General features: G+C 42.8%; 2 protein-coding genes across 6 annotated transcripts in view; both read right to left on the bottom strand.

The window, feature by feature from the left end:
* Positions 1–3,018: 3,018 nt before the first annotated feature.
* Positions 3,019–62,527, bottom strand: ACER3 (alkaline ceramidase 3). 2 transcript variants are annotated; one of them, XM_027807769.2, is made up of 12 exons: positions 62,342–62,475; positions 60,554–60,642; positions 41,960–42,070; positions 33,708–33,760; positions 29,164–29,216; positions 26,875–26,956; positions 25,721–25,756; positions 17,633–17,691; positions 14,225–14,326; positions 11,459–11,563; positions 9,685–9,730; positions 3,019–9,455 (listed from the first exon to the last, which is right to left on the bottom strand). In XM_027807769.2, exons 2-12 carry the CDS (start codon positions 60,621–60,623, stop codon positions 9,402–9,404), a joined length of 771 nt encoding a protein of 256 aa, XP_027663570.1. In that variant the 5' UTR covers positions 60,624–60,642; positions 62,342–62,475; the 3' UTR covers positions 3,019–9,401. The 2 variants fall into 2 exon arrangements, with proteins under 2 accessions (XP_027663570.1, XP_005441011.1); XM_005440954.3 differs by lacking the exon at positions 60,554–60,642 and having other exon boundaries at positions 62,342–62,527.
* Positions 62,528–109,655: 47,128 nt separating this feature from the next.
* The window catches only part of TSKU (tsukushi, small leucine rich proteoglycan), a 19,464-nt gene continuing 7,223 nt past the window's right edge, over positions 109,656–121,896 (bottom strand). For all 4 annotated transcript variants that reach the window (XM_055702935.1, XM_055702937.1, XM_005440953.3 and 1 more), the window contains exon 3: positions 109,656–113,060. In XM_055702935.1, the coding sequence (XP_055558910.1) occupies positions 111,995–113,053 (1,059 nt within the window). In that variant the 5' untranslated portion in view covers positions 113,054–113,060 and the 3' untranslated portion in view covers positions 109,656–111,994. The remainder of the gene's footprint in view (positions 113,061–121,896) is intronic.

Raw genomic sequence — 121,896 nt, 5'->3', positions numbered from 1 at the left:
TTGGCCTGGGGCTGCTGCTGTGGTGGTTGTACAAACCTGACATGGGGCTGCTGATGTGCCCCGTGATGCTTACTGGAGAGCAAGGGGTCTGCTGGGATGTTAAATGGATCATGGTACAGGAAAAAATTGTTTTACTCCATCCTGAACACGAACACCACATATGGACAAACCCACCGAGTATCTGATGTCCTGGGTGTTACTGAAGAGCCACAACTACTCCAGAGGGGTGTGTATGAGCGTCTGTATCGGCTGCAAAGCAAATTGATAGTGAAATTCAGGGGGATATGGCAGAGCAATCTTCAGCAGAAACAAGTCCACAATATTAGTCAGCCCTCCTGATTCAATTAACACCAGCAGCAAGAAAACACAGCTGGAGTTTGTTTGCTTTTCAGATAACCTGTATAAAAATACCACTTCTGTAACAGCTCTACTTTGGTGCTGTTGCTCACAGGTCCATTGCTGTTTTTCATCTTGTAACTAGCACTTCATTTTGGCTTTGTTCCAGCCAAGGTGGGATGTTAAAAACAAGAAGACTAAAGAAAAGACCAAACAAATAGAAGAAAAAAAACCCCAACAACTACAAAACAACAATCAAATCCTTTGGAGAACTCTAAATGAACAAAATCCTGTTAGGCAATGACTCGCAGGGTTTGCCTGGGTGCAGAGTGGATTTGGCCGTCCTGTTCATCACTTCTCTTACCTGAGGAGAAGACGCTGGACTTGTTGCCAGGCTTCTATAATACTGCAATATTTTAACAAATTTACTCTGTTCTGTGCTTTGGCAGTGAGTCAACACACCAGCTATGAGGGGAAAGCAGCACTAAGGTGAGGCATCCACATAAATCACCGCAGCTCCGACATTCGGCCAGCCTATAAATATTAGGGGTTTGACATCAGTTTACATCAGCAGAGTAAGTCGGTTAATTCCATTTCTGTGGGATCATGCGAGCTGCTATTCATTAGCATCTACCTACCTGATCTCAGTGATGAGGAACCAGTCAGAGCCCTTGATGTCTCAAGGCGTTGCTGGGTGCTGTGGGCGCACGGTCCATAGGAGCGGCACACACCAAGCTTCAGCTGGTCCCTGTGCTGGCTGTACATGCATGTCAGCACCATTAATTACTGCTAATTTCATTAAGTCAGCCGGTGCCTCTTGCATGCAAATTACAAAGTCAGTCTCAATGAAGGAGATTAATGAGGTTGGCCGGTTTTCAGTAGCTATTTGGGTTGCTGTAGCAGCTGAAAGCGTCATACACCAAGACTCCTGGCTGTTGCATGTGAGCAAGGTGGGGACCCACCAGAGGAGCCCTGCTGAACCCCAGTCTGGTATTAGGCCTACCCCTCCAGGCAACCCCAGTTTGCCCTGTCTTAGCTGTTGCAGAAGAGGCTGTTTGGGGAGGCAGAGCAGATTGCCCTGAAGATGTTCTCTGAGGACACAGAACTCCCTTAGGTAATGCCAAAGCACTGATCTCACCTCTGGCCAGTTCAAATCTTGTTTTTGATAAGGCCAAGAGATAACACAAGCACCTTCAACAGAAGCATGTTGAGTGCTTGATCCCTCTGGGGAAGAGCCAAGCCAAGATCACTTGGGCTGCTTGAGGTACCTTTGCAGAAAAAAGGAGTCACCCACAGAGAAAAGAGATCCATCATAGCTCCATTAGTGACTCCATTATCCCCACCATCTCCATGTACGTAGCACTGAAGGTCCAAGGCTGGATCACCAGCTCCTCTGCCAAACCGGCAGCAACTGCCCCCATTGTGGGTGCAGCACCGAGCACAGCCAGGTCTCTGGTTAAAGCCACTGGGAGTAAAATGTTACAAGTATACAGCTTCAGTTTTAGCCCTTGAACAGGCTGAATAAAGAAAAAACAAGGGCGGGGGGAAGAGGGAATAAGAAATTAATAAAGCTGCAAGTAAATTGGCAGTCTTGAAAGGGAATCGTGAAGCTCAAAATTGAATTTTCTGGTCGGGAGGAGGTTTTTGACAGAACCACAATGTTTTTATCCCCAGGGAAATTTCCAAGTATTACTCAGTTCCAGGCTAGCCACAAGCTCAAAACGCAAAGCTGGATTTCACCCAGCCCAGCCTTCGGGCGATGCTTGACTGCAGAGTCTGGATGTGCCTCTCTGTGCAGCACCACACAGCAAGCACCGAAGGGGGGTGGCACTGGCTCCCCCAAACATTTACACACAGCTAAGAGGCTTCCTGCTCTGTGGTTTGCCCCCCCCCGATATTTAGTTCAAGACTGTCCCTGCAGAGACATGGCTGTAAAAGACACAGTGGGAGAAAATGGAGGCTCTAAGTAGGACCCAGGAGAGCTGCCAGAAGTGGGGGAAGTACCTGATGGTCACTAATCCTGGGTGCTGGGGTGTGATGAGACTGGCTGGATTAGTGCCTACTGGTCCATGATTTCTGCCTGGGGAGGTTCCTGTCCTGCCCTGCAGTGATTACTCTCCTCTCTCACTGGAAGAAACAGGAAAAGCATGAGGCAAAGGACGTGCAAACTGCACGCTCCAAGCTAACACCACATTCATCCGATGCCTGCGTTTTCGTCTCCCACCCATGTCAAGCACCTGAGTTCCCTTCTAACTGTTGTGCGTTGGGAAAGGCCTTTGAAAGGGAGAAGATCCTGCTCTATCTGCAGTCAGCTACACCTCTGAGCAAGGGCCAGTGCTCGAAGGGCCCCAGCACAAGGCAGTAAAGACTGGGAAACTCCAGAGCCTTGCACTGGAGTTCAAAACGAATGCAAGCAGATCTCCATTTTAAAACATTTCTGTGTTTACTGGATGGCTGCAGGCAAGAAGCCAAGATGACCAAGCTTTGTGACACTACCATGGGAGCTCAGATCCTCGTAGCTGCAAGGCAGGCAGCTTCCCCATCAATGCAGGTCACAGCGATCCTGCCATCCGACTTGTGCACCCACTTGCCAAGACAGGCAACCAGCCATCTACTGAAGAGCAATCAAGACGAACCAGCCAGCCCTGTGCAACACAAAAGCCAAGAAACACCTGGAAAAAGTTGTATTTAAAACAAAATTCTTTAATAATTTTAACTATAAAGACACAAATTAGTGCTTGACTGCAGCATGAATAACAAATGAAATACATTAAATATTTCAAAGCTACTGTGCTTTGCAAAACAAGATATGCTGATACACATAAGCCTAATGTTAGTTACCAGCCGGTTTGGTATGAAGAATCAGTTCAGTATATCCAAATTGTCAATAAGCATTCCTCAATGCGGCTGTCAACTGCTATTCATCTGTCACAGTGTTGTTACCCATCTGCAACAATATACTGAATTTCAGGAAACAAACCCAAACACACGTTAGAACTAATAGTGTCAATGTTAGAAAGTTTGGTCACAAAACACGTGGGGTATTTCATGTGCCTTACAGGTAGACAGACGTTACTTGCTAAGACGGTAAACATCATCAGTGCACTAAGCTGAATTCAATAGTCAACATCATATCGTCAACATCAGTCTGGAATATGAAGAGAAAAACCAGTTCCTGGTCAGTTTAAGGAGTAATTGCTACTTACGCTGCTTGAAACTCTCTCTTCCAAAAGCAATAGTATGCACAACAAAAATTCTTCTGCAGCAACTGACCAAGGTTTTAATTTAGAAAACATTTTGGTACATGACTTGCTATGAGCATGTGTGAAAACCCACGCTATTCAACATTGGCTCTGGAGAAACATACGCGTGTTCCAGAGATTTGGGGAAAGAAGGATGAATCTGAGGTTGTGCTTACAGCTATTCCTGTGGACAAATAACCAGAAGACCCTTTATCTTTGCATTTTTGAAATCTCAACAATCTGCTCCAAACATCAGGCAGATTCAACCTGTGTGAAGTATGTGCAACAAAAATTTGCAGGCACTGGTTTAGGGTCTTCAATTAGCTGGATTCTGAACTTGGTTCTTCCAAAATCTGCAAATACATGCTTAATCCAATCTAAACACTTCACAAGTAAAAAGGGAGAGTTCTGAAGTAAAGTAAGAGGTTCAGACATCAACCCTGCCCCCAAACTCGTATACATGAACCCCCACATCCCCAGTCCTGTTTGGAGCATCTGGCTGGGAGCTCCAGTAATGGGGCTCTGCATTAAGTGCTTGCTTGACCGCTTTGCCCTCACACTGCCCGTCATTGAACTACACACACTAAAACACACACCAGCTGTGGGGCTAAATCCCTCAACCAGCTTTCCAAATCTGAAAAGATGCAACAGCATCAGGGACATGGGGTAGTCAGGCTCGAGTCCGAGCCAAGCAGAGGCACACATACTGGGTAACTGTGTTTCTGGAAAGCGACTAAAGAGAGTGCTGTGACTCCTGCAGTCAGAGAATTCTTAACAAAAAACCAAAGTGACCCTTCACCTACCAAGGACCTTGTCTTCCAGACCCCAGTAGAAAACACAGCCTCAGCTCTCAGAAAAGACTTGCAACAGAGCGATCAGGCACTTGGCAGCTGCAGGCAGTCATCGCTGAGAAACTGAACAAAGAAACGCCAAACTGACCTTAAGAGTTACACAGTATATTCTTTGTAGTTACATTACCGACTCTCAAACAAAGCTGGTGGAGGATGTTCCAGATGGATAAGAAAGGTATTCATTCACGTATGAAACGATCCCTGTCACATTCCATCCTCACAAAACAGCAGCTAAGTAATCTACAATGAATCAAATGTAGACTACATCACTCCTATGGTAAAGAGTGCAGAGTCAGCATGGAAAGTTAAAGGTAAAAATAGCAACACATTCAAGCTTGTTACCGAAGTATCTAAAGTGCAGTTCCCAGGAGTGTGGTTGACCTAATACTATGGGATTCTATGCTTAATCTTTTGTTATTCTCTTTCCACGTAAGATTTCTCAATCTCCTTCTGGCTTTTCGGTTCTCATGGGTAATAAAGACTCCATCATTTATCCCTCTTCCTACTGAAGTCTCACAGTTAAACAAACAGTACTTATCAGTTAAAGCCTCCCACCATCTACTTACAAAGTGCAGATGGGGATTCCTTAAAGTAAACCACTTTACCTGAATACATTTATTTAAATTATGGGGCACACATTCCACTAAAATGAAGGCGTGGTTCCTGGATTCTGAGGTCTACTGAAGAAAACAACAGTGCTTCTTCAGTACAGCTTGTCTTCAACCGAGAAATGTTGTATTGAATTGTTTGTTTCACCACCAGCTATCAAATGCCAAAAATACATCCACTAAGAGAAACAGATTTTAAAAAACAGTATTACTGAAATTCTGGAATGCAGACTAAACAAGGTGGTAGTGACTGTGAGAAACACTAGTAATGTTGGGTGAACTTTCTGTCGCTGCGTTTCACATGGAAGAGCTAGCCGAAAAACTCATTTAGCTGTTTGAAACCAGGTGTTGGAAGCAAATGCACTATGGCCAAAAGAATCAACTGCATTTCAAAACACACAATTTTGTTTTAGCCAAACAAGACAAGCCCAGGGATGAATACAGCACAATACTAGATTAAAAGAGAAATAAAACAAATTGTGAAACAGTATTTTTCATCACATCTCTCCCAAAATCATGTAAACCATGTTATTTTGTTTGCATCTTAGTTTTAAACGTAACTTAAATTCCAAAAAGCTTTCACTTCACCTGTCTGAATTGAAATTCTCCTACTTGTGTCTCTTTCTAAAGCAGCCAGACTTCTGCACACAGATCAACAGCAGACTGAGCACAAACTAAGACTGACACAACACTGAACAAGTCAGGATGTTTATGGAGTGAAGAGAGTCAGCCACAGAGCAGTACAATATTGTTGCCGACCTCAGGAGCTGCATGGTCTAAGTCAGGCTGTTCTAATATATATATATATATATATATTTAATTAAGGGCATGGGTATTGTACAATACATGACAGAGGTAGATCGGCAAGTGCTCGACTGCATATTCCAATTCTGACTATGGGGTAGTCTTCTGAACTTAGGGGTAGCACATCTTCCCTGTGCTAAAAGAAAAAGCATTAAAATGAAGTCCCGAGATGACTAATACCGCTAGCCCACAACACTGTCCTCAAAACACGGATGAGATTCCTCCTGATGGCAGATTTTTGTTTATCATGTCTTAGCTTCAGTTCTGGATAATGCATGTCTTGAGCTGTATGCAGAAAAAAAATCTAGATTCCCAGCATAAGGTATGGTGTTGATCTGCACTGGGAGAGTAATTTTGAGGTTTTTTCTCTTATTCCCAAGGAAGAGTTTCTCACCTCACGGTCTGCAGAACTACTTGCTGCTGATCTGTGCCCAGCCGACGGTCGTAAGGTGGCAGATTTCCTGGCTCTTCATGGATGTTAAAGAATAGAAGAGTTCATTGCTATCAAGTCTGTCCAACACATCCTATAGGATTCATATTGAACAACACCTGCTACTTCCATAATTCTCTTTAAAGTAGCTGTTGTCTGAATCCTACTCAACAAATAGGATCAAAGATGACCCACCTTGTAAGATGTAGTGCAAGAAAAGTTTGGGATATGCTGCTCTAAGGTTTGTAGAAAAAAAAATAATCAGCATGTCATACAAGTCATATAAATAAAAAGCAATTTAACAGACATTTAAGACATTACAGGAGTAAGGATGTATGTCTTCCCAGGCACTAGAAAAGGCAAGTCTGAATTTCAGTGACATGCAGGTAAAAATGGCTTGCCATTTTCAATATCACTCACAAGATCAGTAAGGCAATTAAACCAAAGCACCCATAATTTTAGATTATTTACGCTTAGAAGGACAAATACGTAAATTACATTCTTCAGGGTCTAACAATAACCTGAAAGAAAGGCTGCTGGAAGGCTGGTAGAGGTGTGCATGGTTTTGGTCATTTGGAATGGAGAAGCCAATTTGCGTAATTTGTTTAAAGATAAAAACAGTGACAAACGATATGTGAATGAAAAGCTAACAGACGCATAAAATTAAAACAAGGGCTTTTCCAACTTTTTTCAAAATCCTGACAATTCAATTCAACAAGATCTGAAAAAAAACCAACCCAAAACCAAAACTCAAAACCAAACCAATTCCTAGTTGCAAATGTGTAGGAGAGTCAACAAATATATTTAAAATATACCATTGTAGAGATACCTTACCAATAAGAAAGTGGCTTTTCAGCACACTGGTTCTTTCAATTAAAGGGAAACCAGAGCCCCCCCGATCCTCCAGTAACAAAGATAAGGCCACTAAAATAAAGGGTTTGTGCATTTTCTTAAAAATAATACCATACCTAGCAGATGTCACAATTGACTGTTGATATGTCTTGTTGCTGCACTGCTCCTATTATGGGACTCTTTCCCTAACTTAGGAAAACATGTAAATGTGAAAGAAAATTAGATACAGTGTGCAGAAGCATGCTTGAGAGAGCCTGGATGTGAACAGGCAGGCACTTATTTTTAAGCTACATTTTAAAAACAGTTCTCAAATCTCTTTACAAAAAATATGCCTTCTGGATAATCAAAGACACTTGATCCAAGACAGCATTTTCCTACCTCTATTCTAGTTATTCCAACCTCTTTCAGACCGAAGATCACTCAAATTTCCCAACCCAGATGCTGACTGTATCTACGGAACTGGAGCCTACTGACAACAGATTTGTTCTAAAATTATCATTCAGGAGTCTTTATAGTGGTTTACAGGTTGAAATGCCCTGCTATCAGCACACGCTTAAACCTCACTGACGTCACTGTTCTAGCCCCGAGTTTGGGTCTATTTGATCCCAAGAGTCCAGGGTCTGCCACATAACAAAAGCCACGATTTTATTTAGAGTCTCACATCAGTAGGAGTGCTACTGATGGCCATGGAAGATGCAGCTGAGCCGCAAACAGAAAAAAAAACATTAAAGGGAGGAGAACATTTTAGTCATTGCTTGATTGTACAATAGCCAGGACTCTGTGATCCGGGAGACAGCTTTATAGCTACACTACCGTGCCTTGCTGTGGGCATGATTTGAATCAATACAGAATGGAATTCCCAATTAGTCTCAGCATTTCTCTTTTCTCCTTCAGGGCAAGATGGATAAGCCCCTCAGAGCATCAAAAGCAGACAAAAATTGCATAGCACGGCAGCTAGTAGGCCCAGAGACAGACTCTGTTAGTCTCCTCAAGATCTGAAGAGTCAAAACCACAGCCTCCAATATGAGGTATATTTTGAAAAATTGTGTTAGTTCAATGTTTTCTTTATGCTTACTTATAAACTTTCATCAGCTGGGTAGATAAATATTGCAGAAATCAGTGGGTTCCCTCCCCCCGTTAATCCCCAAAATTGGTTTTAAAAAGGTGGTCATATTTTCAGAGTAACCATGTGATGGACAGATTAAGAGCAAGCAATCAAAGTGCTGCCAATTATATTTTGAGGTATCCTCAACATCAATCTTGTTCTTTACTCTTTCTTCAATATTTCTGAGTAAGAACATGCTTCTGAAAGTCTGACCAATATTAAGACTTGTAAAAAAAGCGAAAGAGATGATTTCAAAGCTCAAAGCTGAACGAGCACACACCTAAGGTGTTTGTCCATCTGTAGTACGAATGGGACATGGGCAGTAAAAAGCAGGGATAGAAAAGGGAGGCATGTAAGTAATAATTATAAAAAAATTTAAAAAAGTGTTTCTTGTGTTTATACAGTCACCCTGCAGCCTCCTGATGGATCACTGGTCAAAGAAATTAACAATTCAGTCTCAACACACAAACAAGAACCCCTATAATGCTTCCTCATCTAAGTGTCTTCTGCTGGTCACACCCTGGAATGTCCTCCATGATGTACATCAGCTGGACTAAAGAGAAAATGGAAGTTCGGTACAAAGCGAACTAAATGGCACAGGTATCCCAACCATTTTGCTTAAAATATAAATTGCAAAGGAGGCTGTGGAAAAGCAAGATAAAGCCCTAAATCAATCATTACATACTTCATTAATTGTATAAAAGTGCAAGATTAAAGTAGTTCGGGTTAAGCATTCAGTTCAATGTAGGCCACGCAAATGCTTAGCTTGGCCATCCATGGCCTGGTTTTGTCATTCAGTTACTAGTATCAGTTTAAACCACAGAAAGAACAACAACTGAATGAAAAACTATGCAATCCACTTCAAAAATGGTTAGTTTTCTGTGACCAGCACGAAATATTAGCTCAGTATCATCAGCTATACAATATATACATAAAAATATTGTGTCTTAATCTTTGTTTTAACAACTTAGAATAAAGCTGTACTAAACATTATATCCCTAGTGTGCCAACTCTTTGCTCTGTTCCGGCCGGCTGGCCTAGTAAGACAGAGAAGTCCTTTTATAGCAATGGTGCTTGAATTGATCCATAATTTTGATACTTCAGCCACAGTTAACTGTTGAATTGCTTTATTCAGCCAGGCTAGGTGATCGCACGTGACTGCCTAGGTCTCAGTCAAAGCTTCTTGGGCGGCTCCACCAGAAGAACAGGCCATATTCCAAAAACAAACTGTTAAAACAAAAACAGGAAGAGGGGAAAGATTTCCTGGAATGTTATGTCTCTTGGAACAGAAACCAAACACGGTTTAACCATCATTTCAACTGCATTTCTTGGGATGTAGTAGAAATCAAAGATAGTACCCTAACAGGCATAATCAGTTAGCCCCAATGCATATTCAAAGCACAAGACATTCAAACGCTGCAGGTGCACCGATGGACACAAAATATTGCTTCCTTACCTTCACCTTCGGCCTGTGTTTCAGGAAAAGTGTCCTTGTGTATAAACTGAGGAAAAGGAGAAAAGTGTGCTTAAAATCTCATGTATAACACAGCACATAAAATAATAATGATGCAATAATCCAAATTTTGTTTTCCAACTAGAAAAGTATTGCTTCTGTGATTACAGAGCTACCCACTCCACCTAGATCTATGCAAAATAGGAAGCATGAGCCTACAGTAAACCCCTTTGTACTAGACCATGATTAGCAAACTCATCTACCCTATTACCTGTGTGGGGAGAAAGAGAGAAATTTGAAGAACTAATTACTCTCTCCGCTATGGAAAGGACTAAGCAGAGACTATAGCCTGTCATTTTGGAAGGATGAAATTAGATCAATGTACCACAAAACGTAGCAGATGTTACATGGGGGGTGGGGTAAGCAACATAGACTGATTCTGTACCTCATTTTTGTTCTTATACGCCTCCCTCCCCTCAGCAGATATTCTCCTGTATATAACTTCAGTTCTTTAAGTGGACATAGCTGATGCCACTGTGTGGCTCACAAAATACTAGGGGAACTACTGCAGGGAAAGCATGTAGTTCATTCAGGTAGGACAGACAAATCTGTACATTCCCCAAGGGCTGGAGGATGCTAACGCAAATTTTCTCTGTGCAGCATGCTGTAAAAACCTTGCCTGTGCTATCCAAACTCACTGTATCACTTGCTTTCTGCGAGGAATTTTCTTCAAAAAATTATCTTGGAGCCTTTAGGGCAGCCGGCAACCCATCAGCCAAAATGGAGAAGCTGTTTTCCACATACTCTGACATATTTAATGTATATACATATATACACACACAAATAAATGTACATATATACATGTACATAAATACACATACGTGTAAATATGTGTGCATATATATGTATATGTATACACGTGTATACAAAAGAGCTGTCAGATCAGATACTGGAACTGCAGTTTTCCCTGCACTTCTCTTTTACTAACTATTTTAACACCTGACGAAAAAGTAGAACACTACGTTACACAGCAAAAACCTTACGTACTCAAGTTTCCTCACTACATAGAATGTATGTGTTAAAGAGACATTCTTTTGGTTATGGGCAAATGGCAATTTACCATTAATGTTATTTCATTATATATTATAACATATATACTATAGAAATTCTTCAGATTCCAGCTTAAATTCTATTTTTGCTCCTGGTTCCACTAGATGGTAGTATAGAACAAAAGCGAGAGACATCTACGGGCTGCAGACTAGCCAACTTGGGTTCATGTTTAAATCTCCTAAAACTAATATCCTGCCCTTCTGGGAACAGCTCTGCTCCAACCACTTTGGTCTTCACCCTTCTGCTCTACAGCATGATGCCCGCTAGTTCTCAGGAGGGACAGTGCCTATCAAAAAGGTTAGTTATGCTTCTAAAATTAAACATGTTTAAGTACTTCAGGATTGCTGCTCAAGAACAGAAAGGTATTAATAGCTCACATTTTGAATTAATGCTCTGTCAAATAGTTTTCCAGTTTAACTGCTACATGTTTCCAATTTCTGAATTACATTTTCCTGAAAAACCATGACTATTAAAGATTAATGATTACATTTCGAAGAATATAAATTGCTTTTAGAAAGTTTTTAGACCAGCTGCAAAGACGAAAGAAAAACTCCCATCGGTTTAGTAAGAAGTCATTTTCCTGCTCTTTTGGACAATACATTTTGAAGTACAGCTGAACGTGGGAAAACTCTTAAGACTGCTTTACGGTTTAGGAAACATTTCCTACCTTAGCAGGATATGGAGGTAAGAGCCCAGGCCTGTGAGGATATGCCACCATGCATGAAACTGTGTCACAGCTCCCACAACAGGAGGCATCTTCTCTCGTAGTGCTCTGTAAGAAAGAAACACTATGCAATGTTGGTTGTTCTTTTTTTCCCCAAGCTAAGCAATCTGAAATTGCGGTGCTTCATTTGTCAGATCACATGTTACTGTTTCTGTATCTCAGGCATGTGCTTCATGACTCAGGCTTTCAGCAGTTGAGGAACAGCAGTTAAAGCTCATGCTGCCACTATAGAAAGATACTAGCAAACTGGCTTTCTTCACATTTAAAGAAAACTCATGCTTCTTTACACAATGAGTAATCAGTTACTTCTGGACTCAGATTTCAGGGAATCTATTTACAGCATCCCACAGTCCCAAATGAGTTCTACCATTCTCCTCCCCAAAACCCCATCAACAACGGTCCATAGGATGAAATGCTGAGTTTACGGTCTGAGAGAGGAAATGGGGTCCATTAGACGCCACCACTTTACATTTGGCAATCACACCACCTGTTCTCCACCTCCATGGAAGCTCAGGTTGCCTTCCTCTGTTGTACTCTAAAGCAGGGATAAAATGGGTGTTCAGTGAGGAAGCAATGATAGAGGTCTGAAATACTCTGCCAACATGCTTTGTACATTGCACAGTTATGGGGTGTGAACTACTTGGGAAGAGGCTAAGGGATGGACACAGAGAAAGGGAAGGAACTCCATTTCCCTGATTTCTCCTGCTCACTAGGCTTCTGCAGATAACGCCTCTTTTGGTTGATGGTGGAACAAATGTTTCCATCTGTCTTTTTTCTTGACTTTCATTTCACATTCAGTCAAAACAAAAAAGGAAAACTACGATTGCAGGTGTTAAGGAAGAAAAATCTGCAGCTTCTGTAATACTTATTTACTGCTTGATGTTACAATGTTCAGTCCCCCTGACTAAACACTAATCCCTGAGCTACTGCTTAGTTTCCAGAGCTGCTCAGTCACACGTATGAAGAGTTTTGATCACCCCAGCACAGCCTCTGAGGCTTTGGATGGCAGGAAATCTCAAAGCTCAAATTCAAAAGTGCATGGATACAACCAGGGAAGCTAAGTGCTTTAGATGTGGTGTTATTTATAAAAAAAAAACAACCAAAAGCATAAGTTCTAGGTTTAATGAAATACAGAAAAACAAAACCTGAACCAAAATACAATTTTGAACGTTAAAATCAAAAGAGCAGGTAGGCGGATGATTCACAAGTTAGATCTTTAGAGAATAAAAATTTACAAGGAACTGGAATATACTTTCTCCAAAGGTTCAAGTCGTAGTACCACCTGGAGAAATTCAAGGCTCTGCAGACATTTGATTAAAGCTAGTAAACAAGTGTATTTAATTTTTTCCAGCACCACAACCAAATAAATATTACAGAAAGTATGCTAACTTTTTTTTCCCTTTACAAAATAAAGATGGAAAAAAGTGCTTCAGCAGCTGGTGTAATCTTTGAGTCTAGGAAAAAGTTCAAAAGCCCCACGGACCTGCAGCAGCTCAGCAGGCTCGGTGAATTGGGGGTTATGATCTCACCACTGATGTGATGCAGCTGCAAAAATCAACCCTGATGCCAGTATGTGCAAAGTCACTGTATATCCACCCATTTGTGTCGGCAAATAGCTTTTCTATCCCATCTGTATCAAGCATTTCTAGGGACAAGGCACCATGTATTAAGTACACTTATATATTTTTTTTTAAAGTTTAAAGAAAACTCCATTGAAGTTAACTTTAAGTTGGCTTAACCTAGTGCAGGGACTACAGAGCCAACAAGGACAGATGGAAAACGCTAGACCTCTTTACAGCATGCTGCAGTCTGACCCTGACAAAGCAACCTTCTAGGACGATTCTGTACACCACAGATTCAGCAGCATAACAGTGCACCAGATAGCCAAGAGTACATTTTCTGGATGCTGGCATCAACCTTTCCTGCGGCAGAACACAAGTACCACAACTAAGTGGAAGAAAGGTGCCATGATGCAGTTGTCCAGTTCTGGTGTAACACACATTAAGAGAACAACCTGTTCAACTGGTGCTCTCTCATGCACAGACAGGATATCTAACCACATGATGAGATGCTGGGCTCCTACAAGCTTTGTCTGGGGGCCTTTTTTACCCCATCTGGCAATACACTAAACAGAGAGGAAGTCTCTCCTGGCCTCCTCTACAAGTGCTAAGCCAGAAGACTTCAGGCTAATAATGACAGCCAAGCACAGTGTACTGGCTCACAGAGTTACTGTTCTTTTTGAGATGCTCAAACAGCTGTTGTTTACTGGTGACAGATATATTGCAATAGATACTTCTTTAATGTGCAGAACTACTGCTTTTGGTATTTTCCTGGGAAATGGCAAGAGTAGAAACAAAAAGAAAAAAAAATGCAGGATAAAGAACTCATTCAGATGAAATCAAGTGTGAATAGTAGCCTTTAGTAAGATGCAGAACCTCAAAAATACTTCAGTGACATTAATTTCTCTCAATTTAAGTTGAAGTTAAAAATAAAAATCAGTTATTTAAAAAAAAATTATACTCATGGATTTAAAAAAGCTCTTGAGTGCTGAATCTAGTCGTGAGCAAACTGCATAAAACCCTCATGGAATGTTCTGTAGGCAGCATACCATACATACCATGACATGGACTTGAATATACACCACAGAAAATACAAAGCTTTATGATAAAAGACTATTAAGAGTTATCTGAACAAAGTGAAAAAACTCACCTCAGTTTATCACAGAAAATGTTGTCCACATTCCAGAGAAAAAATCCCATTAAAAATACAGTTAAAGATGTATAGCCTAGACCTCTAAGCCATGGGTATACCCTAGAGAGAGAAAAAATGCAAAATTTAGTTCAAGATGTTTCAAAGGCAGCTTGTAACATACATAAATACTATTACATACAAATAAACCACTTTAGTAATTTATTTTTTTCCCTAAAAGGAAAAATACCAACTTCAAATCTCATCTGTTCAAGTATTATATTTTACCACCTCCCCTTCTCTCCTGAATTCACATTCTCCGAGACTGGTTTTTTAAACGTTTTTCTTCTGTATTTCTAATTGTTCCCCAAAATACTGCTCTCTCCTAACACCACAAGTAAGTGGGAAAACTGAAGTTGGCTAAAAAGTATTAATTCTTTGGTACTGTGTATAATCTTTCAGTTAAAAAATAGCCAGATTACAAATTAGGACTCTCCCAAAAGAGGTGGCTCTTTTCCAAAGCATAATATCCTTAGGCTAGGAATAAGGTCTTTCAAAATTACTTTTGTGAACATAGACCACCATGACCAACAACCAATCAAATAAAGGGGTTTAGAAAACAGTAATTTCCTGCTCTATTTTATCACTGAGCGCTACTGGGGATGGAAAAATGTCCATTTCATTTTAAGACAAAAAAAAATAATCCTGTTTAGAATATGGGAAACACACTGAAGAACCAGATGCAAGAAAGTGCATCATTAATAAATTTACCCTCACTATCTGCATTCAGGTTGGACAATGGAATTGTGAACTTCCTACATGGCAGTTGGGAGCATTTGCTCCTTTCCCACTAATAAGATTTAGAGTCCAAAAGCAAATCCAATTCCAACCCTAAAAGGTTGCCATGAAATACTGTTCAAGTTATTTTTAAGCGTTCTGAATGCAGTTTAGATTCTGGGTTAAAAAGCATTCCTGAGCTGCTTTTTCTCCACTGTATTATATACAGTGCATGTTTCAGACCTGTGAGCACTGGCAACATGCAAAACACGACAGGCAGAGCTTCTTCCACAGGGCAAGCTAACCAGAAGCATGTTGTATGTGTTCACACCAAGGGTACTGCCAATATAAACTAGCAAAATTATTATTTTAGTCTAGTAATAAATGCATGGAGCACCATGTGATACATGGCAGAGACTACACTGTTAATATTCCCAACTCAGTGCTCTAGAGACATAAGCAAGCCCAGGACATGAAAAAGCACTAAATGGTATGTTATACATGCTGGTAATTAGGTAATTATAGCTAGAATTGTTCAGGGAATAAATGGTGGTGTTTTGTGAGGGAATGAGAGAGAAGCTAGCATCACTTATTAATGGGGAACATGCTTCGTGAGCAAAGAACACTTGCCAAGTAGTTATCTTGGGAAGGAAGCAGACCCAAGAAAGAGATGGAAAGTGCAGGGGAATCGGGCAGGAACAGCAACACATGATGAGGATCGGAGGAGGCAGCGGCCTGGAAAGAATACCACGCTGCTATTTGAGATATTTACTCTAAGCTCAGAGGAACTTCAAGCCCCACGCTATGGAATAGGAGTGATAGGAAGCTAACATATATTAAGAAAGAAAAAAATAAGCAGAAATTGGGGTAGATATGTAAGTTGAAAAGGGCTTGGACAAGTGTAGTGCCACTAATGGAGAGACAGGAATATGTTTTAGTAACCCAGAAAAATAAAACCAAAAGTGTACTTGGGGATGACTTCTAGAGGAAAGAAAGGGTACCTTCCAGTTGGCACAACTGATCTAGCAGAAGTAATTTAAAATTAATCATACTTTAGTTAAAATTTAGAAGTAGTTTAAACCTACTTCGCTCCTCATCTCAACTTTCTAACCAGCTTGCATAACATAACCACAGGGGGAAGCAAGTAGGGCCATGTTACAATGAAGTGATCTAGCTAGTTAAGAAAATACACTCCCAAACCCCTAAAACTGAAGCAAAAAAGTAGGTGGAACTTCAGAGACTGATATTTGCTGGAGGAAGACAATGAATGATGCCCTGTGAGGGAGGATGGCACTGTTATTGATAGCGCCGGAAGACAATGAAACTCTCTAGAAATAATGAGAATGCACAAGTGTGTGGTATTTGCAGAACTGGAAAGATAGCAGGGCCAGGGGTTTGCCTATACAGACAGAAATAAATATAATCTAAGTGACTAGAACTGTGCTAAATCCTTTTATATGAATGGAATTAAAACCACTTGAACTTGATTCAACTTAGTTTCCCTTGGAAGTGAATTAAGAATCACAGAATCGTTTCAGATTAAGGTAACATCATTTAAGATCTCCAAGCTAGGATTAAAGTTTCCATGTTCATGGGTTTGAAAAGTGCCTTTAAACTGATGATTGTTTCTAAAGCTGCAAGTAACACGCCATCAGTTTTAAGTTCTTCTTGCTTAACGGAAGTCTGAACAATTACACTTGGTCTGTGGGGATCTCTTGGGGAAAGTCAAACCAAATTAGCTGAAACTGCAATTGGAAGGAAATTCAATGAATCTACTTTAAGTTCACACCTTTTGTTAAATTCTTCCATGTTTTTCTGAACAGATACGTGTGTAACTCAACCAAGTTTAACAAAAAGCACATTTAGAATGAAGATAGTAGAGAGAAAACAGTAATTTTCAGTGGCAAACCCCAAACACATGAGAACACCAACTGTTCACAGGGGAGAGAGAGGAAGGGGCAACCAACTGAGCGCCCCTGAGAGCTAAAGGTATGTGTTTACTCCAACAGACTAAATTCTTTCTTCGTCACTTCTACCCACCAAGTCTGTACTTCAATGATGCAAACATTTCTCAATGTCTCCTGCCATTTCTAATACCTTTTTTTGTTATACATAGCTCCTTATTTCAATTTCCATAACATATGACTGCACCCAGTCAAAACCGTAAGGGAAAGTATCATTTAGTGTTCTGTGTTACTATGTTTTACATTTGAATTTTAGACACTGAAGTAGGGAAGAGCAAAGGAAAATATTAACTGATGGTTCAGGTCTGCGGTCTTACTCTCACCTCTCCCCAGTTATCATCATTAGAGTTGGATGCTGGCAATAGATTTCACATGTTACCCAGCAATATGGAGACAGAAACTTCATTTCCCTTAAAGTCCCAGGCTAACAGCCGAAGCCACCAGCAGAACGCCTGGCAGTGAACACCGATCGTAAGTGCAGAGATCTCAGCTTTGTTTAATGTTATCCCAGCGGCTTCCCAAAAAATGCAAGATGACGAACCACTCCCTTTCAACCAATCACAGCACGAGCTAGCATTATGTACCTAGCTAAAAAAATTTGGCCATTGCCAATTTCTCATGTTAAGCCCACCAAAAAAGATGCAAATGCGAAGTTTATCTTATAATGCTGAACTAAATGGTTACTTACCATAATACTATATAAACAGATCGTAGAACTATAATGGAAACTAGTGTTCCATACATGACCTGGAAATAAAAACAGAGATAAAATTTAGCAGTTGGATTCAAGAGACTTTATAAAACACTACAGGAGTAAAAAAATTTTGAAGCCTCTGTTAATTCGTATTTCTTATTCTCATAAAAATAGCATCCTCTCTAACTTCCTCTCCAGATAGTTTTCCATAAAAGTTTCAAATATAAGTGTGATTATAAACCATGCCCTTTACGCAATTACAGGAAGTCAGTTGTGCAAAACTTTCCCTTTTCTGAATTAGGAAGCAAACACTAGATGGCACTCAGTAAGCACGCTGAAACCAAAATGGTAACGAACTCCTACCATCTCTTCTCTATCTGTGCATTTTAGCCCAGGATTGCACAAGCATCAGCTAACACCGTTTTTGAAACCTGTATTTTCTTCACTGATATTTGATGAATATATTTTCCTGAAAGCAAATACCTGAGACTGCATAGGCAGCATGCCCATACTGAGCACCAGTATGGGAGAAACTTCCAAGGAAGCATTTAAAACAGACTTACAGATTATCGGGATGCAGTCTAATTATATAGTGGGAAGGCTGCATGCTCTGAAAAGATCCCTGAGCAAAATCTGGCTCACTGTAGGCTTGACGAATCTGAATGTAATTGCCTGACTTATATAAAAAGTCAAAGTAATAATTTATTTTCTGCCTTGTGATCTTTAAATCACTCTTTTTTCACAAGCTTAGTATCCACATAACACCATCTCCAAGACGTACAGACTAAAGAAGAGAAGAAATGTGATCATCCATGCCTGAAAAGTGATGTAGAAGCCACTGCAGCAGGGAGGATTTTCAGACACTGGTGACATGAAATGACTCTCCATGCTTTTTGTTCCGAACACTGTTTTCCTCCCGCCAAAAGGCAGTTCGTTGCAAGCAGTTGTGCCTTGCTCTTTGCTTTGCTACAGTGGCTCACAAGCCCCTCACTATTTTTCCATTCCTTGTTCACTGACTTTCCTTTCTCATTTTGTTTTTAGTTAACTCCCAGCTAATGCTGCCTTTGTTTTCTTCATGTGAAACAGAGAAATGACAAACGTTTGCTGCCTATTTTTAAAAGCCACTAAACTTCACAGAGTTGTGCTTAGAAACTAGTGTCCTTACCATGTTCTCCTGACCTCCTCATACCTTTCTTCTTTTAAACTACATTGTCTTCAGGACAAGGACCAGCCTCTTACTCTGCTGTAACTGGGGCATTCGGCTATTACCATCCTGCAAGCATATGCACATGTCTAGTCACCTGACACAAACCACATTGCTGCAATAATGCAAAGTGAAACCTACCTTTCAAAAGTCCATAAAGGCAAATTTTCAAACTTGTTTAGCTTTAAGGATGAGGTTAGTAACACACACCATATTATGAGTGCATATATACAGAACAAGACAGACAACAGAGCCCTTATGTTTGACAACAGGTAAAAGTACGCTCCAATATTGACTATGCAAAGTCATTCAGCACAGCAGCTCTTTATTTGCACTCAGAGTGAGATCAAATAACTTCAGTAAACTACTACTACTCTGTGTTCTGCTCTGTAGAGCTAAACAAAGCAAAAGTATTTGAAAGGCTAATTGGTTCTGGCTTGTACTTCATACAAAACTGTTAGCAAATTCCAGTCCCCTTGCCGGGGTACAGCACAAATTGGGGGTAATAAAACCCCAACAAAACCTGCCAGACACAGCCTAAATATTAAGTGCTTATCAGTTCCACACTAAAGGTAGAAAGGGGACTGCTCAGGTGTGCTAGGCGCTGCATGCAGGTACAATTCTGTATCACTGACATTTTGCCTAAAAAGACTCCATCATGTAAGAAATACAGACTATATTTAAAAGTTAAAGTACTGTTTACTTCATCAGCCTCATTTAAAACAGCCTGTTTCATTTTTCTAATCTAATAATTCTAAGAGAGGGATTGCACAGAGGAAGAAACTCACAGAAAGGCTCCTCTGGAACACAAATCACAATATAATGCCCTTTCCTTGCTCATCTCCTCTTTCTTATAACTTCCATTGCTAAAATGCTCTTCTCCAGCAGAGACACAGGAAAAAACCCATGAAGAGAAATTTCTATCATACTGGTTAGGAGTGTAACCACCTTTTTATTTTTTGCTTTTACCCAATTTGCTCTTGGGTTCTTTGCACAAGATGTTAAGAGTGTCAGACTGCGCCAAGAGAAACACATCTTATACAGAGCCCAAACCCCAGGTAAAACACAGGCTAAAAATGCTAATTTTTTTACAGCAGCTGCTAAAAGCAGGAAAGAGCAAAAGCTAAGAAAAGCTTTCTTTGTAAAGCCTCTGGCTCGGTATCTCCTAGTGACTTGCTTAATGGCTTGCAGAATAGGACAGTCTTAATGGAGGGAGGAAAGGAAAGAAATAAATACAAAGAACCTTGTAGTGACTGAAGAAAAATATGCCCACAGTTGACACTTCAATTTCTTGCCTTTTCCGCTCCCCCACACAAACAGGTTGTTAGCAGTAAAACACATTCATGTTTAAAAGCCTGTGAAAGACTGGAACAACAAACTGTTCTGCTCTGCACGCTCCAATCCTCCACGCTGAAGGCAAGCACTGAGGAGGCGTTGCCATGATATGCAGAGACTGTAGCTGCATGCCTCACTACAGCTGTTTCTTACTAGAAGCCTATAAACCAAGTTACACAACTTAGTTTATACTTCAGGGAGCAATGCTTACTTTTATTCCTTTACCACCCATGGATTTACTATTCTCATCATGCCAAAAATTTGTTAGGTATTATCCGTACATCCAAAGAAGGATAAAGTATGAAAGAACTAAAAAAAAAAATATGAAATATCTGAAGTATTGACTCAAATTTTTCAATTCCTTTAGCTCCGTTTGTTCTTCTTCTTTAACTACCACATCACTTAAGTGACAGATCAAAACCAAGCAAGTTTTGTGCTGTTTTGTCTCACAGCACTTTTAAATTATAAGCCAAAGAACACCCTTGCACTACAATCGAAACAAAAGGAAACAACAGAAACTCATCATCTTTTGTTATCACTAGACAATTCCCTCTGCTGTTTAAGATGCAAATAAAGCGACAGGTATTTCAGCTTTGAAGCCTGTATCTTTGCAATGGGGAAAACCCCAAAGTCTTACTAATACCCCGTGGATTCCCTGGTATGAAGGGCAAATATGAAGAACATCCTTCTAATTCGCAAATGGGAAGCAAGCATTTCAGGGCTTAGTGTTGGCAGCATTTCTGATGTGGAGGCAGTTAGGCAAGCGATACAGATTCATTTATGCAAGTTGGAGGCAAGGTTGGTACTCCACACTGGGGGAAAGCATACAAAACTGGTTCTCCATCTACCCTTCTAGTACAGAAAGTAGCAACAGCCTGTTATATCCACTTCTCTGTTTCCCCTGCTCCTGGCCTTCTGCCCATCCTTGGTTAATAAAGCCCATTTATCAGCCTCAAATATTAGTGTACACATTGGAAACCGCACCAAGAGATTTTGGATTCTTGGCAACCGTTGCTTACCTATTAATAAACCAACCAGCTATCAAAAGATAGCCTAAGTACTTGAGAGCTGGAAATTGTATTTGCAATTTACAACAAAGAAAACAGACTTCTACATGTTCTTGGATTTCTGGAAAATAAATCTGACGAGAGAGAAAAAGGAAGGGCAATCCCCACAATGACACTGAAAACACCAAATAACTCAGCATAGTTACGGCTGGTTTAGTACTACATGTTGCCTTGACAGCTCCTGAACTAACTAATTCAGATTACTAAGTTTGGTCCCGTTTAGAGGCATGTATGTGATGGCAAAGCAACACACAAGTCACTGCTGCTGCACAACACAGAGCAGCTCTGGAGAGCTCTGGAACACTGTCTGCAGCAGTAAACTGAGCCTCCCCTTTCAATGACTTGTAGAGGTGATCCTTTGGAGAGTCAGAGCATCCTTCCACATTCCCTAAGCTATTGTGCACGTAGAAGTACTAGCCAGAATGAAAGCTGTACTCGCTTTCTGGAAGACATCCCCAAACAAGCTGTGTAACAGAGTGAAATGTCTCTCAAATTAGTTTTACACGTGGTCTTCACCAAGGCAATGCCCAAGTAGAAAAAGCTCTGTGGTGAAGACATGCCCTGAAAAGGTCATTTTTCACAGACTGCTTGGCAACCGGAACATGTAGAAAGTAAGAACATATTTCACTAAAAGGCACAATATATTAAGCCACAAGCCTACGACTAACTGTTGCCTTAGCAGCAGGAGGGACTCTGGAGAGCTGCAGGACACGGAGTGAGTCCACACAGATTCCCCAAAATGGGGAGTCCCATGTCTGAACAGGTTGTTCCCTGACATAACATATTCTTCATGCAGTTTCAGGCTCCCATAGCTACTTCTACATACATGTTTCATCCTGTTTTCACTTCTTTCAATGCATTTGCATATTTAACACACCTGTGGAGAACAATTTTATTTTTTTTTTTTTCATTGAGGCAAATGAAATACCTTTTCTCCCACGCTCACTCTCCCTCTTACCCAAAGTCATCTTAATTGGTAAATCTAATGGTATTTTATTTCTATCACTGTTGCAGAAAATTCACTGGTCATATTATTATGCCATGATCAGCAAACTCATCCAGGCACTCCCTCCCTCCTTCCTTTGGTGATCTGTATGCGGTTTAGAACAATAATAGTTCATATTTGCCCATCAGTGCATGCTCTTCCGTTCTGAATCATTTATCATCCTAATCCTCAAGGTCTCCCGGTTATCTCTGCATCACCTCCTCTGTACTCAGTGATGCCTCCGAATTGTGTATCTTCACAAGCATCACAAGTATTCACAGTACATGACTCTGGGTTTTGTGCTACAGGTCATTAAATAAAAACAGTCCCACTACTGATCCGAGAAAGTCCAGACTGAGACTGCTTTTCATCATCTCCTTTAGTCATTTTGCACTAGTCACTCCCTTAACACTATTTGCAATTCTCATACTGACCTACTTCTCCAGTTTGCTTAGTTTCTCATGGGACACCATAACAACACTTCTGAAACGTCTATACAAAAAAACATTTTAAAAATCACATTTCCTAATGTAAAAGAAACAGCTATTTAACCTAATTTTCTATTTACCTTTTGATTATTTGTTTGCTCAAAATTTGCTTCAAACTCTTGCAGCAGATGACTATGCAAATAAAACAGGTTTTTAGGTCTATTTCATTATTCACATAACTTAGCCCACTAGCTGAATGAGGGTTTTGATCACTAGAAGTGTATGGCCAGCACATGGTATGTAGCAAGTAAACACATCAAGATAGAAAACAATGCTTTGTGGGTGACAGCTTTCTAAGCCGTATCATATTAAAAAGGGAGCTACCCGTAAGGCTTGAGTCTAAAAGGTTAACTGCCAGTGTAATTTCTTCTGCTTCCAGGGCCATCTTATATTTGTGTATCTATGGATCACCCCACACCAGCAGCCAGACTTCCCCCATCCCCTTCCTTGTATAAGCACAAACATGCATGTGGTAAACAGGAATAAGCAACTCATTTGATTTAAAATTAATTCTTAGGAGACTTTAACCTGTTTTGTTCCCCAATCAAATTTACATCAGAGAGTAGATTTGTGTGCCAGATGGGAAAGAGGGGAGAGGCACAGATGTTTTCTTTGACAGTGGTGCTGGCTTTAAAACAACTAGAAAACCGGCATGCAGGGTTCTTTGGCACCATGAAAATTAGATATAACAGTGCTACAGAGATTTTGACATAAACAAGGTAATACATGCTTGTAAAGGCCACTGCTGTCTTTCACTTAATTGATGAGGCAGTAAAAAAATACCAGATCATTGTCAGGCAGGGAGGTGTTTTTTCCCTTCTAATGATGTGTAGCCTCCAACTGACCAAAGCATGCATCTCATCCCTCCTGCGGTTAAAGCGCTAAGACCTTCAGAGATCTGCAATATGTGGATGAAGAAAAAGAAGTTGGTCTCTGTTGCCACTGTGCCATGAATAACAAACTGAAATCCCCTTCATGCCCTGCTGGCAGTGAGCAATTTATGAGTCTTCAGTTGAGAAGGAAAGTAGAAAGTAATTCACTGAAAAAATGAGGCTTGGATCCTGGCTACTAAATATAATAGGGTCTTTTTCCATTCTTACTGCTCTCCTTTTGGGGGAAAAAAAAAACCCTAGTGAAACAATGAACAATATAAAGTTGTCCATGTAGTTATTCCCCTTTTTGCAAGGCTGACAAATGATGATGATCACAGACAAATAGCTAGAGGAATAAAATGCTGCTCTGTCTCCTGATGCTGCTTTCCAACACAGTTATGGACCAAGACGGTGATTTAAACTATGATTGCACGATCATATTTAGCTTTAAGTCTATGAAACCCATTCAGTAGGAAAATACTTACTGAAATTATATTGAAGGGTTTTGTGTTATTTTTTTTCCCCATGTGCACTCTAAAATAAAGGACAAGCATTAAGAAAATAACCTTGCTTAGTGGTGCAGACAGAGAAATGTTTCCTCCGAATTTACAACGTATCTGGCAAAGAATGTGAAAAAATGAGTGCTGTACTTGAACACTTGGAATTTGGCCATAACTGTATGTTCTCTATAAAAATCAGTCTGGAAAGAGCACTTGTAAGAAGGCAAGCGCTTTTATGGCCCTAAATCTTTTCTACATTGATTCCTCATGTATATATTGTAACAGGGAATTCATATTCTAAACCTAAGAGAAACCAGATGCCAAAAATTAAAGGTCTGGAACAACAGCTTAAAGTTTCCCAATTTCCTTCTTTCCCAACATATCACAGTATCCGTCACCTTAGTATTTGTGACATGGGACAATACCTATGCCAATGCACCAAACTGAAAAACAGTGAAGCTGTGATGTGTTTATTGCCATAAATGTAGGTTGAGTAGATAACTGATTAAAGAAATAATATTCCAGTATCAGTAGTAAATTCTGCTACTTTGTCAACAAAATTACTTTAAGTCACTTCATAGAAAACCAGTTATAACCAGCTCAGTAAAAGCATCATAAATTGCTGCTTTCACCCCAGCCAGTATCTTCCTGCCAGAAACATAAGTTGGGGGAAAAAAAAGGTGGTCTTTAATTAACATTATATATAAAAACAAACAAACCCTGCACATTTCTATTTCTCTCTATAGGTAGAGTAACAATTCATGTTTCTAGGAGAGATTATTTGGAGCAGCTGGATATTTATTTTATTCATCAGTGCTTCACTAATCCACCAACAGGAATCACGTATCGTTTTTACAAATGCTGATGCAGCAGGCACATTTTGACAAGTGACGGCACCACCAATTTTAGAAATCCAGGCCTTAAAACTCTGTCCTGCAAAGAGCTCAGTGTTTTGCCTGGCAATTTTTCAGCTGTTATCCCTAATAAAAATATCCTAAGTGCTGGAAAACGACTCATGGCATGCATAAACGAGCGTGATTTCTAACCTCCTGTGAAGAGAAGTGATAGAAGTCCTATCCCCACAGGCAACACATCCATGTTAATACTCTTGGGCTGCTACAAAAGGAACCTGTACCAAATATGCCATTAAGCCTGTAAGACCATTAACAGCCAGTCTGCTATGTAACCCTAGAAGACATGCTGTGTTTATAAAAAAAACAACAACCAACCAACCAACCTCATATGTTTAAGTGCAGAGGAGAACATGGTGCTAAGCCACATTATGATGTCAGGTCACAGTTTCACAGCAGCCACTAATGGCAAGAAGTGAACAAGGATTCATTAAGCCCTCCCTCTCACACACACCTTAGCCCATAGCAAGGGTTGCCACTGCTGAAAACCACATGGAATATTAGGTCAAATGCTAAAACACAGCATGCATTAAACCATTCTAGTTTTTCAGGTCACCAAGTAAAAGGACAGCAACGTGACAGACAGCAATGCCGCTTAAAGAAAAAGGCAAATTGCGCTTGCCTTCCATCTTCCTTCCAGCTATAAAATCCTGTGAAACATTCCGCTAAAACAGCATAGTTTAAAAACAAGATTAGCTTCTCCAACTGAGCAAGATTTACCTGATGGAATACAGGCTCTTTCAAGTTTAAGTAAACCTGGAAAGATTTAAAAAAAAAAAGAAAAAAGAAAAAAGATAAATAACTTGCAATAGAGAACTATCATAACATTACTCATCTAAATATTGCCAAGACTTGTTCTGTTAGAACCAAGATGTGAGTGCCTACCCATGCACCATTAAAGTTGATTAAACATTTAAAGCTTCCACTGGCAAAACCTGAGGTTTTAACTGAAGACTTACTTTAAATTAAGAAGCACAAATAGAGACATTAACATTTAGAATCTCCTCATTTAATAGACTTACATACAAAAACGATGCAGAAATTAGACACATTCTCAGTAGGCACTATAAGAAAATTTACTTTGATTTGCTATGATTAGTGTTTTTGACAATGCTTCAATGCCTCATTTTACAGAAAGCTAATAGTTCTTCCTATTGTTAATGCAGTTCATTTAATTTCTGTTTTTGAAGAGAAGGGCACTAGACCTTAGGAATAACATGCCACAAGTGCAAAAAATTGTAGGAGGCACAGAAGAGAACAGACAAGTATTCTGAAGGCAGATGATCTATGATAGTCCTTTTTTAAGAAATAGTTATCAATAAAAATAACAAAGGTGATTTCTCTGTAGGTGACAGCCAGCACAATACTAATTTTATAAATAAAGGTAGCACACTGCACTGAGAAAAGCAATCAAATTAGCCATGACAGTTAAAATTCTTCTAATTTTTTTAACAGCTACATTCCTTTCTTATTCTGGCTGTTTTAAAACACCAGTCAATAACCTGACTGTGTATCGCAGTTCACTTTTTACAGTTGGTTGAACAGGATTATTCTCATTTCTGTAGACGAATTAAAGTAAGGGAAGATGAGGAATGCAGTTTGTCCAAGGTCTCATAACAAGTCAACAGTCACTGTTTCTCCACATTCCTATTCTAGCAACTGGATTACTGATTTTCTTCTTCATCTATTCTATACAGTGGTTTAGATAAAGGTTTCAGGTTTCTCTGGCCAGCACAATTTTCACAACGAAAGAACAATTTGTTCTTCCTGACTGGAAGTGAGAGCAATTCAGTACTGCATGTATAATGTGCTCTCACTGGCAGGAAAACTGTCAATCTACAGGTGAAAATACCGTATTAAAAGAAGTTACTTACTATGCTGACTACGAAGCTGTATGTTATTAACAAGAAAAGCAGTGGATAATTGACTGTGTTCTTGTACTTGAAACATTCATACCTGGAACAGAACATAAAGGAGAACAGTAACATTCATCACTTACCATATAAAGGATGCATTTTTCAAGGTATATTATCACAAAATTTGTGAGAAAATTGATCCAAATAAGTCTTAGGCCCTTCAAGAAACTGTAGCTCCTCCAATAAAGATGTATCCTTTTAATATAGAAATTCACACTTCTACAATAATTGTTTTAAAAAAAATATAGTGTGAAAAAAACCCAATAACCTCATGCATATACAAAAAATAATGCAGTCAGTGGAAAGAGTTTGGGAAGCAGAAATGTTTTCAGAAGGTGCTTAAGGGGTGATAATGGATGGCAAATTAGAAGTGAGTTTAAAATGCAATACAGCTGCCAAAAAACATTACATCTGTGAGCTAAAGGCAGCGTGGGAAAGGGACTGCTTACCAAACAGTGAATTCGAGAGATCTGTTAAAATGCAGATTGTTTATGGCTTCACTACAGTCACAGCGCTGTAAATTTGCTAGATTGGGCACTGGTATAAGTGAAACGTAAAAAAACCCAACAACAACTAATTGCTCCCAGTATGTAAAACAAGTAATTAAAATTACTTCACAATCTCTGCACTACACTTCAGTCACAGTTGTGATGGAATTACACATCCCAGACCAGATCATCAGAAATAAGGTCCAAAAATCCCAACAAAACTGCACTCTGAGAAGCACAAAATCTTTAGGGCTAGAGGAACTTGTCTATGGAACTCCAAGTTACATCCACTTAGTTTATTTGTTTATGATCTTTTGAAAACAGACAGACACTATCATGGATGATTTAACGGAAACAGAGAAAAACCATGCAGGAATATCTGTGGGAAAAAAATTAATTTTAAGACAGCGCAATGTGCTACATTGCAAAACGGTTTGCCACAGTAATTATATAGCTTGAGAGTCAGTAGGACTGAATGACGTATAAGGGAATGTCCTGTGCAAAACCACCCCACCACCTACCCTGAAGAAAACCAAAACGATTATTAAAGGCCTACTAAACTAAGCATTAGCTCATTCTTCAGAACATTTTAATTACTACCAAGCATACATTCACAGAATCTTATTAGAGCTATAAATGCTGTAACAGGCTTCAACATTCTTGAAGAGAATAGAGTAACCATTGCACAAAATAAGAACGATTATTTTTGCAAACAGATTTTTATAGCCACTTCTCATCCTTTTCTCCAATCACATTCAAATCAGACAAAATAAATACAAAGGGAATTTCAAGGAGATAGTGGAAATATTTGCATTGTAGCTCCCTAACAGAGGCATTATGTTTCTGGTCCTGAGTTAGCACAAATCATGTAAATGTATGAATCACAAACTGACGGTAATTCCACAGATGTGGGTTTAGTCCTACAGCATCCCACCTCCATTGCAAGCTACCAGTAATTGTCACCAAAGACATTATAATATTCAATGACTGAATATTTGATATGTTTAAAAGCAGAAAGATAACCTTTGTCTTTTTGACTGCACCAAGTTGATTTATCATTTGGATTTTCCAAGCAACAGAACAAGTCATGTTAAATCCAGGCCTTGCAGCAACAGGTAAGAAAAAGCCAACTTATGGTATCTTTACAGTCACCAAATGCTACATTGCTCCCAAAATGAAACGGGAAAACATCCTGGCATGGCATTAAGCTGGCATGCATGTTTCAAGACACTCTCCACAAAAATATACACTCTTCATAAAATGAATTTCTTTAATTTTCCAGATGAGTGGAAAGCAGGTTTAACCAGAAATCTAAAATTTGCATTTGGAGTCAGACTACATCACAGAAATACAGCTCCAATAAATTACAATGTTGAGAATTTTGTCAGCATTACTGAAGTTGATGTTATTATGCCTACTGTTTACATACCAAGTAACACTGAGCTCTGGTTGCATACTACATAAAGTCTTTAACAAGAGGTTGTTTTCTTTTTTTTTTTTTTTCTCCTGAAGAAACACTGGTAAAACATCTCTAAATTACCAAACATCTCTAAATTAGCAAAAACTAGCACTAAGGCCAGCCTGGTGCTCTAACGGCCAAGTCATAATGTTGTACTGTTAGCAAAACTGAGATCTCACTGAAATCAGTTGAAGCTTTAGTGTCACCCTCTCTGTACACTAGATTGGGCTTCACAGAATCTACATTTCAGAAGTTAGTATTTCATAAATATTCAGGAAAAAATATTTAACAAATACTTACAGGCAGTAAACAAACACGCAACAACTGTATATCATTGGCAGTTCATCCAACAGCTATAAAAAGCAAAGACATCAAAACATGAAAACTACTTTTAGCTTGTGTAAGTTAATTATGGAGAAGTAAGTTTTAAGTCATCTGGATACCCACCTTCTTGACTGTTACTTCAGTACACAGCAGTGCTAAATCGTAGTCTTCTACTGAAAGCTTGCTTCATTAATAAGCTTATTTCTCTGAATCTTTTGACTATTACATTTCATAAAAGTCGGCATGTTCAAAGAATCATGCCATTTTCACTGCTTGTGCCTCTTGAAACATTTAAAAGAATTGGTTGTGTAAAGTCAGATTGAACAAGACTACCCCATTTGTAGCCTGCTCAATACAGCCAGTAGCATCTTCTTACTTCTGTATGAACTTCACAGAGAAACTGAAATAATTTTTTTCTATAACATAAAATCAGAACTTTAGCCCATTAGGAAGTACCTTGTGATGTGCTTGCATGTTTACTTCCTAATTTTGGAAATTTATTATGTTGTTTTAATTCAGAGGCAGGGTTGGTTTTTTTGGTTGGTTGGTTTGTTGTGGGGTTCCTGGTTTGTTTTTTTGTTTTCAAAATTATGGCTGCCACATAATGTTTTATTGTCTTAAATAATTATTATACTTTGGGAGAACACTGATGTGTTACAGCTAAGCCAATTATTTCTCCAGGAACTTGTTACCTTAATGAAGACAGCATTAAAATAGTAATCACAAGAGAGGTAATTTCTCAAAAACAGGTATGTTCAAAATTGCCGTTTATTTATCATTAGAGGGGGAAAAAAATTTAAAAAATCGCAGCATTATTTTCTTCTAAGACTTTTTTCATCAAAGAACATTAACAAATCGCTGCTCCTAAACACAGAGTTATGCTTACCTCCTCTTATAAAAGACTGAAAATCATGAAAACGCAGAAGCATACAAACAGATCAATGAAGATCCACTGCCTCTGATTTCTTATATGTTAAGCAAAGGTTAATAGTTAGGCATCTTAGAACTGTTAGACCAGGTTTGACTCTTATGAAAAACCAGAACTGAATGCAAACAAGACTTTGATCTTTTCCCATTATCACTCTGAAAGTTCTCGATGGCCACGTCTGTACAGAAATTACCTTGCTACTACTGTTACAGGGTACTTAATGTTCAGAACCATGTTTTTCTGAATAATGAAACACATTAAAAGCAATAGCAGCTTTCACAAACCCTTTTACAAAGCCAGCCTGATTCTACTCGGTTTGGGAGAATGTTTCTAACTGCACAGACAAAAACTTTCTTTTAGATTTCAAATTAGATACTGCCAAAAAAGTTAACTAGTTCTTTACAAAAGGAGAGAGATGTATTATCCCGAGTAGGAAATACTAGTTTTTTGTGGTTTTGGTCATAGAAACATCAGGAAAGTTTCACAATACTGCTAACAGATCTATGGACTAGCTGCTCCTGAAAGGGCAGATCTGTCATCTTCTTCACCCACACTCCTACTGCTTCTCTTCAAGTGAGGCAGTTGTGCTCGTCTGATCCATGGTGAGCCAGATCCAACAGATGATCCAGCACACAACTGACCTTGCAGAAAAAGGTTTAAATCCCTGAATCCATGCATTAGAGGGTCAGGGACCACAATAGGTAGCACAAATAAAGTAGCAGAAACATAGATGGCAGCTGAAGCTAACAGACATGTTAGGTGGCACCTTGCCATCACATCAGGTTATCTTTGCTGTGATGCATTAGAGAAGAAAAAATGGAAGCAATAACTGAAATCAGCTTTATACTAACAGTTATTATTTATAAGTTCAGTGATATGCTTTATCAAGTCTGATTAATTCATGAAACTCTTCAGGAGTGTGAGTCATTCAAGGCCTCACGAAAGATAATGGCGGGGGGGGGGTGGGAACAAGTAAGAAATACAATAGAGCAAAGTTTTTCAGATATGGACAGCTAAGTACACTCTTAAGTTTATATGCTGGCAGCATCCCAGGAACATAACGGTAACATCAAAGAGCCTCTTAAAGGATCCTAGTTAGAATTTGCTTGCAGAAGACAATGGCTTCTGTATCCAAAGGAATTAATTGATGCTTCCAGAAATACTGTCAACAGCATGTCTGAACATGTCTGAACAATGAAGAAACATGGATAGAAGTAAACTCAGTGAGCTGATTTTTCTGGTTAAATAAGCATTTTTGATTCTTGAGGAATGCACAATCAAGCAGATTCCCATTAAATGAGAGGTGATTGCTTCAGAAGTATTCTAAATAACTGCTTTCAAGAACAGAAGCTTTCATATTTCTCTTAATTAAGCAATCTGAATTGACAGTTTATGGTATTAACATTGCAGAACAAAGGTTAAAAAAAAAATCTCTTCAAACAGCTATCAATGCTGACTTTAAATCATAACAAGAGATAAATTGAATGAGAAAAGATTATTTGCTGGTTGAAACGTTTCCACTTCGTGAGCTAGCAATCAAGTAATTACAGGCCACTTGCAGATTTCACTTGGCTGCCAAAATACTAAGAGTACTTTCTCTGCCTCACAGGAAGCCTTTTACACCAGTTGGAAAAATGATGCATGACATTCCTGCTCCCCTCTCATCTGCCTCTGCCCAACCCCTTTACTTACCACAGTTCATGAGCCCCTTAGTTGTTCTGATGCAACACCAAAAGTACATGATAAACAGCATTAAAGTGACTTGGATTAAAATGGTCTCTAAAACACACACAGACACACACACCCCAACCAAACAAAAAACCACGTAAGAATGTTTTAAGCCTGAATAATTTTAATAATCCAGGTTTCAGGGCGCCCTTGCTCACCTCTGCATCAGCTTAACAAGGGGGGTCAGTCTCTCCTCCCAAATAACAAGCAATAGGACAAGAGGAAAAGGCCTCAAGTTGTGCCAAGGGAGATTGGATATTAGGAAAAAAATTCTTCACTGAAAGGGTGGCCAACCATTGGAACAGGCTGCCCAGGAAGACAGTGGAGTCACCATCCCTGGGGGTATTTAAAAGATGTGTAGATGTCATGCTTAGGGATGTCGTTTAGTGGTGGACTTGCACTGCTAGGTTAATGGTTGGACTCAATGATCTTAAGGGTCCTTTTCCACCCTAAATGGTTCTACGATAGGAAACACTGGCAGGGTTAGGAACAAGCAGCTGAGGGAAGAGAGATGAAAAGGTGCAAATTCAAGGCAGTTTCACCACTGAAGAGGATACAGGTAAATCACACCTCAGTTTGGGAGGGAATGGTGAAATGGATCTAGAAACCACCTTTTTCATGCCAGGAAAAGCAGCAGATATTCTTACGTGGCGTCAAAATCATGCTCTATGGAAGCTGACAGCACGTGCCAGAGATATAACACAGAACATTCTGAAGGCAAACGTCACTATTGATTGTAATTCAGTTCAAGTTTAAGACACCTAACTATTGGTGTCCACACATCCAGTGTCCCATCTCATCATGACCAGTAGAACCCAGGACACAATTAGCTGCCAGGGCGCAGGTCCCTAATGGATCTGAGATGCTCTGCACACACCCAAGACTGGCAGATATGATGGGGGGTGTGGGGTGCATCTGAGAAACCTGAACCCTTTGTGGGATGGCAGCTGGGGGCCAGACAACACACAGGGTCTCAAACGACACTAGACACCTGTATTCAGACAAACATTATTTAAGCTATGACTTAAATTATAAGGACATTAATACAAATTAAGTTATGACAATATTCCATGACTCCATGACTGCCAATGGAGACTAGAGAACGATTCAGCCCAGACAGCTGGCTCTCTAAACTCCACTGACTTAATTGTATTTCCATGGGCTACAATGGCAGCACAGACTTCCAGCACACACTTTTAAATGTAGGTTTCTTAATTCCGAACGGAATCCTACTCCACCTTGACTTTGATTAAAAGATTAATTTTCTTAATCTTCTCAGACCTAAAACAGGACAACAGGACAAGACTCCTTGCGTCCCTTTAGAAAATGAGAAACACCAGGACCAAATCCTTACACCCAGGGATTTATTACAGAATGCCTTGAGAATAAGGCTCAACTATCGCTACTCAGAAGACACTGACTTCAGTATTAATCCTACCGGTATATCTATCTAGATAGAAAACAAAAATGGGAAACATTAAGATGCAAAAAAGCATACATTAAAGAACACTAACTCTAGTCTATACTGCTTGCTATTAAGCAATACGTAGGAATTTTAAAATAACTACTTGAGTGAAAAGGGATTATCATTTCCCAAAGGATAAAGTGTCTTCTACCAACATAAGCAATTGATTTTAGCTCTTACTTTAGATGCAAGTATATATACTTACATATCTATTGATGGAAAATATCTACTGAAACAAGACCTGCAACTACTCTTTGTTGAAAGCAGGAGTCACGTACAATGATATTTAAGGTAGAATAACTCACATTACATGAGTTTCATCTAGTCAGAAAAACAACAATGTGACTATACAGTGAGATACACACATAAAATAATTCACAGCTACTTATCAATGCTCACCTGCATTTCATACTTCAAGGTCATGTGGAAGCACCAAGATCCCAATCCCACAGCTGAAAACAAATCAAAACTATGGTTAGCATAAAAGTCAACATGTAAAACTTTCAGGTGCATTAACTTCAATGCATTAACTCTACCAGGAAGAAAAATTAAAACATCAGCATCCCATTGCAGGGACAAAACCTCAAGTCTTCCACAGCCTTCTACTTTACACTTCTGTCACTAGTGATGCCCTCAAGTTTATACTTCTTGGATGGTGGATGTCCTCTTTCCTTCCTCTCAATACTGTCTCCTATGAACTGGTATAATCTCAAGGAGGATAGGAGCGGAGAGAACCCAGAATGAATGAACATTACAATTCTATTTCTCCTCTTTTTTTAATTTTAATTACATTAAGATTTATCTATCTCAAACCTTCTATAATGCAAAGTGCGATTCAACTGCTAGTACTCCTGAAAGCCTGTGATATTTCTGCTTACTGTCCAGTTTTAGAAGGTAAATTTTACAAGGAGCTTTTAGTCAGCTCTAGAAGTAGGAATTAATTGCTATTAGAACTCAGAACTAGAAATTCAGAGTAAACAAAACCCACACAGTATGGATTCATTTTGTGAAATTGCCATTTCCAAGCCTCTTTCTTGGAAGCTCGTCCCTCTATGCAAAGACTTTCATTTATTTTAAATACTTTATTTTTAAAGTCCAAATTTACTTCTGAAATCAATTTATGAAATATCTACTTTGCCTACACACAGCTTTTTCAGTTAGACAAGGACAATATATCTTGGAAGTTAGATTCGACTGTTGAGAGCAAAGCTGGGGAAGTATTTAATGTATCATTCATTACTTTGAAACGTGATCAGTTAAAAACTCTCATTAAGCACTAGCTCATTTTTATTTTGCAAGAACAAGTACATTAATGTGATGTCTTGTCTTCCTTCAAGAAATTATGTTTTACCTCAGACTGTGGTTTCAGAGAAAACCGAGTAATTTGCACTCAAACCTTCATCACTGGGTAGGGCTGCTGTGCTTTGCTGCAAGAGGCTAACCTTCTCTACATACAAGTTAGATTCCACTGACACACCAACAGACCTCTGTCTAATAAACCGTGCATGTTGTAAATGATTCCCAAGACAGTTGATAGAAATGTCTGGAGATGTTTCTTTAGGTGCTATAAGACCAGAATTGTGATTATTACACATACTCAGTTAAACGAAATACCTAAGCACATAACTGTACTGAAACATAAAGCTGTACTACAGCTAGATTTAAAAACTTATTGCCAAATATGTTAAGGTGATTCATTCTCCGGGAAAATTAAGCACGGCTGTCTACCAGAACATAAACAACAATATGCACTTCTTTAAGTTCTGATTAAATTGGTTTGCTACTGAAAAATCTTTCCAAACAATAAGCAACAACTCTTTTTCACCTTCATTGAGATTTTAATGAGAAATTCTCATAGCCATTTTTCTATGCATACAGAATATATCACAACTACTGTTCATTCTGAAGAAAAAAACCCATTAAGATCATCATTAAAACAGTACCATCCATTATCCTGGCTGTCACAGTCATTTCAGCACCTCCATGATACAAATGCTTACAATTTGTAACAAGTGTAGTTTTCAAATATGGGCAACATCATTGCATAAGAAATTTCAACTGATTTTAAATTAACAAAATATGTAATTGGGGGTTTATTTTTTTGGGGGGTGAGGTTTTTGTGGGGGTTTTTTTGGTTAATGTTACTGGGGTTAATAAATCTCAACAATCAGCTACGAACTCCTCCACTTCCTCCTATATGATCAGAAGTTATTTCTAGATTATTTTTCCTCTCCAGTCTTTGCAGAAATCAAGAATGCTGCAGATATTAGTGTTTCAGGCCATAAATCCTGTGACTACAATTAATTTCCTAAAATAATAAAACCCCTTCATGCTTCTGTGTAATGATCACACTTGGAAGTTTCTTTGATTATGAAATTTTACTATGCATTGGAGAAAGATACTTTTGCTATATTTTGTAGCAATACAATAGTTATCTGAAAAAGAGAAGCTTACAGGAACTCGTCAGGTGGTCTTTCCCAAAATAAAAATCTCTACTGGAAATGGCTGTAATACTGCTTGCTGCAGTCTTGACAGAGCTCATGAGCACTGTCAAGTCTGGTATTTAAGTGCATTCAGCAGATAACCCAGAATGTTATATGACTAGAAATTTTATGACTAGATTATTCATCAGATGACGCTCTCCCTCTCAAGATTGCACAGACATTTCCTCAAACACTATCGTGGTAACTACATACAATAGCAGCATTTTGAAAAGATTGATTAAATGAAGACTAAGGAATGAAACATGATTCTTTACGTATCCCATTTATAGCTGCTTACTGCAGAGGTGTAACTTAAAAACACGTTTTACACTGCAGAGGAATAACTTAAAAATGTTTTACATCTAGACATCAAATGAGCTAAGAACCAAGTTTCTCATTTGGCATATATTCTATCTTAACACAGAACTGCACAAAAAGCTTCATTAATCTGTTTAAACAGAAAGAAGGAGGAAACTGCATTAAGAGATGAACTGAACCACAGCAGCTAAAGCATATGTCATACTCTGCTTCACTAACATCACTATATAACTGGTAAACTTCAGCAGAAGGAAATTAATTCCAATACTGCACTCACTGGGCCAAGAGCTGTGCTAGTGAGAGTAGCTTAATGCAAGGTGGTTAGTGTTCAGTGCTGAAAACACTGTGAAGTAAAAAGAGGAAACACCTATCACATGCCAAGGACTAGAAAATCTTATCTATCAAATCTAGGAAATCTGCTATGCCCGGAGGATGCTACCTTTTTGTCGCACTTAAAAGTCTAACTTCTAAACTTACAAGGGGCTGGATGTATATTTTTGTCTCCAGTAAATAGTGATTTAATACTTAGCTCAAATGTCTTCACAAGTAGCTTCTACCTGCGGTTGTACAGGAATGCAACTATCTTTAGATACCCTTCTCATGACGACTTCAGGATCAAGATGTTTCTAAGGAAGATGTACTTCACAAAAACCATCAGTGCAGTAAGACATTCTACCAGCTTTGTACTTGTCAAAATATGAGTGAGCATGATCACTACAATTACACCAATCAATTTCCCCATAAAGCCATTGACAAACACAGCAGCAGATTTGCTCCTTATTTTGTAAGCAGGGGTTAGTTTTCATTTTAGGTGTTTCCTTTTGCAAAGGAGCTTAACTCACTAAAAGCTGCATATTGGTTGGGAAGTTTTAACATCATCTGAAGCAATACCATTTCCTCTCCAACTACTGTAACTCACTTTTCATAGATACAAATCACTCAGCATTTTTACATCAATGAATCTCTCTAGTTACAGGGTATATATATAAATTATGTATTAAGCATGCAATACACATTAAGTCACAATATGATGAGATCAGAATAGCACTTAAGGAGACTGGAAAAGCAAAGTCAAGTTAGCTACTATATGTAAACAATATTGTCTTTTTTTGCCCTGCAGCAAATACAATGTGCAATCACTGCCAGATGATAAAAAAGTTGTATTAGTGAGGATGTAAAAAGCAATGTATCTGCAAACTTTACTTCATACACAATTATTTCACTATGCTTCAACACCATCAAAGACGTCGATCCATGCTAGAAATAATGTGACATTATACACAAGATGCAGCTCCATATATGAACCATATAAAATCTCTGGATCTGAACCCTACAGGAACACACAAGTTCCCTAAGAATTTTTAAATAGTTGTAGGAAGAATCAGAAGTATCAAATAATCTGTGATAATTCATTTCGACATAAGACTACCCACCAACATCCAAATTTTTTATTATAAGCCTAAAGCCTTTACAGAAAAAGCAGTTTATTAGGACTTCATAGACATGGTTTGGATTTAAACTCTACAGGCACCATATGAAAACATTCTGAAGGAAGAATGCTCTAGATACAAAAACCTTTATTTAGGTATCTACACATGACCTAGGTGTCAAAGCTTCCACTAAAGAGAATGACATTATAAAGAGTAATTCAGCTGGCCAAATATAAGAGGATATTTTAGGATGAGCCAAATGGTTCTCCAGACTTCACTGTCTCCCAGACCTCTCTGCACAGGTAGACACATGTTTAGGTGTTTGAATCTGGAACTGAATTCCACCTATGGTTTCTTACAATGGTAGAACTGAACTAAGGATAAACAACAATAGACATAAACAGTCAAAGAATGAAACAAGATGAAAAAGCAGAATTAAGTGAACAATTTGTATTCAATTATTTTGCTTAGTAATGGTTTCCCTCCACAGCGTAAGAGACAGGAGACACCTTGGTTACTCCAAGGGTACAGCTCTAGAAGTAAATTCCAGCACGGCCGGGACTGCTACCAGGTACTATAATGCAATCCTCTGTGCTAGTTAATTGTTAGAACAGTCTGCAGTGTGAATCTGGCCTGTTACAACTAGCACTTTCCCTGAGTAGCTCCCAGGCACAGCCCAGCAGCCCAAAGAGCCCAGGGCTCGTGCCCAGAAGGGAATTTGTACGCACTCACCTCGTTCTGGAGGGTAAGACAAACAGACATGGGCTGTTCCACACTACCTGGCTTCAGCACTCAGGAATGTTCCTGAGGATATTTGATTTACTAACGCTGATGGCCTAAGCACCTTCTCTACAGCTGTTAGGTAAGAATAAGGGAATTAACTCTGAAGGGCTGCTAACAACTATTTTCAGAGATACAGCATTTCATTGGAAATTAAGTTTAGTGAGTTGCTTACGAGTTCCTGTGTCTAACACAGAAAACTTTTTGCACCCTTTTTTCCTCCATTTTGGCACAGCTGGAATGACTAAGTCTTATTAAACAGACCAAAGAAATGCAAAACAGAACAGTCCTTCCAAATTTCAAGTAAAGCATCTAATGAAGTATATAACTCCATTGACTGCTTTTTCTTATCTTCTTAGAGCCAAAAAAAATTTACACACCTTTAAAAATTATATCGTTACCTTTATTTTTTTTTTAAATAAAGATCATTCTAGAATACAAACCATAAGGAAATGACAGATGGCAGAACATGATAAATTACCACAGCATCATAAGGAACCATTCAAAAACAACTGCTTATCCTTCGAGGTAGTGACAGCCTGACAATTTGTTCCACCTACTTCATGAGATGCAACATGCTAAAATAATTGCTTAAGATTATTCTTCATAATTTATAGGTTGATTAAATAGTTCTCTAAAGCTTAAAAATCGCATCCAGTTCCTATTGAGTTCACTGATAACACACTCTTTGAGCTGGAAGGCAGCAGAAATAAGGGCTGAGAACAGCGTGCTATATCTCAAAGAACTTGCTGAAAAGTGCAACTCAGTTGGCATCAGTACGAACAAGAACTTATTCGAACAGTTATTTAGAAATCCCCCTTCTTGTCCTGCCAAGTACAAGAATCATAGCATGTATGTGAAATGAACAGACCTTCCCTAATTGAAAATGCATTTGGTTCAAAGAGGAAACAAATATCAACAAAAGAAATTGTGGGGTATAAAGTGAAGCACTGAACATGGCGTGGTAAAACACAAAGGAACTGACAATCAGCTAAACGTCTGGAAGCATCCAAAAGAAACAGCTGATTTGGATCAAAATAACATCTAGAAACAACACTACTTATGTTTTCAAATGCTAACAGATTTAATTTTAATGTCTGCTTTGACAGCTGTCCCTTCCACTCCCATCTTCATAGCAGAATTGTTAAAGAATTTCTACTTTAACAAAACAACCTTTAGACACTACTAACTAGTTAGCTAGTTAGAAGCTCTGCTTTATGGTCTTTAATGATGTGGTTGTAAACTATCTTTAGATACCCTTCTCATGACAACTTCAGGATCACGATGTTTCTAAGGAAGATGTACTTCACAAAAACCATCAGTGCAATAAGACATTCTACCAGCTTTGTACTTTTCAAAATATGAGTGAGCATGATGATGCATGGTGCCTGAAGCAAAATCAGAAGTTTGTGTTAAATTCACTATCCCTTTACAGATTAAGTCTACACTTGTTTGTTACAAATTAAGTAAGTATAGTGAAATCTGTTATTAACTAAGATTATAATAACAGAAAGAATTCTCTCTGGTACCTTCTTACAAAAATAAATTTCTGTACTCTTACTCTGTTTCAGTATGCTTCTGATTCAGTCACATGAACAGAAAAAATGCCAATGTTCCTGGCACATTTCAACTGTATTTAAATTTGTTTATCTTCTCATTTGCTGCTTTTATTCTGTAGTAGAACAAATGTTAAGCGATTACTGATTCCAAACCATCCTGTTCCCGTTTTTCACTGAGAAACTACAAAACCTTCTATATTACTTTACATCTTTCAACTGCTGTAAAAGTCCAGTGTTACCAATACTGAAGCAGAAGAGAAACATTTTTGGAATTTAATATTAGGTTCCAACATACAAGATAAAAAATCAAGCCACACAAACATTTATCACTTCAGACAGGAGTCAAAGGCAGCCCTGTCACAGATGAGCAGAGCCCAGACAGAACTCAGGGCTGTCCTCCAGCACTGCTGTCAAATAGGCAGGCGGAGCTCCCCTTCATGAACACCAAGAACAGTACAAAACTGAAGTCCATAGCATTTATCACAATCAAAGACAGATAATTAAAAAAAAAAAAAAAACAAACAAAAAACAACATTAAAGGGTATATGAGAAATCCCCACGCAGGGCAGTTGCAGCGTAGCTGCCTGACGTTCTGGTTAGGTAGTGGTATACTTTGATCATAGTGAAGCGTCACTGACAGAGGTAGTCACAAGTTATGGTGAACACTGAGTCTCAAACAGAGTTTTACCTTCCTTTTTTTTTTTTTTTTTTAGAAAGAATGGCAGTATAGGATACTTAAATTCAAGAACATGCAAAGAGTTAATTTCAGCAAACTCTTCCACACCATTTCTTTCCCTGTCTTTTTTAAAAGTAAACCCTGACCTTCAAGAATTTCTTCTGCCAAACTGTTTTACACTGAGACAAAAATGAATAATTACTCAAAACCATACAAAGTCTACAAGTGGCTATTTGGAAAGTGTTCAGAAAACACCCAAAGCTGTACATTGTTGCTGCTTATCTTCCGCACATATCAGCAAATCCAACATAACTGAAAAACCATGAAGTTGTACCTAGTATATATTGCAGTTTAATTGGCATCAAGAGTATATTTAGCATACGGATATGTGGTTTTCAACAGTATTTCTCTAAATACATAAGTATGCCAAACTTAATAGTAACATTTACAATAAACCGATCTCTTACTACTAAGAAGAATGAGAAAGATAGCCTCCACACTGATAGGAGCTACAGCAAACAGAGGAATCATGTGAAACAGAAGTTCTGTGAAATCTACTTTGAGACCCAACTGCAAATTTGAACCATCTTCAAACATTTTCTCAAAAGGAACATGACTTACCGAATCATAGGATCACAGCATGCTCTGGGCTGGAAGGGACCTTCAAGACCACCCAGTCCCACCCCGCCGCCAGGGCCAGGGCCCCCTCCCCCCAGCCCAGGCTGCTCCCAGCCCCGTCCAGCCTGGCCTTGAGCCCTGCCAGGGATGGGGCACCCACAGCTGCTCTGGGCAGCCTGGGCCAGTGCCTTGCCGCCCTCATGGTAAAGAATTTCTTTCTTATATCTAATTTAAATCTAAATCTGCCCTCTTTCAGTTGAAAACCATTCCCCCTTGTGCTATCACTACAGGCCCTTGTAAAAAGTCCCTCTCCAACTTTCTTGAGGCTCCTTCTAGGCAACTTCTAGTTACACAATTAATGTTTTAAAAGAAGTTGGTTCTATTCTGGATTTTGTTATTTTAGAAAAAAACAGAATGCCCTTAAGGTCACCTATGCATGGATGTCCCATTGTTCTTCCATCCTTGCAAAACTTCCCAGATACAAAGGCAGTTAGGTTGTTGGGCGATATATGCCAAAGAGGAACGGAAAACAAATCAAACTCATGAAGGAATGATTTTCCAGTTCCTTCAAGATCTTTGCTATTTCCTGTATTACTGTTCCATACAAATGCCACAAAAATATTAATAGTGTGAAACTGTTTGGAAGTAGGACACACAAGAAATTTTCTGTAAATCATCATAAAAGGACACAGTAAGCTAACTACTTGGTTTACTAATATTTTCATATTGTTCATTGCATATCTGAGCTCTCTTTATAATGAAAAAGCAAATTAAGTTTTACACATACCTGTAAGACACAAATATGCAGCTAAATACCGTTTTTCAAGGCCATCTTTATAGGTCTGAATCGCACCATAGATTGGAGGTAGAATGAAAATCAGGTTACTCACTGTGTTCCCTGTAGGACAGAAACCAAAAGCAGATATTTTAGAATTGGGTATTATGCACTTTAAATAAATAGAGCTACATTCACTCATTAAAGACAGGTTCAATAGTTTTCCTATGGAAAGTTACACCTTTATGGAAGTTGTCTTCTGGTTTCACCCAAAACACAAAATTAAATTTTAGTACAATTCAGTTAACTACTTGAAGACTAGGAACATTTTAACTCTTTTGTCTTTTTTTCCACTTGTATGGATAGAAATTAAATGATAATTTAACTAAAAAGTTTGACTTAGATGGTGCTTACTTTCTTGGCAGGAGGAGAAAGACATGGTTACCTTGACTGCACAGCTTATGAACTAAAACCCAGTTCCTTAAGGAGATATAAGCCACAAACAGGTCAAGCCTGGTATTTTAAGAGAGCTGTTTGTTTGGGGTTTTTTTCTTTTCTTAAATCTATTCTTGGAACTCTCTCCTTCACACTCCCTTCAGATACTTTAAGGTCACCAAGTGACTCGTTCCCAAGTGAAACCAGTTCAATGTTTACTATCAGTGTGCTAGTCGCTGTGTGCACACAGAACACGCCAGACAGGATACTTACCTATCAGATCATAATGTAAGACCAAAGACTGTAAGAGGGTATGGTAAGGAACAGCAAGAAGTCAGAAGCCACTACTGATCGGCATGATAGGCAACTGTCAAAGCTTATCAACAGCTTGAACTTCAGCAAGACACCACTGCTCTCCATCCCTCCTGGGATGCAATACAAAGAAATGACACATGGCAGAGAAAGCAAGAACAAGCCAGGAGCCCAGCTCTCTTATCAGGGCTCATATCGACTCTTCCTGCACTGGGGAAGATGAAGGAACCTTTTTGTTTTCTCTTTCCCAGTCCGATTTAGATGTTTTTTCAAACTGTCCTGGCCTATGCAAAAGTACAACGAAATACTGAGAAGTTTAAGTGAAGCACAAGGAAATGGTACCTTTCTCAGCAGAAGGGATGCAGATTTAGCTTTTTAGCCTAACCACAAATCATAATTTTGAAAATAAAGGTTATGTAATGGGAATAAAATAACATACAATTTGGGAAAAAGAGCGAATTACTAAAAAACGCAGAACATTGCATGCTTTCACATGCCATCAGTTAAACATATATAACATTGAAACTCTAATTTCCAAATATCTCAATGAAAAGAACAATGTATGAGGCTATGGAGAGGGAACCCCCCCTCTATTTCTGGCTTTTTTTATTCAGCAGGAAATCTCAGAAAGAGTTTCACCTTCTAAAACAAGAATGAGCAGGCCACACCTAAATCACTCCCCTAATTCGAGCACCTATCTTTTCAGGAGTCCTACTTCCCAACAACCATTCCAAAGAAAAGTGAAAACTACCAAACTATGATCATGCAACTGCAAATTATTACAGCACCTCTGGATACAAAATTCCATACTTTAGAGGTTTACAGAAATTTCAAATCCAAATAGAAAAAAGGTTATTTGAGACCACATGAAGCAGCAGTGTACCTAGTTTACTTTACCAAGTTAGTTCTTCTAAATTCTCACAAAGTAGATTCAAATCTCAGTTTGAGTCTTCCTGACCAGATAAAATCACATCTGATGTTTATCAGACCTTTAAATCACCTCCTTATCGATTTAACATCACCTCCCGCACAACCATGAATTCACCAAGTTACAAACAAAACAGAGATGTGCCAGAGATCTTACTCTTCTAGTCAGCTCTGCAGTAAGTTCTTCCACGTAAAAGAAGCCCAGCTGAAATCAAAACACCTCTGCAAAGACATACAAGTTATACCAATATAAAAGGCCTTTTTCATGCTTAAATTCTCTGGGGAATCATTAACCTTTTACCATAGTCCCACAGTGCTGCAATGGGCAGGGATTCACTTTCAGTGGAGACCACGTTTGGAAGAAATTCACTAAGACTCAGTATTGTGCAGCAAACTGACCATTACCACGTCCACCCATAAATCATGCAAAGATGTCATCCCGCCTTGAAAAGTAGAGTAAAGGCTATGTAGTCTGGATAAAAAAATCTTCGGCATTCTAAGGCGGTTCTCAACTATGCCCATTTTCAAGACAGGTTATTAGACATTATAGAAACATCACTGCTCAAGGTCACTTTGTTATGAAACCGCCAAAATCCTGGCAAAAATTCAAATATGAAAATGCTGAACAAAAGAAATATCATGATGTTTATCCGCAATGAGGAAGGCACGTGACTTTGGAAGAGAGTGGCAGCAGGATAACAAACTTCAGATGTATGTAAGAATGCAGAAAAGAGATTCTTCTGTAGGAAAGCAAGGTTTCAACAGTTCCTGTAAAGCTATAATTATGTTAAATCATTGAAAATGTATGAGCATTTAATCTAGGACCGTCTTGCTGAGAGAGGAAATACCGTAGACCTAATCTAGCTGTAAATTCCTGCCACTCCTTCTCTGCACTTTTTGATCCACATTATTCAGAACATTTAGAGCACAGATTAGGCAAGCCTATTTGCAAAACATATTCATTGAAAGTTGTGCAAATTTTTCAAAAAGGGAAATGTGGGCAGGGAAACAATGAAGTCCTCTGGCGTGCTGCTAGAAAAATTACTTCTTTCGAGAACAAAAACTACAAGGCTGCTTTCGAATTCAAGGTCACTAGGAGCACATCTTTCAAAAAAGTCTAACTAGTCTTTACAGGATTATCCTCACATAGAATAGCTTATAAATTCATTAAAAGGGTTTTTTCCCAATTCCATCAAAAGATGGCAGTAGGATATGCACGGAGATTAGCAAACAATACCAAGAAAGAAGAAAAAGGTAACAACTACAGACCCATAACTCTAAAGTTAATTAACAAATAAGGAAGTGAAACCAGTTTTGAAGGAAAGCAATATGAAAGTTGAAAATGAGAAAAAAGTTAAACTGTCAAGAAACATAATCTTCTTCAACATATTCTCCTTTTTAAAAATAAAGGAAAAAAAATTCATGCAGCAGACCTCCTTGGGAAGACCAGAGATTGGAGAATTTGTAACTAAGGCAGGAGGCAGAAGGTATGCAAAATATTTAAAGAAGAGATTCTTGATTAATGCCTGTAAGAAATACAGTACATCAGGATTTAGATGCATGCATGTGGATGGACCTGGGCTTAAACTCTGTACAGCATTCTTCTATTTCAGTACTGGATTCCTTGAATACTGGTCCAGGGAGTGACCTATTTTTTCTTTATTGACCCAAGACTGCTTCTCAGCATTTTATCTTCAGCAAGTCTGTCAACAGAAAGGAAGACTAGGTTATCAGAAGAAGAAAGGAAAGAACTTGTGGGCTGAAATGACAGGAACAGGATTAAATATGATGGCCAAGAACACGTCTTTCAATGTGAATATGACTCCTTATTCAAAATGTAGGATTAATCTATCTGAAGAGGCAGAAAAGTGAATAAAGACTGCATGATGACTGATCATAAGACATCACTGTAGGCACCCAACCCCCTAAATTTACTTTCAGTAGAGGCAGGGAAAATACTAATGCCTTCAAGCAAGCCAATAGTAGAATACACCATTCTCTAGTTATTGATAAAAGAAAAAGAGAAAACACATCAGGCACCAAGAAGCATCACTCAGATGGGAGTGACGAATGGGAGCTTATAACATCAGAAGGGACAACAATTGCTTAGGTCACCTAGCCTAACAGAAGAATGGCTGGATGGAATAAAACTGCACTCTGTAAACACATGGATAAATGCCAAGGTTGGAAAGGAGCTACCTGAACTAACGGATAATATGGACAAAAGAATAAATAGATATAAACTAGCCCAAGACAAATGCAGGATATAATGAAGAGGAAAGTTTCCCACTGAAGAGGAAATATTTACAACTGCTCCCCAACAGAAATGGGTAGCATGATGAACCTCCTGCTTTCAGAGGAAAGCTCAACAAGCTCAAAAGCCAGAGTACACGGTGTGGTGGCCCATCACATTAGTAAAACACACTGTCCACAAAGATTATACATGGCACTAGGTAAAGTGCTAAATCAATGCCTAATCACGATAAATACAGATGTGTAACTGGCCTTAAAATTGTTCACAAAAGTCTTTCAAGGCTGTTTTACTCCAAGCCACTGTTTCAAAATACTGCTTTATTCATTTAGAGAATGCTATACGGCAGCAGAACAAAACCAGATTTATGCAAAACAATTTCCACAGGGCTCTGTCTACGGGCAGGACAGCTGTAGGAGTGTTAAATCACATCTGCAACCCTGTTCTATGAAAACAACAGCAAAACCTGACAAGTCTTTTTTATGCTGCATGTACATTCAGAGTTATCTTCAGGTGCTAAAAAAAAAATGCATATTATTATAAATGCACAAAGACTGACCACCTCGAAGACACTCAACATAAATCCGAAGAGAAAATGGTATTTGCCAGCAAACACAGGCACAGTATACTGCTTACTGTTATACAGGCAGCTTGGTACAGTTAGAGCATACACAAATTTGTAGGACCATACCTTCATAAAGTCTCAATTTCCCCAAATGTATAGTTAATTCTACATTAGGAAAGTCATTTCTACAATACATTTGGATGAGGAATCAAAAGGATAAAATAAGTTGTATATAAGTTCAGTTGTAACAGAACATGGTCATAAAGATATAATAAGCAGGATGAAAAAACATCAGGAACACAACACCAGGAGTTAGAATATAGGTGATGTTTTCAGTGAGGGAGAAAAAGTGTTATTATAAAAAAAGAAGCAAAATTATCATCTTCAGCTTTTGACAAGATGATCAATGTGATTTACACAGTGTTAAGAGATTTCTTATTCATTCTTCTCGTGTTTGTACACAGAATGACTGCAAGATCTACCAGGTGCACAGATCTTTTCAAAAGTTAAAATTCTCTTTCTCTCTATCAAACAAATAGATTTCTCACTCTGCTGTGATTTCTAAAAGATTCAAAACCAACAGAAACAGATGCTACCCTGAGAGAGAGAAAAAAAAAATTTTGCAGTTAAAAAGGTTGACTATATGTAAGAAGTTTATTTAAAACCAGGACTAAAAACCATAATATTCATTACAAGCCTCCACAGCCTCCCCTTAAGGACAACTGCACCGAACTGTGAAACAGGAGAAAAGAAATTGGCTTCTGTTTTCTAAACCAGATAACCCAGTTGCAATAAAGTCAGAATGTCCCTTTGAATAAAACAAGCAAGAAAACGAGATTTTGAGGCTGAAAACATCCATTGTGTTGTCTGGATGTCGTGGCACTCTGTACAGTCAATTACGGTGCACTTCCTGGATCATGTAGCTTTTTCTTTGTCCATCACTGCATGAAGAAAATAAAAATAATTATAAAAAATAAAGCCTATCAGATGTCATCATGCAGAACTTGAATCATCCTTCTAGCTGCTTTCAGATATAAGGAATTTCGTGTCATGGCTTTTGTTTCTGGAATCATCTCAAACAGCTCTGGTGCAAACTACAGCTCATTATTAGAGTTTACCCAATGTAAAGAAATTGCAAAGCAACGCACTTCAGGCACATTTGAGAACATAACCATCTACCATTAGGAGCCCTCTCTGTTAACGAAAGATGTTTCTCTTGAAAGGATCTCTGGGGATATGAAACCAAAAATGAATACACAGAATAACAGTGAAAGGTGTAAAAAGGATAGTCCTGTGGCCCAGCACCCCAAGGTAAGGAGAAACAATTAAAGACGAAAAGGTGTTTGGAGATTAGACTTGAACTGGAGAAGTAGGTAGCCTCACAGCTTAAAGACTGAGGAGGAATCTAAAGTATTTCCTTATAAGAATAAGAAACTCGTTAAAATCTAATATGAGAGTCCTTGCTAAGATACAAGTACTTCAAAGCTCACCTATCACAGCATTGAAAGTGTGAACAGAGGAATTAATTTGAATTAAATCCAGCAAGTTTCCATACAGTATATGCTATATATTATCAGTCAATAATAACTCAGTCAGAGCCCAGAGGAGGTTTGTATCACTGATGCTTCAAAGTGCAGGCATTTCATGATTTTTTAGAAGACCCAACTGCACAGAATTGGCTGGTTTGGCCACTAACTTCAATCTTGTGCCGTTTTCACTTATGGCTTATCACCAGGAGGGCTGTGTAGCAATTACATTTTCACTTCCACCAGCCATTTTTAATATCTTCTACTTCAAAGTTTACAATAACTGCACTTCAGAGTGTCAGAAAATGAAAACTCCTGTCTCCATTTGATATTTCAGAAGGACCTCAAGGGGAGAAAACAGAGTCATCCCCACAGGAATTTTGCCAATATGTAATTACTAAACTTCCTACTTAGTAATGTGCATGAAGGATCAATATAAACTTCCTGTTACTCAGTGAAACACAACACAGTGTTACTCCAGGCTGGAGCAGAGGAACAATGAAGACTGAAAAACAAAAGAAGTGGGGGTGCTGGGTGTTTAGAGTGTTTATTTTTATGCTACAAAATCAATTTCTTACCTCGTGTAATTCTCCTTTCCAAATACTAAGTAAGCCTTGATTTTGTTTACATGGACATTAACTGAAGTTGCAACTTCAGCAATTCAGCTGCAACTTGTATTAAACACCACATTTCTAAAGACAAAATGGGAAAAACACTGAAGAAAAAAAAAGGTGAAGCAATTACTGAACTGTACAAACTATGTATGAAAGCTTCCTGAAGAACTATAAAAAGCAGTCAGGATAAATAACACTTCAAACTAATGGGTTATTAGTGGGACTACTAGTTCTCCCTAGGTATTTAAAAGAAAATCAGAAATCTGAAGAGCAAGTTCACATAGTTCATAGAAATAATAAAATTAAGGGTAGATAAAACACCGTAGAAAAATATGATAAAGTGAGTACATAACAAAGAAATGCTGCATTAATCTAGCTCTACATAGATGTTGGCATACTATTAATGAGAAAAACTGTAAGGGACAAATGAGAAGGAGGGGTCAAATGCAGCAACCAGGAGTACTGCATCAGAAAAGAAAAAAACTTAAAAAAAAACAGGAGAAGCTGCCTAAATCTTGGCCTGGCAGCAGCTACAAGAAAGCAACGTGGAATCCAACAGATTTACATGGGGTAAGGACTGAAAAAAATAAAAATAATTATTTGTATTACTAAAGAACAGCATTCTGATCAGCACTAAGAGACTGAAACAAGGAAAAGGAAAGTTTAGGTAGAACATCTAGAAATCAAGTTTATTTGGCAGCAGCAACGTCTTCCAAAGAAGCCATGAATCCTGAAACAGTTTCAAACAAAAGGGGACAACACGCTGTGAGGTAGCACGAAGGAAACAATCCACCATGGGCAAAGAAAGGCTGCAAACGAGGCAGGAACACAGCTGCCTTCTCAAGGCTAGCACCAACACAGATGCATACCACGAGTGTGAGCACACTGTGTTCCAGTCGCATGCGTCTCAGCCCCAGCCGCAACAGACAGCCGATTCCAGTAAGTCAAAGTGCTGGGACAAGGCCAAAAAAACTAAAGGCAGCATTGCTGCTGCAGAGCTGGTGGCCAACTGGGAGGTTTTAAAGTCAGCATGTAGTGCTTCTAGATCGTCCAGGCTGCTTCTTCCTTGCTGGACCTCCATTCCTCCAAGATATGTAAATGTTCAGAAGGATATCAGCGTACCATTTTAGTGATTTACTGGATTGGGGAGGGGTAATGAGGTAATTTTAGGGGAAAAAAATTAATTATTAACAACACAATTTGATTTTTATTCCTAGTGCTCATTTATGAGCCGTTCCAACATGCTGCGTCAAGTGATACACTCTGATTTATGGCCTTACTTTATATTCCAGCTGCAGAATTAATTCCCTTGGCATTCATCATACTAGTTCAGCTAATATTTTTGTAGATGGTTTTACTCTGATTCCAGTATTTCACGTTACATTTGTGTTCTTCAAAACAATCAAAAGGTATTTAGAAGGAAAAGCTCTCAACAGTCCTGACTAACAAAGCACACACAAGCCTGTAAAGCGTGGGTGTATTTTCTAATGCACAAGCCTCTCTTTGATATGCACGTCTTAGAAAAGTACTTCTTATTAAACTGCCCTAGGTTACAATTAAGCCATCCTTTTCTTTACCCTCACCGCTCTGCAAAGCGCTTTGCTACTGTGCAGTAAGGACACCAGAAAATTAGAACCAAAGAGGAGACTGTACTAATGCTGACCTCGCTTCTTATGTATATTACGCTAAAAATAAATAAGTGAAAGCTAATACTACACAAGTCCAAATTTTAAAGGTCCACACTTCTTTATAAGAAACTGATAGCCTTGCAATGCCAGAAATCCAACATTTGTGTCGTACCACAGATTTAACTTGGATGGTGTAACACGTTCCTCGCTTCTGAAGCCAGTTTTGCTAATTATCTTGCTGTGGCTCTAACTATGTCTATCACACCTGTGCCTGTCAGAAGTGTAGGGTATTCTGAAGCATTAATAAATGGTTTGGGGTTTTGAAGGGACCCATTACATAAAAAAGAATGGTGTTTAAGGATGTAACAGAAGTACTAGCATCTATCCTTGGCCATTTTTTGAGACTGCAGGAAGAAGCCTGGACAAATATAATAGTACACAGCTCCTTTACAGGACGTACTATTCCCATACCAATACAGCCACAATTAACTGAATGACAAGGAATAAATTGTATCACAATTAGCTTATACGGCATCCTATCATATTTTAATGTTGCTTTACTAGAGTGTGGGGAAGCCTCGTAGAAAATAAAGCATCATTTCCCTGATAAATGTGCACCTAAGATGATAGCAAGCAGAACAATTACTTTGAAGTATACCTGGAAGGATTTTGCAAGTGAATTTAAAGTAAAAACAGTTGACATAGGCAGATCATTTGAAATATCAATATAGAAAGCTCACTAAAAGCTAGTGCTTATGGCTGGAAAATGCAATCAAAGCCTAGAGATTAGGCTGAGATGATGTAAAGTTAGAATATTACATGAAATAAGCTTGTTGTTGAAGGGCAGATTTACTTCTATTATAAACTTCACTGGAAAACAAAATAAAACATATTTCAAGTGTTATTTTAAGACAGGTTGATGAGGTAAGACTGGAAGGAAACAATTGAGATGCGGAAGCTTACCTTTCAGCTATGGCTGAAACTAAGCAGTGACCAATACAATGTTATGATCAGAAATCTGAAGAGCAAGTTCACATAGATCACAGAAATAATAAAATTAAAGGTAGATAAAACACCGTAGAAAAATATGATAAAGTGAGTACATAACAAAAAAATGCTGCATTGGCATACTATTATGAGAAAAACTGTAAGGGACAAATGAGAAGGAGGGGTCAGATACAGCAACTAGGAGTTGCTCCTTCCAACCTTTACTATTTTATGCTGGTATCAGCATCCTGGCTTCATGCTCAGTGTCTGCACCAACTCCCCTAAGCCTAAGGGTCTGTCCAGAGCAGAAAGCACAGCTTTTGGCAGTTGATGGTTAGAGCTACCAGAGTACATCCAGCCCAGCATCTGACAGTCCTCACCACAAACGGAGATACCAACTTGAGGCATAGTAAGCTGTGGGCATCATCTCAGAGGCTCTGGCAGGACTCTTCCAGGAACCGTGCAGTGACATATGAAAGCTGAGCATTAGGGGAGCCCAGTACACTTCACTGAATGGCACAAGAATGATGTGTGAACAGTGCTCTTTTCCAGGTATTTGTAGCTTTAATTTGAGTAGCCTTTCTTCAAAATCCAAATTCTCTTGCTTTCCTTCCTTTCTTGCTACTGGTGTGGATTTCCCCTGGGTGTCCAGAACAATTAAAAGTCTCTCCTATTAATGACTCATGTCATTCTTTTGCATTTTGCTCTATTTGGATGGTAGGAAATGAAAGGTGAGACGCTATGTGACAAATCTAAAACAGAGCACATATGAATAACGAAACTAATCAGCAAACACAGCCTGATTGAGATGTACAGCAACCATTCAAACACTGATCGGTGAACCCTCTCCGATCAGCAGTACTAGCAGAAAATCCCATCCGTAACTATCTTTTTTTGCAGGAATGCCTTAACTGAAAAGTCCTAAGACTACCTGGAATGTGATAAAAGGCAGGCATCTGATCTCAGGAATGACTCTGACTCTTGTTCTTCACTCCTGAATACTTTTTTATATAGGCACTACTTTTCTGTAAAATCTTTATAACCTTTTCCAGTCAATACAACAGCCTCCAGCAAGAACTTTCAACAGTACCCAATTAATTCACCAGCCCAAAACTCAAAGGTTGTTGCTCCTGGTCTGCAACTTCTAATTCCAGGTCTATTCTTTAGTTACTGTCCAATTGTTATTTCAAGACAACTTTCTTGTTCCTGCTTGAAAAGGAAAAGAAAGAAAAAAAAGGTAGCTGCCTATCCACCCACAAACCTTGGCAAAAGCTGTTTATCTAGAGGAAAATGAAGGTGCTTCTCCACAAAGACAGTAAGGTCAAAGTCCAAATCTTAAGTATCTCATTGTCTAAACCAAATACAAGAAGAGATATGCTAACATTGAAGGTTTGAGCTTTAAATGCTGTCTTTTTCTCATAAATATAACTTATTATAGTACCTACAAAATAACAATTCATGAGGTTGGTGGCAAACATTCGGGCAGAAGTCAGTTTCATTGAACAATGATGTGATACAGTCAAAAACATACATAAAATCAGCCAGATGCCCAGCACAAATGGTGGCTGGCAGAGGAAATGTTTCAGAGGACAGGTTTGAAACAAATGTAGAAAAAGTACAACAAAAGCAGAAAAAAATAAGTTAATACAAAAGCCATGTGGAAATCAGCATGGAATAATTTAAAGGCAGGAAAAAGAACTGAAGAACTTGGAAGGGGATGCTATTAAGGAAAAGAAATAGCTTTAAAATATTTCTCTGCAGCCTAGAACAGAGAAAGGAAAAAAAGAAAAATTAAATTGGAATGAACTCGAAGAGTTTTAGCATGAGTACTGTTCTGACATTAGACATGCTGAAGACTATACTGAGGGGCCTCACACGAAGATAAAACTTGGGCCTTGAAAGACTTAACAGGTACCAAACCCCAAAACTCTGAGTGAAAAGCAACTGTGATATCACAGATCACAAAGCCATTAGCAGTTTAAGTGAACGAAAATAACATCTGCTGTATGATTTCACTACCACGGTGCACTTCTCTGCTGCTTTCCAAGGCATCTACGCAATACAGTTGAGCTGATTCTTATGAGAGACTGCACTCATCAGCTCGAAAAGGCACAAGTTATAAAAACTGGCAATGCTCATCCGGTTTTCACTCTGCTAGTTGTAAAGAAAGCTGTGAACTTCCACACCGCTGCTGCTAGCTGCAGCTTAATGGAGACAGCAGTAAACTGTACCATTTGCAGAAGCCAGATCTGCAGGTACAGGGCACTATGAATAGAAGCGCACTGCCAACCCACTTTTTAAATTTGTTACTAAATTTAAAAAAAGAAAGAAAAATGATTTGTTGCTTCAGTCTTCCAGGCTGTTTACTCATACGCTAGTCAGCATGTTGCATACAGTTAGTTCTGTCTCTGCTTATATGGGTCATTTCCACAACTGTGAAAAGGACTTCAAAAAAAAAAAAAAAAGGAAAACCCAAAGGAAAAAAACTCAAACATATAAAGGCATCACTTTTCATTCATGAGCAAAATATCACCAGAAGCAATTCTGAGTTTATGTATTTTGTATTTTTTTTCTTAAGTCTACAAGATTTAAAACCTGAAAAAAAAAATATATCTGTATCCTGTGGGAGGAATGCAGGGAATATTTGTATAAATACACCCTGCAGCGCTCCTCCTGAGTGTAATAACGCACGGAGCAGGCTCCACAGCTTGCCTGCTGCAGTCCGGGGCCAGCACTAGACCTGACAGTTTCTGGCAAGAGAGCAGCCCTGGAAACTACCCCCAAGAGCAATCAGGTCTATGAGAATCACACAAACGTACCCCTTCTTACACAGCAAACCCTGTGAAGTAATCTTCGAGGAAAAATATACCCATTTTACTTAGAAGAAATGTGAATTCCACTCTGTGACAATAAAATCAGTTCTTTGGGTCATTTCCACTCACTGTTGTAGGTGACTATTTGATTTCAGAGAAAGCCAAATCTGCCAGTCCTGTTTCTCAAAGACATGCAAGTAATTTTTCAGGTACCGTTGGGTTTCCTCATTGTAAGGTCAAAACACCCATTAGAAGGGAAAAGAGTAGTGTGCTTTCCAGGTGAGAGGCCAGTCTCTGCCTGAACAAATGGTGTTAGCCAGGGAAGATGGAAGAAAACCTGATGAACAAATGATGGATCTAATACAGAAATACTGTCCCTAGACTGTCAGTGTCCAAACTATTTTTAATTCTCATTTGTGCTACAAAAGTCTACAGAACTGCTTCTTGGATCTAATACTGCATCTGATTCCTTGATGCTGGATTTGTTCAAATGAAAATCCTTATCCAACTGGAATTACCAATTACTAAAAGTCCAGCCTACAGGGTAGTAGCATCTTGAGCTTCCGCTGCAAATAACGAGCTCATTAAAGCACTGTATAAATCAGAGAGCTTACAGGGTCATGTTTTACGATCATAAAGTTGATACACTGAAATCCTACTAGTTGGAATTCATACAAAACATACTCTGGTGTCCTGTGCCATACACCCATGACTCACAGAGAAGCAGATGTGAAGGAAGAGGCATAGCTAGTATATGTACACTGTTCTGGCTTCACTCACCTCCTGCTGTTAGGTAGAGGCGGATGCTCAGCTCACCCCCAGTGCCACACCTTTTCCTAAATTCGGCTCACCTGCTTTTCTGCCTAAAGACCACCGAGGCGTGCCTTCTCCTCAAACCTGAAAGTTGGGTCTCAAACTAACATCCTAAACCTCATTATGCTGAACCAGCCCATGCTCTTGCCCCCTTCTCCAGCTCCTCTGGTTAGAAGGAAGAATCACAGCACCATTGCCTGGACTAGGCTGCAAGGGAAAATACCGAAAGCCAGCTGGAGATCCTTAAAGAGACATACACTCTGCACACATCATTCCAGGGTCACTACAAGGACAATGGATGCGGAAAACAAGTCCAAAGGAACCAAGGAATAATGCAAACCCAAATAAAATAAAATAAAGCCCCAGGACACAGCTGGGAAACAGATACACTGCTGGACACTAATCTCAGTTTTGAAATAAAGTTTGGAATTTCCCCAGGAAAGCTCTGCAACATGGAGGGCAGGCTCAGTCACCAGCTGCTGGAAAGTCAAAGAACTGGAGAGGAACCTCGTAAGGCTGGGGGGAGGCACAAAGGGTGCATCTCCCTGCCAGGGACTGAGAGAGAGGGCTGCATCTGTCTCCCAAACTCCAGGCACACTGAAGTACAAACTCTGCCAGAGATTGATGGACCTGACTGTAAAGGAGATAATGATCCTGCAGATGACGACTGCACTGATCACTTATAAAACGTCAGTTTTTCAGTCACTGATCACAGGGCATATGCAGCCTATTTCATCAAGGAAATTAATTTTTAGAAATGGATAGAAAAAATATCCTGGTCAGACAGTTCAGGTTTTTGAGCTAGCACAAAACGCCCAAGTATTTTACAGCTGCATTTCCAACTGCACAAAAGGGTCTGTGCCTGAAACCTTAAATCTAAACAGCGCCCAGCAAAACCACTGGGACTCTACCCAGAGCTTGCCTGTATGGGGATAGTCAGATCAATTAATGATAAAAGATTGACACTAAAGCAGTGCTGCTCTTTTTTTTGAGTTTTAACGTTCTCTAGAAACGCGTCTCTTCCCGACACCTACCTTCCTTGCAGTACTTCCACAACTACAGAATAACCAAACATCTTCAATTCACGCAGCAGCTCAGATTCTCTGCTAGTGGACTGAAAAATGGATGTAATTAATGAAGCAGGTGTAAAGAGCCCCACACCCAGAAAACTCAAAGCAATCAAAGGTAGGTAGCTTTTCCCCGATAACCACTTGTAAGCAGGTTCCCTTCCAGCATTATAAATTTCATTTTTTGATATGTATTTTGAATTAGAAGAACTCTTTGCATTTTCTTAACCTTTCATGATCCATTTCTATGATCTTCTTTAAGCTTCTGAGATAGTCAGAGAAACAGTCAAATGTGTTAGCATTTCTGTGCGTTGCAAGATAAAATGACTACGTACTGCTGAGCTGCTGGGATTGGAGACCACTCCCAGACTTCCTTTGAACATTTCTGCAGTGATTATTAAATCTTTCTTTTGTTTAAAAAAACATCTTCCCTACTGGTCTGCGAAAGGCTCCAGCTAGTATGGAAAACGCATTTCACAAACAGCAGTTTCACACACACACAAAAACATACAACAAACCCCAAAAGACATTTTTGTCTTTCAATTATGACAACAGTCATTTTTATCTGTGACTAAAGGCTCATTTAAAGGCATTTAAAAGTCAGCAGCATTCCTTTACCATGATTTATTTTTCATTAATCTTCCTATTTCTAGCTACAAATACATACTCTGCAAATTTGCATCATGCAGTTCATAAACCTGCCTGCCTTAGCTTGCACATAAGCAAAATCAAATTGTACAAATGCCTCTGCTCTGTTACCGTTTGGAGTGGCAGATGTCCAATTGCCAGCTGTCCAAGTACTGAATATGAAGTGCTAATTATAGAGTAATCAAGCGCTTTGTTAAACCATATTTAAGAATTTTATCATCACTTAATAACTAGAGAAGTATTAGTAAATAAACACACATGTGGTCCATGACCACAGCATCTATCAAGTTTTAAGCATATCCATGTGATGGATAAATGAGAACTGATTGGACAAACGTTGACTTTCCAAAAGCCTTTGCCCCTGTCTTTCAATGAAAGCTGTTGGGAAAACAGAAAATTAAGCTGTTAAGAGATGAAAGGTAGAGCTGTACCATGGATTAGAAAGTGGCAAAGAGACTCACACACACACACAAAAAAAAAAAAAGGAAGAATTTTAAAAAATATTTAAATCATTAGTTGTGGCAAAATGCAACAAAACAGTGCCACAAGATTATCTTCAGGCTTAAGTATATACATCCACAGCCTAGGAAGGGAAATAAATTAATGCAACAGTATTGGCCACTGACTCAAAATCATTTAAAATCATTAAATAAGAAAGTAGGACAGCAGAGACCATCTGTCTGGCTCGCAAGTTTACTTCCACCATATTATTCTTTGAAGGGAAGAACCCCTCTTTCAATTTCTTTCTGTCCACAGCACAAAAAGCAAGCCAGAAAGGTTCATCTTAAAAAGCATCCCACAGTTGAGCACTGTTCTATACACTCTACTTGACTTTATAGCCACCATCAATTAAGTTTAATTTTGCCTTTACCTTTTTGTCTTTACTGTCCCCTAAGCTGAGGAAGCTCCCTCAAGGAGCCTGATGAATTTAAAGAGGAAACCTGTGATGGGGCTTCCTGCAATTAGGTCATTATCCCTTTCAGTCTTAAAATCTGTGAGGCTGTGACATCGCCTTCTCTTAAATTGCACTTTAGAGCTCATCTGTGTCATGATGTCTTTAAATAATTCAGCCACAGCCAGGCAGTTGGGCTGATCACACCCTATTAATCCTGATGATTCTTCCCTCACCTACCACTTTATTTCTGAAAGAACAGACAGAGCTCTTGAAGCCAGATAGAGATGGCTTTATTATATTTTTTTAACTCACATGGATAGTACCTAGCCCAACAGTCCCTGGCGCTTTCCAAAGCCTCTGGCAAAAGAGGCAAAAATACAGCAGGACGCCCAAGTGGAACAGGTGACAGTACACATGTGGGAGTTGAAATTCAGTATACAGACACTAACTCTAAATTTTGTGAGTTTTTAAATTCTAAAGTAATGCTTCCTGTGCAGAATGGAGATCTGTGCAACTTTGACAGCTGTCTTTTTTGAGCAAAACTTAAAAGAAAAAAAAAAAACAGTGTTTGTGTGTCACTGTTCACAATGTAGAGGATGCTTGATGGCAACATATGCATTAATAAGGTATCTCACATCTAACAATACAGGTAACAGTCATCTCAATCTCTTATGTCTTGTCTGAAGGAAAAATAGGAAGCATTTAAGGAAGAACAGCAAAGGTGGCTAGAAACATGGGCAGATTCTTATATCTACTTTGTTTTTTCTAAATAAAGGACCCATAAGGAAAGCACAGTTACAAGTATTTGTTTACCAGATTGCTAATGAAAACAAAAAGCAATGGATTTAACTCCAGTGATAAAAATACATAAATAAATACACCCAAACTTTTCTTATGTGAAGGTAGCAGAACATTCTGAAACAGGACCAGAAGCCAAGAAAGAAACAATTTCACCAATTCCTCAAGAAGCCCGAAGCTATATTACAGATGCTTGTTGCTGTAAATGCCAACATAAGGATATACTGTCTCAAAAGCAATCATGCTGTAGATGATGCACATTATTCATGGACAACGATAGCTCAAGGCAGTATTTCACATACCAGGAAACATCACTCAAGTTTTATCCAACCTGAAGCACAGCACGGAGTTGATAATAACAAATTTGCCCCCATGACTCTCCTGACTGAGAATTATAAGCCCTTGGGTACTGCACAGGGCTCCTTTGAATGTAAAGTATTTGTTTAAATTGATACTACTCTCCATGTTTTCCGCAAAGGATATCTATGAAGATTAGTCATATGCTCTCCTTATACTCTACATGACAAGCCCTTCTTACAGCAATGACAGTGAAAGCAAGAAGGATAAGGCACTTCTCATATAGACATTCATATCAAAACAGACCCCCAACACCGAACAGTAAATGGACTAACCTGGCCTGAAACACCAACCCTGCTAAAATAAGGAGTAAACTCAAAACATTTAAGCACTTAAGTGTTAAAGAACAGCATTTACGTTTGACCTTGTTCTGTTAGCCTGGGTGGAAGAATGCTGGGTTTTTTCCCCTTATTATAATTATTATTATTATTTTGCTTAAGTTGGTGTACAAAAGCTTGGGTAATTCAGCACAGAAGCACTGGCAGCTGGAAAAGATTGGTTAAAAAACCCCAAACATCTCTATTACTTGCCCTCTAGCACACAGGAGTCAATCCAGAACTCCCGAGAAACCCTGAAAAAGGAGTTCTATGTACACCACACAATAGATTTAGTCAGTGAGGGATACAAGAGTCATTTTAGGGTTTAATGTAGTTAAGCTGGCAAAATAATTCAACTGGTTTTCCATTTCAATTGGTTTAATATTCTACAGAAGGATGTAGAGCAGTTAGTCATCCACCTCCACAAAGGATGAAAACTGGCTAGGTGCTGTGCCAGAAAGGCAAGAAAAAGCACTTTTCATTATGAAAAAAATTAATCTTTGAATATAGGTCATTGTGTTTGGGGTACATCAAGAGAATGCAAAGTGAAGTGCTACAAAACACCTTACCTCACTTTCACATCTCTGAATATATACAATTAATTAGCTGCCATCATCTACACTAGTTCTTTACAGAGTCAATGGCAAAGAACTACATGTAGGCTTCTGGAACACAATGTAGCAAATTGTACTAAAATAGCATATTAAAAACAAATTACTAAACAGCACAAAGACCTAATTTGAACAACTAGCTTTCAGTTTGGCTCTTCAGCCTGCAAGCTAAGGAAAACTGTATTTTATTTGAACCTCCAAGCTTTGGGCCTCCAACAGTTTCTTATAAATTACTTATAACGAATATTTAATGCAAAAATTTTAAATACCATCAGCTTCACTGTATGGTACAGAGATAGTGAGAATTCAGAAACCAATTTCAAGTCTTCTGTGTAAATAATAAGTCTAATTCTTAATATTTTAATTAAAATAATACAGGCTGTGCATGATTTTTAAAACCAGTATCAGAAACATCAAAAATTACCAAAAGGAGAATTCTGAGAGAGATAAGAAAAGTATTTTTCTATTTTCTGGCTTGTTTGTTCTCTGAATTTGAACTTTTGAGAGTAAGGAAGCAATAAAGGCACAGCAACTGACAGAAGACCACTGGGCCACGCAGATCCTGGATATACTTCTCAGCTCTTCTGCTGAAGCAACTAGATTTCAGGGTAACATCTCTCTGATCTTCTGAAGTAATTAGCTTCACATTAAGTATTTTAGAGAAAGTTGGGAAAGACACTTTAGTCGTTTTATGAAAGACATTGTCAACCAACTTTTGCTGGCTATGATTTAAGTGCAGTGGGGTTCATATAATCAAGAAAAGAAAAAATCAAAACACCCACAACTATTTCCTCTGACCCTGAAAGTGCAGTTACAAAATTATTGCTAAGGAAAATCTAAACCATCTTGACATCTTACTGAAATTACCTGCTATTAAGCTAACTCCAAAATAAAGTGGTCTTATTTAGTGTTTTGCTTTTTAATCTTGGACCATTTAAATGCTTTAATTTAGAGCACAACCCTTACACACACTTTGGTCAGCACAACTGACAGGCCAACAAACTGTGGTCCCAAACACCAAAACTCTAAGGAGGGACCAGACCTTCTAGAATTAGTCCCTTTTTCTTCAGAACACATGCCTTTCCACCTCCCAGCATTAATCTCGTCCTCATCTTCCTTCTCCTGCATAATCTAGAAGCGGATGAAAAATATCAGTTCACAAGTCCAACAATGCAGGGATTATTTCAGAAATTTGCATGCTAGTCAAATTTATTTTTATGTGGGTGAAACAACTGAGCTTCCTCTTCCCTATGAGAATTACCTCACAAATTACTTTTTACCACAAGGAAAACACAAAAATACACACTCTGCAAAAGGCTTGTTCTATTTAAAAATTTCTAGGTTTGTCCCATTGTAGGAGTATTTAATTTTGTTCCCTCTTCAGCCGGCCTTCCTCTTCTCAGCCATAAATCTACACACCAACTTCCTTTTTCCTCTGAGTTTCTTTGCCGCCTATGCTACTGTTATTCAGATCCTCTGTACTCCTTCCCATTCCCACACTCTGAAACCTCTCACAACTATTAATTCTGGTCCTTCACTCATGTCAGTGCTTGTAACCAGGACTCACAGCCTGGCATGGATGCCCAGAACCTTCCACCTCCTGCATGCCAAGCTCTTCCAAAGTGCTGCTGAAGCACCCCAGCTATGCAAAAGGCCTCCTCAGATTGCCCACTCCAAGCACTTCAGGGTAGGTGAGCCTGTTCACTTTAGTACAACTTTCCTAGGGTCTTAACACTTCAAAAGCAGCCGCCTATCTTAAACATGTGAAAGCTTTTTATAGGACAGGGTGTCTATCAGGTGGCAGCACATAACTACAACTACTACGCCCTTTAAAGTCACTGCGCAGGATACAAAAATACTTAATTTTTCAGTAAAACATTAGTGACAGAGGGCTTGATCCTTTACCAGCTACCACAGTATACTCCCTTCTCAACCACCTGCTGAATGACCCTGTACTCAAAACACCTTCTTTCCCTAAAATGTGCTTGAATGTATCTAAATTCCTGACCGCCTCTGAATAACAGAGTTCTGAGGTCAAAACAACAGCCTTTTCTCCCACCATTGCTCTGAGCCATCCTAGACCAGCACCTGCTGCAGAGTGACCCTTCCAGCTATGCTAACTCCCACCACCTGCAACAGATGATGGTCAAGACCCACCAAAGACCAGCTGGGCAAGTGTCTCTCCTGGATAAAGATGCCTCTTCGGTACAAAGACACCTTCTTCTCTCTGCTCTCCCTGAACAGTTTCATGTGGTTTGGCCACCCATGCCTGAGCAGATACTCCCACCTCCTCTCAAGGGGAGCCACGCTGCAGACCTGTGCAGCTTTACAGCGTGGCACCCCAAGCACGATTTCAACGAAAACTCCCTTCTTCAGCCATCCACGCAGTGCCACACACACCCCTGCCCCAGTGCCAAGCCCCCTGAGACCCACCTCACCCGGCCACCCCCCTCAGCCACCCCCCAAGCCCCCAGCCACCCTCCTCCTGCCCTGCCATCACTTCGGAGACAGGCCAAAGTGACAGACTTGCGACGGGGGTGCCCAAACAACATGCTGGGGCACAGGGAGAGAGGGGCTACACCGCCACCTCCTTATGATACGGCTTTGGGGGGGAAGGGGACAGGAAAACACCCACTTCCACCCGCCGGGGCCGGCTGCGGGCAAGGGGCCCCGTCCCCGCGCCATTTGCCCCCTCAGGAAAGCGGGGCCGCGGAAGCGGGGGCTCCCCTGCCGCGGGGCCTGCTCAGTGGGGTGAGGGCACGGAGGACTGCGGGAGAGGTGACCGAGGCGGCGGCGGGACGCAGCCCCCGGGGCCGAAGCGGCCACTCACAGAACTCGGCGATGTAGTAGGAGACGGCGTAGTTCTCCTCGCACCACTCCAAGGTGGAGGTCGGCGAGCCCCAGTAACCCTCCCTGTCAGCAGCCGGAGCCATCTCGGCGCCTGCTTCAGGCCAGAGGGCAGCGAGGGGAAGGGGGAGGCGGGCGAACGGCGCCGGGCCCGGAGCGCGCCGGCAACGGCGGGCGGGGACCGGCCCTAGGCCCGCCCGGCGCGGGGAGGAGCCGCCGCGGCCCGCGGGTTGCCATGGCGATGGGCTGCGGCCTGAGGGCGCGGGAAGGCAGGCCCGGGCTCGTCTGAGGGGGGAAGCTCGGCGGGGAAGAGAATGTTGAGGTGAAAACGGCATTTTTAGGGAAAGCCTGGGGGAAGGTGCGGCCGGGGGCAGGCTGGGTGCCCCGGTAGGGAGAGCCCTGCCGCCCCGGCCTGGCTGGGTGGCGCTGAGGTGGCTCCTCTCGGTGCTTTTCCTCAGGCTGCGGGGAGGGTTTGCAACGCGAGCAAGGCAGCACGCTACCGTCGTGGTTTTAAATGAAGAGGTGTTTCTCCTACTCGTGGGGTGGGAGGAGGAAGGAGGTTTTTTATAGCACTGCCTACTACACGGGGGTTTTCTGTCCTCTGATGCCATATTTAGTTCTCTCCTTGCTTACTACGCGTACTATACTTACACACATCATATGCAAAGTGCTTTTCAAGCGTAGTTGATATCCAAAGGCAAGTAGAGTCTAAAAAGGGAAAGACTTGAAACTCATGGGAAAAGAATAAAACACACAAGTAAAGGCCTAATAATACTGTGTGTGGGTTTTGGGGTTTTTTTGTTGTTGTTTTGGAAGAAGGTCCAAAGATTTGATGGGAAGCTTCAGACAGACCCTGAGGGCTGTACACAGTGCTTGTACCCCACAAGTCAGCAGAATTTATTATACCTGCATATAAGCACACAACTTCTTTTTCCACACCTTATTTCTCCTCCCCTCCCCTTCTGTAAGCTAAACAACTCCAATCTAAACACAGACCTTTCCTAGTGTAAATGCTGCTGTTTCATAAGGTATACATCTGTCGTGAAGAATAACCTGCCTTCTGCAGTTCAGCTTGTATGTAATTGCTTTCAGCATCAGAGAGATGTATTTTAACATTTTTCATAGTGATATACAGCCTTCAAAGCAAAATTGATTTTAGTGATGGCAATGATAAAATATTTAAATTGTTAAAACAACATCAAAATCACTCTGGGGTTTTTGGTTGGTTGGTTGGTTGGTTGGTTTTTTTTGCAGTACTGTCTTTATTTTTTTCAGAGCTACATTATCCTCCCCAGATTTAGATTTTGAAGATTGAGGTCTGGAAGAGTACCAAACTGATTCAGAAGCACAAAACCAGTTGTAAACAATAAAGATGATTCTAGCCTTCTCGATGCACTGTAGCTTTTTGGACTTTTGAAGGTTCAGTTTGTATAGTATCGAAGTTTGTAGGGCTCAGGTCTATGTTTTGTTAACCATTTTAAGATTTAAAGTTCTTAACAGAAAAATAGTTCAAAGTTTGAAATCACAGTTGTTCAGAAACTGAAGACTAATAAATATCCCCTTTGCACACCAGGAGCACAAAATGGAGCATTATGAAAAACCAAGCAGTTTGTTGTATACTCAATTACAGTTGACTTTAAATAAATAATTAATAATATTGATGATTATTTCTTTTCTCATCACATGCAGGCTGGACATGAGAAGATTTATAACGACAATAGAAACAGATGTCAGACATGAAAACGGCTTTAAGACTGGGCTAGATAAATAAATGACAGCTTGTATGGGGTAGATAACAACGATGTGGGTTGTTACCCATTTTGTTTTTTTCTAGATAGAAAGACAAGCAAAAAGCTATAGCTAGCCCTTGATTTGAATCATTAGGGAACTTTTATTTATTTGACACATTTCTGTAGTGTTCTCCATCACAATATGCATTTAGTTCTAACTTACTCTGTGGTTTGGTTCTCTGCTTTTGAACTCCGGCGAACCTTTCAGTTATTGCACTCAGAAGGATAGTATTGAAGAGGCAGCCACAAACTGTTACAGCACATGCCTTTTTTTTCCCTGACACTGTTCTGTAAAGGTAAATTCATCTTTGACAAAACCAACTTTGACCTTTTCAACTGTTAAAATAATACATATTAAAAGCAATACTTCTCCTCTGTAACCCTGAGCTACACTTCATAGTGTACATTACTGCTCTGGATATAATGTGACAGCCTGAAGTTATTTGCATCTAAATGTGGTCTATCTGACTAAATGGTCAAACCCACCTATGTCTAGGTGTTGGATTTTCTTTGTCTGATCTGTACAGCCTGTGGAGGGAATGTCTTGTTTCTGAAATAACAATAAGAGAAACAAACACAGAACTCCTGAAATGCTCGTTTTCAGTATTACTAAATATGTGGTTGACATGCCAAGAGAGTGATTTCCGGTGGCCTCAGTTTGCCTGTGGCAAAGGATCCTCTTTCCATACAGTTTTATGTTGCCCTGAAACCTCAGGGCTTAATTAATCAGTTAGGTTAATTGAGTCATGTCAGTTTACATCACTAGAGGGGTAAACCCTGTAAATTTAGTGCGTGGATCCAGTATTTTTTTGCTTGGGAATGCAAAGGGCAGCTGATCAAAAATTGCACATGTTCAGCTGTTTCTCTTTGTGATCCATGAAATTCAGGGAGTGACACCTGAAGAAGAACATTTTTCTCTCTGCTCTATGCAAACATTTATTATGGCTTATGCTGCTGGTTGTTTTGATTTCGGCAGAAAATGAGATCTAACAAACAGATTGCTTAGAACTCACAGAATCACAGAAGGGTTTGGGCTGGAAGGGACCTTCAAGACCACCCAGTCCCACCCCCTGCCAGGAGCAGGGCCCCCTCCCCCCAGCCCAGGCTGCTCCCAGCCCCATCCAGCCTGGCCTTGAGCCCTGCCAGGGATGGGGCACCCACAGCTGCTCTGGGCAGTCTGGGCCAGCGCCTCGCCGCCCTCACGGGGAAGGGTTTCTTCCTAATATCTAACATAAATCTCCCCTCTTTCAGTTTAAAGCCATTCCCCCTTGTCCTATCATTACAGGCCCTTGTAAAAAGTCTGTCCCCATCTTTCCTATAAGCCCCCTTCATATATTAAAAGGCTGCTTTGAAGTCTCCCCAGAGCCTTCTCTTCTCCAGGCTGAACAATCCCAGCTCTCTCAGCCTGTCCTCATAGGAGAGGTGCTCCAGCCCTACGTTATGGCTACATATGTTGGAGAAGATTGTACATACTCCCTTTCATCAGTATATGCAGGCAAAGGGGAAGGTAAAATTGACACAAAATCTTGAAGATGTTTTCACTGCTTAGTTCTAATAATGTTAAATTAAAGGTATCAATCACATAAATAAAGCTGTATTTTGTGCTACAAATTGCCTGTTCAAATTTTACGTTAATTATGAAACTGTGCCTCTTCTAGGATCTCACTTTATTGGGTCATAGCACACGCAACATCTTAGGTATGGAATCCTGCGTCAGGACTCTCAGCTCTGAAGTCTCACACCCCTTGATAATGTCAGTTTCCAAATACTGCAGCTCAAAATGTCATTATTGGCAGCTTTCTGAATTGTCTAGTCTGTACTGGTTATAGAAAAAGGTCATTAACACCTTTGGATCCTGCAAGCCTGATCCTGTGTAACATGTAATTTATCCCGTTGATTTATATGCAGATAGCGTGAGTAAGATGCTAAAAGCAGGATTATAAGAGGCTGAATCAGACTTTTTGTAGAGGAGAAGTCATTTCCTAACGTGAAGAAGGATCTGATCCAAGAAACTTCAGCAGACTTTAGCAGAACCGATTCCCTATTCATAGCTAGGTAAAGCAGAAACGTCTGTGCTGGAGTTAAATGGAGTCATGTGTTTGTAAAGCGTCATCAAAGGGACTGAAGTCCTAGATCCATATAAATATTCATAAACTCTCCTGTGTAATATGACTGTTCTTAGTCATATTTTCAAGGTTATTGTACGCATTTTGGGCAAATGGCTGTGGTGGTGAATGACAGCATCACAGATTTCAGCTCTGTGGATGCTGTGAGCATCCAGCCCTGAAGGGCTCAGATACGAATACAACAACCTGAATAGCGTTATAAAGCGTTGATGAAAACAGGGGCTGCTCAGTGCGGCTATTTAGGATGGGAGGTGCAACCTGCCGAGGACAGAGGATGGTTCAGTCCTATATACAATCCTCAATTTGGATTTTAGGGAGGCATTATTCATCTCCATTTTCCTAGCACAAGCCTATCTGATCAGGTCCATCGAGATGTATCCCAAAACCTTTCACACGGAAAGCTGAGGCAGGTTATGCCATCCACAGCAGGGCCCATTTTACCAAAATCAGGATGTTTGCTTTCCTGTAGCAGTGGATTAAGCTGAAGCTTACCTGTACCCAGTGGTTACTACCCTGAAAACAGACAGCATGTGTAGGTGTCTCCAAGCACCTGCAGCTTTCAACCCATCGTATTAGCATGAAATAAAATTGATGTCAGTTTGCACTAATTTGCAGGGCTGAAATTGGTGCGGGAGGAGACAAGCCTGCTGTTCAACCATTCCTGAGGGAGAAGCGGTTGACAGTGGGGAAAAAAGCGGAAGGAGAGCTGAGTTTTGTAACTTTTCCAGTCATCTGAACTTATTTCACCCTTATATGTGAATCAGAGCCCTTATCAGCTGCAAAATATCTGTGATAAATATACACCAGTTCAAGGTGAAATATCAAAGGAAAATCTGTCATGGGAGGGAGGTTTTTGAGAAGCACAAAAGGCATGTTCCTCAGTCTCATTGACTTTCAAATAAATTTGGGGTTCGGTCAGCCTTTGTGCTTTGGATTGCTTCTCTTGCTTTAAGAAAGCAAAAGCAAATGCTGTAGCAATTCATTGTTTACACTTGTAAACTGCTTTCTTGTTAGGAAAAATATAGCAAGCTGGATTTTGCTGCCTGCTAATTTACATACACAGAGTTCAATATGAAGAGATTTGCATGAAATTTGTAACAGTATTTAAGTGTGTTCATCTCAGTTTGGATCCTGCCTTAAAGGCTCAGTTCACTTCCTTAAATGCTGGCGTCTTGTGTCATTTGAGATTATTTCAGAGCAGCAGCTGAAGGCCAGGCAGGATGCCCTGGGGTCACTGGATCTTCCCTAGATCCGGTGTCATACCCCACACAGCTCTCAGCTGCTTTGTGTCCAAGAGCACTAAATGTCTGTGTTTTAGCAACTCAATTGAGTTTAGGTGTGTGGCTTTTTTGGCTGAATCAAGTTAGGTGAGGTCATGATTCCCAGCTCCATACTCTTTTCAGAAAATCACCCCAAGCTGGTTTGAGGTCAGTGGAGCTCCTGTTATGTTTTCTGTACTAACAGCATCCATGGAAGGTACAGGATTAATCGACTCTTGGACTTGCTTTGACTAGAATGGAGGCATTGATGGGAAGCATAATTCAGGGCTACCAAGATCATGAGGGGACTGGAGCATCTCCCTGATGAGGAAAGGCTGAAGGAGCTGGGGCTGTTCAGCCTGGAGAGGAGAAGGCTGAGAGGGGACCTCATCAATGCCTACAAATATCTTAAGGACAAGTGTCAGGGAGGACGGGGCCAGGCTCTTTCCAGCGGTGCCCAGCGACAGGACAAGGGGCAACGGGCACAGACTGCAACACGGGAACTTCCATCTGAATGTGAGGAAGAACTTCCTTACCTTGAGGGTGACAGAGCGCTGGGACAGGCTGCCCAGAGAGGCTGTGGGGTCTCCTGCCCTGGAGACATTCAAACCCACCTGGACGTGGCTCTGTGCAACCTGCTCTGGGAGAGCTGCTTCAGCAGGGGGTTGGGCTGGGTGGGCTCCAGGGGTCCCTTCCCACCCCAGCCAGGCTGTCATTCTGTGATTTTGTGAAGCAGCCATACTTCTGGATATTGTACCACTCATTGGAGTAAACTGTCCTTACTACCAACTATAAACTCACTTTAGTGGTGGACTTGGCAGTGTTAGGTTAATGGCTGGACTTGATGACCTTAAGGATCCTTTCCAACCTAAATGATTCTATGATTCTATATGAAATCTGGGAGGAAAGATATACTGGAAGACAAGAGCCACAAAACATTGGCTCTCTCCAAGACTGGAACAGGCAGTACTGAGTCCATTTGGGACTCAAAAAATAGCAGTAGCCCTTTTCATGTGGTGAGAACAGGAGCAGTGCTCCTCTCTTTTTGTTCCTATCCTAGCTCCCTCCCCATGAATGCAGCTGAGAAAGGGTTTGGAGGAGGGCACATCACTGGTTCTCTTTTACAACCACCTCCTTTTGGGGAAGAGAAGGGAGGGCGCTGGCAGCTTGCAGTTAAAATAAGAATCTGTACGTAGTATCATGATACTGCTGTGGCACAGAGGAAAGATAGTTGTACAAAAAATGTATTTTCAACCTTGCAGGAAAGACTTTGAAGTCTCCACATTCTATGTGACAGTGTCCAAAGCCATTTGGGTGAATGTGGCAGGAATCTCCTGGTATTAGTGGCTACCTTGCGCAGGCAGATGGCCATAAATAGCAAGCTTTTGGGTTTCAGCATCGGTTTGCTAACCTGTCCAGCTAAAACTCCTCAAGTTGGGGCCTCCTCCCACCTACGGTTATGCAGCTGAAGTTTCTGGCACCACTGATTTCAACTGCCAACTCCTGGTGTGTATCTGTCCTTCCCACTTGTACCCGTTTGTGTGTATGATCAGATAGAGACTAGGCAAAGACTGATCAGTGACCACCTACTGCAGGATTGGAAGTCCCAACAATGTAGGGGTGACTCAAAGCAAATTTTGAAGGGAAAATTTTGTCAAGAAGCAAGAAACTCTGGAAGATAGGCTAATCTAAAGTCGGTGGGGGATAAAAGCTGAAGGTTTTTTACCCCCAAACCCCCAGTAGGAACGCATTTAGAGGAACTAGCTATTGCCAGTGTCTCACCCTTTTCTTAGAATTTTCAGTTTAGGGAAGAAAGCACCAACAAACCATTTGTTCACTGTGTCTTCTATAATGAATCAATTAGTGTCTGAACCTGGAAGGCAATATATCCCACCTCACGCTCTGTAAAACCCTGGCCCATCCAATTGTGCACTGCTTGGCACGTGGTCCCATGGATAGAGAATCCAGTTTCCTCCTATTGCTGCTCTTGGAAACCTCTGCAACAAAAGGGGAAAACCACTAGGACCAAGCAGTCTTAGTGGTAAGCAGGTACAGATATATTAAAATGTCAAATGTTAAAAGAATTTTTAAAAAAATAAATGCTTGGAATATCTTCAGGTACACTGCACCTGCAGTGGGGAGGGCAGCTGCTATTCTCTTGATCTCTGGGAAAGTTGCATATTTATCCCAAGCATATGCAAATTTTTCAACCTAGCCTGGAAATGAAGCACATTCTGCTCATGTAAAGAAACCATTGTTATATTTCTCTCATTTACTGCAGGAAAGAGGAGGAGAGGAAAGAGATCGAGCTGTTACTTACTTGGCAAAAATCCTTTGTTATTTTTCTGGATATCAGTTAATTAGCAGTGAGCTAATCAACTTACACCTCAGCCAAATTCTTTCCTTTAACAAGTATTAATAAAGGGGACTGCTCAGACAGTTCAAATTGACTTTATTAGCATAGCTTGGATATTTCAGACCTGTGAACTAAAAGGGGGATAAAAGGAAACAGAAGGAAATGCAATAATACATTTCCACTTGCAGCTTTTTTTCTGGGTTGACTTGTGTCCCGTGGTCATTCCTGCAGTAAATGTTTGATGATCAGCCTCAGTAGGAGAGCTCATTACTAGACAGGGGAAGAAAGAAGTTTTCTGGAGCTTTTATACCGCTGACACTACTTCTTGGTGGCATCAGCTGCCGAGAAGTGAGTCACTTCAGCTGGTATTACAGAAAGCCATCGCTTTGACCACCTTGGGGAGGCCCCCACCCTTCCTGTATTTATATGAAAGAGAATTGGCTTCTGGGCATGGTAGTGTCCAGATGGACACACCAGACTTCATACGTGTGTCAGACCAAAGCTGTAGATGGAAGTGGGTGCATCATGACACGCTTCTCTGAAAAGTTTCGTCCAGAAGTGTGCCATAATTATTTAATTACAGTGCGAATTGCCTAATTACAGCATATGAAGCTACATCATGTGCATGAATCACATGCAGAATTCTGTCTGTGCGAAGGCGTTATGGCTGCAGTGGTAAGTCAACCTGAGATAATACTGAATTACTGTCTCGGACAACTTCTCCCTGTACCGAGTGCTGAGCGTGGCGGCTGTGGACAGTCTGAATCATTCCATGGTTTTCTGAGTTCAAATGCCACAGTAGGTGTGACCTAAAAGTTAGGCAATGCTAATACATGGTTTAAACTTCACCCAGTATGCTTAGCACAAACCCTAGAGCACACTCTGTGAACGCTGCATGATTTCTGTGATCCATATTAATAGCTTGGTACCTTTCTGGTAGAACCTGGAGTGTGACTGTCTTGGGAAAGGGATACAGGTCCCTTGTAGGCTAGACTTCAAAAAACAATTCTATATGTTTATCACCTGTAAAATAAGAAAAAGGGCCCATAGAATAAGCTCTGCTAGTCCCGGGCTGGCTTTTCTCTAGGACCATTGCTGAACAAGGCTGGGGAACTGTACTCCTCTAGGACTGAATTTTCTGCATCACTTTGGCTACCCAAACCACATGCCCCGTTCATGAATAGGTATGACTGACATAGGTTAGGGAACTGCCGATGCTTGGAATGAAAGGGGAATAAAATTGAGTAAGACTGCAGCACAGACTGGCTGCCCTCTCATGCCGGTCTTCCCAAAGAAGGTTGTGATGTGCTTAGAGGTCAGTGTTGTACATCAGCCCATTTGATCAAAGGCTAAGCAGTGTTTCTGGATGAATTAAATTTTTTGAAAATGCCATCAGAGCAAAGATGATATCTACTGCTCCTGATGTACCAAAGTCAAACCAGAAACAGTTTAACACCTTCCTTCTTGTATTTGCCTTTTAAAAGGAACATTTCTACCCACTGCTCCCACTGCCAGAGACTGCACAATTCACATGACCGTCTCCATTTTTGAATCCAATGCTCTCCCAAGGCTTTGGAGGCCAGACTGCTAATCTCTTGACAAGCAAGTGTATTTCTTGACAGTGTGATTGGTGTTGGCCCATCGCCCTTAATGGCTTGGCCCTCTGACAGCTGGCAGTGATTTTCTGATGGCTGGAGCCCCAGTCACATGCCCCCTGACAGCAGCAGAATAATATTCTCATGCCTGCAATAATGGCAAATTTGTTTGGAAAGCTCATGAATAAAATTCCCTTCTCTGTCTCTTTTTATAACTCTGACATGCTTTTCTGTTGCCCAGTCTCCTCGTTCTTTTTTTTTAAACCCCTCTCCACACTTATTTCTCCCATTATTATTCCTTGTGTTATCGGAGTGGCGGAGACAGACACCTCTAATTTCTTCCCTGCTCGAGACTCAATGCTCTTTCTTTTTGGTCTTTGAGCAATATTCCCCAGATATTGTTGGCAGGAGGCTGAGTCCTGTGTGAAACTGCCGTGCAAAGCCTCTCTTATTTTTCTCCTACCAGCTTCTAACAATGTTGGTTCCATCTTCCATCGTCCTCGCTTGCCAGCTTTGATATTTATTTTCAAAACATGCCTTTGACTCTTGTGTTTTCTCAGGAAAGTTTGGGCTTGGTTCCACAAGCCTGACATACCTCCTAATTCAAAGCACAGAGAGGAACCTCGGGTACAGGGAGGCAGGGGAAAGGGGGAGCTACAGTGTAAAAGCTGATTTTTATTTTTGCCTTAGCTTGTGGAAAGTATGATTTGCCCTCAGCTGAGCAGGAGGAAGTGGCTGGGGCTTATAGCTCAGCTATACGTCAGAGCAGGAGCCGAGGAAGCAGAATCTGGGGATTTTCTTAATGAGACTTGCTTATTATCCCAGAGAGGCTGGTTGTAGGAGGGAGGGCATTGCTGCCAGCATGCGGGAAGCCTCCTGTTTCAGCAATCTGGGATGAAAGATTAATGTCTAATTCTCTAGTGTTTCTGGTAAGATAGGAAAATAAGTTATCTTGCTGTTTGCAGTACCCTTGTTAAAAAGATAGTGCATCACTAAATGAACAGCCCTACTTCTTTTTCAGAGGTGGGACACTGCTGCACAAACCAAACAGGTACCATCGTGCGTAACAACACCGCACCCTGGCCACCCCTCCTCTTCCATGATATCTGTTTTACGATGGCATTCATTTAGCGGCGGTGAGTGGTGCTCAACAGGTCCAGCTCCAAGGCTGAAGCAGTTCCTGAGCTGTGCTCTGAAAAGAGGACTCAGACTCATAAGTCTTGCAGCGTGGACACTTTGCTGGCTATGAGCCTGCCTGCAGCAGAAGTTCAAAACTTCCACACCATCTTTAGGAATAGCTGAGCTGAGAAAACTGCCCCCTTGCCAGTTCCTGTGTCCCCCACTGGGTAATGTGAACAAGAGCTGGGACCTGCATGACTACACCCAGCATGAGCTCTAGCTTTCCTTTCTCAGCTGTGCCCTGGACTGTGTGCACCTATGTGAAAAACATGGACATCAGCCTGGGCCTGAAATTGGGCTTAAACCAAACAGTCTTTGGGACTATTTATACATAGGACAAGAGCAATGCATGTGAAAACAAAGAGCCTTAGTATTCCTAAATTTTGTTGTGAAGGAGATCCACGGCTGGAGCACGAACTTTTGCTCACAAAGATATGTCAAAATAGCTGGTTTAAGTGTTAGCAGAGTAACTTGGGCATGCAACCACTGTAAGGGAGAGGGACGTGAGGCTCCTGCATTGAGCGAGCTGTTCTGGGCTTGACTGTGATTTCATCTGTCTGCTGCTTAGTAGGGACACTAGTTCCTACTAGCTAGCCCTGGGGAGGGAGGAAAGCAGGACAGCTTTATGTCCCATCAAAGTCTAGGTCAGCCCTGGGAGTGCTTCTCTGCACAGCACAGAACTCTTTTCCTGGGGTTCCCTAGAAAAAACTGCAAGCTTCTGTAGCGTGAGCTCTCCCAAAGCCAAGAATATGCTTTTTGGAAGTGCTTGGGAGAAATCCAGGAAAACAGCTTCTTTTGGAAGCAAGGAAATTGCTGCATTTACCTGTTCAACCAGGTGGGTGAGCTGAAATAAGTGGCTCCTTGGAGCCCCCATCATTGTTCTAGAGAGTGTAGTTAGGACAAGCTTCTGTTCTGTGCTGTGTGGGTCTCTAAAATTAGGAAAAACACCCTGGGATTTCCTCCCATTGCTGTACTATGCTGCTGCTAACAAGGGGCTTCCACAGGGGATCTCACTTTATTTTATACAGAGACTTTGGAAGATGGGGACTGCCTTCCAAAATGCTTGGAGTTACCTCGAGGGTGTTTTAACTGGGTATTTGTGAAATACTCTCTGGAGCACTTACTGGTGGTCCAGGAAGATGATCTGTCTCATGAGGGGGGCTTGGTCCACTTTGGTTTTCTGTTCTCAGATATTGGGATGCTGTAGGGTGAAGCAGGCTGGAGCCCAGTGCTCTCCTGGACTCCGGGCATTGTAGTGCCACTGTGGTTTCTTGTCTTTTGTAAATGTGTGGTGTGATCCAGCACTGCTGGTGGTAGCAACAGACCATCAGCTTTGTATGAAGTTTGCAAGGGCTCAGGGCTGAGCCACACCAGGTTTTCTGTTTGAACTTCTTTTCAGCTGCCTATGCTTTGTTTTACTTGGTTTAGCTGTGACAGTGATTTCTCTGATTGACCAGGTGTCTCCAGCTAGTTTGCTATACTTTTGTATAGCCATAATTTACATCAGTAGCAGTAACAAGCAGTTATTCTATGAAAAACAAGACATAGCCCTAACACAACGATGTGACAGAGAAATACAGGGCTGCTGTGATAGCAGAGACCTCAAGCAGTGGAGATAATGGATGCAGTGCTGAGAAGCACAGGCATGATATGAGAGAAGATGGGGCTTGGGCTGGCACTGGAGACCTCATGGCTATAAACAGCTCAACCATGGGTACTTACAGAAATGCAGACCTGGATCTGGACAAAATTAGTTTTAGGAGTAACAATGAAAACAAAGAAATAGTATCTAAGATACATACCATGCATATAGTAAATTCGCGTGTAACCTGGAGCTGTAGACTCATGGAAAGATATGAACACGCGTATAAAAGTGACCCAAAGTAGGTTTTAGAGTGAGGGAAGGATATTCAGTAACATAAAGACCATATTATTCTAGTGAAACACACCAGAGGCTGATGACTTACAGTGTTACCCTCTCCAGTGGTCCAAAGTTACTGATTTTAAGACAAAATGTCCCAATAGAAGAGCGAGTGTAACATCAGAAAAAGGGATAGAACCGAAACTAATGCAATTTTAATTGTATTATTACTATTATTGAAACTTTTTCTGTATAGGATTATTCCATATGGAATTTTGATTCTTAATTTTCCTAAAAATTAGATTGAGAATAATAATGTTTCTTGAATTAGAGAGTTAAGTTTTCAATTATACCAACAAGAAGTTCTTGGCTTTATCTTCACATACGGTATGCTTCCTCTTTGCCCTTGCACAACATTTGGATTGTAACACTTCAGAGACTGAACTTTTTGGATGAAATACAAATATCTACAGAGTAGATGTTTCCATCCAAGCTGGTTACCACAGATGCCCATTATTGTCAGCAGAGACTAGAATTTAACCTTGAAGTAGAAGTCTAAAAAGAGGTCAGATGAATCATGCTATAAGATTGTCTTCTTTTTTTCTGTTAATCATACACAGAACCCAGGCTGACTAGATGGAATTGGATTAAGTCTTCAGATGTCTTAAGACATCTTAAAGATGTCTTTCAAGACGTCTTGAAGTGATGGGAATCCAGCCCTGAGTTGTACTCTGTCCTGACTTCACCCGATTTTGTCTGCAGACCTGAGATGTCCTTGAGACAGGTGATCCTGGAAACACTTCCTAGAAGGATCCATTGATCATACAGTGTTGCTGCAAGGGTAGAAGGGACATGCAGAAGCAGCTGATCAGGCAGCTGACAAGTAAGGTCAGGTCCCATTTGGGAAATTAGGATTTACTCAAGGTTGCCTCAAGCCAACACCAGAGCTTGGTCTTGTGTTTAAGTAAGTGAATTTGCATGTGAACGGAGGCTGGCTGGCACCCCTAGCAGCCTGGGGATAGCTATGCTGGTGAACACAGGGACAGCTACGCCTGTGTTAAGTTTCCAAATATCAGGCTGAATTTGTTAGTGTGACTTTTCAGTCAGTTGTCTTATCTGAGGTACCTGAAAAGACCTGATACTCAGAAAACACTATTCCTTTCCAAGGCCATGGAGACACTGATGTTACAGAGAGCTGTCACATCAACAAACCAGCTTGTCTGTGCTGATGGACGCAATTCCAGGGAAGGACATGCATACAAGTGTGTCTAGGCTGCAGCTCAGGCTTTGAAGATAATTTCCTACCTGTCTGAAGCATCTCTCACTGAACATATCAGTCCCTCACTGTTCATTTATTGGGTGTATTTACTTTATTCCCCTTGCCGGCTGGTAAGGTCTGTTGCCCTGGCCCTGGTCTGATTCAGACCTTATAGCCCTTCCTGAGGGCTCCTGGTGGACCCTGATTTACCATAGAATCGTAGAATCACTTTGGTTGGAAAAGACCCTTAAGGTCATTGAGCCCAACTGTTAACCCAGCACTGCCATGTCCCTCAGTGCCACTTAGTCCACCACTAAACCATGTCCCTCAGTGCCACATCTACATGTCTTTTAAATACCACTAGGGATGGTGACTCCAACCATCTCCCTGGGCAGCCTGTGCCAGTGCTTGACAGCCCTTTCGGGGAAGAAATTTTCCTGATACCCGATCTAAACCTCCCCTGGCGCAACTTGAGGCCATTTCCTCTTGTCCTATAATTTGTTACCTGGGAAAGTGGGTTCATTATTTTTCTTGCTGGGACTCCAAGTGCCTTGTCAGAAGAAAACATCATATTGCAGGAGGCCCCTGCAGCATGCATATGTGGAATAGAGATAGTTCAGCTCAGAGATCAGGCTTTGAATACTGACATCTTTTACATCTCAGGACATCTTCCACATTCCAAGACAACTTCTACATCTCTGGACCCTTCATTTCTCCATGAGGCTGTGGTTTCCATCCTGCATTCCTCCTGCATTCGTCTTCCCTTCCTGGCTTAGGGCTAGCATCAAGCAGGAGCTCACAGGATGGTTTACCTCTTCCATGTGCATTAACCTATGGATGGAGAGTGGGTCCCAGTGCACTGCAACTAATAGCAAGGCTAACAACTGAAAATGACCCTGCTGAACATCTTTTACCAATGCAGTCAGGGCAGGGGAAACCAAAATGCCTTTCCTCCAAGAAAGTTTCTTTGCATGAAAAAGGTAACTGTTCACTGAAACAGGAAAAATTACAACTTTTCCTTTGCTTTTTTACTTTGAAATTGAAATTTGCAGCAGAGAGCAGCCATTTCACCATGCAGCCTGTGATAATCAATTGTCCCACACACCGTTTTTTAATTAAACAGACAACTGGAGTGAATTAGGCCAGGGACAGATGCACAGAGAAATTTGGATTGCAGATGATCGTGGGGTGATGCAGTGAATGCTGGCAGTCAGGAGCTCTCGAGTCTGTTACTATCTCAGCCACAAAACCCTCTGTTTGACCTTGGGCACATTTGTAGCCTTGAATCTTTAAATATCCCTCACCCACACAATGTATAGGTCTTCAGGACGGGCCCTGCCTGTAACTTTGCATGGTGCCATCCCCTAGGGACTGAATTGTGACTTGTGGTTGCTGCAGTGATATCAAGAGGTACTGTAAAAACGCCGTACCACTGCAACTGTTAGAAATATTCTGTGTGCAGGTAGATCTAAGATAGTTACCTAAAAGCTCTCCTGTAGGATAGTGATGGTGAAGTGCACTGAACCAGATTTGTTTGTGCTTTAAATCCACTAAGGATTAAGTGATCTCTACCCTACTGATGCAGAAGTGTTTATTTAGTCCGTCTTTCCTTCAAACAAAAGCTCCTTTGTGCTAACTGGGAATGTATTTTTGTCTGTGTCAGGTCTAAAATTGGTTAGCAGTAAATACAAAAGAATTGCCAATTGGAGTGTTTCAGCAAGGAATGCCCTGTGTTAGGACAGGACCACTTGTGAAGGTGGTCATATCAATGATGTGATACTGCTGGAGTGTTTAATGATTATTGGACATCACTCTCTGAATCCCAAAGGCTGCTATGGATTCCTAAACAGACATGTACCTAAAATTGCTTAACATTTCTTAAAACTGTTTTCTGTTTGTGACAAAGACCAACATTTGCATCTAAGCTCAGAGTCTTACTGAGCTGGCCAATGTACAGGTAGTTCCTTCTGCCAAAAGACAGAAAAGACAGAGGTGACAGGGACAGGACAACCATGGAGATAAGGTTGTGCACCCCTGTGCTATGTGGCAAGACAAGTGACCAAAAAAACAGAGCTTTTGTCTCTGATGCCCAGCCTCATCCAACAAATGGCACATGTTCTTCTCCGTGTTTCCTATTCTGCTGCTTCAGATGTGCTTTCAGGATATCTCTTGGTGGCCACTGTATGAGCCCCAGGTCCTGGGACATTTCTCACTCACCACCTTAATCTTAGAGGAGCTGGCACCCATGTCCCATGTTGCAGAAGAGCTGGGTGAACTGGGGTGTTTCTTCCTACCATAGCTCAGTTCAACAGGGGTCATTGAAGCAGCTCACATGTTCTCAACTCAAGCCATGCTTCCCCTTGAGATTAAAACACCAGTAAATTCTGTAGGAATTTGCTTCTTCTTTTTTTTTTCCCCCTCTGTAAGAGATACAGCAGGTTCTCATTTTCCAACTTTTTTTTTTTTTTAAGAGCCAAGACAGTTAGAAATGAATAATTCAGACTGAGTCCCCTGTATTCACACAATCCCAAGAGCTGGAACTCACCCCTCTTCCAGCCCTGCCTCCTCACCTTCCCACAGTGTAGGATACACAGTGGCACAGAGGAAAATGAAAACAGTGAAAGGCTCAATAGATGAAGTTTTGGTGACTCATTTGATGAATGCCTCACAATCAGCTTTACAAGGGACTGCAGCAGTTTAACTGCTTCAGCCTGCTTTGCATCTAAGGCAGCGATATGATGGTCCCATCTTCTGATTTGTGGCAGCAACGCTTCCAGTGCCAAATGTGCTTTGTTAATCCAAGTGTATCAAGAGACAACTGCCTTTTGCTATTTGCAGCGTGTAAAAATCAATATGCCACTTACACATCCTCTCTGTCTGTCATCCCAGACACTTCTGCTCTGCTATTACGTGCAGAAGGTTTACCTCCTTCAAGCAGAACGCTGTCTATTTTCTGCATGAATGCGAGAAATGCTTCAACCTTCTGACCCCATCTAAATTACAGGTGTGAGAAAAAGATTTATGAAGGGTATTATAGGATGGGTGGCTTGTGAAAACAGAGTACTGGTCCCCATGGACAGGGATATCTTTTCTATTTCCACAAAACTAAACTTTTACCGAGAATGAAATTTTCATCATATACCTCAACTGTAAGGTGTCTGTAGACTCTGTAGACCTCTGTCTTGGAGGTGTGGTAGAACAGGTGAGAACAAGATGAGATTCAGCAGCCAAGAATCCTTTATATATATATATATATATATATAATATATATATATATATATATATGTATGTATACATACATATATGTGTACCTGTCCTGTTGGGTCTACCCCACAGTAGACTGTTTTGGGGCTGAAGAGCCAAGCCGTTGTTGAAAGCCATTACGGCCTGCGGGACTGTGAACTTAAAAACAGGGTAGAGGGGAAAGATGCATGCACACAAATATCTTAAGGGTGGGTGTTAAGAGGACGGGGCCAGACTCTTTTCAGCGGTGCCCAGCGACAGGACAAGGGGCAACGGGCACAAACTGCAACACAGGAACTTCCATCTGAATGTGAGGAAAAACTTCTTTACCCTGAGGGTGACAGAGCGCTGGGACAGGCTGCCCAGAGAGGCTGTGGGGTCTCCTTCTCCAGAGACATTCAAACCCGCCTGGACGTGGCTCTGTGCAACCTGATCTAGGAGAACCTGCTTTAGCAGGGGGTTGGACTAGATGGTGTCCAGAGGCCCCTTCCAACCCTGACCATGCTGTGATTCTGTGAAAGGGAGCAAAGGAGAGAAAAGATGGTTGAGGAAATGATTGAGAATGCCCTATGGAGAACAAGCTGCTTTGAAGCACCTAATGGCCCAAACACCACATGTAGACACCTAATTTCAGTATCAAAGAGGAATATCTTGGAAGAAGGAAACCAACACAAATGCTAAGGCACACACAAAAGGGCTCAGATATTGGATCCCCTTGGCAGAGTGGGGAAACCCAGGTCCCCATACAGTGGGAGGGCAGTCAGTCAGTACAAAATGGGAACCACCAAGCTGGCCAGCAGGCAGGACATTGCACAGGGCCAAATCCTCTGATCTCTGGGATGGATGTGCCACACCGAGGTCTCCCTCATACGGCACATAATGCCTGGGTCCTCTCCCAAAGTGGCACAGGTAGGGAGGTGGTTGCTTTCTTTCCACCCTTAATCTACTGCCCCAGAGATCAGAAACACCTTGGAAAGCCAGAGGTTTGAATTCTTCCCCTTCCAGCAAGAATTTCTACCCAGACCTGGGAGATCTGCCTACCAACAGCCTGGTGGTTCCCAGGATCTGGTGGAAGCAGTCTACCCTCCTCTCAGTGATAATCAGCAAGTCAACAGCAAAGAGGCTGTACAGAAATGATCCAGAAACCCTTGCTGGAATAGTGGGCTCATCCAGACAAACCTTGTCTGGTCCTCCCTGCCATGTGACAAGAGCCATCATCCCTTCCTCCATCCCTTCCCCTCTCTGCTGGTTAGATGACACCCACCCCACTTCAGTGCTTGTTCCAATTGCAGAGAACGGAGTGCGTTTTGCCTCTTTTTTTCCCTTGCTCCATTCCCCCCTGGAGGTTCAAAGGAGACCTTGGGGTTCCTCCAGAAGCCTTGCTCCACTCTCAGCCATGCCTCGTCTGCAGCCCTGGCTAGCGTGGAGGCTGGCTGCCAGCCACCCCGGTTCCTTCTGGGGGAAGGTGCCAGCAGATGGTGCTCTAAGACCCCAAATTTAGCTTTTCTGCCCCGCACCCCGAGGCAGGGGCACTTCGGCACAAGCAGCCCACAGCACTCTCTTTGCTCAGGCCTTTCCCACCCTGGGCACTGCATCTTGAAGCTTCTGAAGGGCCAAATGCTCAAGACGAAGTTTCAAAGTTATAGGTGTTATAATATCTTCTAGCTCTATCCATCCCCCAGGGCCTTTTGTACTGGTAGCGTTTTTCCTTGGCGGGGGGGGGGGGTGGGGATTTCCAAGCTAAGATGAAAATGATATTAACTTCTTTCATCAGAGCTGATCCTGTTCTGGAGAAGCTCAACTATTTCTTTCCTCTAACTTGCTCATAAAAAACCTGTGACCTGTATCTTATTGGCATATCCTCATCCCACATTGGCTTGAGGACAGTGCTTTGATGAGACTTCGTTCCAGCTCAGAGATGTACCCAGCAATCTTCAGGGATGGACAAAACAATTTTCTGATAAAAAGTCAAATTTAAAGGCAAAAAAAGCATTTCAACTGATAACAATATACCCTGGACTCGGGCAAAAAATGGCGGTGCTGGGGAGAATGAGTTGTAGCTGCATTCTGTAGTTTATGGGAGAAGTAAGGTCTGTGTTTACAAAGCAAGAAGAAGAGTGTAAGAAAGTGCTTTTAAGCTGTCAGCTATTTATGTCCCTTGCTTGTTTAATTATGGACTAAATATAACAGCGGTAGAGACCAGAGTGTGCAAGCACTTGATGCCTTGGCACAAAAGCAGTGCAGAAACTTTAAATTTGGGCTGCACAACTGTTTGCTTTACGGTGATGATTTGTGGGGAAGCGATAGCAAGAGGTGAAGGTTTGCCTGCATTACCTGAGGCATGAATGCTTCAGTATTGGGGCTGAGAGGTCAGGTCAGACACCAAGTTTTGTGCCTTTGCAGCTTCTGAGTCCTTCTGTTCGATAGCTGCTATGAACACATTTATTTTTTTGTGGGGAATCCCCCAAGCTCCCATTTCAGTAACAACTTTTTCTTGCTGGAGAGCTGCTGGTGCTCAGCCAAGAAAAGCCAACATTATGGTGTTTGCTCCAAAACTCACAACTGATATTCTTGGCCAAATCTCAAGAAATCATTTTCCCCACCAAAATGGAGCTCTCTCTGATATAAACCACAGCAGAGGTTCAATGCTGTGCAACTGCTTAGTAAGAAGACTCATGCGTCCTGCTCAAACTGTAAGGGGGAATTTGGGTTAGCAGGATATAATTACCAGAGCTGGAGTTTGGCTGTGTGACTACAGCTAACATCCTTTCACTCCAGAAAACTGCTGTGAAGGATTTCAGGCCATGAGTCTCGTTCCTGAGTCCCATCCTGGGGATGGCAGCTCCCGCGGTGGCTGTGGCATCCATCATGGGAGGAAGAAGGTATTGGAAATGCTGCTTAGGAAGCCCTGCAATCCTCCTGTCCCTTTGCTCTTGGGAAGAGTCTGGGGGAAGAAACAAGAAATTTGATAGAAAACAGAGAAATATGGCAGTAATGAGATAGCTGTCAACACTGCCTGTGGATAACCTCACAAAAGCAGAATTATTTATAGATGGAAGTGTCTGAGAACTTATTTTCCTTGACACTGTGACTGTGGCAGCGTAATGGATAGCTCTACAGTTTTCAAACCCACTCAATTAGGAGCAATGAGGTGCAAAATTACACATGCAAGAAGATGGAAATATAGAGGTTTGAGATGAAACGGGCCTTGCTAGCCTGCCAGCACCACCTGGTTCCCAATGGGGCAGAAAGAGAGCTCTTTTCTAAGCATCCCAATGTAAAAATTTTTTTATGGATCTTTTTGAACAGGTGACTATGATATGTGGAGCCTGAAAACTAGAGACGGTTGGGTTATTGTTTGCTGCTTTGAATGCCTGTGTGTGTATAAATACCTGTCTACACAGAGAAATAGGTTTCGTTCTCTCCAGAGGAAGAAAGTTAGGGAAAAAATGGATTTAAAGTGGAGTTCCCATTTTGACTCATTCCTTTTGGCTTTTTCCAAAAGGGCATATCCATCTGAGGAGGTCATCTGACGGAGAGCTGATCAGAAACTGTTCACTTAGAAGTGCGGCCAGCCAGATCTCCTTATTTTATCCTCCTTATTTTACTGCTAAAAATGTCTTTGTCAGGTTGGACTGGTGTTTACTGACCTTTGGGATTTTGAGGGATCCAGGCTTTCAGATCACACTCAGACCCTGGGAGAAACATCCCTCCTGTTCTGCTTTTTCTTGATTATGGATGGACTTTGGTCCTGAGAGGAGAGTGCAGTTCACTGCTTATTTCAGCTGTTCTCGAGGCTTGTGCTGATCTTTATCCAGGATGTCTCTTCTGCTGAATTAATTTCCGGAAAAAGGGAGGTGTAGAGAGCTTTATGGCCAGTGCTGGAGGCCACAATGCCTGTGAAGCACCTTGAAGGCTGAAGAAGAAAGAAAGTAAGATAAGGTTGGCTGAACGCCTAGAAGAAAAATGGGATATGAAGCAAGGCTGGAGCGGATGCGCGATTGAACATGAAACTGACAGAGATAAGAAAGAAGAGAGAAAAAAAATGCAAGAAGTTCAGTGCGTTGTAGCTTAGTAATTAACCAATTATATGTAGCCAAGAAGTGTGTGAACATTATTGATTAACCAATGATATTTTAGTATGTTGCGCGTGAACAGCGAATGAGGATATATAAGCGTGGGTTTTGGACTAATAAAAGGTCTTCTGGTCATATTCGGGAGTTCGTGTCTTCATCTCCTCAGGGAGGAAAACTGGTACCCAGTAAATCGCTTGCAGTAGACATTTCCCTTGTTGTGCTGCAGCAGAAAGTGACATTATTTCATAGAATATGAAAAATTCTGTATGACCCATCTATATTCTAGATAACCCATTAAAGGTCATAGAGATACCCTGGTTGTTATTAAGACTGAATTGCAGCTGCAGTGATCGGAATGGCAAAGGACTCCAAATGCAATCAATTGGCTCTTTGAGTTTCCATGAGCATGGTCTCCAGGCTGCTTCACTTCTTTCTTCTTTCCTGCTTCTCTCTCTGCTTTCTTGATACAACCTCCATCTTCTTCTGTGATGTATGCATACAATACAAGAATATTATTATTCCCATTTACAGTAGTCATTACAACACTGGGGCTTAATCAGCAGGGCAAAATTCAGCCAGTGAGTGCCAGCAGATCCACGTATAAGCATTTGATCTCATTTTGAAGCCTCAGCACTAGGAGTCAGCTGCCATCTAGTAAGCAAGGAGGAAAGGTCTGAGTGCTGTCTTGTGTTCTTTCAGGGAGTTTTCTGAGCCCTTCGACAGATCAGGTAAGCAGCAGCTCTGCAGTTTGAGCACTGACTGGGCTTCGTGTGTTTTGCCTCTTTTTCCTGACCCTGCCCAGCATCCTTGTGTTGCTATACGCAAGGGACATCCGTCACGGTGTGGGCTTAACTTAATTTTCCTTCACACATCTAAGTGCAAATGTCTCCACTTTGTTGAGTCAGCCTCAGCTCCCATTTTTTAGTCACAGAAGAGAAATGGCCACCACTAAAGCAATTCACCAGCCCATTTTATGTGCCTGCCTTAGGATAAGTAAGATGATGTGTCATGCCTCTAAAATAAAATGGAACAACTCCTCACTGACTTGGGTTGCCTATGCCAATTGTAGAAGATTGAGATACAGCCTCACCAAAACTTCACTGAGCCTCACCTGCCTGATCAGCAAAAGGATTTCCCCCCCAGGCATTTAAGAACATAGGTAAAGATCAATTTAACACAACTCTTAACCCCAGATGTATTGAGCAGTGCTTTGGTTTTCTCTGAAGGTCACACTCCCGTGCGGTGTACCAGGAGAGCAGTTTAGTCCTCTGGCCTTCAGATGCTCATGAGTCCATCAGACCTCCCCAGAGGGCCAGTGGGAAGTACAAACCACAGGCTTAGCCATCTCAGCTGTTCTACAAGAGTCTGTAGCACTGCGGAGGAATTTGTCCAGTCCAGGTTGAAAACCACTGTCAGAGGACATGTCCTCTTCTGGGCTGTCCTGACATCTGCGTTAAAGTCAGTTGATGGCAAACCCTGTCACCCATCATGATTCAGACTCAGGGGTGTTGCTTCTTGCTGTCGCTGTAGCTGTAGACCTAGGGCACGTTGATTTTTTTCATCTGGGAGAAGCCTGTGTGGGGTGGTGGTGTGTCCTCCCCTGTGTGACCTTCGCCTGATGCTGAAAGGCACCATGGACCATGTGCCATCCCTGAGCCACAGGGTGGTCGGAGACTCCTGGCCCGGCCCAGGCAAAATTTGTATTGGAGGCTGGTGGTAATAAAAGGGCAGCCAAGACCTCACTAGAGACAATTCCCAATTTCAGCCCCCAGTTTTTCCCCTTCCCTTAATTTGCTGCTGTTGCCTCATCCCCAGGGCAGACCCCAGACTGGGGTAGGGGGCTGTGAGTAGGACGAGCCATCCCCTTGGGGATGCTCCAAGCTCCAGCCTCTGGGCTACTACACAGGGGCCAGGTGACACTGCTGTGTTGGTCCTTGTGCAGGTTGCCTGCCTGTGGCCTTGCCTCGTCCCCGCACCACTGCTCCCATGAAATGAGCCGTGTTTAGCCATTATGGATGCGGAGTGTGTTGGTGTGGGGGGAGCGTCATTCATGAGGGGGCTCCAGTCTCTACTCGTTATGCGCCAGCTACAATGAATCAACATTAATGAGGCAATTTTTGGTCATTTCCACTTTGTATGCACAATAATTATTTTCCACCCTTGCAAAATAGTCCCTAATTAAACTGATGCATTTCGACAAGGTCTTGCGAGACTAAACCCTGTTCTTCTTTTATAGGGGCAGCATGGCCTGTGAAATCCGTTGTGACCGAGCTCTGCAAGGCACAACAGAGTTTTCAAATGTCTCCCTTTGCTGGATTTTAATAGGCTGAACAAATGGAAACCTTTAGTGAAATCAAAGATAAAGAAAGAGGTGACACATCTCTTTCTCGTGGATGGAAAAGAAAAACAACAACCACAAACCACCTTACCTCATTCCTGTAGACACTCTAAGACAATGTGATATCAAATATGCAGGAGAACTAGATGAAACTCATTAATTCACTCGAGCCAGGAATGCCGCTCATGAAAATGCAGGCAGGAAACAGCTCTCTTTTTACAGACTGAATTAAACAAGGGCGACTTTTCCATGTATTGCTCCCATTCCGTAAACATCCCTGCTGCAAAGGGACCGTCTGAATGCAGTAGCTCCAAGCTGTTGAGCGGCACTAGAGTCCTATTTCTTCTCAGCAATAGCTGTTGAACCAAAGGGAGGTCAAGAGCCTAGTGCTACCAGCCTTAAAGACAGCAGTGCTCTTCAAGGGGTCTGGAGGAGCCTGTGCTTTGAAGCAAAACAGTCTCACTGACAAGCTGTGACTGCTGTCCTTGGAGCAAGCTGTTACCATAGCTTTGGAAGTGGTTGGTTCTTGTTGCATGAGCAGATTGCAACAAATCAGCTCAGCCACAGCAATTTCTTGGGTGTAAACTCATCGCTAGGCAAAAACACTTACTGGTCTGAGCTTAGCTCATGAGCGGAGAGAATGGGCCTAAACTAGATCATCTCTTGTTATCTTCAGGCTGGAAAGTGCATGGAGGCAGCTGATGAGCAATATCTCAAGACAGAGTAACGTGACCTTATGATCGTGTCTTCAGGCATTAGGAAGATGGGTTGAAAGTAAAAGCAAAGAAGGAGTCTTAAGTCCTCGTGTAAAGGCTCCTAGCCCATGCGCTCTGAGACCGATAACCACTTTGCGGGGAGCCTTCCTGGAAGATAGATGCAAGGCCAAAGCCAGCAGCAAATTGGGAGTGAACCCGCCACACTACACAAGAGCTTATCCCTTTATGCCCTGGAGTCTCCTTCTGTTCCTAGGGGAAATGTAATTAATGCAAGCACTGAAAAGACAGAGGAACTCAAAGCTGAAATGTGCAGGGCTCAATCAATGGCATCAATAATGATACAAAACGCCTGTTTAGCCCTAGGGCAGAGTCGTGGCAGGTGGAGACATTAAACACTGGGACAGGACGAGGACAGAGGGTAAGTGCAGTGACTGTGAAATTCTCACACTCGCAAACCAATGCCTGTTGCAGACCATTGCTGCCTCTCCCTCAGGTACTTGCCCTGTACCTTTCCTTCTCTACACCTCCACATCTTACATGCCACCTTTCAGCCTGGTTTTCCTTTTCCCCCTTTTTATTTGATGTACAGCCACCAAAGAAAAAACAAAATGAAGAGAACGATGACTGAGACCTTAAGAGGTGTGCTGGCAAAATTGTGCTCAGAGCAGAAGTACATCAGTTTGAATATGGAGCATTGATTTCTTTTTATCACCTTGCTTATTAGCTACACAGGATTTGTTCTTAAGAAAAAAAAAAATCAAAATGAGCCTAGAGGAACTGAGAGATAAGGGGAAGGATGTTTTCTCAAGTTATTTCTCCTCATGAAATTCTTTTAGCTCCAGATCTTAGGTAAGGAGCCAGTTCCCCATCTTCCTTTTCAGTAATTAAAAGGGGAAAAAAAGAAAATCTGGCGGTTTACCAGATGTTCTTTACACGTAGAATTAATATCTTTTTATCTTCCAGAGATAACACATTGAGCTGGAGGAGTCGGATCAGAACATTAATGTCTTTGTTGTGATTCCAACTTAAAGGAACATCTTTGCTGTAATAAAACCTAACAGTATTAAATGGTCTTGATTTTCCATTGCAGTATTGTTGCTTGGTGCCTGAGTAGCATCACATGGCTGGATCTTCAGATGGGGTAAGCTGGTTGCTTTATCAGTAAGGTAAAAGCTAAAGCTATTGATTTAACTGGGACTCTATCGCCCTGATTAAACAAAGACTCTGGCCTATTTTGATAAAGTTACCTTGAGGTGATGCAGCAGAGCATCAGTGTTAGAATCAAGTTGCCTGACACTGGGGACACAGGATGAAGGGAGACAAAGCAATAAACAGTGCAAAGGTACAGTAACCCAAGGAAAAAGAAGAAAATTCCTCAGGTGTGGCAATTTGGGGAGAGAAACAGAAAGTCAGTGTGTTTACTGGAAAAGGTGATGTTGAACAGAGATTCCTTGCAATAAAAATATAGAGACCCTGAACCTCCTGCCTGAGAGCAACTCCTAGTGAGCAGCCTGAAGGAGACAAAACAACCCCCTGTCTCCCTCCCAGATTCTTTCCTTTGATTGTTTACCTATTTTCATATCAAAGACTCAGCTTGGGTGTCTTCCTTCTTAGCTATCACCATCACCAAGGAATGAGCTTCAAATCAACCTTCTTGGAAGCTGGCTTATCAGGAAATCTTCTTTAATAGCAGGTTTTACATGTCTTCTTAAAACCCCCTTCAGAAGCATCAAAGCACCCACTAATTGCTCTGTGATGCCTCACAAATACCTGGATTTGAATGGGTGTATAGGATCCTCTCAGACTGGTTGAATTTTAAAAAAATCATTACTTATTCTCAGGTAGACAATCAGGAGTCAGAAAAATGTTGCCATAGTCAAGTGACTTTGACTGAGCTAAGCAACCGAGCCCACAACTCACAGTCTTCATGTTTTTCAAAAGTCTTCATGTCATTCATGTTGTTCTGGTCTTCGTGTCATTCCTGTGAGATTCCCAAAGATCTCATCTTCCTGTGCCATCTTAAATGAGCTCAAGAAATCACCCACTCATCCTAGATGGAGGAGACCCCACAGTTTTATGGTTGCATCTTGATTATTTCTGTTGTAGCTTCACAAGATGCAACCTGGATTCCAAGACCAGATTGCTCTGAGTGTCTACTCAAAACAAAAGGAGAAGGCCCCCAAAATATCTTCCTGGCTTGTGGATTCCAAGGCTATAGATAATCTGTAATGACCCCATATGCAGTAACACCAAACTGTCCGTTTCCATCAGCAATGTGAACAGAGATGGATGCAGAGAGGAAACTATTAGATTTAATCAAGTTTCAGCTGTGGTTTCTCATACTCAAAGCTGTGCTATAAAAACCCAGGCAATGGGTGTCACATGAACCATCTGAGTGCCCACCTGGCAGGATGGCTTGGAGATACAGCTCCTGTACACACACAGCACGTGAGCCAGGAGAGCAGCTTGTGGTCCAGATGCTGAGCCCCTTCACAAATGGGACCTTCAGTTACAAGCAGAGAGGAAACAAAGCAGGTGAATCGTTTGCCATACAACAGACACATGTTAAATTAATCACAGTGAGATGACCACTAATTAACTGATCATGCTAATGAGAACTTTGGATTTTGGCAATGAGGTTATTTTTTTTTTTGATCGGGAAGAATTGTGGATGCTGGTGTGGAGAACAAGACAGAGCGATCCTGAAAGATTTGTGGGGGTTCCGCATTGCGACTCCAAGAAAATTATTTTAGAAGTATTTATAGTAAAAAAGCTTTTGTATTAAAAAGGCAGTTACATTCTAACAAGACAATAACAAGCTGAGACCTCATGTTGTCTGAGGTTTTCAGTTCTGGTCTTGCTGCCACATAGATTAATGGGTGGGGGTTTTTTTGTGTTCCCTGTTATTTACCTGGAAATTTATGACTGTTTTAAGTCCATCACAGTGATTCCACCTCAGATGCACTACAGATCTATCAAATTCCCAGAGGTCACCCAGGCCTGTGTTTTCCACCAGATACACAGGAGTTTGCTGGTCCTTTGTTGTTCCTAAGGGGTACACGTGCCTTCAGAGAGATTATTTAAATGCTACTAATAAGCAACATCGGTTAAAGAGATTCCTCTCTCATCCCTGCAAACCTTATTCCTTCAGGGAACTTATGAAGGACAATATGATCCAAAACCTGCTCCCATTTTTCAGAATTAATCGATTAATTAGTGCTAGGGCATGCTCTGGGGCCTGGAGCATCCGTTCAATTATCTCTTGCTATGTTGCCACACTGGTCTGTGGCTTGGCTCACACCTCTGTTGAATTTATGAGCAGGTTTCAAGGGATAACGTGGGCCACGAACCATTCCCAATAGGCATCTGAGTAATGTTCACTCCCCATCTGCTGACCCTCAGGGAGCAGAGGCAGAGATGCAGGAGCTGTATCACTATGTGACAGGCATTTATATCTCTGCCACACTGAGCAGCCTCTCTTAGACCAGCCTTTTGCTATTTCCCCTGGTGCTCCAAGCTGTCTGGGGCCACAAGGACATGGTTAGCACAGTGCTGAGCCCTGACACAACTCTGTGCAGGGAACAGGTACAGGAACACAGCCACACTGCTTGAAACCCCAGAGCATGGGTGGAGAGGAGACATCTGCCTCAAAATCCTTTCCAGAGGCTGGTAGAGAGACAGAGATTTCTGCACAGTGATAATCAGCGAAGTGTAGGTCATAACTTCATATTTTGTTCCACATCTAAGCAGACTTATCATTTAAAAACACTTCCTCTCTGAAAGGTTGCACCGGTGGAGTTGAGTGACAGTGGGAGGTGGTCCCATATTTCTAGAAGAGGGTTGATGATGCTTTTGCCTAGAGGAGACCCAGTTTTCCAGCCATTTCTGCCTGCCCTGCTCTGCCAGCCTGCTCTCTGACCAACAGACACGTGACAGTGGGCACCATCCTCCACCATGTGGGACAAGAGAGAGCCAGACCCACCCATGTGTACAACTGGGGTTTCCAGGTCCGCCTCCAACCTCAGAGCTCTGGCTGTTGTGTTCATCTCCTGGTGGGTGTCAAGTCCCATGCAGGGATTTGACCCTGATGCAATGATCGTTGTCAGATAAAATTAACGTAGGTCATCTCATTCACACAGAGGCTGGTCAGCCGAGCAGAGCTGCGTGACAAGCTTTAATTAGATCCACAATGACTGTGCTCCCTGGGAGAGTGGTTTGATGGCTTGCTCAACACATGCAATGTCAGTGGCTGGTTGCCACTGTGTGCTGGAAGGCAACTTCCAAGTGCCACCTTTTAACAAGAGTGGGGAGAAATTCATGTGGAACAAATTGGGATGAGGTTGTGAGATTGCTTTCCTTCAAACACAGACTTTGGTGCTGTTCCCTCCTGCAATCGTGTGTTTGCTCTCACTTTTTCCTCCCACATACGTACAACTGCACCTTTGCACACCCTATTTCTGCTGGTCTCTTTCTCTTGTGAGAATGCTCTTTCATCTTTCTCCATTCTGGTGCTCACAGGTACCCCCCAGTTCATCTCCATCACATGCTTGAGATCTCTTTGTCTCTTGTAGGATGATACCTGATGGCAGAAACACTTGCAGACGAGTGGGTTTATGGGGAAAATTCCCCTTGTGCAAAGCTCTGCTGCAAGGAGACTGATGGGGAGGCAGGCTGGTGTGACCACCCAGGTACAGCAGTAGGTAGGCAGAGAGGATCGGTGCAGGCAGAGGCACAGGACCTTCAGGGGAGAGTGAGAAATACCTTCTGCTATCAGCTGTAATTGTGTTAACAGTCAATTAAGCTACTTTGGATTATGGCCCAGGTTCAGCAAGGCCATTCTTTAGAGTGAGTCCAACCCAAAGCAGGAAGGAAACTGTACAATATGAATGGGCTGGTTGTAGGCTTAAGAGTTCTGTCTGCTTCGGGCTCCTGCACTTCAGCTAATCACACTTTTTCTGCTCCCTCTTTCTTCCCCAGACCTGGAAGAGAACATATTTTGGACAAAGTTTTGGGCACAGTCTTACTGGATCTTCTCTGATCACTTCAGTATTTTGACATCTGGCAACAGGAGTCTTCCCTGAGCAAGACCTCTGAGCTTTGGTTGGCGTGCATGAAAGGGAAGGAGAAAGCTGGCACACTCGTGTTCCCACCGGGCCAAGTCCTCTCCTCCACCCACGCTGCAGAACAGCAGCTCCTTATCCCATCAAACTCTCCATCTCCTTCACAAGCTTCAGATGGCTTAGTTTTATTTAACTTTCCCTTTTCGGTTCTTAACAAACTTCCTGCATGCTTCATCTAGAGCCAGCAGTGGTCCCCACTGGGATGTTGCCAGGCAAGGAATTTATTTGTTTGGATAGAGATATGAGGGTCAGTGTGGCAAATTTAGACAAAACTCAAATGTTGGACTGGGTGGTCCTAGCATCTGGCTGTAGTAGACTGGAGTGGATTTTTCTTTAGAAAGTCTCTGTGGCATAAATGGGGCAGGCTAGGGGAAAATAAATGGCAGAAAAGAAAGGATTTATGTATTCTTACACACATTTAACAGCAGGCTTTCTTACATCTCAAGTGTATCTGGCATTCAAGCTTGTAAGTGACCCTGCCCTACCTTCTTGTAACAGATACTGCTTCCATCAGAGCCTCAGCCTTTCACCGTGCCACCTTACTGCCGCCCAACTATTGCAACTCGTTTGTCTGGATGATATTTTAACGAACAGAGGTGACACATGATGCTGAAGTCTGTCTCCTTTGCCAGGTGATATGTGAAAGGGTGAAACTTCAGTGTGACAAGCTGTCAATGGCTCTTCTGGAGGAGAATTTCAGGTCTAACCTTTAAGACACGTGGCTGACAGCGTCTGCCTAAAGCATCAGTCTCTGAAAGAGGCGATCATACAGTGCGACTCTTGCACAGCTTCGCTTCAGTTCCTAAATTGTTCTTTCTCTGGCCTCACACCTTTGGTGGCTATTGGCAAAATGGGAAATGAGGGAGAAGAGAGATTGGCTTGGTTGAATGCTTGTTTTCATTCCCATCTTTGCCTGCACCTTTGTTCCACTGGGGAAAACCAGGTAGAACTGTGAAAGGTCCAGTACTTAAGTGGAATCAGAAGGAAAATGGGAGTAATTTCTTCTCCCACTTGTTCCAAAATTTTGCGTGCTAGGGGCAGGGCAGGGATAGAAGAAATTGTTTCTCTGAACAACCTCACAGTGGGACTTGTTTCACCTCTCTGGATTACCATGGAGCTGGTCACCATGGGCTTCCTTAATAGTCAACAGAGGGAAACTGGCACATCTGTGGTGTGATCCATCTGCCCTGCTTCAGATCTTCACTCCTGGATGAGCTGATTCATACAAAGCAGTGCCTGCTCCCCTCTGCCGAGTGTGGGCTGCTAGCTTGAATGGAGATGTCTGCACATGATAAAACAAATCCCCACCTCCCACCCCTGTGTCTTGTCCTGGTTCCCAAGCTGTCTTTATTTTTGACCCAACGTGCTCAGCTCTTTCATGGTATAGAGACCCTCAGCAGTCATAGCAGGGTGTCTTCTCAAAGAAGTCAGGGTTTCATAGGAAGTAGCTCTAAACCAGAAAGACCCCTACTCAGTGTAACACAGCTGTGGGATTACATGATGACATTGGATCAGGCTCAGAGGTGAACCCTGAGGATTCCCTACTCTGGTGCATTGGGAAAATGAAGTTTTCCTCCCTTTTTTGGGGTGGTGGAAGGCTGCTTTCTAAGAGCAGCTTGGTTTGGGGGCATAACTTCTGTTGGTCTGGGTTGTGCAGGTCTCACTGAAGCCCGTTGGCTTCTGGATAAAATTCTGGATGCAAAGACAGCTCTGAACCCACCCTCCAATCCATTTCATTGCCTCTGCAAGAAGGAGCAAGTAATCAAACCTGAGGGCCCTAACCTATCAAAGAAAAAAAAAAAAAGACAAGGAAAACCAGACACAAGAAAAACACTTAGCAGGTAGGAAAGGAGTGAGACAATATAGCAAATGCCACCTTCACCAGGTTAGCTACTGACTATGGCAGTCTCCTGTAACATCGCCCCTTGCTTGGCTAGCACTAGGCAATCCTTCATCATTCCTTTCCTCTGGCCCAAGGAGAATAATGTGATCTCCAAGGTCAACGTAATTACCTGCTCCTTCTCATTAAAGGAATTGCCAAAGTATCAATTTAAAATCATTCGCCTCCCCGCCCCTTTCATTGCAAATGATTTATGAGGAGGTTATTTATTCGTTCCTCTTTTCAGCTGAAAGCCTTTCTAATTAGGAGCGGCACATTGAGATCTCCCGTTCTCCAGGGTGGAATCCCATTTACAGCAAAAAGGGGAGCATGGCAAGCTGGACAATAAAGCAGGCAGCTATTTGTTTTAAAGGAACAAACCCCATCTCGTGGCTGGTACTAGAGAAATGGCTCCAACCCCAAATCCTCCGCTTACAGGCTGCGATACAGAGCAAAATCAGCTGTATAAAGAAGGGTTTAATAGGCTCTGGTTCAACTCTTGGCCATGCAGGCGAGGGGACGATGGAGTGGGTTCCTTAATCTCACAGTTTCCAATCCACCAAAAAGTCAATAATTTGGGGCCATTTAAGCTGCCTGGAGCTGCGAGGATGTCTTTCCATTGGTAAGGCTGCATGTCAGCTACACAAAACAGCAAATCACACTTGGACACTGGGTATTTTGAGCCAGCAGAACAATCATGCTTGGCCAAGCTATGGAAAACACTCTGTAGATCCCCATTAAATGGGAGAATTTGAAAATTTCAGGCCTCTGTGATGATGCTGGGAGCCACCAGAAGCGACATTAGTCTTTTGTTGCAAGTGTTTGGAAACTACAGTACTAATGTCGTGACAGTGCAGTTAGCTGTAATTTTTCCAACCAGTTTTAATGCTCTTTTCTAAGCTATATGGCATCTGAGATCAGCTGCCAGCACTCAGCAGACCCTGTAGCTGACAATGTTATTCATTTAAACCTAACACAGTGTGCATCTTGTTACTGCAAGCCCTCTGTTAACCAGCTGTAGGAACAAACTTGTTCATTTTCTGGGTAATCCCAGGAAAACCCTTGTTGGGAGAGGGATGAAGAAGCAGCTTTTGGGTCCTGTGGATTTCGTCTGGCATTGTAATCATGGTGAGAGGATCTCAAAAGCCACACATGCAGCTAAGCAGCATAATTTGTACAGCAATTTCCCCTGCTGAGCTGTTAATAAATGTGTCCAGGTGATGGAAGAATGAGTGGGGAGCATTGTGATTTGGGGGATGGGGCTCGCACACTGCTGCTGTCCCCCAAATCACCGCAGATACCTGCAGGATAAAAGTCAAACACATGCAGTATAAATCTAACTATAATAAAAAGGAAGAAGAGCATATAGGGACAGGACAGAAAATTGAGATAGAAATGGTCAAGTTCTGGTCTCACATTAGTTTTGAGCTCCTGTTCCATGGGTAAATGAGCAGTTTCTAAAAGCTCCCTGACTGTGGTGGAGCAGAAGCTCTTGGTGAAGTACAGCTATTACCATGAAATCTTTTAAAATTAAAAAGAGTTGATTAAAATTAAGAGAGTTGTGTTTCTCTTCTTGGTCTCAGCAGCGTAGCTTAGAAACCGAAGACCTGCCATTTCCTCTGAGTGTCTTTTTTCTGCCTGCTAATGAAGCCTGCCTTAATTTACTCACCTCCAACATCTTCCCATTACTGGCCCTTATAATTATAGGATTGGTCTTTCAGGGTGTCCACTGGGAATGAGCAGACAAGAACTTATTCCTGCTGCTGTCTTGTGATGTGGGAGGTGGTATGGGTACATTATGCTCCTAGCTCGGTGCTTTCTGCCTCAGTTTCCCCCTCTGTTAAAGGAAGCTAATGACACTGGCTTTGGAGAACAAGGGGAGCCAAGCACCTGGAGATGACTGCTTTTGTGGGCTCCTCAGGCATGCTGGGCTTCACAGCCTCCTTGAGCGCTCTTCACTTGAGAGACATCTCACAGATGACTCACTTGAGAGTGAAGAAACTGCACCAGAAACAAAGTGCCTGTGGACAAGAGAAGGGGGAAATCAGCTTTCCTTGTAGTGTTTTTCTGCAAACAGAGGGACCAAACATCAGACACGATGTAGGATTTTTGATTGCCACCTGAACCGCCATCACAGCCCTGCCCCATGTCAGGGGCTTTCTTCCAGCCCCTCTGCCCCATCTGGTTGCTGGAGAAGCTTAGATGTCTCAGGGCTGGTTCTTCCATGTCTGAACTCTGGAAATACCCCCCTGCTTCATTCCAATTCACTGTGAAGTGTCAATAACTGGTGGCTCTTTTGGGGTGAGGAAGAAACTTGCCTGGAGAGAAAGGGCTGTGCCTTGTAAGACAGAGGACATGAAGCCCCATGATGGGGTGATCTTCCCTCCATCACCTCCTGCTCTTTTGGGGTGGAGGGTGTCACCCTTGGTAGGTTTGCGCAGTGCACAGCATGACAGAGTTCTGGAGCCATGGACCCATCTGAGGGGTAAAGGACCTTCCCCAACCCCATACCTTTGCTGGGGCATGGCTTGGCACCACGGGCAGGGAAGGAACAGCCAGGTGCCTGCCTTCCGTGCCCAGTTTGTGCCTGGCAGGCCCCAGTGGTTTGGGTCTGAGCTTCCCGGCACCACAAGGAATGTTTGAATGCACGGACATGCTTGTTCGACACCGCCTCAGCTTTGTGATAATTAAATCCAAAGGGTAATCATTATTTCATTGAGTTCCCTCCAGCACTGTAATTCCATCTCTGCTGTGCCAGAAAACCCTGGATGGAGAGGGAGTTAAAGGGACAGCTTCAGGGTAGCTTTTTTTCTCCTCTTTTTACTTTTTTATTTTCTTCCCCCCCCCCTTTCCCTTTCCCTTTCCCTTTCCCTTTCCCTTTCCCTTTCCCTTTCCCTTTCCCTTGCCCTTGCCCTTGCCCTTGCCCTTGCCCTTTCCCTTGCCCTTGCCCTTCCCCTTGCCCTTGCCCTTGCCCTTGCCCTTGCCCTTCCCTTTCCCCTTCCCTTCCCTTCCCTTCCCTTCCCTTCCCTTCCCTTCCCTTCCCTTCCCTTCCCTTCCCTTCCCTTCCCTTCCCTTCCCTTCCCTTCCCTTCCCTTCCCTTCCCTTCCCTTCCCTTTTTTCTTTTCTTTTCTTCACAGGTTCAAAGGGACACTGGTCAAGTTCATGAAGAGAAACCCATTGAAGACTACTAGAAACCAACCCCAGCTTAGGAGCTTCTTGAGGATCCAGGGATGTGACTGGAGTGGAGGAAAACGCTCTGGGAAACAGCACCTGTACTTGTCCTCTTCTCAGGCATTTCCTGGGACACTGAGGGGGACTTTGGTCTGGCCAATACATGTTTTATTTGTCCCTCCCTCCCACCAGCCCACGGCCGGTGACGTGGCATGGTCACCCCTCAGCATTTGCAGGATCCCTTTTGCCCTGTCACTGCTGATCAGGATCAGGCCCCGTAGGCAGCAGGGTCACCTTGCAGTTGGTTCAGCCCACGGGAGGCAGGACCACGCAGGAGAAGGCTAAAAGGTTCTTGCTCCCACTGGCAGCAGGGACCTGAGACAGCAGAGGAAGAGGGAGAGATGGAAACCCTGCCTGCCCTGACCCTTGCAAACACATTCCCGCAGTGTGTAAGTGCATGCGTGTTCGCTGGGACTGCTCCATCTCCCCTCTGCTCCTGCCCACGCAGGGATGCGTAGTGAACAGGGGCCTCCCTGTCACCAGTACCCAGGGCTCTCCGAGAGACCTGAACTGAAATTGGATTTTGTGGTTCAGTGACTGAAATCAAGAAGATTAAAAAAAAAAAAAAAAGAAAAAAGAAAAAAGAAAAAAGAAAAAATCAGTTCTGCTTGAAGCAAAAGGGGCCTTCCAAGGGGGTTTCAGCAGAATGATTAAATCCCCCCACCAAATAATAAAACCCACCAAAAGTCACTTCATTGTGGCTTAATGCTCAGTGTTCCCTTTGTGTCCGTAATGAAACGTTTTGGGTTTATTCTGGATTATTTGGTATGTCTTAGCTTTACCTTTTTTCTTTGATTTTTTTTTTCGCCCCCTCTTGGATCATTAAAGGAAAAAAAAAAAAAGGGGTGTGTGTGCAGAAACACCAGTCTGAACTTTTGGCTGTCACACTTCATTTCTGATACTGCTGGAATGGGATTTTTGAGCATCCTCTCTAGCCAGCTGGTATAGAAGGCCACACAGCAACCTGGTTTTGAAGGCAGTTTCAGTCCCTCTGAAAGTCTCTTTTCTCATTAGATGAGATTATTGTAGACAGATTATATTGAAAGTCCTTTTTCACAGCTAAGAAACTGAGTTAGAGAGAGCCCTTTGCCATAGAGAAATACCTCTCTGCCACAGCAGAGAGTGCTTCAGACTCTGCTTCAGTCTGGGCCTCTACTGGCTCTTTGGAGTTCATCTCACCTGACTTCTGATGTCTCAAGCGTTAATGTCTCCATCTGGTCCAATCATCCCTGGCTCCCTTTAAAGCCCATGGGGAGAAACAGGCGCTTTCAAGAGTTTATCCATCTGGCCTATTATGACACTTCTTCATGTGGCTGGATGACTCCCAGCCCTTATTCTTGGTGGTTCTTGGCCATTCTCTTCCCTGGAGATGACACCATCCAGAAGTTTTCTTCGTTTGGATAGATCCTGGCTTTGGCCACGTCCCGTTGGGGCTTGCATCCCTTTCTCCATCACAACCATTCTATCTATCTGCTCTTCCATGGTTCGCCAGCTTTTCTTCCTCCTGTTTCTGGCACAGAGGTATGGGTTGCATGATCTCATTGAGTTGTCGGAGGACTGTTTGCAGGCTGCCACTGCTGAGTGGCAGGCAAGTCCTTCCTTGCTTGCCTTGTGTCCTCAGCAAAATTTTAAACCTTGCTGGAGCAGAGGACACCTTTCCATCCCCTATCAATTTAGCACAATCAGACTGCGTCTCTTTATTGCTGTTGCAATATAAATACCAGGCAAACCCAAAAACCTCTAAGTAGTTCCATGATTCATATGAGGTTTGAAGAAATGTGGAGGCTTATCTATTTTCCAGTAGGCTAATGGGATAAGAGCCAGGAATTTCTGAGCTCTTGTCCCAGCATTGGAGACATGCTTTTGAGCTGGGATCTCAGCCTGTGTTATGCATTTCCCCTTGATTTGCCTGACACGTCATGTACCAGATGAAGATGGATCCTTACACAGGGGAGTTTATGCTTCCTAAACCCACAGACTGCACAGTCAAAAGGCACCACGAGGATCATCTTATCTGACCTTCTGTATATAGAAAATAGATTTTTCCCAGAAATTGGATTAGAGCATTTCCTTTCATAGATACCCAATCTTTATTTCAACATAAGAAGCACTGATAACTTGGCAGCCTCCTAAGATGTTGCAATATTTGATAGCCTTCATAGCACTGAGTTGGTGTCCACTTCAAAGGCTGAATTAATCTAGTGCTATCTTCTACCCATCATGGCTTCTTATTCCGCTTATCGGCATGGCTGAAGAACCTCCCCTTCTCTGCCTCACTATCAGACAGCTTTTACCTATGTAAGTACCAATATGTAATGATCCCTCTCAGCCTTCTCTTTGATGAATAAGGTTACTTTCCTAAATGTTTATGTTGACAGGTTGTGCATCTAATCCCTGGCCTTCAGCTATTTCCCCAGCCCCCGGTGCATGGCCAGCAGAACTGACCCATCACCTCCTAGAAGCCCTAGCCTCCTGTCTACTAGGGCAAGAAGGTGTCCTTTCTGAGGGACCTTTCTTCATTTGGGATGTACAGGACCTTTGTGCGGCACATCACCTTGGCTGGCTCTCACCTGTCCCCAGCTCACTGCAGTTCAAGGCAGTCTCTCACCCTTTAGAGGTGAAATAGCCTCTGATGGGGTATTTGCCCTTCAGGTTGACACCCCTTTGACGCTCTCTCCTTCTGTGCATGTACCTGTGTATTAGCCCAGTACGTTTCCCATACCACAGCCCCTGGGACTGCTCCTGCAAACCCTGTCTGCTTCTCAGTCCTCTTAAAGTCTTTCTGCACCTTTTTCCAGTGCCTCCTCCCCAGCCTATCCTCCTCAGCCTGCCTCTGGGCTTTGAGCCCTTTAATCCCCCATGCTCAGACCTGCTTCCATCTGCTTCCCCGCTGCCGTCCACATCCATCAAGCCATCACTAGTAAGAAAAGGGTTATAACCCCATCCCTTTACAGCCACATTTCAAGAGCTGTCAGGGACCAGTTCTGACACCGTTTAATGCATGTTTTGTAATCTCATCTAATGCAGTTTAGAAGGAAAAAAAGCTGAATGCCTTGGAGGAACTCTGATGTATTAAACCAGCAGAGCTGCCTTTATCAGCAGAGGCTCAGAGGCTGAAATGTGGTGAATGCTGATGAAGGTTTCCTGCTCTGCCCTCTGACTATGTTTATAGACATACGTACATTCATCCAGATTACAATCTCATTGATGAAATACTAAAATAACTGCTCTGTTGTTTTTCCAAGAATGGATGGTGCTCACCCTTCTGGTTGTCCCCTTCTCTGCACACGTTGTCATGACCCGAGTCCTGTGCCAGCCCATTCCTCTTCCCTGAGATTCCCCAATACATGCTAGATTTAATGTTGATGCCTGTTCGGGTCATTTCTTCATGGCTTCTGGCTGTGAGTTACCCAGGCCTATTGATTTGGAAGACCCACCTCATCATGCTGCCTCCTTCCAAACAGGGACTAGAGAGGTCTATCGGGGATTTCTGAGTCACTGGCTGTGGTCCTGCTAGGAATATCCAGTGATCAGCCTAGTCCTGACCTTGTGCTCTTTTAGTATGGATGAAATTTTTAAAAAGATGCCTCTGAACCTCAGACCTGGAGCTCTCACACCCCAAGACAGGCTGTCAGGGCCCATCAAGGATCTATCAGATGAGCTGAACATCTCATCTAACCTGGTTCTAAAAGAACTCACACCCATGCTCACCTAAACTTTTCTGCCATAAGGAGGTTAACCTGAGCCAAGGGCTGAATTTTAATTCCAACCCATTCTCTGTTCCCAGTAAAATCAGTCCTTCTGGACAGGATACACCAGGAGGAAAGGGCTTTTGCCTGTTGTCAAGGCAGAAAGAGTGTGGGTAGTCCATTTCCTAGTGCCATGGCCTTTATCCCTGATGGATGCGTTCTCCTCTGGTGAACTGCCATGTCTTTGCATGGATGAATTTGGTGGCTGTGCTACACCTCTGTTGGTCTAGCTGACTCATGTCAACACGGGTGTCACGGGAAATTGGCAGGCACTGCCTGACAAAGTGATCTGCAGACACACACACTAGGCCTCCAGGCTTTTGCTTTGAGAATGCCCAGAGACTTGCTGTGCTTTGTATTTTGCAATGACTTGCATCTCTGCTGATGCTAACACCAGACCCTCCTACTGGCAGCAGAGTTGGTACGCACCACCACAAGGAGATGCAGTGGCGTGTCTTCCTGACAAAGTTATCTCAAGGCCAGAAAAGGTATCAGTATTTACAGGAGGAGGTGGTATCTAATAATTTCTTTTCCTCTATGAATGCATGCAGCTTCAGAACACATGGTGATAACTCATGTCACCCTGACATCTCCCATGGCAGTTCGGTGTGCTGGCAGCACCGCTTTTCTGCAGTGGCTGTGCAGGGGATTGATCCACAGGCTGCTACTCTAAGCAGACCCCAAGTCCCTTCTGAGCCTCACTTCTGCCTGTCCTAGGCCAAAGAGATCCTGACTGGGGCTAGCAGAAGCTCTGCCTCTGGCCAGCACTATTTATCCAGCAATGGGTCAATTTCTGTCCCACGTCACCATCATGGGGCAATTTCTCTCCTTATCACCTCCCAACAGAGCATCCCCTTTGTTTTCTGTGCATGCTGCCTGCTCCATGTTTAACCTGCAGTGCGTAGCAGGTGTCTGGGAGAAGAGCAGGTCCCACAGTTAATTTCTTGAAAAGCTGATAAAAATGCTATCTGCTGAGTCCCAGGCTGTGCCTGGTGCTGGAAAGTGGTAAGTGAAGGAACCAGCCTTCAGCAGGGGCTCCACGGTTCAAACATAGCTGATATGCAGCGTCATTGCTTGTCAGCCATTAATTTTGTGACCTCGCCATCACGTCTGTGGGAATAAGGACAAGGAGTCGCCCGCTCAGGCTGCAGCTAGGGAAGATTCAGGTTAGAAGCTGGGGAGCACATTTAGATTAGACATTAAGAAGCAGTTTTTTATGATAAGGGTGGTGAGACACTGGCACAAGCTGCCCAGAGAAGGTGTGAATGCCCCATCACTGGGAGCGTTCAAGGTCAGGTTAGATGAGGCTTTGAGCAACCTGATCTAGGGAAACACATCCCTGCCCTTGGAAGGTGGGGTGGAACTAGATGATCCTTAAAGGTCCTTTCCAACCCAAACCATTCCATGGTTCTATAATTCTACGATGAGGACAAAATAAAGGCTGTCATTTTCTTCCTTAGAAAGGATACGGCATCTCCATTGCTGCAGGTCCGCAGGAGCAACGGAGACATGCTCCTGTCAGAAAGTGTCAGTCTGGCTGATGCCAAGCTGATGCCATGGGTGAACTGGCTGTTGAAGCCCCCAGTTCAAGGACTTGAGCCAAGGTGCTGGGCTTTATCTATAACAGAGCAATATGGATGCAGCGAACAGGTCGGAGTGTGCTGTTAGCCCTTAGCTCCCGTGCTGAAAGCAACCATTCCCATGTATGGGAGTGTTTTATGGCCTTCGCACACTTGGGTGCGTACGGACAGTCAAGGGTGTGAGGGATAGGGGATACTCTCAGCATCTGTGCTGTATGATGGAGCCAGCCCTGGTAAGAGTCTCTGCCCAGCCAGCTGCTGGCTCTGATGGGGACAGCAATGGGGCAGGCACTATGACGGGGACAGAAATGTGATACCTTGCTTTGGGTTCCCAGAGCAGAGACAATCCTTTCTGCCACCCCAAGGGTACTTCTGCCCCGGACTGCTCCGGTGGAAGGGGGCAGGAAAGAAAAGAAGTGGGTGTGCGGCAGGACTGCCATGGGTGCAGGCTGTCTTCCTCTCTCCCTAGCCATCACAAAGGGGATTAAGGAATAGAGTGTAGATTTTTGCAGCCATTAGGGAAGATCTACCACATACTGGATCTCCAGAGCCTGTCACCTACCAGGATTTTGTCCTCTTTTCCAATTGCTTTTGAGATTAGTTCAATCCCTGGGAAGAGCCATACAGCTTTCTTCTAGGCTTTCAAGCATACCTTGAGTCTGAGGGAGAGAAGATAAGCATTAAAAACAAATAGAACAAATTGCTTGCCCCTGCTTGAGCCCAGCTGCCCAGCACCACCTTTGTCAGACAGAAGGGAAATCTCTGTTCTTGGACAACCAAGTACTTTGCAAGGAAGTGTTTGAATCTCAGGGATTTTTGGATATATGAAGAGGCTTGGAGTCTGAAGAGCCCCTCTAACTCCCAAGCCTGTAGCTGTCCCCATTGCTCTGTTGGGCAGGCACACAAGCTTGCTCTGTCCGTGCTGAACCAAGAGGGTAGGAAAGTGTGACAAGGAGAGACCCAAGCCCGTGGGACAGAAGCCAGGCTGGTCCAGCTGCAGCCAGAATGTTTTGGCCAAATGTCAGCTGAGCTCAGTGCCAAAGCTAATAAGCCTGCCAGAAGCCAGGACTTCCTTGCTTGGATGAAAAACTAGGCTAATGGTGCTTGGCTGGCTCCAGAGCTCTGCTGGAAACTGCGTAACTCTGCTCTGCCGTGTGAAACTGTGGCTTCAGACGGAGCAACCGGTTCCCTTTCTGTAGCAGGTAATGCAGGGATCTGTGGCACTGGAATGGGAACACGTCCTGACACAAGGGTTGTCCTGAGGGCCTTCTCCTGTGGCTCGAGGAGACAAGACAAAGGACTTACCACCTCGTTTCCATCAGGCTACTGGGGCTGTTACCATAATTTCCATATTCCCTCTCTAGGGGATGGTGTCCCTGCCAGCTGCAGTGCTTCCACTCTGCTTCGGGATGCTGGTACAACGCATGCTTTATAGCTTTGATTTTAGCTTCAGGAAGGGGGAAGCTGAAGCAATTCTAGACAGAGCTTTTGCCCACCTAAACTGGTTGCCCATGGGCTGCAGGCTGTTCTTCATACATAGAGGACTGACCACTGCTTTTCTGGGGCTGCTGAAACTCAGCAAACAGTATTTGCTGAGCCACCACAGAAAAGCACTGTTTTTCCCCCAAAGCAATAAACCCAAGCACACTGTGAGCCTAGTAGTGCTCTTTCCCAGAACAGCACCTCTTTCCCTGGCATCAGCAAGTGTCTACACTCTTCCTTCTGTGGAGTAGAGACTGGCCTACTTGTGTATGAACATAGAAATAGCTGATGAGCAAAAGTAGAGACAAGAATATTCTTACAGGAAATATTTTGGGGTGAAAAGAGGTCTCACTGGTCAACATAAACCCAGCTGTGAAATAGCCTCCAAAGGGAGAAGTCCACTGGACCTGTCAAAAGGCTTGACACACCATTAAAGCGATCTTACAGCAAGCAGATATGGACTGGATGGAGCCAGTGTGGGTTCCCAAAGCTACCAAGAAAAAAACACACTTTGTGATGAGGCTTTGGGAAACCTAACTGAAACACAGTCCTAATCTTCCCATATTTCTGTGATAATATCCTCTTTGGAGGTCTTCTCTGGTTGCAGGATCTCTGGGACATGATCCTTCCCACTTTAGCTGTGGAGGAGCATTGGTCTTGGGTGGTTGAGAATGCTGCCACAGGACATTTAAGAAACAGTGGTAAAAATAGCATTGTGGCACAATTGTCATCATGGATTACCCAGGCATTTCCCACGGGATATAGCAGGGATATGTTCTGTGCCCTCCTCCTTCCCTGTTTATTCAATGGGATTTTCACCTCTGCAGTCTCTAGGGTGCAGGTCCCAGATGACACCATGACAAACAGACAGCTGGTGAGTGGGCTTTGTTTTTGAAGACAAACAAACACTTTACAAAAAAATTAAATAAGAAAAATTTTATGAATGAATACTTGTGGGGAAAACAGAGAATTTTTATGCTGATGATTAAGATTGGTGGCAAAATAGGGAGAAGTCTTTCCCCTTGTGCTCCTGCAAGAGAGACTGCAGGTAGGGACCAAAGAGGAATCTGTTCTCCTTGGCGTATCTCACACGAAACACTACTCCCTCTTCAGGAGTTTCTTACCTTAGACAGACACAGCAGATCAGCAGGTCTGAGAACTACCTCCAGAGATGCCCAGTTCTTCCAGCAAACAAACCTATGCGTTATTTCAGGTTTTGTAATCACTGAAATGATAAAAGAAATGACAGCAGTGAGTACCTGTAAAGCAAGAAAAGACTGTAGAATATTGTTCTTCAGAAATATCCTAAAGGTTGTGGAGCAGCACAGATTGATTTATGCTTTGAGTCCTCAGGTATTTGACCAACACAATGAGGTTTTATGAATACTGGCCACCCTGTGGTAGCTCTCTGCACTTAGTTTATTGCAACCACGAGGTAGGACATACTGGTGTAAAAGTCTGACTGAAGTTCACACTGGTGTGCTCTCCCTCCCGACAGATGAAGCTAAGAGCTTAGATTTGGTGAGTGAGCAGGGCTGTGCTGAAATCTAGGCATTTTCTGAGCTGTGATAACTATTGCATGGGTGAGTCCTACAAAAAGGTAAGGACAGTCATTGGCAGAAGGAGACTTAACAGTCTGGTGTGGTGAAATTAGGGACAGTAGTAGAGCCATGAGGATATGAAAGACTTGCCTTCCACATTCAAGGGCAGCTGAAATGAAGTCAAGATGAGGTGAAAAAGAGCACTGCTTGGAAAGAGCTTCAGGCCTTATAGATTTCATCAGAACCGTAGAGGTGTGTGCCCCATGAAGGACCCCAAATTCATCTCTGCTCCATCCCTGACCTTCTTCCCTCCCATCATACCTGGTCCTGTCCCAGGAGGTGAGAAGAAGGTACTGAGATAATTCCTCTCAAATTCTTACTGAACAAGAGGGGTATTGAATATACTCCAGCCCCTCAGAGATGCTGCCATGGAGGCTGTCCTGGTTTTGGCTGGGACAGAGTTCATTTTCTTCTTGCAGGGCTGTGTTTTGGATTCAGGATGAGAATAATGTTGATAACACCTTGATGTTTTCAATTTTTGCTAAGTAGTGTTTAAGTCAAGGAGTTTCCAGTTTCTCAGGCCCTGCCAGCAAGAGGGCTGGAGGGGCACGGGAAATTGCGGGGGGACACAGCCAGGACAGCTGACCCGAACTGGCCAAAGGGGTATTCCACACCATATGGTGTCATGCTCAGTATATAAAATGGGGGAGCTGGCCAGGAAGGTGGGATCACTCCTTAGGGACTGGCTGGGTATCGCTCAGGGGGCAGTGAGGAATTGTAGTGTACATCACTTGTTTTGGGTTTTTTCTTTGAGTTTTATTTCTCTTTATCTTTTTTGTTATCTCCCTTTCCATTACTACTGTTACTACTACTACTACTATTATTAAATTTTACTTCATTTCAATTATTAAATTGTTCTTATCCTACCCCATGCATTTTATCTTTTTTTTTTTTTCCAACTCTCCTCCCCATCCCACCAGGGGACAGGAGGAGTGAGTGATCAGCTGCATGGTACTTAGTTGCTGGCTGGGGTTAAAGCACAACAAGGGCAAAGAGGATAACTGATGTCAGCTGAGAAAGCATCATTAACAATGCAAGGATTTTAGGACCATAGGCCCAAGGATGACCCTGGTTTTCAACAGAGACCTACCAATGCAGGTGTCAGCTCTGGTGATGCAGAGCTTGTCTGTCAAGACATTCGTTAATCTAATAGTCCAATGCCTCACAGTCCTACATACATTTGTCTTCATAGCAGCCCAGCCAGGGTCAAATTATAGGTTATAAGCAGTCAAGATGCTCAGAGGTACTTGGGAGCCTTCAGTCCACCTGTTTAGAACGTAAAATGGATGCAGGCATCGCTCGTAGGGTCCAGATGAAGAGGGACTCGGTGCTCATTGTACAGGGCACCATGCTCTTCTCGCTGTGCGTTTCTGCTAGTGCCTGATGGCCACCTGATGGCTTGGTTCAGCTCACTGACCGGTCTGAAAACTGGTCTTTTTGCTTTTTTTGATACAGTGAAGGGCTGTGCAAATGCTGGCTTTGATGTAATGGAAAGGAAGGTCAAGACGACTTCCCCCTGCTGCCCTGCAGTCACAGGGTGACTTAAACTACCTGTGGAAACACACCTCGGAAAAGTTGTCATTTATGTGCCTAAGCCCACCCAGAAAGTCCGGCATGGTAGAGGGGCTTGAAACCATTTTCTGGGTGAGTGACCCATAACCTGTGGCCCTTCATTGGTCCTTTGTTGGCCGGGACAGCAATGTTATGTGCTTCTGCCAGCCCTTTGGACATCTCTGGACCATTCCTTTACCTGCAATCTCCTCCAAAATCAATGGGCAGCTTGAGCCCACCAAAATGCATCATCACACGCCGTTTAACAGCATGCCACCACCAGCATCATTGCTGGTAAGGAAACACTGTCAAAAGGGGCTCTGGGAGGAAGAAACCATGTATTTCCTTTAACCTACAATAAAGCGAAGGAGTTCAAAGAGAAGGAAAAGGAGGTTAACAATCTCTTTGAAATGTAGGTTCAAATTCCCAGCACGGCCCCAGTCAATTACCAGCAAGTGCCGTGACACACATCCACCATTAATGAGGAAGAGGAAGGGAGCGTGTGGTGCAGAGGTCCAGGCAGGCAGCAGCAGGGGTTAAAGGGCATCACCTCAGTGGTGGGAAAGTTTCCAGGGGCAAAACTTTGCTTTTTTTCAGGCTGATTTATCCCACTGGGGTGCAGCCGGAGTGGAGGTTGGACCACTGGAGGGGATGGAGGTGGGCAGGGTGGCAGCACACCCCCTTGCAGCTGGCAGGGGTTTTTTGAAGGATGCACAGCACCTGGCACAGCAGGCAGCTGCCTTCTCTGGGGCAGAGCGATCCCCTTTTATTTTAATGCCATTCATGAAAGGCAGTGCAGGGGTGGGGATGGGGCAGGAGGGGGGAGGGGTTGTCCTGGTGCCGAGGGATGCATGCACACAGGCATACAAATGCTAGGAGACAAAGACTGTGATTAAGGGCCAGTGCTCTAACTCCCTGCTTATTATTGGAAAGGATTTATCTGATGGCCTAGTTTCAGCTCCAATTTTCCACCTTTTAATCAGGTTCCCAGGTCTGCTTGTCCCCTCAAAAGGGGAAGGAAGGGGATGTCTCGGGGGTGATGGGGCAGGAATAATGCTACATCCCTGCCTCTGGATACATGCATGGGGCAGAGAGTTTGGCTGCCCCAAAGCTTTCCCAGGAGGCAGATCCTGGGTCAGCCACAAGGATTATGCCCAGCCATGCAGCATTATTTTCTGGCACGGCAAGAGTGCATCTGCGCTTTTTGGCCTGACCAAACCAGGGTGTGTGGAACAAACGTGCTGGAAATAAAAACCTCCTGCAAAATGGAAAGTGTACAGAGGAGCAGCTATTTTTAAAAAGGACGGCACCTACTGCTGCTATGAAGTCAGTCACATAATCAGTCAGCAAGGGATTTCTGTAGGCTGACAGCTGACAACCCGGAGAAACAGCTCCAGCAGACGGGCGAGAAGAAAATGGGAACTTTTGAGTACCAAGAGGTGCATGTTTTCAAACAAAGAGAAGAAAAGTGTCCTGTGCTGCCCCCGAGACATGAGGCAGATGGGGAGAAGAAATCCTGGGGGCTGGGATGTTGATAACCCCCCAGGGGACAGAGCGCTGCAAGCAAATGCCAGCTCAGCCACTTCTTCCCCCTCCCTAACCCAGCCCATCCTTACTGCCCAGCCTCCGCTGAGGTTTTCCTGCTTCTAAAAATACCGAGTCTAATTAAAACGCCCATCTTGCTTGCCAGGGCAAACGTATCCGGCCGCAGAGCTGAGCCGGTCCTGCAGACAGCCAGAGCTTGCAGCTACCCAGCTCGGCTGTCGTTCCTGGTGTGAGGGCTGAGGTATGTCTGACACCGGGTTTAGTCCATCACACCTCATTACCAAGCTGACAGCAGCTTCAGGAAGCTGGCTTGAGGGCCTCCTCAACTTTTCCAAGCCTAAAGCCACCCTGTGCCTTTTTCTCCTCTGTGGGACACTAGTGCTCTGTTTCAGGTGTCCACATCCCATGGTGGAAAGGGGTGGCATGCATGGGCAATGTAGGGGCTCATGCTTCTCACAGGGGCTTCCATGCTTCTTCCCACCCAGAGGGCTTCGGAAAGGCTATTTAAATAAAGGTAAATAAAATAATAAAAATAATACAAATCTCTAAAAAACTAAGATGTTAAGGCAAGGAGTACTGGGAGGGACAAGGTCCAGCACAGTGCTGGGGCATCATATAAGTGGGGCATTCATGAGGAAGTGGGAGAATCCAGCCTCAGAACCATCGCTCCCAGGACAGTGTCATTCCCCAGGACAGCAGGACACTCTCCACCCCTTGGACTGAGCCTGCATCCCAGGGCAGGAGGGATCCGACCCAGAAGGAGCATGGTGGTGTAGCCTAATGATCACAGCCTAATGGTGGGCACCAGAGGAGTGGTCACCTCTAAGGGACCTACAGTCTATAACAGTGTTGGGAGCAAGATCTGGCCTTGCCTAGAGATGTCAGCCCCCAGGTTATAGTCCAACTGTACCTTGCATGCCATCCTGGAGGACAGGGCAGTTTTGGGAGGCAGATGAAGAACCAACAGCCTCCTCCAGGCAGCCTACAGCTCTGCCTGCCTGGGTGGGCGATGCTGTTGCTCCTTCAGGCTTGGGAGGACCAGGAACACTGCAGCTTCCCAGAGGCAGTTTTCTCCCTGAGGTGCTGCTCACACTGCTTTTATACACAGCACTGAGAAGTACTTAAAATTAAATCTGCTATTTAAGAGCAGCAAAGCCCTCCTGAGAGGACTGTATTTATTCTTGAGTTGCAATGGCTCTGCATGCCCTTAGCCCTCCACACAGCAGCCCCCGCTCCTTGGAGAGCAGTGCTGAGACTGGACCACGTGTATCTCACCGCTGAAAGCTCTGCGGTCTGGCAGTGTGCAGCTCTCTGTACTGTGGCATCACACCTGCACCCCTTCATTTCCTCCCGCCCCCATGGTCTTGTGAAACAGCTCATGGGCTCTCCCCACTTCATCCACTCTGCAAATGCAGCCTTTCAACCCTAACAGCCCGTGTCCCACATTGGTCAAGTCCATGAAGAGATCCCCACCATCTCTGACAAGCTTTGGAGTAGATCCTGGAACAGGAAATTTGCTCCAGATCCTCTTAGGCTGCTCCACTGCCATGTGTCCGTAATTTCCTTCTAGTCAGCCAGTGAAGCTCTCAAGCCTGTCTGCCAGTCGAAGAGCCTAGTGAGCCAAACACTGTGGGACAAATCCTGCCCCCAGTTTGGAGATGCAACACCCATGGGGCTGAGCAGAGCAAGGAAAGAAGCACTTTGGACCCGGTGACAGCTGCCACCCTCCCAGCGCTAAGACAATAAATCTGGGGGATCTGGGTTTATTCTCCTCCAAATCACTTTATTATATTGTGAGTAATCACAAAGCCTTACAATGCTGCAGAGGTTCTTTAAAAAAAAACAAACTAACACAGCGACGGTATTTGCCAGCTTTTGCTAAGACTTGTTTAGCCAGCAGCAAGTGTGAGATTACACAAGGAAATCTTGCAGTCTTCAGTTGGATTGTCACATTGGGTTTTAAATTTACCACAGTGGCACAAAGACAGTAACTTTAACAGTATGTGATCCCGTAACTTTTAATCTACGTACAGATTTATAAAATTAAACATTTTTTTAAAAATTACTTTTTCTGCCAGCAGAAAAGAATTCTCTTAAAAAGGCAAGATCCACTAAAAAACACCCCCTTCCTCCCAAACTGCCCCCGTCTTGCACTGCAGTGGGTTGCTGTTCCTCCCCAGATCCCTGCTGTAGGCAGTCCCATTGCCTTTTTAAGAAAATCGTGTTTCTTGTGATTGTGAAGGCTGGTTGAGCATTGCAAAGATTCAGCAGAGGGGCAAAAGCCCCAGCACTGAAAGAAAAGGTTAAAATCCCACCCTCAGGTCCCCAAACAAATCACTGAGCCAGAGACAGATGAAAATGTGGCAGAGGGATTTCAGAATCTAAAATGAGGTGCTGACTTTGGCTTTTATGGCCTTAGTGGATTTCAGCCATCCCTGGAGACAGCTGCTTTGGGCAACAGTGTTTCCATTTGCAAAGATCTTTGGGGGTGTGAGGATGAAGTTTGAGCTCCTCCCAACACTCCCAAGGAGGGTTGTCGGATGGTATTATATCTGCATCACCTTTGCATGGACCTCTCTAAATCCCTTTCGAACACTGAAGGTTGCCCTGATGCAAGGCTGGGTTCAGAGACCCAGGCACAGATCAGCCTGAGCAGGACCCCCCCATCCACAACATCCCACCCTCAGGGCAGAGCGTGCCAGATATAGGAGCTCCTATAAGCAAGCTGAAGGCTTCACACGTGGCATTGAGTCATGCTGTGCTGCCTTCTCCCCCTTTCTCCTAGCCTGGGGAAGAAGAGGGACGAAAGGGGCCCCCCTTTGCTTTGCCAGCATTTCAGCAATGGAGGAAAAAAACGAGTAAATCTCTGAGGACCAGGCTTTTTATCAGCTTTCAGTTGGCAGCCAAGGAGCTGTGTGAGAGAAAGAAAAACCACAACTCTGGAAAAAAAAACCCAAGATCTTTCCTGTGATAGACAAAACACTCCAGAGTTGCAGGAATCAGTGTTAATTTTTTCCCGTGGCACATTCTGAAGAGTGTTTTGGTGCTGGAAATTGCTTCACACGTGCCCAGCTGAGTCGCAGATGTGTTTAGATGAGGAACGTCATCATGGAAAAACAGCTTACTCACACGTCTTCTGGGTCTGCCTCTTGGTTTGATAAGGTTGTCAAGATGACAATCCCTGCCAAAATTTTCTTCCAAGCTTCCCCAGAAAGGGAGGAGGGATTTCTATTTATTTATTTATTTATTTACGCTAGGCTACATGATCTCTTTGCTTTGCAACTCAGTTAATTTGCTTCATCGGAGGCTGGTTCCTGGGTGAGATGTGACTGCTGGCAGACCCCTCTGCTTCCCTTACTCTGCTGCACATCACCTCTGAGCCATGGCTCGCTAAGGTTAGAAAGACAGGAGGTTGCCAAGGTTGGACCTAAAGTAATTAGACATGAAAAGGATTGAGACGGGAAAACAGGGAGAAAACTGTGGGAAAAGTTCTCAACTTACTCAACGTTCACTGCACACCTATGCAAATAACATGTAAAAACCAGCACATTAGGAGCACCCTGTATTCAGGTTTGTCTGGAAATGTTTCTTCAAGACTGAAAGTGCATGACAGGGAACGGGGTGCTGCTAATGAAGGCAACATCCAGAAGGCACTTCTTCGGGAGTAATAATTAAAAATAGGATGATACATGGGTTTCTAAGCAAGTAGCTACAAAGTTGGTACGTTTTGGTGTGTGCTCTGGAGAGACATAGCTTTGCTCCTACAAACGTGTCTGGAGCACAAAAGTTTGCTCCAAGCCAACTGTTCTGCCCTGGGACCTGCAGAGCATCTTGGTCCCCGTTGTGCAGCATCACCACTCTTGAGCTAACCGGCTCCGTGAGGACCTCAACGCACCAGGTAAAATCTGGAGCTTGCAGATGACATGGGCCAGGATTTTTGAGAGTTTATAAAATTCACAAACGATCAAGTATTGGCATATACAAATATATAAATTATTGACAGTTTTACAAAAGGCACACTGCAAGCCATCTCAGTCCGACATCTGTACAAACCCCACGCCCCTCCCCCCTCCCTCACCCACCCCCTCTCCCCAGCTTTCATCACGAAACGTAAGGTGCTGCTGCTACGGAGCCGTGACTGTCGTGGCAACTGAGGACCTCTTTTTTGGTCAGCCCAATTTGTCGGTGGTACTGGCCTTCTTTGATGGTCTTAAGACACTGTATGTTCTTCCCCAAGGTGATGCTTTTGATGGAAGGCAGGTATTTAAGCACAGTCTTTGGCAAGGATGACACACCTGTTCCAGAGAGGTTGAGCTCTTGTAGGGAGTTCAGACCAAAGATAACTTCAGCAGTCAGTGACTTCAAGTTGGGATTGCTGGATAAATCCAGAACTTGGAGGGCTGGTAGCTCCTTGAAGCTGTAAGGAGATAACTCTCCAAAGCCACTCAGGCCACTGAGGGATAAGTGAATCAAATCTTTCAGCCCCATGAAGTCTCCTTTCTCAATCTTGACTAGAGGGTTCCCATCAAGATTTAAGTATCGGAGAGGAATACCTTGAAGGTTTGGCACAGATGTTAGCCTGTTTCCAGAAAGATTTAAGTTCTGGATGTTGGGGATGCTCTTCTCACGGTGCCTTGTCATTGTGCTGAGCTTATTATTGGATAGATCCACATTCAGGGATTTTCCTTGACCTTTTGAAGCAAAAATGTCCATAGCGATATCCAAGAGCTTGTTATGGCTCAAATCTATGTCACCCAAAGGAGAACTGGAGAAACAGTCCTCCGGAAGGACTTGCAGAGAGTTATGGCTCAGATCCAAGGACTCCAGGTACCGAAGCCTGGAGAAGGTTGTGGAGGAAATCTTGGCAATTTTGTTGTAGCTCAGGTCGAGGCTTACCAAGGTGGTGTACCCGGGGCCAGTAAGCATTGATTCATTGATTGTTTCCAGTTTGTTTGATGATAGATCCAAGTAGGAGGTATCCAGAGGGATTGGGACGGGAACAATGTGTGAGCCTATTCCACTGCAGTCCACCTTGGTCAAGCTAAAGCTGTCAAAGAGACCAAAGCTTTCAACTTCGCAGTGGCAGCCAGGGAAGCAGGTTTTGGTCGTACCAAAACAAGGAAGGAGAAGCAGCAAATTGAACCAGGCTAGGGACTGCATTGTTGACCTGGAAAACAAGAAGATAAGGAAATAGATTTAATTGCCACAGAAATTACCCTACTGTAGATGTAGTTTGAGTTGTGCAGTCTTCCGCTCTGTCTTTCCAAAGGGATAGATAAAGTACAGTCTTAAATAGCATGGATATCCCAAACACGTTGTCTCTCATGTTACGAACCCTAGCAGGAATTTAATGAAGAAAAATTGGGTCAACAGTCTTTGCAGATACAACCAAGTGAAGATGCAACTGGAAATTAGCTGCAAGAAAAGCAGGCTGCCTTGAAGAAAGATCTATCCAACATGCATGCTTTTGACTGGACCATGGAAGAAGCTAAATGGCAGCTCAAACAGCCATTTTACAGCCTAGCAAACCAGTACAGAGAGGTCTTCAAGTCACGGCATGTGTGTAGGTTTGGGGAGCACTGGGTTTAAGACCCTGCATTGACAGGTTGGAGAAATCATTTTTCTGGGCTGTGTGCCCAGTGGGAGCCTTAGGTGTCCAAAAGTATTATCAGGAAAGGAAAAACCAAAGCTCCGTTCAGATTTCCTATAGATGACAGAGATAATGGCATCATCAGAACATCATCGCGGATGAACAGCTAGAAAGGCCACCTGCCTACTGCCCAAATGGACAGCACGTGTCCTTTGCATAGACTTCAGATGCAAATTTAGAAGTGTTTAGGTAGGTATGACCATTGCTTTATATCAGGTGGCTAAAACCAACCCTTCTCAGGCTGGTGGCAGGTGGGACAGGCAACAGCCACTTGGTTCCTTGCCTGCCAGAGCAAACGAACCAAGAACTGCTCAGTCTAACCCAGACTCTACTGTGTTGGGCCTGGCCTCCTGCACAGGCATCAAGTGGAAAGATCTGATTTATTTCATATAGAGCCTCTGGGCAGTCTTTGCTAAATACATTAAGTATTATCTCTGATTAACAACGCCAACAAGCAAGGAGCTGTCTCCAACCCTCTGCTTTTGGCCCTCCTCCATCTAAGACATTTCTGTCCCTCCAGCCTCACAGCTGAGGGTGGAAGAGAGCTGACCTGACTTTGCTGGGCCTCTTCAGATTGCACCCTAGCAGTTCTTTTTCACAACTGTGGGGAACAGAACTGTGTAATTTCAAGAGCCAGCCAAAAAAGCATCTCTGGAGAGGGTAAATTGGAGCATGCCAGCATCCCGCAGGTCAGCAGAGGCAGCAAGGGCTGTCCTCATTTGTTTCCATTGCAGTCATGGGTGATGGATCCTCATGCCTTATCAGCAAGGTCTCCAGGAGGTTAGCTACAAAAACTCCCACCAAACCAGGCATGAGATCCACTAGCACTGGTCATTGGCTATGCTGATTGCCATAAACAAAGACACACTTGCCAAGCACTCATTTAGCCAAAAAAAAAAAGAAAAAAGTCCCCTTTAAACACATGTTCCAGTCCCCATCTCAGCCCCCCTGGTCTCTATTCTCACCTTTTCCATCACTGTTTAAAAGCACTTTGTTAACTTCCTTGCAGTATCACCTTTCCCACACAGCCTTTGATCTGGCTGAGGCGCCTTCCCCACAGCCCTTGCACCTTCCCAGGACCATTTCCTAGAAGTTCACACTTCATCTTCCCTCACCCACCCTTTGGCAGCAGCTTCTCTTCCTTTTCAGCACCGTCTTCTCGGCCCTGCCCTCCTTCCCAGGAGACCGACCAGGAATTACTTGCCAATGTGCAAAAGAACTGCAAAGGGGAAAAAGAGTTGCAAAAATATTGTCCTGATCACTGGTACGACTTGTCTGGCAGTAACTCTCAGACCTCCTGCAAATAGAGAGCAGAGACTGGGACTCTGGCCAAAGTGCATGCAACCAAAGCACTGCTGAAGGCCAACATGCAGTCCTCTGGGGTCCATTATTCTATAGAAATAACAGAAATTCAGTAAGACGAGCCCTACTCCAGCCCATCTCAACTGTTTCTTGAGAAAACACGTATGTGTGCCGAGGGGACACAGTGGGTAGAGCTCCTGCCTGCAGACACGTTTCCAGATATCCCTCTCCTAGTGACATCAAGGCTGATCCCCTCTGGTTCTGTGCAGACAAGACCACAGCTTGCTCCCTTCTGTGGTCCCTCCAAAACTAAATACTGCTGCTTTTTTTTGATTTTTTTTCTTTTTTTATTTTTCCCCCCCGTGAAGCTGCATTTGGAACACACTTAAATGTTTTATTACCAGGGGAAATTATGGCAGTGGGGAGCTCTTTGGAAACTAAAAACCCAAAACCTCAGACATTACATGTCTCATATACAGGGAAGTACCTGCATTAGTGTCAGCTCAGCCTACTGGTGGTTTTTTTCCCAAATCCCACCCAGTGGCTATCCCCACTGGTTGTCTACAGCAGGGAAAGCACCTCCTAACTTCTTCTTCAAAAGCCCAGCTCAGTTCCTTGTGGCATCCCGTTGGCTCCAATGGGAACCGGATCAAACCCCAGCAGGTCCAGAGACACATCAGTGTGAGACTTGGCTTTCTGAGTACTGCTAAGACCTTTGTGGGCTCCTGCTGGGACACCCAAAGAAAAGCAAGAGGACAATCTCCAAAGTCCTAGTTTAACTGGGAACAGACTTTTTAGTAGAGCCTGTAGCGACAGGACAAGGGGTAATGGTTTTACATTAAAAGAGGGGAGATTTGGACTAGATATAAGAAAGAAATTTTTTACAATGAGGGTGGTGAGACAATGGCACAGGTTGCCCAGAGAGGTGGTAGGTGCCCCATCCCTGGGAACACTCAAGGTCAGGAAGGACAGGGCTCCGAGTGACCTGATCTAGCTGAAGGTGTCCCTGCCCATGGCAGGGGGTTGGAACTAGATGACCTTTCAGGTCCTTTCCAGCCCAAACCATTCTGTGATTCTATAAACTGAGAGGAGAATTAAAGCCAGCGCTGAGCTTTGCTATGCAGCTCCTCAAACCCCTTTTGACATGGGAATTCCCTTCCTGATCAGCCCCAAAAATTATCACCAGAAGGAGGCAGATCAGTGACTCCCACTGCAACACCCATCACTCCAGCCAGCAGCAAGGACAAAACATTACACAGCTGAAATGCAGTACGGAAAGCTCAGCTTAGATATTTGCAGTGTCTACTGCCTCCTTCCTTCTTGCAGCACTACCCCAGATTCTCTCTTACTGGCTCTGCAATTGCTTTGCAGATGAGATTCAATCCACTACTACCAGTTAAAAACTCCCTTGCAGAGCAGCATGAAGCATTCATTGGCTAACAAGCCACTTGGCTAATAACTCTGATAAAAGATGGGAGAAATAAACGTTCTGGTCATCTTCCAGTCCAAGAGAGAGACTTCTGCATTGCCAAATAATCAATGAAAAGCTTAGTCAGGTACAGGCATGCTTAATCATTGCATGGAGCGATCGACAGTGCTCCTTGAAATGGGAAAAGAGACATGCCACAGGCATTTACAGTTCATCTGTGTACAGCGTGCATCTGAAACCGCATCAAATTGCCTTTGGATTGCTGCCTGCGAGCTGCTCTGTTGATAAAGGCAGGAGGCCAAGGTATCCCCTTGTAAAAGGAAGATGAGTTATCCTCCTGCAGCGCTGGGGAGATTCACCTGAAGGGAACACCATGGACCAGAAACCACTGGCACCATCACCTGGGATGGTGGGGGGAAAGTCACCAGGAGAAAGCAGCCCACCCTTGGGCTAGTCCAGCCATGACCTCTTCACTTCTATGGGTGTTGTGGTGTGGAGAGATCCTAGGGATAAATTTTGGCCATTTCACAGGTCAGAGGGACTTGTTATACCCCCTGATTTTAACAGGAGCTGTGGGGGGGTGCAGTATTGTCTCCCACGGTTTACGTGTCCAGAGTGGCTGCAGGGCTCTGGTTTTTGTATCTTGCTCATCCTTTCTGCACGGCAAATATCCTGAGACAACCCCAGGGAGACCCTGTGGTGGATAATGGAGCCAAGGTTGGGCCAAGCTCCTAGCAGGGTGCTAGCCTTCTCCCCACATCCCGCATCTCTCCCTAAGCCTGCAGATGCCCTGATGTCTCCTCCCTGCTCTGCTCATCCCCTGCAATGTCATGTGGCAGGACTTGAGCAGAAACCTCACACTGAGATTTCTCTGCCAAAAAGAACATTATAATCTTATTTTAAAACCAGCCTTCAGAGGAAACCCAGGTCTCAGCTGATGGTCAGGGCGTGGGGTAGGAGAGAGGTAATCCCTGTTATAGTGGTGTTGCAAATTCACACTTCTCACTGCACTTGCTTTCCTCCTTCTCCTGTTCATTCCTCAAAACAAGACATTTCCCACTATCCTCCCCAATCCACAGCTGAGACTTTTCCACCTCGTTCCCATCCAAGGGAGATGTGCTAACACATCCCACCCTGGATGGAAGCCCATTGCTTGGGGATGCGTCCCCCTTGAGGAATGCAGAGATGAAAAGGATGCTACCTAGGCTACCTCCGGTTGCCCTGGCAACCACCAAGCCAGAAATCCCTATCACCAAAAATCAAGGATTAATTAAAAAAAAATACAAGGAGGAGGTGTTTTAAAGTTCATTGTTTGATGGAGTCAGAAAATGGCTGCCCTGTTCTTCACACTGCACTCCTCAGCCCCCCTGAATATGCCACTTGTCAAAGCATCGGCTGAAATGCAGCAGAAGTCGGAGCTGAAGACCTGAAGTCACCCAATGAAGCTTAAGGTACATAAGTAAGAAGTGCAGAAACACAGGTTGTCTCTACAGTGGGGTGAAGAGAGAAAAACTGCTCCAGGAGGGTATGAAAGCCACCTAAGAGCAGACCCATCCTTGGGGATGCCCCATGTCTACCTTGTCTGTGGCGGAACAGGATGCCTAGTCTCCCCAGTATACTGCTTCCCACCCCACCCCTGGCTGCATCTTCCAGACCCAAGTCCCACCCAGCAACCAGCTGCACCCAGGATGAATCAGTTCAGCTCACTCATCCAACAAAAAAACCCTAATCTTCCTTTTCCCCCTTTGGTGGGTCAATTTTCCTGCAAATCGGGCTCTGACACAGGAATGGGGGAAAAAGGACCTGTCTTTTCCACTGCAGCCCACAATTACAGCAGATCAGGTATGACGCAAATCCCTACGTGCTTAAGGCATGGTGGAAAGATCCTGACAATTTCCAGGTTTCTTGCCAATGTGGTGCTGGAAATCCTCGATTAACAACAGAACAACCTTTAGAGAAAAGAAGCAAAAAGGAAGACCAGGAGTCCACCTATCCCAAACAGAGTTGCTGTTCTAGCAAAGGACAGAGGAGCTGGATTAGCAACAATATTTCATCGGGAAGAAGTTTAGGGGATTGTCTTCTGACTCTTGCATCAGCCAAGTAAAGAAAAAACAAAGTCTTTATAGCAAGGCCCACAAGGCCCACTTGGCTGCAATCACTAATTGGGGGCAGGGGAAAGGGAACGTTATGGGAAAGTGAAACAAGCTGCATAGGATATGATACAGGCCATAAGTCCTCCAGGCTGCAAAAGAAAAAATAACGAAACCAAAGATAACTGGCTCTTTCTGTCTTTAAATACTTGGGAGGCTCTGAGAGGCAGCTTCGGAGCACCATGATGCTCCTGAGTTGCTTTTCCAACGATAAAATTGCCTCAGGGACCTTTCCCCCTGTCTCCTCCTGTTAATTATTCTGTAAAATAAGAATAATTATCGAGTAAAGTGCAGCACTAGCAACAGCTACACTTTTCCAGTGCGGACTCTCCGGGGCTGAGTCCAAATGACGCCACAGATGCAATCACAGCCTGGTCTCCAGATCCCATACACCAGACAGTGGAGCTGGCTCAAACCAGCCTACAGCCAGCAACCATTAATCCCTTAACTCGCAGGCTCACACCCCTCACATGATAAAGAAACTGCTGCTGACAAGGTTACTCTTTCTTTATTTTCTTTTCTTTTTTGTCTTTTCTTTTTTCTTTTCCTTTTTCTTTTTTTTTTTTTCTTTTCTCCTTTCCTTTTCCTTTTCTTTTCCTTTCCTTTTGTGCAAATCTATTGACAGTAAAAGGTCATCCAGGCTTTTGCTCTGCCTGCTTCAGACTGGCTCTTCCCTGCAGAAGGCTTCCCTACATATATGCAGCAAAGAGTTACGTTTACCCCCTCTGTAAAGCTCATTAAACCAATTAGTGCTTCCTCACAAAGGAGTTCTGGTGTAAATGGGAACAGGGCTTCCTGAGCCATTTGGTATTTTTTGCTGTTGGCTGGACTGGCGTACACTTTGCAAATACCAGTCCTGGTTTTGTACTCGGTGTTCATGACTCCTTGGATTTAGGGAGAGGAGAGCTAAAGAGAGTACAAGATTCTCATTATTTTATATATATATATATATATATATATGCTATTTAGGTTTGACCCTGCATTTGCTTAGATGGGCTTGGGGGAGTTCAGTGGACTTGCTTTAGGTGTAAGTGACAGCAGGGTGAGAATTAGTCTCTTGGCTCTTCTAAATTCAGCTTAATTTCATGGAGCCCTCCATCAGGAGCCACTGCACAAGTTGCTTTGGAGTGATAGGTTATCACCCTTCACACTGACGGTTTTGTCAGTGGGAAGTGCAAATCTCTGCAAAGACAGCAGAGCCATCCCCAGCCACCCACCAGGATATAAGGAAAGGGATGTGCAACCCAGTTCAGTTTTCTCCTTCTCCTCACCCTATTTGCCCCACCAGTGCAGGCAAGCACTGGGATGGGAGGAAACTCTGCCACTGGGACAGTGGCTTTAGCCCTTATGGCTCAATGTACAGAGACACAAAGGGCCTGACCAGGAGCTGAAATCATCCCGCAGGTGCCTGAACACTTTTTGCCCCGTCACCCCACTCACTGGGGGAAATCAAAACTAAATGCAGGGAATGAGGGGGGGAAATGATTTCTCTATTAACTCCTTTCTGCTTTAGTGATTTTTAATAATGTATGTAAAAGCACCTCCTTTGCATTCAGTCAAGAGCCTCACCACCAAAGGGGGAGTTGTTAGCAAGTAATTAGCCCAGTGGTATCAGAAATCGACATTACCAGGTGATGGAAGAATGAAGTACAATAGGCACCAAACTGGGGATGGAAAGAAAAAGTCACCTCTCCTCCCTCAGTGCAGAGAAGTGGTTGTATTTAAGGCAGACCAGGGTGGGTGGCATGATGGGGATGGATGGGCTCATGGAAGGATTTATTCTTCCTAACCCTGGGTCCCCAGGGATCACAGGTGGCAGCCAAGACAAGGAGATCATGAGCCAGTGGTTTATTTGCTCTGTGGGGTGCTTTGTCCCCACTGAAGTGATTTCAAGAGAGGACAAAACTGCCATAAACAGAGTTGAGATGTTGCTCCCAGATCTGGACAAGAACTCCATTGCTCTGCATCGAGTCCACATCTCACCAAAACCCATGGAATTTGGGTTGTGGACAGCCAGAAGTGGTAGGGAAGGAAAAAACAAGACACCATTCCTCATTTTCCCCAAATCTCAGTTATCTCCATTCACTTTTCTCATCTCCGGACATAGAGAAACCACTGAGCCAAAACCACCATGATTAACCAGCATCCCACCCATGCTTTCCATCCTTCAGGGAGATTTTCATAGATGTTACAGGGGATGGGATAGATAAGATAAGCAAGAGCAAAGCCAAATTGTTAAGCATCATAAGCATTTCCCAACCCCAAAGCCAAAACCAAGCAGCCCTGCAACCCACCACGTGGGCTTCAGAGAAGACATACGGGATTGATCTAGAGCACCTCCAAACCCTACAGTTTCACATGATGGGTTTGTTTTCAAACATGGGACACCCCTCGCTCAGCTGAAACAGCCTCTGCTCTATTTTTTTTTCTCTAAAGGAAAAAAAATCCTTTCTTCATAAAAGAATGGGAAAGACCTATTAAAATATTCTTTGCTCCAACTGTAATGTCACAAATCCCATCTGCTTTGCAAGAGGCCACAGGTAATTTATCATCCTAGTGTTTAAACTAAGCTAACAGTTTATTCCACTTGTGCAGTCTCCCCCCTCCAGCATCCCTCATCCCCCCCTCCAGGAGGAAATCTGGGTGCAGTGTGGTGTATTTTGGGCTCTGGCAAAAGGAAACCTGTGTGGGCAGATCTGCCAGCCCATACGGTGAGTTCCAGCTGATTTACATCCATGGCTGAAATACAGACTATTTCTGCCACCTCCAGAGCAGTGCGTCTCAAAAAGACACGTCTTGGAAGCAAACAATACAGCCCAACTCCCAGGAATTTCACCTCAAGCGGGAAAAAGTTGGTGCCACCTCCAGCACCAGCAAATTAGGAATTATGTTACTGTGGCACCAGGGTTTTACACAAAAATTCCCCTTCCTCACTTAGCCCAGGGAAACTGTCAGGTTAATAGCAGCTTTATTTGGGGTGAGGGAAATAATCTCCCGTGGCTTTTGAAAGCAATTTTGCTCGCCAGCCTCATGCTGAGCTGTGCTTGTGCCCGGAGGAGGCGTTCCCAAAAGGAAATGAAGCTTGCCAAGCCTCCGGAGGGGCTGTGGATGGGGAAGGCAGGCGTCAGCACGGCATGGAACCTCCCGGCAGCACCGGTGGGGGATTCACGGGGCTTGCGGGGAGCAGACGGAATGTGAGCATCCTGGCCCCACTGTTGGCTCCTGGCTATGCCAGCTGCAGGACTGCTCAAACTGGGGAGCATCAAACTGGGAGCATTGTCAGCCCCACACCGGTTCCCAGCAGCACTAGATACATGGGATCAAACAAGGTGCCCACAAGGTATGCAGGAGCTCAGGGCTTTCTCCTGCCCCAGCATCACCCCGGGGGTGACCACCCCAAATCCTTTTATCCCCAGCAACCCCTGCTTCCCACCCCCCTCTCTTCGTTACCGTGAGCATTTCCAGGAACAGG

Source organism: Falco cherrug, chromosome 2 (genome assembly GCF_023634085.1).
Source record: "Falco cherrug isolate bFalChe1 chromosome 2, bFalChe1.pri, whole genome shotgun sequence".
NCBI classification, from domain to species: Eukaryota; Metazoa; Chordata; class Aves; order Falconiformes; family Falconidae; genus Falco; species Falco cherrug.
Note: the sequence above shows the minus strand (reverse complement) of the source record. Positions and strands in the feature narration are given on the sequence as shown.

Excerpts from the sequence above, each read along its gene's own strand:
- ACER3 (XM_005440954.3), bottom strand. The coding sequence starts at position 62,444 with ATGGCTCCGGCTGCTGACAGGGAGGGTTACTGGGGCTCGCCGACCTCC. Across the intron at positions 42,071-62,341 it reads CTACTACATCGCCGAGTTCT|GGAACACAGTGAGTAACCTG; the intron begins GTGAGTGGCCGC and ends TCTGTCCTACAG. Across the intron at positions 9,731-11,458 it reads TACCTCCATATCCTGCTAAG|TTTATACACAAGGACACTTT; the intron begins GTAGGAAATGTT and ends CCTTTTCCTCAG.